Source organism: Oncorhynchus gorbuscha, linkage group LG15 (assembly GCF_021184085.1).
Source record: "Oncorhynchus gorbuscha isolate QuinsamMale2020 ecotype Even-year linkage group LG15, OgorEven_v1.0, whole genome shotgun sequence".
NCBI classification, from domain to species: domain Eukaryota; kingdom Metazoa; phylum Chordata; class Actinopteri; order Salmoniformes; family Salmonidae; genus Oncorhynchus; species Oncorhynchus gorbuscha.
The window spans coordinates 39,770,396-39,914,574 of NC_060187.1; the positions used below are offsets into that span (position 1 = coordinate 39,770,396).

At 42.7% G+C, this 144,179-nt stretch overlaps 4 protein-coding genes across 7 annotated transcripts; 2 read left to right on the forward strand and 2 right to left on the reverse strand.

Moving 5' to 3' along the window:
* Positions 1 to 17,817: 17,817 nt before the first annotated feature.
* Positions 17,818 to 39,936, forward strand: LOC123997112 (transmembrane protein 161A-like). Its single transcript, XM_046301170.1, has 12 exons — positions 17,818 to 18,152; positions 18,779 to 18,882; positions 19,129 to 19,215; positions 19,346 to 19,437; positions 35,728 to 35,884; positions 36,177 to 36,328; positions 36,443 to 36,506; positions 36,679 to 36,822; positions 36,932 to 37,045; positions 37,159 to 37,333; positions 37,450 to 37,546; positions 38,171 to 39,936. The coding sequence occupies exons 1-12, from the start codon at positions 18,150 to 18,152 to the stop codon at positions 38,467 to 38,469; spliced, it is 1,488 nt and encodes a 495-aa protein (XP_046157126.1). The 5' UTR covers positions 17,818 to 18,149; the 3' UTR covers positions 38,470 to 39,936.
* Positions 39,937 to 48,172: 8,236 nt separating this feature from the next.
* LOC123998217 (myocyte-specific enhancer factor 2B-like) lies at positions 48,173 to 67,451 on the reverse strand. Of its 3 annotated transcripts, XR_006832235.1 has the most exons (10): positions 67,201 to 67,451; positions 54,487 to 54,579; positions 54,172 to 54,375; positions 53,704 to 53,868; positions 53,302 to 53,491; positions 52,451 to 52,596; positions 51,061 to 51,175; positions 50,869 to 50,977; positions 48,726 to 50,373; positions 48,173 to 48,475 (listed from the first exon to the last, which is right to left on the reverse strand). XR_006832235.1 is itself a non-coding variant. In XM_046303249.1 (9 exons), the coding sequence occupies exons 2-9, from the start codon at positions 54,538 to 54,540 to the stop codon at positions 50,046 to 50,048; spliced, it is 1,281 nt and encodes a 426-aa protein (XP_046159205.1). In that variant the 5' UTR covers positions 54,541 to 54,579; positions 67,201 to 67,451; the 3' UTR covers positions 48,173 to 50,045. The 3 variants fall into 3 exon arrangements, 2 of the variants coding, with proteins under 2 accessions (XP_046159205.1, XP_046159204.1); XM_046303249.1 differs by having other exon boundaries at positions 48,173 to 50,373; positions 53,734 to 53,868; XM_046303248.1 differs by having other exon boundaries at positions 48,173 to 50,373.
* Positions 67,452 to 84,175: 16,724 nt separating this feature from the next.
* On the forward strand, positions 84,176 to 88,554 carry LOC123997993 (transmembrane protein 221-like). 2 transcript variants are annotated; one of them, XM_046302770.1, is made up of 4 exons: positions 84,176 to 84,421; positions 84,516 to 84,712; positions 85,304 to 85,389; positions 87,507 to 88,554. In XM_046302770.1, exons 2-4 carry the CDS (start codon positions 84,594 to 84,596, stop codon positions 88,037 to 88,039), a joined length of 738 nt encoding a protein of 245 aa, XP_046158726.1. In that variant the 5' UTR covers positions 84,176 to 84,421; positions 84,516 to 84,593; the 3' UTR covers positions 88,040 to 88,554. The 2 variants fall into 2 exon arrangements, with proteins under 2 accessions (XP_046158726.1, XP_046158725.1); XM_046302769.1 differs by having other exon boundaries at positions 84,176 to 84,712.
* A 15,491-nt stretch (positions 88,555 to 104,045) lies between these two features.
* On the reverse strand, positions 104,046 to 111,397 carry LOC123996787 (nuclear receptor 2C2-associated protein-like). Its single transcript, XM_046300485.1, has 5 exons — positions 111,177 to 111,397; positions 108,992 to 109,082; positions 107,683 to 107,788; positions 107,441 to 107,508; positions 104,046 to 104,714 (listed from the first exon to the last, which is right to left on the reverse strand). The coding sequence occupies exons 1-5, from the start codon at positions 111,212 to 111,214 to the stop codon at positions 104,592 to 104,594; spliced, it is 426 nt and encodes a 141-aa protein (XP_046156441.1). The 5' UTR covers positions 111,215 to 111,397; the 3' UTR covers positions 104,046 to 104,591.
* Positions 111,398 to 144,179: the final 32,782 nt, after the last annotated feature.

Sequence of the window (144,179 nt, forward strand, 5' to 3'; positions counted from 1 at the left end):
AGTCTTTTTCATCAGCTCATCTGACCAGATATAGTTTTGGTCGACGCAAAGAAAAGCAGTAAAAGTATAATAATAATGATGCCTACATCTTTCGATTAAATCTGAAGTAAAAACTTACATCTTTGCTGCAACTCAATGTCACTTTGAGAAACAATTTGATTTTGATAATAACCATAATCTTTAACGATCAATGTCAAGGGCAGCAGAACTCGTTTGAATGAGCTGGCCTCTAACTTGGGCCTCTTCATTTTGTAACGGTTCTCAGTGTATACAATGAACCAATTGGACAAAGTATATAGGATAATTTTATTAACAGACGTAAATCCACAGATTAATTTAGCTAATTATCAGCAAACTATAACTTGGAGGTAAATGGAACTCATTCATGTAATCTATAGTTTATCCATGAAAGATACTGAATAACTAGTTTTTTTTGTTGGTCAGGAATGCCAGACAGCCTACACTTCACACAACCGCAACGCTTGAAATAACCTAAATAGCCTGCATATCAAACATATTAGGATCTATTATTATTGGGGCGGCAGGGTAGCCTAGTGGTTAGAGCGTTGGATTAGTAGCCGGAAGGTTGCAAGTTCAAAACCCCGAGCTGACAACGTACAAATCCATCGTTCTGCCCCTGAACAGGCACTGTCCGTCATTGAAAATAAGAATCATGGCACTCATCATGGTCCGTCATTGAAAATAAGAATTTGTTCTTTACGTGACTTGCCTATTATAATTTTAACAACGTATTTTAATTGAATTGTGGGTGTAATATTTAGTATAAACCTGATTTGAACAGTAAATTTATACAAACTGAAAATGCAGCATTTCACCTAATTCATGGCATCGCGTGATAGCAGACTTAATTTATCACACTGTAAAAATCAGTTACAAGCCTATCTATGCCTTGCAAAGGCATATTTTTGGCGTTAATAGCTCCTATTGACTACTAGACATTGATATAAAGGAGTGTGAATACAAGCCTATGAAATAAGCCTACATGACCGTTTTTGAGACTCACGAATTTCAGCATGTATCTGAGTAGGCTATCTCTAAACTGGCAATTTTGTTTAAATCCTAAACCACCCCAAGATAAAGGATTCAAGCAAGGACTGTAGCAACTGTAGAAACAGCGACGCCCATCGGACGAAAGTACTAGTCCATGGAATGCACGAAATCTGATTAATATTTATGAATAACCTATTATACAAAATGAAATGGCTATTGGTCACACTTTCATTACATTGTAAGGTAAGTATCATTATTAGTCGTAGCAATTAGTAGTATATTTGTAGCCGTCTATAAACAGACGAGACACATCCTTTTGAATATTTTTACGAGATATAGACCTAATCACATTTGGTAATTTATGTAATTGCACTCAATTAAACGTTTTCTTAAATAATAATGTGGATGACATAAAATAGATACAAGAATAATCATAAATGCCATGTTTAAAAAGGTATGCTGGAAGAAAACTCCAGGTGACATGATGTTAATAACCCAAGAGAACAATTAAAACGTCATTTGATTATCCTCAGTATTTTAAATATAAAGAAAATAAAACTGGAGTCATGCTGTGTTATCGAAAAATCCCCATAAGAACATATACAGCTAGAAGATCACAACGCCTGAAAAACCTGTAGCCTACTGGACCCGACCACAATCAAATTCTATCAAGACAGTTGGTGACGAGATCTATGCATTTATCGAAAGTGAATCAAACAAAGCTAACAACCGATAATTGAATGTCAATCTTGGAAATTGGAAATTGTGGTTGCCTAACATTAACTATATGATTCTGCATTGACTTTTATTTAACATAGTGAATAATCATTTGAACTATTGTATCAATTTTATGCTAACATAGATTCAAAATCTGAGGGGTTTATTATTAATATGCTTATAAAGCGTTGTTGTTTTCATGTTTCAACTTGGGCATAAGAGCCGAGCAATATTACTTTTCACTGAAAAAGGGTGTGGTAAAACCTATGAGAGCCACATACATTAGACACGTGCTGCCCAACTACAGAAAAAAGAGGTTCACTATTACCTTTCAAATTAAAGGTGCATTTAGAGTGAGACTCCGTTTTAAATGTGATCTGTGTGGAACACTTTATCCAGTAATTGCATTTCTATTTATCAAAGAACACTCTCATGTTACCTATTTTCCAATTAAGTGAAACATACAGGAGTATATGATCAATCTAATATAATATATTTATAATTATCTGAACTATCAATAATCTATCAATAATCTATCAATGGGACATATAATCTCACAGCAAAAGTTCCTTCAGGGCTAGACTCAAAAGAGTCTTGATGGGACATATAATCTCACAGGAAAAGTTCCTTCAGGGCTAGACTCAAAAGAATCTTGATGGGACATATAATCTCACAGCAAAAGTTCCTTCAGGGCTAAACTCAAAAGAGTCTTGATGGGACATATAATCTCACAGGAAAAGTTCCTTCAGGGCTAAACTCAAAATAGTCTTGATGGGACATATAATCTCACAGGAAAAGTTCCTTCAGGGCTAGACTCAAAAGAATCTTGATGGGACATATAATCTCACAGGAAAAGTTCCTTCAGGGCTAGACTCAAAATAATCTTGATGGGACATATAATCTCACAGGAAAAGTTCCTTCAGGGCTAGACTCAAAAGAATCTTGATGGGACATATAATCTCACAGGAAAAGTTCCTTCAGGGCTAAACTCAAAAGAGTCTTGATGGGACATATAATCTCACAGGAAAAGTTTCCTTCAGGGCTAAACTCAAAATAATCTTGTTTATGAGCATACAATTCGTAGGATTGATTGGACAGAGGAGCAGGATTCACTAAGATCATTCAGAAAAATATAGTAACAAAAAGCCCTATTGCCTGATTGGACAATGTAACATATTGCAGTGTGTATATAATGTATGTGTGCCTCAGAGAGGATGTGATTGTGCTTGTGTCTTTATGCAGTATACATCTCTATGCTTTTGAAAGAGTCATATGTTATCTATGTAAACAAAGTCAAAACATTTTGGTAATCACGTGTTGAAAGGAAATTCAGTGGGCCACTCTAATAGCATCTTCTTACTGTATCGGGCTATTGCCACCCTATCCTACCACCACCATGATTAAATAACCATTTCATGACAGTTTGGAGTTTTGAAATATATGACGTATTGTAGAGTATTAAACTCATATATCTGTAATATATCTGTAACAGCAGCAATTCCTTTTGAGTAACTGGATTTCTGTTGGATGCTGCTATTGGTGGAATACCTCTGGTGTACCTTAACCGACTGCAGATGAATGGTCTGTATATGGTTTGCTATAAATATCCCAAATGTACACTATGTGTATTTCAGCATATTGTTATGACAGAGACTCCTTGAATTAATTTGCAGTGGCTTAATTCAGGGTCATACACAGTGTTTCTCGGTAGTCTTAAACAAATCTACTTTGAAACAAAAGTATACACCTCACACACATATCTATGGGCTTTAAAAAAAGGAAGACACCTGTACCATGTCAGATATATAGTTGAAATGTATTCAATTTTAAGTTTGCATCCCAATATTAGACTTTATATACATTACAGAAGACTGAAATATAACAAAACAGTTTGACATAGAAACAATGGATTTTCTGTTGTTTAAAAAAAGTTGATATTTATGAAATTATGAAAAATATGAATAACGTTCCACCCATTGGGCCACTAGGTAATTTGACTGCAGGAAATGGCTACTTGGAGTTGAATTGAATAAACAATGATTTTATCTTGTCTCCCTCTGATGAGGAGAAAGAGAACGACAAAAACATCATTTAACTGCCACACTGCAGTATTAGACTATAAATGACTATTATCATATAATTTCCTTCCATCATATATGCATGTTTTAATTATCTTATAATTTGAGCATATAAACTGCTATATGTAAATGTTATAATTGAATGCATAATAGTAGAATCGAAGGCAATATCGTCCAACCTGACACAGTGAGTTATACAAACACAAACATCCCATTTTAAATTATGCAAAAGCATGCACACGATTAGTCCCATACATTTGTGTCTATCAATCCCCTCTCAGCAGTGAGTTTATCAGTCATTGATAGACATAATTTCAAATCAACCCTCAAATCAATAGACACAGAATTACTTAATTATAGACACAGAATTACAAAATTGCCATAATATTCTGCATGTAACATAATCCATAAATCACATTTTTTCAATGTATTCTACCAGATATAACCGCATAACACCACTGAATCACTAGAGTCAGGTTCAATGGTTTACAAGTGACCAAATCAAGGGTCCCACTTTTGAGAATGACAAAAGCCATACTTCAAAGGGCTTGACCTCACATAAGGGCATTAAGGAGTCTCATGGGTCATGCATCAAGTCAAAGAGAGACCAAATATTTGAGGGCACCGTAGCCCACTAACCCTACACCAATTAGTACTAACTGCCTATAGCCTATAAAGAGCTATTTTGATGACAGGGCTCAGTTTAAAATCTAAATTAGCTTCAGAATATTATCAAAAGATTAACTGCTGGGTGAAATTAGTCTAGGAAACCGCCTCATAGCTATGCTCACAAATGCATGACCTATAGAACCAGCCATTATCAACTGAAAATATCCCTGCATGCTATTCAGGGAGAAGACATTTGGAAGGTATTCCCAGAGAAATGCCAGAGTTCAAGAGTGTAACATCAGTCAAACAATCTACAGAGCATGGCATGCAGAGGGAACAGCACGTGCCCCTTCAATCCACTTAAGATTCATACACATATGAGATGTAGCTAAGTTTGATTTACACCATATTCATTGTTATGCACCGTCCTATAAACCAGAAAACAAAACCTGCATAGATGGCACCCATGACTACTACTGCCAGGCTCTAGGTCTAGTAACCTTTACTATTCACCCTTTTCTACCCTGATGCAGCTACCGCCACCCTCCACCTAAACAGTTGGGTAAGGAGATCCTGAGCCAAATCTAACATCAACACTCATTATGCCAGCAACACAAGTGAGTCAGTGTAGCAGTTATTGCACCGACGCCATGCCCTGTGACCCGCAGTGTACAGTGTACTATCAGCAGACATTTCCAATTGACTTAACGCAGAGGCTCTCCGAGGGATAACGCCCACCTGTATCATCAATACATATATAATCGACATCATCAATGGAGGGAGGTCTAGAGGCAAGTTTGATACGGGAGCAAGCGCATTCACTTTGGCAAATGCTGGATTCTGTCTACACAATTCTGACATCAGAAACAATAAATCACGAGATGAAAATACATGGCATATGTCAACGTGAATATATCCACGACACATCAATAAATACGTGTAACGTAATAAACAGCCTCAACTTGCGCAGCTCTGAACTTGAGCTGGCCTACGATTTCACAAGAATTCCATGTGAATGATAACAAATGGAAATAGGCTAATAATCTTAACTTGATAGGTAAGGTATAAACCTCTACGTTTGTCTCCCCACAGCAATGATACATATGAAATATGGAATTCCTTTTATATGCATAACATAAAATGTGTGAAGGAAATGTACATTCAGAATAATTACATTATCTAGCTAGTAGCATTACGCACGGCTCAACATTATACCCATGGGATGTAGTTAATGTAGCGTACATTGTTAAATTGCAAAATGTTTACTCTGAAATGATAAGCAATAATCCACAGATGGTAGTCGATGCATAATGAATAATACGAAAAAATGTCTGTGAAATGAAGGTTGTAAAGTAGCCTGCGTTGAGGCCTATATCCGCAAGAAGAAGAATACAGTTGATAAACTTACAGTGTGTGTCCTGGAGAGTTCCTGCAGAGAGGGAGATGCTTATTCGTTCCCTGCCATGAGAAAAAAGACTGGGTTCTATCTGCCTCCCCTCTTTAATTACAAGCGGGATGAATTTTATGCTAATGAGGACAACTCGCGCAGCATAAAGGAAGGGAGCAAGGGCCAAATTCGCCTCTCCTTTCCCATGCAATTCCGACGGTCAAGTTCAAGCGCAGAGCCTTGCAGACAATTATCATTCAAAACACGTATGTGTATAGGAACATAGTCTATGTGCAAAATTCGTTGGGGGAGGTAGTCCTCAAAATGTTTTTTTTTACCATTTAGGCATTGTGGTAGAGCCAGCCATTTTGCTATAATTACCTACCCCCCTTGTGGAATATGAAGATGACATCAAGGTATCTCGAAAATAATCAATAGCCAGATTTAAAACCATAAAGACAATGAAATAGCTTAAACATGACATTGAACAGATTTGGCTCAATTTCTTTTTCTAATGATCAGTGAACATTTGAATTCAGAGGGAGGCCTACATTCCGATAACATGTCGCAAACATATAGAGTAGGTAAGTGTTAGGAAATACAATTCAATTGAACTGCTTCACTTTCTCAATGTATTATTTATTCTCATTACATTCCCTCTTGAAAGGAACAAGTGCACATCATTCAAAGTTCATACATCTGGCCAATCCAGCTCCATTTCATGTTTTGTCGAGATACACTACAACAAAAACAACCACCATATGGTACCTCTAAAATTCCCATTTAGTTTCCCTGTCTCAACATACAGTAGGCCTATAAAATGGTCCGTAAAGGGAACGGTAGGGTAACAGTAGAGAAGAGTATCAGAGATGTATGAAGCACAAAAAGATTTAGGATATATACCTGGACAGAAAATGGCTATGAAATAACATTTAAACATTTAAAAAACGAATAATGTCTAAATGTCATTTAGATGTAAAAAAAACTATGTACATAAATGTACCTCCTGATAAAATATCATAGTCCTATGTACAGTAGTTCCAATTACTCAGAACACAGCCGTTCATGTTGAGACACACACAAACACAAACACGCGTGCGCTACAAAAGATTACCTGCCAGATGCGATGAACACCGAGAAGCACTCAGCACGACATAATTACCGCTGTACATTTAAGTAATTATGCGTGTACATGTGCACTCATTCATGTAGTCAAAATCCTGAATCAGTATGAGGACAAGCTATAGCAAACGTGCCTCAGAGTCATGCCAATCCAATTTGGCTTGGCTCAGCCGAATTAGCTGCATTTATGTAGCCTAAATCCCTAATCAGGAACACTATGGGAAGATGTGAATGTGAATATACGTGGTCATTTGATGGTTTCATTTAATTTCTCACTGTTCAGGATGATGAAATACTTGCTTCCTATTGCAGGTGTGGCCCTTTGGACCTTGTGTAATAAAGAAGGGAGAAAGAGCATGATAACACTCACGTGTACACAACGCTGATGCTATTCCTTTCTTCCAAGCAGTCTGAATCAAATGAAGTGGATGGATGGCCATCCAGGATAACCAAAGCTATATACCTCCATTTGAATATGAATAATTGCCTGAACATGCAGAAATGTCAATACATTCCAATGTTATTAGGCCTAGTTAGACTGAGGGTGGCCCACATCAGTTAGACACAAAATGCTATCAGAACTGAGACTGTAGCTTGACTTCCTCTCTTCAATTGCACGTTTAAGCAGAATTATACATTTGTATTTTGCTATTGACTATATGACTGAAGACACCAGTCTGCCAATGAGTGAAGAAGGCACCAACAGGAAAGAGATAATCTATGATCTGTTAAAGTGTGATATGATAGGACATGCTTGATTTGGAGGCAAACACTTTCAAGTGCTGCTTGCCACATGTCACCCTCGCTGTGCTAGTCAGATGCCAACTGGTTAATCAATCCTCTTTGAAAAGCCATATATTGTGGCACCACCATATCTGGCACCTCAGAGCATTTTGATTCTGTTCAATTCAGTACAGTACAGACGATGAATGTTATAGGGATGGGCTGTGCACTGTGCGCAGTGTCTACTTTTTCTGCATTGTAGCCTACTCCCTGTCCCCCCCCCCCCTCCCTGCCCAAGACCCCCCCCCCCTGAGATATGGCAGTGTCTGAAATGTCATAGTCATGAATCTCACACCTCTTTTAAATCCCTCTGACAAATCAGTCCCAGTCTCCTCAGTTTCCATAGCTATCCCTGCGCCATGCACATGCAGAGTGGATGAGGCAGCCTGTGAGTGGAGAGAAAGGTGCAGGAGGTGGGAGGGTCCACTGACAGGGCCACCGCTACCACATTTGCATGTATTCAAATAAAGCATGAATAACATGCATGCAGCAAACAAAGACGGGCCAATGAGAAGGCCTCTTTCCCGCCAGCCCACAAGCCCACTGTATTCACAGCAGCACCCTGGGACGGCGACAGGGAAGTGGTGTGCGAGCAGAGCGGCCCCTGAGTGATGCAGGAGGGAGACACTTGTGGCCCCCAGAATATTAGCATTCAATTTGTGCCCATTTCCCAGTAATGTCTGGACAGAGATGGTTAATATGTCTGAGGAGTTAGAATTTGTATCAAAGATAATAGTGAAGGTGTTTTTCAAGGTGCCATTTTTCTTGCATACTGAAATGTGTCTATTAGAAAGATGTTCAACATCCAACCATGGAAGACATTGAGACACAATTCAAAGACACATCAACCTCCTGCTCAAATCTCTGAAACACATAGGCCTACATTGCAGATTAAGATTTTACTCACACAGTATGGACAATGCAGTTCTTTTTACAGCAGCACACATGTACAGGTCTGTAGACCAGATACCCGCTTTCTCCACTGATTGTACAACACTACAGTCAACTGTCACATGCAATTTTGCACCACATTTTCAAGAGGAAATTGTTTGCATTTTCACTGGGTAGCTCTTTCGTCTTGATTTACAGGCAAAGATCTAGGCCCGTTGGTGCACACTTGCTTAAGCGAGATGTTACCATCTTCCACAATGCTTCTTTTGTTGTCGTTCACCATTCTGATAGAAATCACATGCTCTTGTGCACAAGCTCTGTGGGCAAAACATCCAACACAAATTCAGCAAGACGGGTGCTGCCAATTAGCAAAAAGTGGAAATTGTATCAGCTTTTTAAAAGATCCTCACAAACAAGTGGACACACATGCTAAACTCAGATTTGAATGCAATGAATGGATTTTTAGCAAAAGATCTGAGAGGTTCTGCTCTGTATGCTCCAGTGGAGGAATACAGGAGACTGCTTTATAGAGGATGATCTGTCATTTCTATGCATGGCCTGGACCTGTGTGTGTGTGTGTGTGTGTGTGTGTGTGTGTGTGTGTGTGTGTGTGTGTGTGTGTGTGTGTGTGTGTGTGTGTGTGTGTGTGTGTGTGTGTGTGTGTGTGTGTGTGTGTGTGTGTGTGTGTGTGTGTGTGTGTGTGTGTGTGTGTGGTGGGCCATGCTTTATCAGCCGATCAAGCAAACACTGCGGAAGGTTAGAGGCACGTACAAACGTCCTTGTTGCCAAACTATTCCCCCAGCAGTGGCTTAGCAAGACAGCTCAGGCTCAGACATTATCTTTAAAATCTGTAACATCTGATCAAATCACGCATTCTATACCACTATATTTCTATATAAAATCAAATTAAAACATAAATGAAATTAATTAAGGTTTGCCTGAAATAGGCTGCAGTAAAACACATTCAGCCTTTTTACACTGCATTGTTCTTAGCTCCCAGGCTATCTTAGCTCCAGGCTAAGACTGGCCCTGGACTAGCTTAACTTGTGTTCACACAAGCATTTGTTAACCCAGGGCTAACGGACAAGCCCAACACGTGACCAACGTTACGTTCTACATAGAGTCCTGCATGGGCATTGGATTTAAGCCCTACCCATACAAATGACGTTCAGGCCCTGCTCGAACTGAAATCCGTTAGTTAGAAAATGGGTTTGTGCAATCCCCAGATACTTGGGATGTCCCTACCCTAAATCCTAACAGGTAACCTTACCCTAACCTGTTTAGAGTGTTGGGCTAGTAACCAAAAGTTTGCTGGTTCGAATAACCTAGCTGACAAGGTATAAAAACTGTTCACGTGCCGTTGAGCAAGTCACTTAACCCTAATTTGTGCAAGGGGCGTATGTGGTGTATGTGACAAATATAAATAAACATATTCTACCCTAACTGTAACCCTTACCTTAACCATTTTACGTTTCAACTTCAATATGGTGACGTCAAAGTTGGACATCCCAAGGATCCCGAATCTCTGTCTGCCCCCCACTCCGGAACAGGGCCAGCTAGCCCTGGACTAACATAGGTGTTAGCCCACTTTAGAATGTGCAAGTGTGAACACTTACTTTTCCCAGGGCTAAAATCTCCCTTAGCCCAGGGCTTAGAAGGCTCTTCGCCCTGGGATAAGGTGTGAAGGCAAATGCTGCGATGACACATTATTTGTCACAGGATGGCTCCAGGGCTACATTGCTTTCACAGAGACCTAACTTTATTGACTGAGTCCACAAGAACGACCAAAACCAGTGACAAACAAAACATTCTGATTGAAAGAAAGAACAGTTAGCAACTGCAATCAAACATGAATTGCAATACAAAAGACAGCTGCAAGACAATCGCCTTAAAGAGCGACTGCACGTGTTTTTCTGGGGGGGTGTGGTAGTTACTGATGTTTATCCCCCATGAGGCACCATTGGAACAAAGTTAGTATAACTTCCTCAAGATAGTCAGAATTAATCTAAGATAACTCAAGAAATCTGTAATTAATTATGACATTTTTGCAGAGGAGATTTTAGTCGCACAATTCTAGCCAAGGTGCATTATTTTGCATGTAAAATAATGTATGATGTGTTGTCGTATGTAAACAATCCCATGGTCAGATAACATGAAAATAGAGCTCTTTGGTCACATACCAGTGGTGAGTTTGGCATCAAAAAACAGAAGTATATGCAGAAAAGTATCTCATACCTACGGTAAAATATGGCGGTGCATCTTTGATGTTATGGGGCCAATTTGCTGGTACTGGTACTGTGACCCTTGTTAAGGTCAACGGCATCATGAACTTTACCAAGTACTATGACATTTTAGCCAAAAACCTGCTTGCCTCTGCCAGGAGGCTGACACTTGGCCACAAGTGGATCTTCCAGCAAGACAATAACCCAAGCACACATTAAAATCCACAAAGAAATGGTTAATTGACCACAAAAATCTATATTTTGCAACGGCCATCTCAGTCTCCAGACTTGAACCCAATTGAAAACCTTTGGTTTGAATCGAAGAGGCCCGTCCATAAGAGCAGACGAAGGATATCAAGGATCTGGACGGATTCTGTATGGAGGAATGATCTAAGATCTCTCCAATGTGTTCTCCAATCTCATGAAACCTTTTAGAAAAGGCTCAGTGTCGTTATGAAAGGTAGGGTGCTGTGGTACTGGAGTACTAAACATTTGCCTGACGACTCAAACTGAATTATTCCGCTGCTCTAATTCGCTACAAACTTCAGTCTAAGACTGCCATTGTTGAAGTTGTTTGTGGTGACTTCAAAATGAGGGGTGTTGTACAAAACAAAGTAATCAGTGATTGGCTCATCTCTAACCAATCAGAGTATCAAAGCCAATGCTCAAAACGCCACTTTACCCACGTGTGTTCTGGCTCTGGCCCAACCCATCGGTTTCTGGGACCAATCAGAACGGTTAGAATGTGTTTGCGTTTAAAAACTCTTTGGGTAGAGTACTCAGATCCAGACTCATTGTGCAGAAGAAACCAACGTCCGTTGGCATGGCGTAGCGTCTGGTCAGAGCAAAGAGTTCGGGTAGCCAGGCACACTGAAAACATGGGTGCTAATCATTTTAATTACTTGATGAACAAAATCTATTTTTCTGAGCAATTGTATTATTATAATTTCTTTTAGCATGGAATCCAGCTCAGTATTTGTATTATTTATTTTATAAAGTCTTTTTTGTTCGTCTTTATGAAGGGTTCCAATCATTGCGGACCTGACTGTATCATTTCTCTCCCTCATGAGGAGGGAGGATAATAAATGTTCACAGAAGTAACAAGTAACTGTAGACTAGCCAATTAGTGAGTGTGTTTTCAATGATAACAATTTGGTTTATGATTTATTAAGTGATTAAAACATGTCATTCTGTTACCAAATCTGTAACAGAACGAACCAAAAATCTAAAACCAAAGACAGAATGACTGCAACTGAACTGGCTACAATGGGAATTCATTCTAATCACAAACCAGAGTTGGGTCACCTGCTACTGTCATTCCTTCCACTGGCATATTGGTACTGTATGTTCAGCTCATAATTGTTTTCTTTCTCTTTCTGTAGTGTGGTGGTCAAAACAAAAGGTATGAAAACATTCTTTCTCTCTCCCCGTCTCTCTTCTCTCTCTCTCTCCTTATAATGTCACTGCTCCCGGCTCTTACTTACACCTACACATGAGCCCCCTCTCTTTCCATGTAAATCAGCCCTCTCACCCACTGAACACCGACCGACACCGGACGTCCATGGATATTGAAAGTAGTTTAAATTTGGTCAGTCCAAATCTGAACCAATCATAGATGTCTGTTTCAAAAGCTTGGACAGCGCAGTGCAGTATAGTATAGGAGTATAGGTCAATACAATACAGTACAGAACTGCACAGTAGAGTTGAAATAAAATCAAATAAATTCAAATTTGATTTGTCACATGCGCCGAATACAACAGTGAAATGCTTACTTACAAGCCCTTAACAATGCTTTAAGAAGTTGAGAAAAAAATCTAATTCAGTGTTAAGTAAAAAAATAGAAAAGTAAAAAATAGAAAATAACAAGCGAGGCTATATACAGGGGGTACCGGTACAGAGTCAATGTGCGGGGCCAGGTAATTGAGGTAATTGAGGTAATATGTACATGTAAGTAGAGTTAAGGTGAATATCCATAGATTATAAACAGAGAGCAGCAGCAGCGTAAAAGAGGGGTCTGGGTAATCCTTTGATTAGCTATTCAGGAGTCTTATGGCTTGGAGGTAGAAGCTGTTAAGAAGTCTTTTGGACCTCGACTTGGCGCTCCGGGTACCGCTTGCCGTGCGGTAGCAGAGAGAACAGTGTATGGTTCCTCTGAAACCGCCTGGTAAAGATGTCCTGGATGGCAGGAAGCTTGGCCCCAGTGATGGACTGGGCCGTACACACTACCCTCTGTAGTGCCTTGTGTTCGGAGCAGTTGCCATACAATGCAGTGATGCAACCAGTTAGGATGGCATTTAACATGCTGATGGAAATGAGGTAAAACTGATTTGAGTTTCCCTGCATTAAAGTCCCCAGCCACTAGGAGCGCCGCCTCTGGATGAGCGTTTTCCTGTTTGCTTATGGCTGTATACTGCTCATCGAGTGTGGTCTTAGTGCCAGCGTTGGTCTGCGGTGGTATATAGACAGCTACAAAAAATATAGATGTAAACTCTCTTGGTAAATAGTGTGGTCTACAGCTTATCATGAGATACTCTACCTCAGGCGAGCAAAACCTCCAGACTTCCTTAGATTTCATGCACCAGCTGTTGCATAGGCCACCGCTCCTTGTCTTACCAGAGGCCACTGTTCTATCCTGCCGTTAAAGCTTAATATCCACCAGCTGTATGTTAATCATGATGTCCAAACTGCGCAGTTCAACCACGACTCTGTGAAACATAAGATATTACAGTTTTTAATGTCCCGTTGGTAGGACAAACGTGCTTGTAGTTCGTCTATTTTTGTTATCGATTGATTGTATGTTTGCTAACAGGACCGATGGTAAAGGTAGATTACCCTCTCGGCGATGGATCCTTACAAGGCACCCGGACCGTCATCCACGATACCTCCGTCTTTTCCTCCTGCGAATGATGGGGATGAGGGCCTTGTGTCTGGAGTAAATCCTTCCCATCCAACTCGTTGAAGAAGAAGAATTCCTCCAGTATGGGGTGAGTAATCGCTGCTCTGATATCAAGAAGCTCTTTTTGGTAATAAGACATGGTGACAGAAACAATAAGTTACAAACAATGCAAAAACACATACACAATATGACAATTGGTCATCTCCTTCTGCGCCATTATCATCTGATTAGTTTAGTACAGTAAAGTACATTAGAGCACACTAGAGTATATTATAATTTACTGTACTCTACTGAACTATACTCTACTAAACTATACTCAACTGAACTATACTCTACTTTATTGAACTGGACTATACTCTACTCAAATGAACTGTTCTCTATTCGACTGAACTATACTGAATTGAACTATACTCTACTCTACTGAACTCTACTCTACTGAACTCTGCTCTACTTTACGGTGATGTACTGTGATGTCCAAACTTATGAAACATAGACATCTATGATTGGTACAGACATGATGCGGTCCGGACCAACCAAATGTGGTCTTGTTTGTACAGATCAGGGATCCATGATCATGTTACCATCATTTTGTTTCCGAGTGTTAATCCACTTTACTTACTTTAGTTCAATAACAGAAATAGAAGAAAAAAATCTAACTCAAGGTGACATATTGTATCATAGTTGACAGTCCATTCTTTCTGCAGACATCTTTGAATCTTAATTCGGAGTGTATATTTAAGAAATATTTAAGATATTGGAAAACGTGGTCACATAAAAGACTGGGCGATTTTTACCTCATTCTGTTATTAAATCTGCATTGTTCTTCAAGTAAATGTGTTTTTGTAAAATTTTCTGTGGAAATTGTTAATAGTTCATGTGCATAGAGGTTCATGGTTTGTTTAACTTTGCAATGAACAGTCTTTATTTGGCATACTTGTGAGAGAAAAAATCGTAGTCTCAGCATCTTCATGTTACCATGGAATTGCCCATAATATTTATCTCCAGACGTAGGACCCACCGTGTTCAAAGCATGCAACAGGGAGATTATCATTAGGGAGATCCTATAAGCGAGGCATTCAGGGTTTTAAGGAGACATGGGGTGGAACTAAGTCAGGGATAAAACTGCACAGACAAAGACTGTGATAATTAGCCATGAACAGAGAGATAGAAAGACACATAGGCAGAAAGACAGACCGACAGAACTTAAGAGTCAGACAGTTATTATTCAACATGATTTACCACCCATCATCAAATGTAACATCTAATAAAACTACAGGTTCTAGGCCCATTGATAGGCAAACAGTCAGGAGGCAGATATAAAAATAACTATTAAAATGTATTAAAATATATAATAGTTTTGGTTTCCTTGTAAATCTGTAAACTGTATAAAACATGGGCGAGCTGCAGTATACAGGGTGTTCTCTAGCTACACTTTGTAATGGTAATATGTGAATGCTTCCATACAGCCGTTACACCTTTCTATAAAGTGTAGCAAGGAAATAGTTGAAAATGTCCTTTAAACACTTTACAGTAGCTAAGGAACAGATGGAACAATGAGACAGATATTTCACCAGAAGTATAAATGTGAAGCATACGGTTGGCGTTTCCACTCACTACCAAATATGGTAATGAGAGAAAGCCCAGTGGCCGGCAGTGGGAGAAGATAGAAGGAGATGGATTTTGGCTGACATTCTGCACATTTACTCATCAATTAAACATTTGATCTCAATACAGTTTTCTGCTCCCAAAACTATAATCTGTCACAAACAGAGTGGACTAAGTTGTGTAGACTCTACCCCTTGCTAAAGTGTCTTAATATTGCCTTGTTTAGCAGGACTGAAAAGGCGAATTTAGTTATTGCATATGCGCACTTCACAGAGTAGGCGTTCCCCAATGGAAATATGCACTGTACATGATTCAGACAACATCTTGGTGTCATTATACTCCTTATACTGTGCTCTAACTTCTCTGACCAAGAAGGAGAGTGATGGAGTGCTGCATCAGATGACCTGGCCTCCACAATCCCCCAACCTCAACCAAATTGAGATGGTTTGGGATGAGTCGGACTGCAGAGTGAAGGAAAAGCAGCCAACAAGTGCTCAACATATGTGGGAACTCCTTCAAGATGATTGAAAAGCATTCCAGGTGAAGCTGGTTGAGAGAATGCCAAGAGTGTGCAAAGTTGTCATCAAGGCAAAGGTTGGCTACTTTGAAGAATCTCAAATATATTTAGATTTATTTTAACACTTTTTTGGTTACTACATGATTCCATATGTGTTATTTCATAGTTTTGACTTCTTCACTATTATTCTACAATGTAGAAAATAGTAAAAAAATAAAGAAACCCCTTGAATGAGTAGGTGTTCTAAAACCTTTGACCGGTAATGTATGGAGTATGTCTAGATTCTAAAATACAACATTTTCCATTATTTTATTCAACATTAAAACATGTGTATATGTATATATCAAAACTACCCTTTCTGATTTTGCTTATTTTTAGACAAATTGTTTGTAACAATATAGTTTTCAAACAAATCACATTTCCAGAGTGGGCTCTCTGGTACTTTTAATGATATGACACATTTTATACATAGAAATGGACATTATAGACAATGAATCACAGTCCTCCTTTAGGATTGCGCATCCAGCAAATCACGAGCAGAGGGAGTTCCCTTTGAATACATGTATCAGTCACTGATACACGGTGCTCTTAAAATGTATCATAACCTTAGAATTAGCATAAAGCCAACTCTGGAAATGTAATGTACTTGTAGAGTATATTGTTCCAAACAATATGTCTTAAAATAAACAAACTCAAAAAGGGTATTTCTGAGATATTAATATTAATATTTTTTGATACAGTATCTCTAAAAAAATATTTTTGTCAGTGGTGTAAAGTATTTAAGTAAAAATACTTTAAAGTACTACTTATGTAGTCTTTTAGGGTATCTGTACTTTACTATTTATATTTTTTTACAACTTTTAGTTTTAGTCCACGACATTCCTAAAGAAAAATATGTACTGTTTACTCAAAACATTTTCCCTGACATCCAAAAGTGCACATTACATTTTGACTGCTTAGCAGGACAGGAAAATGATCCAATTCAAGCACTTATCAAGAGAACATCCCTGGTCTCCCATACTGCCTCTGATCTGACGGACTCACTAAACAGAGAACATCCCTGGTCACCTGTACTGCCTCTGATCTGACGGACTCACTAAACAGAGAACATCCCTGGTCACCTGTACTGCCTCTGATCTGACGGACTCACTAAACAGAGAACATCCCTGGTCACCTGTACTGCCTCTGATCTGACGGACTCACTAAACAGAGAACATCCCTGGTCACCTGTACTGCCTCTGATCTGACGGACTCACTAAACAGAGAACATCCCTGGTCACCTGTACTGCCTCTGATCTGACGGACTCACTAAACAGAGAACATCCCTGGTCACCCGTACTGCCTCTGACCTGATGGAGTCACTAAACACACATGCTCCGTTTGTAAATGATGTCTGAGTGTTAGTGTCCCCCTGGCTATATGTAAATAAAAATAAGAAAAAGGTGCCGTCTGGTTTCCTTAGTATAACACATTTGAAATAATTTACACTTTGATACTTAAGTATATTTTAGCAACTTTTGATATTGAAGTATATCTGAAACCAAACACTTTGGACTTTTACTCAAGTAGTAATTTACTGGGTGACTTTCACTTTTACTTGAGTCATTTTCTATTAAGGTATCTTTACTTTTACTCAAGTATGACTATTGGGTACTTTTCCCACCACTGCTTTTTGTTGCTAAGCTGGTGAAACAATTGATTTTCTCCATGAGAAAATACATGATTATTGTTATTGGGTGCGTTCGACCTTGTAGCCGACTTGAAATGAGAGTCGAGGCTGACTGATCTACAAATCACCTTGCAGTCTAAATAACTACTCAATATTATTTGAAGATCAGTCAGTCACAATTTACCCAAGATACATCACGGTTTTGATGCTCTCGAACACAGCCATTGTGACCGAGGAATATTTTTTACTGGAAATCTTCCAATTTTTTTGAATATTTTATAAGGGTATCCAATTAAATCGTCAACATGCTTCTCGATCCAATGAAAACGCTTGTCTTTCTGAGGATCGTGGAACCCAAATCAGGGGGTGCGTTCAATTAGCATGGCCGCTTGCTACGTTGCGAAACAGTTTGTATTGAACACACGTTTTCCCAAAACGTTCTTTTACGTTCCTGAACAGACTTTGAGATACGTACGCGCTCCTGGTGTACAGCCCTGTTTTGGTTCAAATGAAACGTTCTATTACGTTTTTATGTACTGAATGCAGCCCGAGTTTCACATGTCATCAGCTGTCAAGACACTGAAAGCTACCTACACGCGTGTGTAGCTAACACTACGAAAAAAACTTCGGATAATTGAAGAGATGGTGAGTAGATAAATATTTTGCTGTAGCTACTTGCACCCTGCATGTAAAGCTTCGCTAGCTAATGCTTGTAGCTAGCTTTTAGCCACTGTTACACGTATTTGACTACAAAATAGTTAGCCTAGCTAGCTAGCTTAGCATGATCAACTACCTGTGAAGGAACGAAGTTAGCTAGCTATAGGTTCCCTGCAAGTTGATAGCTGGCTGGGTGTCAGTTTGAAGTTAGCTAGCAGCATAAATAGCTATTTCCAATTAATTTGACTAGTTATGTACACGTTGTACAATAAGTTAGCTAGCTTGCTTGGGCTGCTGTCATGGATGGTTAACTTAAACCTTCACAGCCACTATACCTCCTGTCGTGGCTATCTTGGGCAATTTATTTCATTGGCTGTAGAGGATTTGGTTTCTTCGTTGAAAAGTTGAATGACTGACACGGTAGGGAGTGCGCCCCCCACCCTTTGGCAGATGTAACGTTAGTAGCGACTCCTTTGAAATGCAGAGCAGCTGATGTGTCAGATGAAAAATGTATCTGGAAATTCCATGTTGGCTGTATATAAAAGTTGGGTTAACACATTTTTGTACTTTAGTTTGATTAACCAAGTGTGTGTGTGTTCTCTCTCACTGACCAGGCGCTGATTGGAGTGCAGCTGGTGGTCAGCTTGCTGGCTGCTAGCATCATGCAGAGAATGGCTCCACACTGTTCATTTGCCCGCTGGCTCCTGTGCAATGGCAGGTAAAGTCATGTACACAAATGTCATATACAGAAGTGGCTTTGGAGATGGGGTGTAGCTATGTCTTGGTAATGTTGACTTCATGGTAAGGGTCTTGACATTCCTGGTATGATCATAAGGCCATGATAAACTCTTAGACCTTATCAGGGGCTATTTATTTGAAAGAACAACTGTGACCCTACTACTAGCTAATAACTTACTTGGGGTGTGTATGTATTTTTTAAACAAATCTTACTTTATCCTTTCAGTCTTTTCCGGTTCAAACACCCCTCTGAGGGAGAGCTGTGTGCCCTAGCTGGAAAACAGATGCCCAGCAAGCCCAGCAAGAGAGACAGGTGTGAGCTGGGGACAGGTGGGAGGGGGCATGATGATACAGTACAACTGGTGTCTGCTGCCTTTGTATCACTCTTATGGTGGTTGACTGGCTGTTAAAGGAAATGTTTGCTGACTACTTCTGTTTTGTAGGAGACAGAACGGGGACAGCAAGCCTCTCACAGTTCCCAAGGACATTGACCTTCACTTAGAAAAAGCTCCAGTCGGCGTCCTTGATGCCCTTGGTAAATAAACAAAAGCACCACTTGTAAAAACAAAAAAGGCCATGCCTGTGCACGGGACTTTCCCAAAAATCCTTTTAGGGTGGCTATCTCTCAATCTTAGCTGTCAATCATAGCCCATCATTTTCGGACAATCAAAGATCAAATCAAATTGTATTTGTAACATGCGCCGAATATATCTTGTGTAGACCTTACTGTGAAATGCTTACTTACAAGCCCTTAACCAACAATTCAAGAAATAGAGTTAAGAAAATATTTACTAAATACACTTAAGTAATAAAATAAAAAGTAACACAATAAAATAACAATAAGGCTACATACAGAGGGTACCGGTACTGAGACAGTGTGTGGGGGTACAGGTTAGTCGAGGTAGTTTGCACATGTAGGTTGGGGTAAAGTGTCTATGCATAGATAATAAACAGTGAGTAGCAGCAGTGTAAAAAGAAAGAAAGGGGGTGGGGGTCAATATAAATTGTCTGGGTGGCCAATTGATTAATTGTTCAGCAGTCTTAGGGGGTAGAAGCTGTTAAGGAGTCTTTTGGACCTAGACTTGCCGCTTTGGTACCCCTTGCCGTGCCGAGAGAACAGTCTGACTTTGGTGACTGGAGTCTTTGACAATTTTTTGGGCCTTCCTCTGACACCGCCTAGTATATAGGTCCAGGATGACAGGAAGCCTGGCCCCAGTGATGTACTGGGCCTTACGCACTGGGCCTTACGCACTATAGTCTGTAGTGCCTTACGGTCGGATGCCAAGCAGTTGCCATACCAGGTGGTGATGCAACTGGTCTTCTTCACGACTGTCATGGTGTGTTTGGACCATTATAGTTTGTTGGTGATGTAGACACCGAGTTATCTGAAACTCTCCACTACAGCCCCGTCGATGTGAATGGGGGTGTGGTAGGCCCTCCTTTTCCTGTAGTCTACGATAAGCTCCTTTTGTCTTGGTCACGTTGAGGGAGAGGTTGTTGTCCTGGCACCACACTGCCAGGTCTCTGACCTCCTCCCGATAGGCTGTCTCAATGTTGTCTGTGATCAGACCTTCCAGTCGTGGGTGAACAGGGAGTACAGGAGGGGTCTAAGCACGCACCCCTGATGGGCCCCCATGTTGACGATCAGCGCTTCAGATGTGTTGTTGTCTACCCTTACCACCAGTGGAGGCCGTCAGAAAGTCCAGGATCCAGTTGTGACCAAGCTTTAACTTTCTGACTGATGTCTTGAGATGTTGCTTCAATATATCCACATAATTGTCTTGGAGCAGTGGCTTCTTCCTTGCTGAGCGGCCTTCAGGTTATGTCGATATTGGATTAGTTTTACTGTGGATATAGATACTTTTGTACCAGTTTCCTCCAGCATCTTCACAACGTCCTTTGCTGTTGTTCTGGGATTGATTTGCATTTTTCGCACTAAAGTACTTTCATCTCTAGGAGACAGAACGCTTGTCCTTCCTGAGCGGTATGATGGCTGCGTGGTTCCATGGTGTTTATACTTGCGTACTATTGTTTGTACAGATGGACGTGGTACCTTCAGGCGTTAGGAAATTGCTCCCAAGGATGTACCAGACTTGTGGAGGTCTACAATTTTTTTGTGAGTTCTTGGCTAATTTCTTTTGATTTTCCTCTGATGTCAAGGAAAGAGGCACTGAGTTTGAAGGTAGGCCTTGAAATACATCCACAGGTACACCTCCAATTGTCTTAAATGATGTCAGGCTAATTGACATCATTTATCAGAAGCTTCTAAAGCCATGACATTCTTTTCTGGAATTTTCCAAGCTGTTTAAAGGCACAATCAACTTAGTGTTGATTAACTTTTGACCCACTGTAATTGTGATACAGTGAAATAATCTGTCTGTCAACAATTTTTGGAACAATTACTTGTGTCATGCACAAAGTAGATGTCCAAACTGACTTGCCAAGACTATAGTTTGTTAATAAGACATTTGTGGAGTGGTTGAAAAACAAGTTTTAATGACTCGAACTTAAGTGTATGTAAACTTCCGACTTCAACTGTATATATTACATTTACATTTAAGTCATTTAGCAGACGCTCTTATCCAGAGCGACTTACCAAATTGGTGCATTCACCTTATGACATCCAGTGGAACAGCCACTTTACAATAGTGCATCTAAATCTTTAAAGGGGGGGGGGTTGAGAAGGATCACTTTATCCTGTCCTAGGTATTCCTTAAAGAGGTGGGGTTTCAGGTTTCTCCGGAAGGTGGTGATTGACTCCGCTGTCCTGGCGTCGTGAGGGAGTTTGTTCCACCATTGGGGGGCCAGAGCAGCGAACAGTTTTGACTGGGCTGAGCGGGAACTGTACTTCCTCAGTGGTAGGGAGGCGAGCAGGTCAGAGGTGGATGAACGCAGTGCCCTTGTTTGGGTGTAGGGCCTGATCAGAGCCTGGAGGTACTGAGGTGCCGTTCCCCTCACAGCTCCGTAGGCAAGCACCATGGTCTTGTAGCGGATGCGAGCTTCAACTGGAAGCCAGTGGAGAGAGCGGAGGAGCGGGGTGACGTGAGAGAACTTGGGAAGGTTGAACACCAGACGGGCTGCGGCGTTCTGGATGAGTTGTAGGGGATAAATGGCACAGGCAGGGAGCCCAGCCAACAGCGAGTTGCAGTAATCCAGACGGGAGATGACAAGTGCCTGGATTAGGACCTGCGCCGCTTCCTGTGTGAGGCAGGGTCGTACTCTGCGGATGTTGTAGAGCATGAACCTACAGGAACGGGCCACCGCCTTGATGTTAGTTGAGAACGACAGGGTGTTGTCCAGGATCACGCCAAGGTTCTTAGCGCTCTGGGAGGAGGACACAATGGAGTTGTCAACCGTGATGGCGAGATCATGGAACGGGCAGTCCTTCCCCGGGAGGAAGAGCAGCTCCGTCTTGCCGAGGTTCAGCTTGAGGTGGTGATCCGTCATCCACACTGATATGTCTGCCAGACATGCAGAGAGATGCGATTCGCCACCTGGTCATCAGAAGGGGGAAAGGAGAAGATTAATTGTGTGTCGTCTGCATAGCAATGATAGGAGAGACCATGTGAGGTTATGACAGAGCCAAGTGACTTGGTGTATAGCGAGAATAGGAGAGGGCCTAGAACAGAGCCCTGGGGACACCAGTGGTGAGAGCGCGTGGTGAGGAGACAGATTCTCGCCACGCCACCTGGTAGGAGCGACCTGTCAGGTAGGACGCAATCCAAGCGTGGGCCGCACCGGAGATGCCCAACTCGGAGAGGGTGGAGAGGAGGATCTGATGGTTCACATTATCGAAGGCAGCCGATAGGTCTAGAAGGATGAGAGCAGAGGAGAGAGAGTTAGCTTTAGCAGTGCGGAGCGCCTCCGTGATACAGAGAAGAGCAGTCTCAGTTGAATGACTAGTCTTGAAACCTGACTGATTTGGATCAAGAAGGTCATTCTGAGAGAGATAGCGGGAGAGCTGGCCAAGGACGGCACGTTCAAGAGTTTTGGAGAGAAAAGAAAGAAGGGATACTGGTCTGTAGTTGTTGACATCGGAGGGATCGAGTGTAGGTTTTTTCAGAAGGGGTGCAACTCTCGCTCTCTTGAAGACTGAAGGGACGTAGCCAGCGGTCAGGGATGAGTTGATGAGCGAGGTGAGGTAAGGGAGAAGGTCTCCGGAAATGGTCTGGAGAAGAGAGGAGGGGATAGGGTCAAGCGGGCAGGTTGTTGGGCGGCCGGCCGTCACAAGACGCGAGATTTCATCTGGAGAGAGAGGGGAGAAAGAGGTCAGAGCACAGGGTAGGGCAGTGAGCAGAACCAGCGGTGTCGTTTGACTTAGCAAACGAGGATCGGATGTCGTCGACCTTCTTTTCAAAATGGTTGACGAAGTCATCTGCAGAGAGGGAGGAGGGGGGAGGAGGAGGATTCAGGAGGGAGGGGAAGGTGGCAAAGAGCTTCCTAGGGTTAGAGGCAGAAGCTTGGAATTTAGAGTGGTAGAAAGTGGCTTTAGCAGCAGAGAAAGAAGAGGAAAATGTAGAGAGGAGGGAGCGAAAGGATGCCAGGTCCGCAGGGAGGCGAGTTTTCCTCCATTTCCGCTCGACTGCCCGGAGCCCTGTTCTGTGAGCTCGCAATGAGTCGTCGAGCCACGGAGTGGGAGGGGAGGACCGAGCCGGCCTGGAGGATAGGGGGCATAGAGAGTCAAAGGATGCAGAAAGGGAGGAGAGGAGGGTTGAGGAGGCAGAATCAGGAGATAGGTTGGAGAAGGTTTGAGCAGAGGGAAGAGATGATAGGATGGAAGAGGAGAGAGTAGCGGGGGAGAGAGAGCGAAGGTTGGGACGGCGCGATACCATCCGAGTAGGGGCAGTGTGGGAAGTGTTGGATGAGAGCGAGAGGGAAAAGGTTACAAGGTAGTGGTCGGAGACTTGGAGGGGAGTTGCAATGAGGTTAGTGGAAGAACAGCATCTAGTAAAGATGAGGTCGAGCGTATTGCCTGCCTTGTGAGTAGGGGGGGAAGGTGAGAGGGTGAGGTCAAAAGAGGAGAGGAGTGGAAAGAAGGAGGCAGAGAGGAATGAGTCAAAGGTAGACGTGGGGAGGTTAAAGTCACCCAGAACTGTGAGAGGTGAGCCGTCCTCAGGAAAGGAGCTTATCAAGGCATCAAGCTCATTGATGAACTCTCCGAGGGAACCTGGAGGGCGATAAATGATAAGGATGTTAAGCTTGGAAGGGCTGGTAACTGTGACAGCATGGAATTCAAAGGAGGCGATAGACAGATGGGTAAGGGGAGAAAGAGAGAATGACCACTTGGGAGAGATGAGGATCCCGGTGCCACCACCCCGCTGACCAGAAGCTCTCGGGTGTGCGAGAACACGTGGGCGGACGAAGAGAGAGCAGTAGGAGTAGCAGTGTTATCTGTGGTGATCCATGTTTCCGTCAGTGCCAAGAAGTCGAGGGACTGGAGGGAGGCATAGGCTGAGATGAACTCTGCCTTGTTGGCCGCAGATCGGCAGTTCCAGAGGCTACCGGAGACCTGGAACTCCACGTGGGTCGTGCACGCTGGGACCACCAGATTAGGGTGGCCGCGGCCACACGGTGTGGAGCGTTTGTATGGTCTGTGCAGAGAGGAGAGAACAGGGATAGACAGACACATAGTTGACAGGCTACAGAAGAGGCTACGCTAATGCAAAGGAGATTGGAATGACAAGTGGACTACACGTCTCGAATGTTCAGAAAGTTAAGCTTACGTAGCAAGAATCTTATTGACTAAAATGATTAAAATGATACAGTACTGCTAAAGTAGGCTAGCAGGCAGTGGCTGCGTTGTTGACTTTGTAGGCTAGCTGGCAGTGGCTGCGTTGTTGACACTGCACTAATCAAGTCGTTCCGTTGAGTGTAATAGTTATTCGGGGGCTAGCTGGCTAGCTAGCAGTGTTGATTACGTTACGTTGCGTTAAAAGAACGACAATAGCTGGCTAGCTAACCTAGAAAGTCGCTCTAGACTACACAATTATCTTTGATACAAAGACGGCTATGTAGTTAGCTATGTAGCTAGCTACCATCAAACAAATCAAACCGTTGTACTGTGATGAAATTAAATGAAAATGTGATACTACCTGTGGAGCGGAATGCGACCGGGTTGTTGAGTGCGGAAGTTTATATATGAGATGAGTAATGTAGGATATGTAAACATTATATAAAGTAGCATTGTTTAAAGTGACTAGTGATACATTTATTACATCCAATTTTTAATTATTAAAGTGGCTGGAGTTGAGTCAGTATGTTGGCAGCAGCCACTCAATTTTAGTGGTGGCTGATTAACAGTCTGATGGCCTTGAGATAGAAGCTGTTTTTCAGTCTCTCGGTCCCAGCTTTGATGCACCTGTACTGACCTCGCCTTCTGGATGATAGCGGGGTGAACAGGCAGTGGCTCGGGTGGTTGTTGTCCTTGATGATCTTTATGGCCTTCCTGTGACATCGGGTGGTGTAGGTGTCCTGGAGGGCAGGTAGTTTCCCCCCGGTGATGCGTTGTGCAGACCTCACTACCCTCTGGAGAGCCTTACGGTTGTGGGCGATGCAGTTGCCGTACCAGCCAGTGATATGCTCTCGATTGTGCATCTGTAAAAGTTTGTTTTTTGGTGACAAGCCACATTTCTTCAGCCTCCTGAGGTTGAAGAGGCGCTCTTGCGCCTTCTTCACCACGCTGTCTGTGTGGGTGGACCATTTCAGTTTGTCCATGATTTGTACGCTGAGGAACTTAACTTTCCACCTTCCCCACTACTGTCCCGTTGACGTGGATAGGAGGGTGCGCCCTCTGCTGTTTCCTGAAGTCCACGATCATCTCCTTTATTTTGTTGACATTGAGTGTGAGGTTATTTTCCTGACACCACACTCAGCGGGCCCTCACCTCCTCCCTGTGGGCCGTCTCATCGTTGTTGGTAATCAAGCCTACCACTAGTGTCGTCTGCAAACTTGATGATTGAGTTGGAGGCGTGCATGGCCACGCAGTCATGGGTGAACAGGGAGTACAGGAGAGTGTTGAGAACGCACCCTTGTGGTGCAACAGTGTTGAGGATCAGTGGGATGGAGATGTTGTTTCCTACCCTCACCACCTGGAGGCTGCCCGTCGACGCTCAGGACCCTGTTGCACAGGGCGGGGTTGAGACCCAGGGTCTCGAGCTTAATGACGATTTTGGAGGGTACTATGGTGTTAAATGCTGAGCTGTAATCGATGAACAGCATTCTTACATAGCTATTCCTCTTGTCCAGATGGGTTAGGGCAGTGTGATTGCGACTGTGTCGTCTGTGGACCTATTGGTGTGGTAAGCACATTGGCGTGGGTCTAGGGTGTCAGGTAGGGTGGAGTTGATATGATCCTTGACTGGTCTCTCAAAGCACTTCATGATGACGCAAGTGAGCGCTACGGGGTGGTAGTCGTTTAGCTCAGTTACCTTAGCTTTCTTGGGAACAGGAACAATGGTGGCCCTCTTGAAGCATGTGGGAACAGCAGACTGGGATATGGATTGATTGAATATGTCTGTAAACACACTAGCCAGCTGGTCTGCGCATGCTCCAAGGACGTGGCTAGGGAGGCCGTCTTGCTCGGCAGCCTTGCGAGGGTTAACACTTTTAAATGTTTTACTCACGTGGGCTGCGGTGAAGGAGGGCCCGCAGATTTTGGTAGCGGGCCGTGTCCGTGGTACTGTATTGTCCTCAAAGTGAGCAAAGAAGTTGTTTAGTTTGTCTGGGAGCAAGACATCAGTGTCTGCGACGGGGCTGGGTTTCTTTTTGTAATTCGTGATTGACTGTAGACCCTGCCACATACGTCTCATGTCTGAGCTGTTGAATTGCGACTCTACTTATGGACGCTTAGCTTGTTTGATTGCCTTGCGGATTGAATAGCTACACTGTTTGTCTTCGGTCATGTTTCTGGTCGCCTTGCCATGATTAAAAGCAGTGGTTCGCGCTTTCAGTTTTGCGCGAATGCTGCTATCAATCCACGGTTTCTGGTCGGGGAAGGTTTTAGTTGTCACCGTGGGTACAACATCACTGGTGCACTTGCTAATAAACTCGCTCACAGAATCAGCGTGTACTGTGCTAGCAAAACAGTCCTGTAGCCTAGCTTCCGCCTCATCTGACCGCCTCTGTATTGAGCAAGTTACTGGTACTTCTTGCTTTAGTTTTTGCTTGTGACCAGGAATCGGGATTGTTATGGTCCGATTTGCCAAATGGAGGGTGAGGGAGAGAGCTTTGTATGAACCTCTGTGTGGAGCAAAGGTGAACAATAGTTTTTTTCCCTCTCTGGTTGCCCATGTGACATGCAGGTAGAAATGAAGTAAAACGGACACAAGTTTGCCGGCATTAAAGTCCCCGGCCACTAGGTGCGTCGCTTCTGAATAGCATTTTCCTGTTTGCATATGGCCTTTGCACTCAACAAGCTGTACGTCTTTGTGCCAGCACCAGCATTGTGGTGGTAAATAGACAGCTACGAAATATATAGATGTAAACTCTTGGTAGATAGTGTGGTCTACAGCTTATCATGAGGTACACTACCTCAGGTGAGCAATACCTCGAGACTACCTTAATATTAGACATTGTGCACTAGCTGTTATTCACAAATGGACACTCCCCCACCGCTCATCTTATAAGAGAAGGTAGCAGCAACATTATGTACAAAATAAGTTACAAACAATGTGAAAAAAACACACAAAATAGCACAGTTGGTTAGGAGCCCATAAAACGGCAGCCATCCCCTACGGCGCCATTACATGATTATTTTAAATCAGTGGGCTTTGACACGCATGTGGACCCCGCACCTGCCCGTTGTAGCTCGGAGTTTTATCGATGTCACAAGAAGAGTACACAAGTTTTGGCTGGTGACCTAGTTTACTGTTTACTCAAGGAACATTGTATGTGCATCCAGGAAAGTAAGTTGTGGGGTCTACGACTGGGGATTTTATGCTGTTTAGTAATGCTTAGCTGTTTAGTCTATAGGTCTGTATTATAGCTCTACTGTTATCCTGCACCTAATTCCCTTGAATATTTCAGATGGCCTACTGCTGGTGTATATTGTGTACAGTGGCAAGAAAAAGTATGAACCCTTTGGAATTACCTGGAGATTTGCATAAATTAGTCATAAAATTTGATCTGATCTTCATCTTAGTCACAACAATAGACAAACACAGTGTGCATAAATTAATAACAAAGAAACTATTGTGTTTTTCTTGTCTATATTGAATACATCATTTAAATATTCACAGTGTAGGTTGGAAAATGTATGTGAACCCCTAGCCTAATGACTTATCCAAAAGATAATTGGAGTCAGGAGTCAGCTAACCTGGAGTCCAATCAATGAGACGAGATTGGAGATGTTGGTTAGATCTGCCCTATAAAAAACACACACAAAATTTGAGTTTGCTATTCACAAGACTCATTGCCTGATGTGAACCATGCCTCGAACAAAAGACATCTCAGAAGACCTAAGATTAAGAATTGTTGACTTGCATGAAGTTGGAAAGGGTTACAAAAGTATCTCTAAAAGCCTTGATTTTCATCAGTCCACGGTAAGACAAATTGTCTATAAATGGAGAAAGTTCAGCACTGTCGCTACTCTCCTGGCTGTTCTGCAAAGATGGCTGCAAGAGCACAGTGCAGAATGCTCAATGAGGTTAAGAATCCTAGAGTGTCAGCTAAAGACTTACAGAAATCTCTGGAACATGATAACATCTCAGTTGATGAGTCTACAATACGTGAAACACTAAACAAGAATGGTGTTCATTGGAGGACACCACGGATGAAGCCACTGCTGTCCAAAAGAAACATTGCTGCACGTCTGAAGTTCACAAAAGAGCATCTGGAAGTTCCACAGCCCTTCTGGAGAATATTCTGTGGACAGATTAAACTGAAGTTGAGTTTGGAAGGAACACACAACACTATGTGTGGAGAAAAACATCAAAACCTCATTCCAATTGTAAAGTATGGTGGAGGGAGCATCATGGTTTGGGGCTGCTTTGCTGCCTCAGGGCCCGGACAGTTTGCTATCATCGGCGGAAAAATGAATTCCCAAGTTTATTAAGTCGTTTTGCAGGAGAATGTAAGGCTATCTGTCCACCAATTGAAGCTCAACAGAAGTTGGGTGATGCAACAAGACAACGACCCCAAACACAGAAGTATATCAAACAACAGAATGGCTTCAACAGAAGAAAATACGCCTTCTGGAGTGGCCCAGTCAGATTCCTGACCTCAACCCGATTTTAAAATGCTGTGGCATGACCTCGAGTGGTTCATACCAGACATCCTAAGAATATTGCTGAACTGAAACAGTTTGGTAAAGATGACTGGTCCAAAATTCCTCCTGACTGTTGTGCAGGTCTGGTCCGCAACTACAGAAAATGTTTGGTTGAGTTTATTGCTGCCAATTGAGGGTCAACCAGTTATTAAATCCAAGGGTTCACATACTTTTCCCACCCTACACTGTGAATGTTTACACGGTGTGTTCAATCAAGACATGAAAACAAATCATTGTTTGTGTGATATTAGTATAAGCAGACTGTTTGTCTATTGTTGTGACTTAGATGAAGATCGGATCAAGTTTTATGACCAATTTATGCAGAAATTCCAAATGGTTCACATACTTTTTCTTGCCACTGTATATCATTATTACATCACTTGTATAAGTATTTACGCACAATATGTTTGTTTAGAAATTAGTATAGTATAGCTTGTAGTGTATGCACATTCTACCACTGCGCATTCATAGTTTGCGTTAGTCTTATGCCATGGCATGTTTCTAGAACCTGATAAAAGTTTCGGAGACGGTCCTCGAAGCTCGCACTTGCACAGTCTGATGTACGACTCTGTGGGACCAGAGACAGACCAGATAAGATCTACTATAATGTAGCAATACAACAGGATCTTTACATAATGGCATTACATACACACATAGCAGAGAGAGAGAACTAATAACTCGGACAGGCACGATTTATAGCCCTCTCTCTCTGGTCTGATGTAGATCTTATCTGGTCTGTCTCTGGTCCTACAGAGTCGTACATCAGACTGCACGCGCGAGCGAGCTTCGAGGACCGTCTGAAACTTCTAGAAACTCGCCATTGCATAGCACTAGTGAGAACCATGAATGCGCAGTGGTAGAATGTGCAAACATTACAAGCTATAAAATAACAATTTCTAAACTAACATATTGTGCATAAATACTCATGCAAGCAATGCAATAATGATGTACACAATTTCCACCAGCTGTAGGCCGTCCTAAATATACAAGGGAATTAGGTGCATAATTACAGCAGTACTACAAATACAAATGTAGTAAAGTAACTTGTTCACCAAAACCTGTGTTCTTGTGTCAGCTAGAATGGGCAGGTGCAGTGTCCACATGCGTGTCCAAGCCCACTGATTGGCTGAAAACGAGGGGCTGTGATGGACAGCTGTGATGGAGAGTGATCCACCCTTAAGGGACTGCGGGAAAGTCCCGTGCACAGGCATGGCCTTTTTTACAGCTGCCCTTGGATTTCTTATATAAATCCAAACAGCTTGAAAAAGGCTGTACTGGGGGACTTAGTCTCTAACTTAGTCTCTAATCCACTGGAGGGGGGGTTCTACTAAGCTATATGGAATTGTTTTAAGAAGGTCATATCAAGGATCATTTAGCTTTTTGATTTTGAGTTTAAAACCCCTTGAACTAAAAAAAAATGTTTTTAACAATTTGAAATGATTTAGGGTCTTACTGCTATTAGCACATAGAAGCACATTGAATAACAGTCCCCCAAATATATCAAAAAGAAGTTTGTTCTCCTATATCTGAGAGATAAGAAAGATCAGGAAACATGATTTTTTTACATGTATTTAACCCCATATTTTTGGCATTAAACAGTCTCCATATAGTACCAGTCAAAAGTTTGGACACACCTTCTCATTCAATGATTTTTCCTTTTACTATTTTCTACGTTGTATAATAATTGTGAAGACCTCAAACTATGAAATAACACATGGAATCATGTAGCAACCAAAAAAGTGTTAAAAACAAATCAAAATATGTTTTAGATTCTTCAAAGAACCCACCTTTTGCCTTGTTGACAGCTTTGCACACTCTTGGCATTCTCTCAATCAGCTTCATGAGGAATGATTTTCCAGTGGTCTTGGTGAGCACTTGTTGGCTGCTTTTCCTTCACTCTTTTGTCCAACTCATCCCAAACTATCTCAATTGGGTTGAGGTCAGGTGATTGTGTAGGCCAGGTCATCTGATGCAGCACTCCATCGCTCTCCTTGGTCAAATAGCCCTTACACAACCTGGAGGTGTGTTGGGTCATTTGTCCTGTTGAAAAACAAATTATAGTCCCACTAAGCGCAAACCAGATGGGATGGCATATCGCTGCAGAATGCTGTGGTAGCCATGCTGATTGTGTGCCTTGAATTCTAAATAAATCACAGACCGTGTCACCAGCAAAGCACACCACCTCCCCCATGCTTCACGGTGGGAACTGCACATGCGGAGATCATCTGTTTACCTACTCTGCGTCTCACAAAGACACGGCGGTTGGATCCAAAAATCACAATTTTGGACTCATCAAACCAAAGGACAGATTTCCACGGGTCTAATGTCCATTTCTCGTGCTTCTTGGCCCAAGCAAGTCTCTTTTTCTTATTGGTGTCCTTTAGTAGTGGTTTCTTTGCAGCAATTCGACCATGTAGGCCTGGTTCATGCAGTCTGCTTTGAACAGTTGATGTTGATGTGTCTGTTACTTGAACTCTAAAGCATTTATTTGGGCTGCAATTTCTGAGGCTGGTAACTCTAATGAACTTACCCTCTGCAGCAGAGGTAACTCTGGGTCTTCCTTTCCTGCGGCGGTCCTCATGAGAGCCAGTTTCATCATAGCGCTTGATGGTTTTTGCGACTGCACTTGAAGAAACGTTCAAAGTTCTTGAAATTTTACGGATTAACTAACCTTTATGTCCTAAAGTAATGATGGACTGTATATGACGTTTGTGTATGTTTCTCTTTGCTTGTTTGAGCTGATCTTGCCATAATATGGACTTAGCCCACTTTAGCCCCTTGTCACAAAACAACTGATTGGCTCAAACACATTAAGAAGGAAAGAGGTTCCACAAATTAACTTTTAACAAGGCACACCTGTTAATTGAAATGCATTCCAGGTGACTACCTCATGAAGCTGGTTGAGCGAATGCCAAGAGTGTGAAAAGCTGTCATCAAGGTAAAGGGTGGCAACTTGGAAGAATCTCACCTCAAATGTATTTAGATTTAACACTTTTTTGGTTACTACATGATTCCATATGTCTTCACTATTCTAAAATGTAGGAAATAGTAAAAAATTAAGAAAAACCCTTGAATGAGTGTGTCCAAACTTTTGACTAGTACTGTATATTAGTGTGTAGCTAACCCAAACGGTTCAGACGTTACAGACCGAAGTTAGACGATCCGGAGGCAGGTGCAGGCTCGGAGACTGTCAGGTGGTCTCCGAGTTGCGACTGAACGGAGGGTCAACCAGTGCAGGAGGCCGGCGGCCCTCCAGAACTGGAGACAGCAGCCACCCTGGGTCAGGGGGCTGAGGGCCTAGCAGTGCAAGCCAGGTATAGCGGGAGGCTACAAAACTAGCTGAGCAGGGAACTTGTAGCCTCGCGCTAGGACAGGCTGCGAACTGGCTAGAGGCAGGGACTACACACCTAGAGGAGCAGATAACCCGGATCCTAAGGGGACAGGAGACCAAGGGCCTAGAACTAGGACAAGTGGTTTGGCATGTAGCACTGAGCTGTCTCCTTGCTGACTAAGGCTGGGGGTTGTGGACCAACTGAGGGCAGAGGCTGCAGACCTAGTGGGGCAGAGAACTTATAGCTTGGCAGAGCAGTGGACTGAGGTCTAACTAAAGCTGGAGACAGCGAAACTAGAACGGCAGATGGCTGGGAGCCTAGTACTGATAACGTTGGGCCTGCCGGGGAGAACTGACCCTGGACCTGCCAGGGTGAACTGACCCTGGACCTGCCAGGGTGAACTGACCCTGGACCTGCCAGGGTGAACTGACCCTGGACCTACCAGGGAGAACGACTAAGGGCTGGGAGAGTGGTAGATCTTTGGGCCTACTGGTAGATTAGGTAACTGAGCCTAGCGGTGTAGGAACCTGATTACTCACATGGGCTAGGGACTGGGGGCTGACTAGGGCAGGAGAAAGCGGACTTAGTACAACTGAGGACCTGGTGGTAAAGACTGAGGGCCTAGCACAGGAAACTTGTGTCCTAGCAGGTCAGGAAGCTGAAAGCCTGGCCAGCTAGGGATCTGCCGTCCAACTAAGGCAGGAGACTGCAAACGGGGCAGCTAACTGAGGACTTAGCTCTTACGCGTCTCTAAACCTGGTGGGCTAGGGAGCTGCAGGGGCCCCCGGCCTGACGGTGGAGCAAACATGGGACATATCTGGGTAAGTTGCTTAGGACTTGGCAGAGCAGCAAACTTAGGGGCTGTTAGTGCAGGGATCATAGTGCTAGGCCCCCAGTCATATTCCATTCTAAGGCAGAAGTCCCGGAACCTAAGTCAGAACAGTGTGAACCTGCAACTAAGTTCAGAGACTGAAGGCCGGGTAGGACTGATCCCACCCGACCATGGTGGGGGAGGCCCCAACATCTGAACTGCAGGCTGTTCCTCCATCCTAGGCATGGGTGAATAATCCACTGCTAGTTTGGGCTCCGGAGCAGGAGGGGGTTGGAGACTTTATGGCTGAAGGTTTCAGGGCAGCAGACAGTCGAACCTTGGACACCTGAGCATCTGCCTCGACCACCAGGGAGTCCCCACTGCGAGTAGAGGACTAGCCTCCTTGCTCGCACACGCTTTTTCAGTTCTGCCCACAAATTTTCTGTAGAATTGAGGTCAGGGCTTTGTGATGGCCACTCCAATACCTTCACTTTCTTGTCCTTAAGCCATTTTGAAACAACTTTGTAAGTATGCTTGTGGTCATTGTCCATTTGGAAGACCCATTTGCGAGCAAGCTTTAACTTCCTGACTGATGTCTTGAGATGTTGCTTCAATATATCCACATAATTTTCCATCTTCATGATGCCATCTATTTTGTGAAGTGCACCAGTCCCTCCTGCAGCAATGTACCCCCACAACATGATGCTGCCACCCCTGTGCTTCGCGGTTGGGATGGTGTTCTTTGGCTTGCCAGCCTCCCCCTTCTTCCTCCTAGCATAACCATGGTCATTATGGCCAAACAGTTCAATTTTTGTTTCATCAGACCAAAGGACATTTCTCTGGGATTGATTGCACTTTTCGCACCAAAGTACGTTCATCTCTAGGAGACAGAACGCTTCTCCTTCCTGCATTGTATGACTGCTGCGTGGTCCCATGGTTTTTATACTTGCTTACTATTGTTTGTACAGATGAACGTGGTACCTTCAGGCGTTTTGGAAATTGCTCCCAAGGATGAACCAGACTTGTGGAGGTCTACATTTTTTTTCCTGAGGTCTTTGCTGATTCCTTTAGATTTTCCCATTATGTGAAGTGAAGAGGCACTGAGTTTGAAGGTAGGCCTTGAAATACATCCACAGGTACACCTCCAATTGACTCAAATTATGTGAATTCGCCTAATCACGAGCCATGGAATGGAATTTTCCAAGCTGTTTAAAGGCACAGTCTACTTAGTGCATGTAAACTTTTGACCCACTGGAATTGTGATACAGTAAATTATATGTGAAATAATCTGTCTGTAAACAATTGTTGCAAAAATGACTTGTGTGATGCACAAAGAAACCGACTTGCCAAAATTATAGTTTGTTAACAAGAAAATTGAGGAGTGGTTGAAAAATGAGTTTTAATGACTCCAACCTAAGTCTATGTAAACTTCCGACTTCAACTGTATATATGCCTCCAGCCAGGGGGGCCTGAGTGACGACGATGTGGTAAATAACTGGGTCACCTCTGGACATAGTGGAAGTCCCAACGGTCCCATGGAGGTGGCAAGTGCTCTGGCTGGAGAGGCCTGGAGTAGTGTCTCTCGTGGAGTAGTGTCTCTCGTGGAGTAGTGTCTCTCGTGGAGTAGTGTCTCTCGTGGAGTAGTGTCTCTCGTGGAGTAGTGTCTCTCGTGGAGTAGGGAGCCTGGCTGACTTGGGGAGTATAGGCTGTGTTGGCACTCCCAAGGTGGGGATGATGGCTCTAACCGGGGAGGCCTAGAGTGGTGACGGTCAGGAGAGTAGCGGCAGAAATGGTGCTCCAGCGGTGGTGAGTACGCCCTCCTGATCTCTTCCTGCACATGACGCAGGTCCTCGTAAAAATCTGGTTATCACCCAACCCTAGTGTGGTCACTCCCTGACCGCTGAGAAGGCCTGGAGCTGGGTTGGACGACTGTAGGATGTGAGAGGTGCGTAAGGCCTCGCAGCTCACTGGTACGCACGCCATCACTGTAGCCAGGTCAGAATCCCAACGATTCGAAGAACCTTGAAAAAACAGCTAGCTGGAGCTCGTCTGAGCGGTCGGCTGGGAATTCCCTCACAGCTAGTACGTAATGCTGATTGTTAAGGCTCTGACTTGCTACAGGCTGTCAGGCTAGAGCAAGGCAGATGTGTCTATATCCAGAGTTGTTGTCTCTTGATCACCACCACACAGTTGTGAGCGCACACACACACACTTCATAGGGGTAATCTTTGTGTTACAATTAGGAATGGACTTGTATAGGGGAAAGGATGTGGCCGACCGCTCAGACAAGCTCCAGCTAGCTGTTTTTTCACCACTACTGCAAACTGAAATGCCCTCCAAGCCTTAGCTGGCTTTGTATTTTAGGCCTTATCTTTTCCTTACAATGTTTCTGCTTTGACTCTCCTTTCCCCTTCTCAGTACTGCGATTCTTCCTGGAGTACCAGTGGTTGATTGACTTTGCAGTGTATGCCATGGGCATCTACCTTTTCACTGAGGGCTACTTTTGTGTAGTGGACCCTGCCAAGGAGGTCCACATTGGGGCCATCTGGTGTGTGCTGACCGTTCTCTGCTGCCTGTATCCTTCAGTTCACCCTCGCTCTGGAAAACCACAATTGTATTACAATTTTGAAAAAGTATTATGAACTATGTTACAATGTCAAGTTGTACTCACTGTACTTGCCAATGTTATTATGTAAGAACTGTGTTCGTCACTTTCTACAAAGTGGGACCCTGGTAAATGAATAACCCAAACATGTACTGTGCCAAAAAATACTTGAATGCATCAATATTGTGCTGCTCCTTGATTGGAGCTGTTTTGTTTCCAAAGGACTGTCTGGTTGTCCCTGTGTTTCCCTTAACTCTCACAGGAAAACCCTCCACTCCCTGATGGGCCACTACTTCAGGTCTGACGAGGGAGGCGAGCGCTCGGTGTGCCTGGCCTTTGGCTTCCTGTCTCTGCTGGTGGCCATGCTGGTGCTGGTGGTCAGAGAGGACTACCTGGAGTTTGGCCTGGAGCCTGGTATGTGCACTACATTAACACCTACTATGGCACGCCCCATTAGGCTATGTATAACACATTTATTTAGTTAATTTTATCATTTCAGTTTGGGCTTTTTCATCATTTGTATTGCAGGTTTTAACAGTCTTTTTGACAACCTTGAGGTTTTCGCAAAACATCAAGGCTTTGCTGAGTGGTCGTAAGTATCTTTTAGTTGGACAGTTGAATTTGTTTCTTTTCAAAAATTAAAATCACAACCTGGGTCCATAGAATACTTGCCATTCATTCATTGACCGACAATATGCTTTTAGTGATCTGTGTTGGCAAATGTGCCCCTTTAATGTTTGCTATTATATTTGGACTCCCATCAGAGTCCCTGTGACCAAGCTGACTGTGAAGTTGGGTCTGGCTGCCATCTGTGCTTTTATTGGTGCTTTGCTGGCCTTCCCTGGCCTCCGCCTAGCCCAGACCCACCTGGACGCAGTTCAGATGAACTCAGACCGCCCATTCATCCAGTAAGAACACACAAACACTTATTTAACTGTGAAACCAAATAACCAACTGGTTCCACTGACTAGTACTGTCTTACTGTTTGGGTGTTGTGCTGTTTTCTGCTTCCCATAGAATGTTGTTGCACATGAGCTTCCTGGCCCCAGTTGTGGTGATCGTGTTGTGGATCAAACCCATTGCTAGGGATTTCCTGGGGAACGCTCCAATGGGGAAGACCTCAGTCACCCTGTAAGTGTGTGTTTGTTTCCTGGACTCCAATATTACAAATGTGACCATTTGGCACTCTCTTGTGCTGATTCCTTCTCAAGGTGTTAACAGATCTTGTGTGTGTATATTCCCAGTATTTCAAGTGCGGTGTTTGACAGTGTTCGTCTGTGGACAGTGGTGGTTCTGTGCTGCCTGAGGCTGGCCCTCACCCGCTACCACATGCAAGCCTACCTCAACCTTTCCCAGAAGTGGGTGGACCAGATGAAGAAGGAGGCGGGGCGCATTGCCGCCATCGACATCCAGAGGAAGGTCCGACAACACATCTAAATGGCAACGCTTTCATGTGAAAGCAATTCTTTTGAGTTGCTTGGAGAACCAGATGAGACCTTAAACCCATGAGTCTTTTGACGTTGTTGTCCTTCCAGGTGACCCGTGTGTTCTGCTACCTGACCATAGTCACCCTGCAGTACATGGTCCCTGTTCTACTCATCCTCTTCTCTACTCTGGCTCTGAAGGCCCTTGGTAAGACATGTACAGTACCTAACATGGCAACAACTAGCTTTGAGGGGGGAAAAAATGATTCCTCACTTTTTCTTATATTCTAATAATAGTTTCATTATTTATACACACTGCATATTTATTTATATACTGGATTCTTCACATATCTCACTATAATATATCTACTGCTGTGCATGGCATTCTTAGCTGTTGTGTAAATTCCGCTGATGTACATTTGCATAGATTGCATTTTGATACTGCTTCAGTGCTATTTGGTTTGTTAATTGGATTCGTCCTGCCGTTCTTGATTTCTTGCCTTTTTTGTTGTTGTATTTTACTTTACATGTTAGCTGTTTGACATTTGACTGCGTTGCTAGGAGCTAGTAGCATAATAATTTTGGTACACTGCTGTAACAGCTGCTAAACTGTACGCAAACCACAAATTCTCATCCGATTTTTAGTGAGGCCTTAGGTGGCCCTACGTAAATGCTGAGAATCTGCATTCTATAATTTAACAATATGAATATACCAACAGTTCTTACAATCATCACAATGCTTGATCCATGGAAATGTAATGTATTTCAGTTGTGCCTTTCAAATGTCTCGTTGTAACACCCATTTGTTCCTATTGACCTTTTTGTATCTCAGGTGACTTCTCATGGAGTGGTGCAGAGCAGGCTCCGGGGGTGACCCCTGCCCTGGTAATGCCCACGGTCTCTCCCGTCCTGCCAGGGCTGGAGGAGGACGAAGAGGGGGTGGAGGACATGGAGGAGGACATCCAGGCCACGGTGGCCCGTCTAACCGAGGGCTTCTCGGCCCTGCGCTCCGTCCTCACCCCCCTCTTCTTCAGAGGCCTCTTTGCCTTCCTCACCTGGTGGGTGGCCGCCTGCCAAGTCATCAGCAGCCTGTTTGGCATTTACTTCCACCAGTACCTCATGCAGAACTGAAGAGGACTACACTACCCTTAATCTCTAGCTAACACTGTGCCAGTGTTCCAGGCAGGTCAAACTCAATACAACAAATGGACAGGATGTGTGTGCTCCTGTCTGTTACTGTAACAAAGGTGTCACCGATATCAGAAGGGATGTGATGGTTTCTGACATGCTGACACCTTACTACTACTACCTTGTTGTCCTGTGGGCCCAGTCAGACCCTTAGACCTTGACCAGGACTATGATGAAATGCTGTATAATGTGGACTGGATTCTGTCCAACTGCTATGTATCACATTTCTCTGTTTTAACAAATGCATTTGAAGCCAGTGTTACTTTTTTATTTGTTATTTTATCATATAGTATTAGGAAATGTTGCAAAAGAGCTGTTTCTAGTAGGAAAAGCTACCACTACTTCCAGCCTAGTTTGCTAGTAGAGGTTGATTTCAGAAGTGCTTGATGCTTTATTTATTTTCGTCCTTTAGTTCTGCTGTACCGTACTGATTGTAATGAACCCGTGGAGTTCAGTCTATTCAGCAGTCATCACCACTCGACCGTCCATTCTCCTTAATCATTAGTTACCCACCTTTTAAAACAAAGCACTGAGGATATTTTACTGTGTTTTAATGGAGGTATTCAGTGAATAATTCTAAGTGCCTGGAAACTCAGGGATTTTGAGTCAATGATAAGATATCTCTTTTTTTCTGCAAAATAGTAGACGGGTGATAACAGCTATCTATCTGTATCATTCAATAACACTCCAGCCCAGCCTGGATTTGGCAAATCTTACCTGTATTAGCAACCATCTTTCAGTCTCAACAAAGTTTGTCAGTTGAATTTGTTTGAACAAAGTATTTCCTGCGTTTTGTTTTGCTGCCAAACAATCATTTACACTTAAAGCGTCAATCAGCAGTTGAAACAATAACGAAGCGCCTTCCCCGCCCCTATTTTGGTAAAAGTTGAGGGATGGGGAGGGAAAATGTATCCACTCTTGAATGTATAGACAGAGCTATGGATGCATGGACTGACCATCTATGATATCAAAATGATAGTTTTAACCGTGTTTTGAGGCTATATAGCTTTCTATATACTTTGTTTACAAACATTGGAGTAAAACAAGCTTATTTTGGTTCTGATGGGGTAGAACAGTTGAACTGAGCTCATGAGGCATTAAGTTATATTCTTCAAGAATCAATGGGTAACAATTTATAAGTGAAACATTTTATGTAGCAACTGCAGATTGCCCCTTTTTAGGATGATGTAGGCTTAGAACAAATCTTGCCTAAAACTTAAACCTAGGTCTGAAATGTGTTGCAGATTTTGTCGTGTCAACGGTTTAAAAAACAATGAATTTACTTATTTATACTCTATTGCCACTGGTCATGTTGGAAAGGTACAGGTGTCATGCTGTTGGACTTTTGGGTCGTTTTGTTTTTGGAAAGTGTGATTTCTGTGTTTAAAAAAAATAAAAATAAAAATCAGATTGATTGAATGTTTGGTATTCATTTTACGTTGTGTGGTTTGTATGAAAATGTTTTTTTCAACAAAAGACTTATGAATGCACGGTTTGAACTTTTAGTTGTATACCAAATGTTTTATTCTGTTGTCTGTGTGGCAAATGTTACTGGCTTATGAAATTATTAAACTCTTGTTTTAAATCTTGTCTTTTTATTATCGGTGATTAATCACACCTTAGCCAATACCACATGTTTTAATTATCCCAGCAAAATGTTTTAATAAAAATTTTAGTTTTCATTTCTCCCACTGACTTGACTTGTCTTGTATATCATATAATGTGGGAGAAAAGAAAGGGCTTTTTCAAAGTTAATTCACCATTTGACAAAATACATCATCCATGACAATGGTGTCTAGCTGCTGAATTGACCCTCACCTCTGACCTTAACCTCCAGAGTGGATAATATTTTAATCGTTGATCATTTTCCCTGCACTTATTCCTCCAATCTAATATATTTGTGTTAAATGTATTTAGATTTTTGTGTGATCAATTTCATTTAGCTTTTTAGCAATATGATGCAGTATCACAATTTAACATTGTTCTGCCTCAAATTGTATCTTTTTTTCTGGATATCACTCCTACTGTGGAATGATATGGTTAAAAATCAGATCCTCCTCTCCACCCTCTCCGAGTTGGGCATCTCCGGCGCGGCCCACGCTTGGATTGCGTCCTACCTGACAGGTCGCTCCTACCAGGTGGCGTGGCGAGAATCTGTCTCCTCACCACGCGCTCTCACCACTGGTGTCCCCCAGGGCTCTGTTCTAGGCCCTCTCCTATTCTTGCTATACACCAAGTCACTTGGCTCTGTCATAACCTCACATGGTCTCTCCTATCATTGCTATGCAGACGACACACAATTAATCTTCTCCTTTCCCCCTTCTGATGACCAGGTGGCGAATCGCATCTCTGCATGTCTGGCAGACATATCAGTGTGGATGACGGATCACCACCTCAAGCTGAACTTCGGCAAGACGGAGCTGCTCTTCCTCCCGGGGAAGGACTGCCCGTTCCATGATCTCGCCATCACGGTTGACAACTCCATTGTGTCCTCCTCCCAGAGCGCTAAGAACCTTGGCGTGATCCTGGACAACAAACTGTCGTTCTCAACTAACATCAAGGCGGTGGCCCGTTCCTGTAGGTTCATGCTCTACAACATCCGCAGAGTACGACCCTGCCTCACACAGGAAGCGGCGCAGGTCCTAATCCAGGCACTTGTCATCTCCCGTCTGGATTACTGCAACTCGCTGTTGGCTGGGCTCCCTGCCTGTGCCATTAAACCCCTACAACTCATCCAGAACGCCGCAGCCCGTCTAGTGTTCAACCTTCCCAAGTTCTCTCACGTCACCCCGCTCCTCCGCTCTCTCCACTGGCTTCCAGTTGAAGCTCGCATCCGCTACAAGACCATGGTGCTTGCCTACGGAGCTGTGAGGGGAACGGCACCTCAGTACCTCCAGGCTCTGATCAGGCCCTACACCCAAATAAGGGCACTGCGTTCATCCACCTCTGGCCTGCTCGCCTCCCTACCACTGAGGAAGTACAGTTCCCGCTCAGCTCAGTCAAAACTGTTCGCTGCTCTGGCTCCCCAATGGTGGAACAAACTCCCTCACGACGCCAGGACAGCGGAGTCAATCACCACCTTCCGGAGACACCTGAAACCCCACCTCTTTAAGGAATACCTAGGATAGGATAAAGTAATCCTTCTCACCCCGCCCCCCCTTAAAATATTTAGATGCACTATTGTAAAGTGGTTGTTCCACTGGATGTCATAAGGTGAATGCACCAATTTGTAAGTCGCTCTGGATAAGAGCGTCTGCTAAATGACTTAAATGTAATGTAAATGTAAAAACAGCTGGATATCACTCCTACTGTGGAATGATATGGTTAAAAACAGCTGGATATCACTCCTACTGTGGAATGATAAGGTTAAAAACAGCTGGATATCACTCCTACTGTGGAATGATATGGTTAAAAACAGCTGGATATCACTCCTACTGTGGAATAAGGTTAAAAACAGCTGGATATCACTCCTACTGTGGAATGATATGGTTAAAAACAGCTGGATATTGTACAGCAAACTTCTGTCAGATATCCCTGGTAATAAGTAACAAAACCTTCCCTCAGATGTGTCACATCCAGACTGCGGCCAGCAGGGTGTTATTCAGAGCTGACATGATTTATTGGAGATATTATTTGACTTCCACATCCAGTCAAAACCCACAAAGATGCCCAATTTAGAGAGGGATGGCCCCTTGTCTGAGCCTTTATGTGCCGGTGAGTTGGGATATGCTTCAATGGAGGAAATCGTGCTCAAACACTGAGAACTTACCAGAGAGGGGAGCAGTTAACACCTTGGAACCCTGTGTATTATGGATGGCTGAGATTCTGATCCTAAATATCTCTTGCAATAACAAAATACTTTGACAGTTTAACAATAGATTTTTATATGATGTGCTGGAAAACTTTGAGTGAAATGTTCAAGAAATATTCCCCCCTTTTTAAATCTTATCATTCATTTGCCTTTGTGATGCTTTTGAAATCATGGAGCCTTTTACAATGATGGCAACACAGCTAATCTGAGTACTTTGACTTCATTGGGAGAATTTTCTCCCTAACATTCACACCAAACCCTCCATTGCCGGATTAAGAAATCATAGGCCCTGGCGCTTTGTTGTTATAGCCCCCCATTCCGAGTACACCATCATGATCTGTAAACAAATCTGTGCACCAAGATTTGATGCTGGGGTAAATTTACTGATGAAGAAAAAGTCCCTTTATAATAAAGCCGTAATAATGCTTGCGGCATAGGCTACAGTTAAGCCAATGGCTTCATCTTCATCATTAGGTAAGTCAGTGTGCTTTAGTAGCCTACTGTAGCCATTGTTATATATATATACTGTATACTGTATATATTTCCTCCTAATATTGTACAATCTGTGTGTTGCTTCATTGACCTGGCTATTGTTTGTTTGAATTCAAGACCAGATTGAGCTCAGCTTGTCAGTGTCAGAGTTGCCACTCATTTTGGTAATTTGTGTGAAATTAAAAAGACTCAATGTCTTCTGTCATGTAAATGACGTAGAATTGCATGAAATGCATTTTTAAAAAGCTGCTAAAAATGTTCTCCATGTGTGGAAATACTAAAAACGCATGTACTCAACTGTAGCCTATGCCACATGGCAAATGTTTTTATGGCTTTATTATAAAGGGGCTTTTTGTTAAACAGTAATTTGACCACAAATCGAAAAGAACCCAAAGCCTTGGGGCCTATGATTTCTTAATCTGGCCCGATAGGCTACTCACGGTGATGGCCGATGCGCTCGTCTGGCAATAGCCTTTGTCAAGATGTGCTACTTTGAAAAACAATGCTTCTGTTAGCTACAAATTGGAAGTTGTTGAGAAAACATTGTTTCTGTTGGTTCTACAGACTTCTCTTTTCAGTGGTAGGCATTTGCTTCCAAACTGTGTGCTTTTCCTGGGATTGTATTTTTAAATCTGCAAAAGGCAACCAACCATAGAAATATAATACATTCAGTGCTGTGAAAAAGTATTTGCCTCTTTCAAAGTTTCTCTATTTTTGCATATTTTTTACACAAAATGTTATCAGATCTTCAACCAAAACCTAATATTAGATAAAGGGAAGCTGAGTGAACAAATAACACAACAATTACATACTTTTTTCCATTAATATTATAAACAAAGTTATGCAACACCCAATGCCCCTGTGTGAAAGAGTAATTGCCCCTGTGTGAAAGAGTAATTGCCCCTGTGTGAAAGAGTAATTGCCCCTGTGTGAAAGAGTAATTGCCCCCTTACACTCAATAACTGGTTGTGCCACATTTAACAGCAATGATTCCTACCAAACACTTTCTGCATTCGTTGATCAGCCTCTCACATCACTGTGGAGGATTTCTGTCCCACTCTTCCATGCAGAACTGCTTTAACTCAGCGATATTTGTGGGTTTTCAAGCATGAACTGCTAATTTCAATCCTGCCACAACAATTGGGATTGGCCTTTCAAAAACTTCAAATTTGTTGCTTTTTAGCCATTTTCACGTAGACTTGATTGTGTGTTTGATATCATTGTCTTGCTGCATGACCCAACTGTGCAAGAGTGGGACAAAATTCATCCACAGCAATGTGAGACTGAACAAAAACTACATGAAGTGTTTGGTTGCAGGAATTGCAGCTAAAGGTGGCACAACCAGTTATTGAGTGTAAGAGGGCAATTACTTTTTCACACAGGAATATTGGATGTTGAATAACTTTGTTAATTAAATAAATAAATAAAGTATCCATTTTTTTGTTATTTGTAAACTCAGGTTCCCTTGATCTAATATTAGGTTTCCGTTGAAGCTCTGATAACATTCAGTATCAAAAATATGAAAATGGGGCAAATACTTTTCCTTCATTTATGTATGTGCTTGTGATAAAACTTATTCCACAGTTATTTTTTATGAACTATTGATACTCTGTGGATAAATTATGCTCTCTGGTTTATTTTGAACATTGAGAGATTGTGTGGCAGGGGCTAGGCTCAAATTTTTTAATCCAACCACAGTCCTGTGGTTGGATTAAAAAATGGAACCTAGCCCCCCTGACTCACACAATTGACCAGTCACATTTATTTATTATGCAGTTTATTATAAATATATATATATATTAAAAAATCAGTTACCCAATCAAGGTAGGGCCCCCCAGTTACCCACATGGGCCCCCTACCTTCTCTCCTCCCATCTGATGACTAGCAGTGCAGCAGCAGGCTATTTATTTTGTACTATTTGCTGCCTCTTGGGCCCCCCACGGGCAGGGGCCCAGGGGCTTCAGCCCCAGTAAGCCCCTGCATTAAGCTGGCTCTGATTGTCCCTCCAGGTAAAAGGCAAATGCAAAGCGCTGTATATGGCCAGGCAGGCCCAGGCCTCTACTAGCCTCTGACAGGTCTGGGAGAGTGTCCAGCTTAATGAACTGGAAGGTGACAGGGTTGACATATCTATATAATCACATTAATTATGTGCATGTGTTTGGAGGCCCCATGTCTGCCGTCTGCAGCCGCCAGGGCTGTTGCTATAGGGACCAGGCAGCAACCAGGCAGAGGAGACTTCAGACATGGCCTGCAGACTGGCCCTATCCTCAAGGGAGCTGCCCAGACACGACCCCTGTGACACTCTTTTCTTTTGGGGAGCAGAGAGGGTGTGCTGACACAGTGTGGGAACGGGATCATTCTAGCCAATTTCCTCCCAGTCAGTCTAAATTGCAGGGAAATGCTCTATAGGGAGGCATAGAGAAGTGTATTCACTGTATGTGATGTCCAGCTGTGACTGTAAGGCATCGTGTACTGTATGTGATGTCCAGCTGTGACTGTAAGGCATCGTGTACTGTATGTGATGTCCAGCTGTGACTGTAAGGCATCGTGTACTGTATGTGATGTCCAGCTGTGACTGTAAGGCATCGTGTACTGTATGTGATGTCCAGCTGTGACTGTAAGGCATCGTGTACTGTATGTGATGTCCAGCTGTGACTGTAAGGCATCGTGTACTGTATGTGATGTCCAGCTGTGACTGTAAGGCATCGTGTACTGTATGTGATGTCCAGCTGTGACTGTAAGGCATCGTGTACTGTATGTACACTGTCTTTTAATGTTGAAAGCTTTTAGGCTTTTTTAAGTGTTCCTCCATTCTTGTTCTCCCCTCAGTTGGAACCTGGTGGCTTGACAGAGTGGTCTGACATTATAATGAGTGACCAGATGTTTTCAATGGACACATGAAAGATAGATACACGTGGCAAATATCATTGTATCCGTCTTCAGATTAATTTACACCGAAAGGAAATGCTGTGACTTCTAAATCACGTTTAAAAATATTTAAAAAATCAGTCAATTAGATTTACAGCCCTAAGGTGGTCTAAATAAGATACAAGTCAAATCATGTTTATTAAAAGACAGCCACATCATTAAAATAAGTATGAAGCCATGGGCTGTTTTGATAAATACAGTGTTTAGAAAATATGTCAAATAAATGTATGCAAAAAAATGATGTTTTTCACATTCTACATTTATCCACAAGGGAAATATACTGAACAAAAATATAAACGGAACATGCAGCAATTTCAAAGATTTTGCTGAGTTACAGTTCATAGAAGCAAATCAGTCAATTCAGTCAAATTCATTAGGTCCTATTCTATGGCTTTTATATGACTAGGAATACAGCTATGCATCTGTCGGTTACAGAGATGAATTAGAAAAGGTAGGGGCATGGATCAGAAAGACAGTCAGTGTCTGGTGGGACCACTATTTCCCCCATGCATCTCCTTCGCATATAGTTGATCAGGTTGTTGATTGTGGAATGTTGTCCCACTCCTCTTCAATGGCGGTGCGAAGTTGCTGGATATTGCCGGGAACTGGAACACGTGGTGGTACGCGTTGATCCAGAGGATCCCAAACATCCTCAACATGTCTGGTGAAAATGCACACATGGAAGAACTGGGACATTTTCAGCTTCCAGTAATTGTGTACAGATCTTTGCGACATGGGGTCGTGTATTATCATGCTGAAACAAGGGGTGATGGCGGCGGATGAATGGCACGACAACGGGCCTCAGGATCTCGTCACATTATCTTTGTGCATTCAAATTGCCATAGATAAAATGCAATTGTGTTCGTTGTCCATAGCTTATGCCTGCCCATACCATAACCCCACTGCCACCATGGGGCACTCTATTCCCAACGTTGACATCAGCAAACCGCTTGCCCACACGACGTCATACACGCTGCCTGCCATCTGCCTGGTACAGTTGAAACCGTGAAGAGCACACTTCTCCAGCATGCCAATGGCATTCTAAGGTGAGCATTTGCCCTTTGAAGTCAGTTCAAGACCCTAGTGAGGACGACGAGTATAATCTAAAATGACGTTGGATGCGGCAGAGAAATTAACATAAAATTCTCTGCCAACAGCCCTGCTGGACGCTCCTGCAGTCAGCATGCCAATTGCACACTCCCTCAAAACTTGATACATCTGTGGCATTGCGTTCCTATAATGGTCTTTTATTGTCCCCCAGCACAAGGTGCACCTGTGTAATGGTCAGCTTCGTGATATGCCACACCTGTCATATGGATGGTTTACCTTGGCAAAGGAGAAATGCTCACGAACAGGGATGTAAACAAATTTGTGCACAACATGTCAGAGAAATAAGCTTTTTGTGTGTATGAGACATTTCTGGGATCTTTTATTTTAGTTCACGAAACATGGGACCAACACATTACATGTTGTGTTTATATTTTTGTTCAGTGTAATTTGTGTCAATATGGACACATATATACAAATTAATTTCATGTGGTCAACCATAACTTGAAGTGCTCTATGTGTATGTCTTCAATACACTAATGATGCAGTTTTATCTTAATACCATCACAGTCCACTGCTTGAACCTGTCATTTTTGTCAGATGAATTAACAACCACTAGTAATGGCTGATTCTGTCCTGCATTCTGTCTTGCCTCCAGAGTGATAGTGTGAAATATGTTGCCCTCTTGTGGACAAAATAGTTAACTTCAATGTACACACAAACCCACAATGAGAAACAAAATGGATACAAGGTCATTTTACATTATACATTTTTTCAGACTTTTTAAACACAAAATGGATAAATGAAACAATAACACACCAAAAATCCAGTGCATACTACACAAACATCATTAAAAAAAGAATAATCAAAAACACAAACTCACACAAGCAATAAAAAGTGTTTTTTCATAGACAAAAGTTAACTTACGCAGCTTCTTTGATAGGTGTCTGATTCTCAACATACCTTATTCCCATTGCCCCACTGACAATTGCTTCCCTTTCCACACATGAATAAATAGCTTTTGCAGGGCTGGATTACCAAATGGGCACACAGGGTTTGGGGGCCACCTGGAGGTCGGGTTCCCCCCCAGATATCATATGATACCAAAATGTGTCGAATTGCAGGAAATTTGCTTTACAACTGCAAAAATTTCTCTCAACCTCTTGGCAAAATGTGAACAATAGCATGAGATGAGCTACAAAACGGTAAATTGTTCTCTATGACCCATACCAAAAAGTGTAGAATTGCAGAAAATGTGCTTTAAAAATGTAACATTTTCTCTTAGCCTCATGACAAAATGTAGAATTGTAATATAAGATTTGGTATGGGTCCTCATATCCTCAAAAGGACCCCCCCCCCCGCCCCAGAACGCTGCTATTACTCTCTGTTATTATCTATGCATGGTCACTTTAATAACTCTACCTACATGTACATATTACCTCTTACCTCGACACCGGGGTAACTATATTACCTCGACACCGGGGTAACTATATTACCTCGACACCGGGGTAACTATATTACCTCGACACCGGGGTAACTATATCACCTCGACACCGGGGTAACTATATCACCTCGACACCGGGGTAACTATATCACCTCGACACCGGGGTAACTATATCACCTCGACACCGGGGTAACTATATCACCTCGACACCGGGGTAACTATATTACCTCGACACCGGGGTAACTATATTACCTCGACACTGGGGTAACTATATTACCTCGACACCGGGGTAACTATATTACCTCGACACCGGGGTAACTATATTACCTCGACACCGGGGTAACTATATTACCTCGACACCGGGGTAACTATATCACCTCGACACCGGGGTAACTATATCACTTCGACACCAGGGTAACTATATCACCTCGACACCGGGGTAACTATATCACCTCGACACCGGGGTAACTATATTACCTCGACACCGGGGTAACCGGTACCCCCTGTATGTAGCTCCACTATTGTTATTTACTGCTGGTCTTTAATCATTTGTTATTCTTGTCTCTTACTTAAAAAAATAAATCTCTTACTTAAAACTGCATTGTTGGTTAAGGGCTTGTAAAGTAAGCATTTCACTGTAAGGTCTACTACACCATTTGATTTGATTTGATATAAAACTGCACATTTTCCCAATACAAAATTTGTTGAAAAGCAGGGGACCTGGAGGTCGGTTCCCCAGTGACCCCAAATGCGGTAGTCCAGCCCTGAGCTTTTTAATTTATTTAAACAAAAAAAAGCTAAACTTTATAAAATGGTTATACTGAATATGGACCTTAATTGTTCACAAGGGGGAATAGATTGAAGATGCATAATGATTACTACTGATGGATAATTCTTACATGCCTTTAGATATTTTTAGAAATACATTAGATGCTAAACTTTGGTTTATATTGAATATTCATATTTAAGAAAATAAACACATTACATATCCTTTGGTCTTAAATTGATGTCATCATTTTTCATGATTAAGGCCAGTGTCCAAAAAGAAATAATTAAACTATGCAGGATATAGTGTAAAAACAAACAGCTTTGCTCAGTATTATTAAAAGCAACACTAAACCTTTGTAATGGAACCAATGATCTAAATCCCTGAGAGACTTAAAAATGCACAGATTTTCAACACAAAAATCCATAAGTGCAGATTACATTTTTGTTTTTCTGTGATCAATTCCTATCCAGACCAACTTCCCACTCACTATCACGAGGCCATGCCCATTGAGACCACGACAGATGAATGGAACCTTGCTGCTCCCTAATTGGTCTCCCGTGAGCTGACCACTTCATTGATTTTGGGCTGAAGGATAAACTAAGCATTAAAGTTACATATATATGTACATTAAATGGGGACCTGAATGTGAAGCATTAATCTGAAACACTGTGCTCTAAGCTACGTGGCTAAATGACTGATGCTCTCACCCCTGCCCTGCTCTGTGCTGTAGCCCAAGCAGGAGGAGAGAACCACATAGATGTGTGGTTTGACACCCCTTTGAACCAACACGCAGACAAACCAACCAAACCCAACAACAACACACCCACGGTATCTCCTCACTGTATCAAAATCAGAGAGGCAGTGCCACATGTTCATTGCCTACAATGGAGAGTCCAGCTCAGCTCTAAGGGGGGTCTTTCTTTCCTCTGGGATGATGTGAACGAGTGAACCCCATCTCCCCATTCACCTCTCTCTGTGTGTTGGAAACCATGTGGCAGGATTTTTGTGTGTGTGGTAGTCGCTGCCAGCTATCTTTGCCACCCGTCGCTGATTTCTAATTGCCTCAGGGGCAGCCCTCCTTTCTCCTCTGCCCCGTGCTGAGACGGGTAGGGAACACCTCCTTTGGGGAAATCCTCTCTCTCATTGGCTGGGTAGGGCTCCTGGGGGGTGTGGTGAGCGGAATTGGAGGTGCTCATTGGAGAGTGCTGCCTCAAGTGGCGCACGGGCGGAGAGGTCGGGGAGCAGATGTGCTCCGGGGAGCAGCGCTCCGATTTGATGCTGAGGTTGAGGGAGGGGTGAGGAGGAGGGGTGGGGGTTGAGGACTGAGAAGGAAAAGAGCACCCTCCACTGGACATCCTGGTACACAGCAAGCGGACAGAGAAAAGAGAATAGTATATGCATGCATGATATAGTATGAAATGAATCCTCACTTGCTATTTTTCCTATAGAGGCCACTAGAGGACACACAACACTATCAGGTCCATCACTGTGCGAACACTGAGTAATTGAGTAAGGTGTATATAGGGCGGCAGGTAGCCTAGTGGTTAGAGTGTAGAGGTGGCAGGTAGCCTAGTGGTTAGATTGTAGAGGTGGCAGGTAGCCTAGTGGTTAGAGTGTAGAGGTGGCAGGTAGCCTAGTGGTTAGAGTGTAGAGGCGGCAGGTAGCCTAGTGGTTAGAGCTTTGGGCCAGTAACTGAAAGGTTGCTAGATTGAACCCCCGAGCTGACAAGGTAAAAATCTGTCGTTCTGCCCCTGAACAAGGCAGTTAACCCACTGTTCCTAGGCCATCATTGAAAATAAGAATTTGTTCTTAACTGACTTGCCTCGTTAAATAAAATATCAGTGGTCTTACGCTGGGCTGAGGTGAGGTACATGCTGCTCCTGTGGTTGTTCTGTCTGCCATGGGTTCACAGTCCCACGATGTAGACTCACAGCATGGGAGAAACCTGGGTGACTGTAGTCTGGGAGGGAAGAGGAGAATTATTGTAAATCACTAACTAAGAAGCAGGTGAAGATTGAAGAGGAGCAGAGCTGCAGCCTTTACCAGATGGTCCAGCAGAGGAGAGGCTGTAGCCCCCCAGACCATGAGTCAGCAGACCTGTCTTCCCCATTGCCAGCATGTGGTTCCCTGGGTGCATGCCCGGGTACAGTAGGCCTCTCTGAACATCACATGGAGAGAGAGATTTTTACTTTGTCTTAGCAGGGAGTCCCATTGAGACTAAGGTCTCTTTTACAAGGGAGCCCTGCAAATACACACTTTACAAATACCACATGATACAAATATACAAGATTACCACAAAAAAAAACACACTCAAGAAAAAACAATCACATTCCTCAGCAAAGAGGTCCCCAATTAACAATTTGAACTGCCAAAGAGACTGAAGGGATCTTCAGAGTTAGCCCTCCCTGAGACCGGGTCTGGTAACTCATACGTCTTAAAGTTAGTAATGATGTTAGGTACGGGGGATGTTTTTGCAAGAGAGCTTTATAAATAAAAAGAGAGCAATAAATCGACCTCCACAACTTCAAAGACGGCCGGCCTACTTTTTGTTAAAGAACGCGTTGATGTGTACTGAACCTGTCGCCCATAATAAAGCACAATGTGCAATGAAAAACTGCATCTAATGGCTTTAATGTAGTGGCAGCTGCATTCATATAGATGATGTCGCCATAGTCTAAAACCGGTGGGAATGTTGACTGAATAATCTGCTTTCTGCTATTTAACGAGATGCATGACCTATATCTATAGAAGAAGCCCATTTTCATTCTCAACTTCTTAACTAACTCCTCAATATGCTTTTTAAAAGATAGCCTTTCATCAATCCAATTTCCCAGAAATTTATAAGCGTGGACATGGTCAATGTGGGCACCATCCAAAGTAAATATGCCTAATATATTCATTAATTAGTTTTAAAAAGCTATCTACAAAACAATACAGGCCTTTCGTAATGGCATCGTCATAACCCTGCTCTCCGATTAGTCCTTCATAAGGATATCGTCATAACTCTGCTCTCTGATTGATCCCTTCATAATGAGATCATCATAACCCTGTCCTCTGATTGGTCCTTCATAATTACATCATCATAATGCCATTGTTATGACCCTGCTCTCTGATTGACACATCATAATGACATTGTCCTAACCCTAATCTCTGATTGGTTCCTTTGTAATATCATCGTCATAACCATGCTCTCTGATCGGTCGATTCCTAATTACATAATCTTAAACCTGCTCTCTGATTGGTCTCATTGTAATAACATCCTCATAACTGCTCTCTGATTGGTCCCTTCATAATGATATTGTCATAACCCTGCTCTCTGATTGCTCCTTCATAATCACCATGAGTGGTAGTGGAACTATGTAGCCTGCATTACTGCAGTACCTCATGCTAACCTCGCGTTATGACTGACAAGTAGGATTTAAGAGATCCTTACAGAACTGCTAAAATTGGCGCGTGTGCCACCCATGCCTGGGTGGCTCTCTGTCCGCCGGTTCTCACTGCCCAGATTCAAAGGGGGAGGAGTCTTCATCTCCAAGGCCCGGCTCAGGTTGCCATGGGAGAACATAGAGTTGCCAATACCTGAACAGAGAGAACACAAATAGGAAGTGAGAACAAGATGTTTCACTCACCGACAGAACACTCAATCACTCTCTCTCTCAATCTCTCTCACTCGCTCTGCCTGTAAAAGTTCATTTAGGATCTCTAATAGACGTCTGCCACTTCAGATTACTTCAGATTACCAAAGCGTACATTATTAATGTCAACCTGATAACAAAAAAATGTATTCACACATGAACTTACCGGTAGTAAGCATAATACGTATTTTTACCATACATTTAGCTCTGATCTGTATTGATAAAAAGGGCATATTACAAGCATCGTACAGTAGTGTATAGTCTTTCAAAATGCTGATTTAATTGACTACAAAGCTTGGTTGCGATCACACACAACTGAGTGGCATCTCTACACATGTCTACTAATAACTATATGGTGTGAAGAGTGAGGGGTTGAGCTGATCTGAGATGACCAGCAGGTGCAACACACTCACTGCTCAGAAACCACAGATCAGCCTCCAGACGCTGTTTCACTTGTGGGGACTGTTTCAAACAGCACACACACACACACACTCACTTCCTGTGTGCACAGCTGGCTGCACAGAACTGAGATGGACTTACACTCATGGACACTCATTCACGCCAGCCATTCTGTAGACAAACCACGTCAAGAATGGAACCTCTAACACTCTAGGAATGTTTGCAAAGAGGAACTAGGGGGCCAGGTCACCTGAGTGTGGGGACATGAAGGCAGCATGGCAGTGGGGCCCTGCAGGGGTGGCTGAGCCTGGTCTGGGGCCCAGGGGCTTGAAGGCCGGGGGTCTGTGCGAGCTCGGGCTGGGGTTGGAGGAGTTGGTGTATCCATTCTCACAGCCAGTAGACACCAGGAACTGGGCCTCTGGTGAGTGCAAGGAGGGGGCCTGAGGAGAAATATGAGAGAGTGTCGGTTTGAGTTAAGATTTGAAAGTTAGGTTTATTGTAGCTGCATTGCAGAGCTAAAGTCCTCACTGAGTCACATGAATGGTTTGACAGTTCAATGGAATAATTTTCTCAAATGTAGCCATTATTCACAGAATAAAAGATAGCAATGAAACAACTTTAGTTAATGTACAGCCTTTGGCTCAGACAGCACCTGTCTAATAAGACCCGTGTGAGTACTAACGTAGTAGCGCTGGCGGGCCAGGGAGAGGTCCATGCCCTCGCTGTGTGGGCCATACTTCTCTGCTGCCACCTGCATGGGTTCCTCCGTGTCCAGCAGCTCTGTCCCGTCCAGGCCCAGGCCCTTCCTCCGCAGAGTCTACAGTAGCAGGACAGAGGAAAGAGCAGCACACAGACATTACCTCAAGGATACGACAGCACTATTTATACTATTGATTCTTGGGGATGTCCTAACAATACCGAAGTGGACTGTACCAACATTGTTATTTCAATGCTTTGTGGGGGAGCCCAAGTAAGCATTTCATAAACGTATGCATTCCAACGTCAATGGCACTCTCAACAGTGTGCCTTTTTTGGGAATGAATGTAATTGTAACCTTGCATATAGTTATGCAACAGATTACTACACGTACGGGAGAACATGTTGAGTAATGTATTTATACCTCCAGTATGTCTGTGTTGGTCCTGCTCTCGTGAGGCTCGCTGTACTCTGTGTACTTGAGCAGGACCTTGTCCATGTCAGTGCTGGCGTACTGGAACAGACGGTTGGTGCTGTTGAAGATGATGAGGGCGATCTCACAGTCACACAGTACACTCAGCTCATACGCTTTCTTCATCAGGCCAAACTTACGCTTGGTGAATGTCACCTGGGAACAGAAATATATTGGTACGTGTATTATTTGGTCTGTGACTGTTTAACTATACCATGTCAAATGTAGTAATCAATCAAAAGTGATAGAATAATTAAGGAGTTGTACCTGTCGATTCCGCTGGTCTAGGATACGAGAGATTTGTATTTTTTTCCTTCCCATTGTGTTTACGGTCTGCGTGTCTGACAGATGGCTTTAACACTGTGGAAATAGATATAAATATATATAAAAAAATCTAAACTCAGTCATTTGAACTCATCCCCTTTTCAGCACAGCATGTAAATGTCATCCTAGTAATGAAAATGTTTAATTACGTTAACTTTATTTAATCAGGATAGCCCATTGAGATATATAGTCTTTTGTAGATCTCAAGGCAACATCAACAGCCCATTACACAATCAAACCTAGCTAACGTTCAAAAACTAAACCATATGGTTGAGACCTCTGGCCACTTCATAAAGGGTTACGGGTAGGCCCATACACAGTGGTGCCACTCAACCTTATCAAAATAAGAGCACCAACCACCGTACAGTATGGGTCTTAACCTTCAGACAATTCTGATGGGAAAATGTCATGTGTTTTGTTTAAGCGACCTAAGTCCCACCCTTCCCCCTTGTCATGGCAGCCTGTTTATTTATACTCTGATGAGGCGATGGGGGATGAAGTTAGAGCAGTCTGACACCCCTCAGTCTGGGTTAACCTGGGACCAGAGCTAGCAGGGTTACAAATATAAACCAGTCAGCCTGTAAGGTACAACAGGCCCTGGTGAAACCAGCGGAAGTTAAACAGTGTGTTTTCCAGAAGGGAAAGTTCTACACCACCCCCTCTTCTCCCATGTTCAGGTTCAGAAAAAAAGATGGTACCGACATACGGGCCTGGTCATGTGGATGTAATAACTAAGAGCAGCCCACTGAGTGGTAGGGCTGAAAATGACAGTTGGGATTGAGAAGATTATAGTGAAAATAAGTGAATGTTTGTACATGTCACGATCGTCGTAAGAAGCGGACCAAAATGCAGCGTGGTGTGTGTTCATGACGATGTTTTAATTAAAGAAAGCACTGAACACTGAATGCAAAACAATAAACGAATGTGAAGCTATAATAAGAACTGTGCTGACACAAGCAACTGACATAGACATAGACAATCACCCACAGAATATGGCTGCCTAAATATGGTTCCCAATCAGAGACAACGATAGACAGCTGCCTCTAATTGAGAACCAATCTAGGCAACCATAGACATACAATTTACCTAGAAAGTGTACAGCCCCATAAATATACAAAACTCCTAGACAAGACCAAAACACATACATCACCCATGTCACACCCTGACCTAACCAAAATAACAAGGAAAACAAAGAATAATAAGGTCAGGGTGTGACAGTACAGGGCATTCAGAAAGTATTCACACCCCTTGACTTTTTCCACATTTTGTTGTGTTACAAATGTATTTAATTGTAATTTTTGTCAACGATCTACACAAAATACATTACAAAACGTAATGTCGAACTGTAAGATAAATTCTAGCATTTGTAAAAAAATATATATATACATACAGTTGAAGTCGGAAGTTTACATACACTCAATTTGCATTTGGTAGCATTGCCTTTAAATTGTTTAACTTGGGTCAAACGTTTTGGGTAGCCTTCCACAAGCTTCCCACAATAAGTTGGGTGAATTATGGTCCATTCCTCCTGACTGAGCTGGTGTAACTGAGTCAGGTTTGTAGGCCTCCTTGCTCGCACACGTTTCTTCAGTTCTGCTCACAAATTTTCTATGGGGTTGAGGTCAGAGCTTTGTGATGGCCACTCCAATACCTTGACTTCGTTGTTCTTAAGCCCCTTTACCACAACTTTGGAAGTATGCTTGGGGTCATTGTCCATTTGGAAGACCCATTTGCAACCAAGCTTTAACTTCCTGACTGATGTCTTGAGATGTTGCTTCAATATATCCACATCATTTTCCGTCCTCATGATGCCACCTATTTTGTGAAGTGCACCAGTCCCTACTGCAGCAAAGCACCCCCGTGCTTCACGGTTGGGATGGTGTTCTTTGGCTTTCAAGCATCCCCCTTTTTCCTCCAAACATAACGATGGTCATTATGGCCAAACAGTTCTATTTTTGTTTCATCAGACCAGAGGACATTTCTCCAAAATGTACAATCTTTGTCCTCATGTGCAGTTGCAAACCATAGTCTGACTTTTTTATACGGTTTTGGAGCAGTGACTTCTTCCTTGCTTAGCGGCCTTTCAGGTTATGTCGATATAGGACTCGTTTTATTGTGGATATAAATACTTTTGTACCTGTTTCCTCCAGCATCTTCACAAGGTCCTTTGCTATTGTTCTGGGATTGATTTGCACTTTTTGCACCAAAGTACATTCATCTCTAGGAGACAGAACACTTCTCCTTCCTGAGTGGTATGATGGCTGCATGGTCCCATGGTGTTTATACTTGCGTACTATTGTTTGTACAGATGATTGTGGTACCTTCAGGCATTTGGAAATTGCTCCCAAGGATGAACCAGACTTGTGTGGAAGTCTACAATTTTTTTTCTGAGGTCTTGGCTGATTTCTTTTGATTTTCCCATGATGTTAAGCAAAGAGGCACTGAGTTTGAAGGTAGGTCTTGAAATACATGCACAGGTACACCTCCAATTGACTCAAAGTATGTCAATTAGCCTAATCAGAAGCTTCTAAAGCCATGATGTCCTTTTCTGGAATATTACAAGCTGTTTAAAGGCACAATCAACTTAGTGTATGTAAACTTCTGATCCACTGGAATTGTGATACAGTGAATTATAAGTGAAATAATCTGTCTGTAAACAATTGTTGGAAAAATGACTTAGTAGATGTCCTAACCAAAACTATAGTTTGTTGACAAGAAATTTGTGGAGTGGTTGAAAAACAAATTTGAATGACTCCAACCTAAGTGTATGTAAACCTCCGACTTCAACTGTATATATATATATCTTATAATCACATTTGGCAACGATTACAGCTGTGAATATTTCTGGGTAAGTCTCTAAGACCATTACACACCTGGATTGCACAATATCTGCTATTATTTTTGTAATTCTTCAAGCTATGTCAAGTTGGTTGTTGATCATTGCTAGACAGACATTTTCAAGTCTTGCCATAGATTTTTAAAACAGATTTAAGTCAAAACTCTAACTAGGCCACTCAGGAACATTCAGTGTTGTCTTGGTGAGCAACTCCAGTGTTAATTTGACATTTTGTTTTCGATTATTGTTCTGCTGAAAGGGGAATTTGTCTCCCAGTGTCTGTTTGAAAGCAGACTGAATCAGGTTTTCCTATTGGATTTAGCCTGTGCTGAGCTCTATTCTGTTTCTATTTATCCTGAAAAACTCCCTAGTCCTTGCCCGATAACAAGCACCCATAGCATGATGCAGCCGCCACCATGCTTGAAAATATGAAGAGTGGTACTCAAAGATGTGTTTTGTTGGATGTGCCCCAAGCATAACACTTTGTATTCAGGACATAAAGATATTTTCTTTGCCACATGTTTTGTAGTTTTACTTTCGTGCCTTATTGCAAACAGGATGCATGCTTTGGAATATTTTGTATTCTGTACAAGCTTCCTTCTTTTCATTTAGGTTAAATCAAATCAAATTGTATTAGTCACATGCGCAGAATACAACAGGTGTAGACCTTACAGTGAAATAGTAACTTACGAACCCCTAACCGACAGTGCAGTTCCAAAACATATGGATAAGAAAAAGAGATAAAAGTAACAAGAAATTAAAGAGGAGCAGTAAAAAATAACAATATATACATGGGGGTGCCGGTACAGAGTCAATGTGTGGGGCCACCGGTTAGTTGAGGTAATATGTGCATGTAGGTAGAGTTAATTAAAGTGACAATGCATAGATGACAAGAGGTGTGGTGTGGAGAGGGGAGGTCGGGAGCAATGTGAATAGTCTGGGTAGCCATTTGACTAGATATTCAGGAGACTTATGGCTTGGGGGTAGAAGCTGTTTAGAAGCATCTTGGACCTAGACTTGGCACTCCGGTACAGCTTGCCGTGTGGTAGTAGAGAGAACAGCCTATGACTAGGTGGCTGGAGTCCTTGAAAATTTTCAGGGCCTTCCTCTGACACCGCCTGGTATAGAGGTCCTGGATGGCAGGAAGCTTGGCCCCCAGTGATGTACTAGGCCATACGCACTACCCTCTGTAGTGCCTTGCTGTCGGAGGCCGAGCAGTTGCCATATCAGGCAGTGATGCAACCAGTCAGGATGCTCTTGATAGTGCAGCTGTAGAACCTTTTGAGGATCTGTCTCCTGAGGGGTAAAAGGTTTGTTGTGCCTGCTTCACGACTGTCATGGTGTGCTTGGACCATGTTAGTTTGTTGGTGATGTGAACACCAAGGAACTTGAAGCTCTCAACCTGCTCCACTGCAGCCCCGTCGATTAGAATGGGGGCGTGCTTGGTCCTCTATTTCCTGTAGTCCACAATCATCTCCTTTGTCTTGATCACGTTGAGGGAGAGGTTGTTGTCCTGGCACCACACGGCCAGGTCTCTGACCTCCTCCCTATAGGCTGCCCCGTTGTTGTCGGTGATCAGGCCTACCTACCACTGTTGTATCATTGGCAAATTTAATGATGGCGTTGGAGTCGTGCCTGGCCATGCAGTCATGAGTGAACAGGGAGAACAGGAGGGGGCTGAGCACATACCCTAGAGGTGCCCCTGTGTTGAGGATCAGCGTGGCGGATGTGTTGTTACCTACCCTGACCAACTGGGGGCGGCCCGCCAGGAAGTCCAGGATCCAGTTGCAGAGGGAGGTGTTTAGTCCCAGGGTCCTTAGCTTTATGATGGGCACTATGGTGTTGTAACTACAATTGTGAAGTAACTACAATGTTATTGATCCATCCTCAGTTCTCCTATCACAGCCATTAAACTCTAACTATTTCAAAATCACCATTGGCCTGTACATAATTGCGTTGTAAACACAGCAATATACAAGATCAGGAACGTCACATTTATAAATGACATTGAGCATAACAATGGTATCCACAATATATCATTTAAAAAACTTTGAACATCAGATAAGTACACTGTTGAGATTAGAAAGTTAGGTCTAGTACAACTCTCTGCGTCCCTGTCCTCAGCTGGCAGTAACTGACTGTACTGTACTGTCTCTACGGATGCAAAGCCCAGAGGAGTTTCCCTTCTCATGTTGGACACGTATGGCATCTATATTTAGAAGCCACATCCACATGGTGAGTGAGCGGATATGGTGCCGGTGTTCCCACGACCCCCAGAGTGCCCGCTGCCCCCTTGCCCACGCTTGGCACACAGGCATTCAGGGCATTTCTGAGGAATCCACCTCTGTGCCCCCCGTCATTACCTTATAAAGTATCCACCGGAGTCAGCCTCTAAGACAAGACACTTACACCTCAAACTGTAAAATAGAACAGAATCAATCAACGTGTGGAAAAATATCCATCGTTGGTACTCCATTTTCGATTACTGAAACTTCTCTGAATAATACCACTTTATTATGACTGACAGAATTAGAAAGTAGACAAGTCTCCTAAATCTTTAGTACAGCAAACTAGTAACAGATACTGGGGCAAAATAGTTGTAACTGCTCAGCTATTGGATTGCACATACAAGAGGTCCACCAAGAACACACCAAATGACTGCACCAATTAGGATTGCACCATCTTGCATTGTACTGAATAAAAAAAGACAATCGTTTTCTGCAACTGAGAGGAGAACTCTACATGACTAGCATGTACAGTTCTGCAGAAGAGAGCATTTCGCCTCTGATGTAAATGAAGACAGTAGAGGGAAGTGGAAGATCTGAGCTACAGAGAGGCCAGAGAGATCTTTATCACATTGGGGTTTACAGAAAGTTCCTTTCTGTCAGAATTACACACCACACATCCGGGCAAATATAGCATTTACCTCCCCTCTAAACAGTGAGGACTTGGCCCTCACCGTTGGTTTGAGGGTTTCTCAAACCCCCAGCGACGAAGCCAGTAAACCCGTACACGCATCATGTCAGCTAATTCTGGATAACGTAGTCCGCATGACAACCGCCACTTGAGGTCTCAAATAGGCTCATAAAAGTCAAGTTAGAGAGAAATGTACCTGAGTTTCACTCTCTTTAAAAACCATTGGAGTGTTGTTGAGAATGTACATTTGGCTGCCTTGGGGGGGGGGGGGTATAGCAAATGTTACGGTTTTAATTTCCAATGATCTTGTTCACACACTATAGGATGGAATCCAATTACTTTTTGCCACTCAAGAGACCATGGTATTCAAGACCAGGAAAATGCCTGTGGTAATCTATAGATGATATACTGTATACAGTAAGTGGAGTAGAAAATAACATTTTGTGTCCTGTAATACTGCAATAATTGCACTCACACACAGTTGCCCCAGGGTCTCGAGCTCCTAGGGACAGAGTGCAGCTTCCTCTGACACCTTCCCAGAGGCCAGACAGTGGAAACGAGACCATACACACTAACAGAGTAGGCCTCTAGCACAGTCAGGCCCTCTCTCCCAGAGACACCCTGGCTGTCCCCAGAGAAATTGCTGAGTGTCTCACTGGGACACCACAGGGTGAAGAACACCGACAACAAACAGTTTTGTCATTACCAGTCAACACTGTAGCACTACTTCAATATGAGTGAGTGGAGGACTTGATACAGGGGTGTGGTACTTCTCACTAACACACTGGCTTTAATTATAGCAATACCGGTGAACGTTAAATGGGAACTTACTCATGAACACGGATCATTGCTGTATATGTACATGACTGTGTCATTCCACATTCCATTAAATACATGAAATGGAAACTTGCTAATGTTCACCCCTTGCAGAAGGAGAAAGCATACATTTCCCCATTAAGGTCAATAACAGTGAACAGAGAACCATACTCTTAGATGAACGCTACCATACAATATTAGCTGGGAAAATGCATAAAAGCAGAGTGTTTTCAGTATTAGTTGCTGATGCTCCAGTCATTTCAGTTCAATGGCAAGATGAGAAACCAGGCCCAAAATAGAAAGCAGGAATCATATTTGCATAACCCAATACATAAAGCCCCCGCAAACCTTGACATAAAATGCAAATGATTATAAAAAAGTTAACACTTCATTCCTCGCTGAATTTATCACAGATTAAGGTTTGTGTGAAATCTTCTAAAAGCAATGCAGTGGGCCAATGCAGTATCAATTTGCAAGACTAATTTATGGTTAAGAAATCTATATTTCACCCCATGTTTATTTAAAACTCGAATGTGACACAGCATGGTCAGACAGTTTATGCGCTTTGTTATTTGCAATGACTCCCTGGCTGGACATTTGCAAAGCAGAGGTGAGGAAATATCTGGCTAATTTTAACAGGAGATAATTAAATTGCCTGTATATTTTGGATTGAGTCAGAATAGACACACACTATGGACAGGACACCTGATCTTTCTGGAAGAGCTTTGGGATTTTTGTGAACCACAGAGACATGTCAAGACCATAGTGTCGTGTCTCAGCTTAGAGACAGAGACAGAGAGAGACAGAGACAGACAGAGAAAGAGAGACAGAGACAGAGACAGAGAGAGACAGAGAGAGACAGAGAGAGAGAGAGAGAGAGAGAGAGAGAGAGAGAGAGAGAGAGAGAGAGAGAGAGAGAGAGAGAGAGAGAGAGAGAGAGAGAGACACAGAGAGACACAGAGAGACACAGAGAGACACAGAGAGAGAGACACAGAGAGAGAGACACAGAGAGAGAGAGACACAGAGAGAGAGAGACACAGAGAGAGAGAGACAGAGATGTAGTCATGAATGCACCAGGGGCAACAGGTTCAATACTGAGTGCCCAAGTTTAGTGGTTTTATTAAAAAAACAAAAGGTCAAAGATGCTCTCTTTCAGAAACAAACATATTGCTGTCCATGGAAAAGCAACTAGAGAACAAGAATAACAAACACAGATGTTGTCAAGTCATGCAAAGAATTCAACCTTTCAGTTCACGATTAACAAATATTTGTTGTAAGCATTGGAAATACTGTATTTCAGTGTTTTACTGGAAACTGTGGTAAATATACTACTTTGAAAATATATTTTTTAATGTATCCTAACCATATAATTTGTGCCTTTCTGTTGATGCTTGCACATTTTCTGGTGGCTATGCTTTGCTCCAAGTTAAGATTTTTGCAGAGCTGAATGAAAGGATAATAATGTAAGCAAGAAATAAAATGCATTTAAAACAGCCGCTAGACCAGATTCCACTTTACATATTTGCTCCACGGCAAATCTTTCCTTCATGATAGAAAATCCTGCGTCTCTATTGTGACAGTATAATGTACACCCTCTAAGCCACTGGCGTCATCTAAAATGAATTTAGTCCATACAAATAGTGTTTCAATGTTCTCTAGCGTTTACAAAATTCTCCATAAAAATATGCATCATTTAAAAGGGAATTGTACATGCAATGGGAATGAACTACTGTACCTGTATATAGGCCTGAAGGACACACACAATACAACCCCCAAATGTACATTATTTATGCACCGTATAAAGGCTATACAGTGCCTATCATAAGTATTCACCCCCTTGGATTTCTTCAAATGTTGGTGCGTGAGAAATTGGGTTTTAAATTAATTTCATTGTGATTTTTACTTGTCATTTATCTACACAAAATATTCCATAATGTCAAAGAGAAGATATATATATATATTTAAAAATAATACATTTAATAAAAAACTAGAATCTCTTGGTTATATAACTATTCACCCTCTTTGTTATGGCAAGCCTAAATAAGTTCCTGAGTAAAGATTTGCTAAACAAATCACATAATAAGTTGCATGGACTCAATAACAGAGGTTAACAAGATTGTTTTATGACTACCCTATCTCTGAACCCCACACACACAATTATATGTAAGGTCCCTCAGTCCAGTAGTACATTTCTAGCACTATTCGATCACAAAACCAGGGAGCTTTTCAATGTCTTGAAAAGAAGGGCACCAATTGGTAGACACAACACATTTGGAAAGTATTCAGACCCCTTCCTTTTTTCCACATTTTGTTACGTTACAGCCTTATTCTAAAAATTATTAATTTAATATTTTTCCTCATCAATCTACACAATACCCCATAATGACAAATCAAATTCTGTTTAAAAAAATCTGTTAATTTTTAATTGCTAATATTTTATTTTTATTTTTACGATTTACATAAGTATTCAGAGTCTTTGAGTCTATGAGACTCAAAGGCTCAGGTGCATCCTGTTTCCATTGATCATCCTTGGGATGTTTCGATAACTTGATTGAAGTCCACTGTGGTAAATCAAATGATTGGACATGATTTGGAAAGGCACACACTTGTCTATATAAGGTCCCACAGTTGACAGTGCATGTCAGAGCAAAAACCAAGCCAGGAGGTTGAAGGAATTGTCAGTGGTGCTCTGAAACAGAATTGTGTCGATGCACAGATCTGGGGAAGGGTACCAAAAAATGTCTGCAGCATTGAAGGTCCCAAGTTGAGAAATTGAGGGAGAAGGGCCTTGGTCAGGGAGGTGACCAAGAACCTGATTGTCATTCTGAGAGAGCTCCAGAGATCCTCTGTGGAGATGGGAGAACCTTCCAGAAGGACATCCATTTCTGCAGCACTCCACCAATCAGGTCTTTATGATAGAGTGGCCAGACAGAAGCAACTCCTCAGTAAAAGGCACATGACAGCCTGCTTGGAGTTTGCCCAAAGCACCTAGAGAACTCTCAGACCATGAGAAACAAGATTCTCTGGTCTGACGAAACCAAGATTGAACTATTTGGCCTGAATGCCAAGCATCACATCTGGATGAAACCTGGCACCATCCTTAAGGTGAAGCACGGTGGTGGCAGAATCATGCTGTGGGGATGTTTTTCAGCGGCAAGGACTGGAGGACTAGTCAGGCTTGAGGGAAAGATGAACTGAGCAAAGTACAGAGAGATCCTTGATGAAAACCTGCTCCAGAGTACTCAGGACCTCAGATTGGGGCGAAGGTTCACCTTCCAACAGGACAACGACCCTAAGCACACAGCCAAGATGTCACGACTTCCGCCGAGGTTGGCTTCCCTGCCTGTTCGGGCGGTGCTCGGCGGTCGTCGTCGTCACCGGCCTACTAGCTGCCACCGATCCCTTTTCCGTTTTCTGTTTGTTTTGCCTTATTAGTTGCATCTGTGTCTAATTGTGTTTGCCTGATGGGCTTCCTTATTTAAGGCTAGTAAACCCGCCCTGGTTTTGTGCGGGATTGTTCTTGTGTTACGTGTTGTGTTCTTGGGTGTGTTCGTGCTCCGGACCTGGTACCCTGTGTTTTGGGTTGGTCCATATTTTTCACGCCCTGTGTTTTGGGCATTGCTTTTGGTGCCATATTAAAGTGCACTTCTCCCTTTGGAATTCTCCGCGCCTGATTCTTACCTCACACACCTAGTCCCGTGTGACACAAGACAATGCAGGAGTGGCTTCGGGACAAGTCTCTGAATGTCCTTGAGTGGCCCAGCCAGAATCTGGACTTGAACCCGATCGAACATCTCTGGAGAGACCTGAAAATAGCTGTGCAGCAATGCTTCTTATCCAACCTGACAAAGTTTGAGAGGATCTGCAGAGTAGAATGGGAGAAACTCCCCAAATACAGGTGTCCCAAACTTGTAGCGTCATACACAAGAAGACTCAAGGCTATAATCGCTGCCAAAGGTGCTTCAACAAAGTACTGAGTAAAAGGTCTGAATACTTATGTAAATATTATATTTCAGTTTTTAATTTGTAATATATTTGCAAAAATGTCAAAACCTGCTTTTGCTTTGTCATTATGGAGTATTGTGTGTAGATTGACCAAGATGTTTTAATTTTAAATTTTAGAACAAGGCTGTAACGTAATAAAATGTGGAAAAAGTCAAGAGGTCTGAATACTATCAGAATGCACTGTAGGTCTTTAAAACATTTTTTTTAAAGGAGACACTGAATATCCCTTTGAGCATGGTGATGTAATTAACTAGGCTTTGGATGGTGAATCAATAGACCCAGTCACCACAAATATATAAATGTCCTTCCTAACTGAGTTGCCAGAGAAGAAGGAAACCACTCAGGGATTTCAGCATAAGGCCAATGGTGATTTTAAAACAGTTATGAGGTTATATTGCTGTGATAGGAGAGAACTGAGGATGCTTCTACAATACTAATATAAATGACCGAGTGAAAAGAAGGGAGCCTGTACAGAATAAAAAATATTCTATAACATGCATCCTGTTTGCAACAAGGCAGTAAAGTAATACTCCAAAAAGGTGGCAAATAAATCTACCTTTTGTCCTGAATAAAAATTGTTATGTTTGGGGCAAATGCAACACAACACAACACTGAGTACCACTCTTCATATTTTTTCAGCATGGTGGTGGCTGCATCAATATGGGTATGCTTGTCATCGGCAAGGAATGGTGAGCTTTTCAGGATAAAAACAAACGTAATGGAGCTAAGCACAGGCAAAATCCTAGAGGAAAACCTGATTCAGTCTGTTTTCCACCAGACTCCGGGAGGGAGACCAATCTTTCAACAAGACAATAACCTAAAACACAAGGCCAAAGGTACACTGGAGTTGCTTACCAAGAAGACAGTGAATGTTCCTGAGTGGCCTACGTACAGTCTGCTTGAAAATATATGGCAAGACTTGAAAATGTCTGTCTAGCAATGATCAACAACCAATTTGACAGAGCTTGAAGAATTTTGAAAATAATAATGGGAAAATATTGCACAGTCTAGATGTGCAAACTATTAGAGACTTGCTCAAAAAGACTCACAGCTGTAATCACTGCCAAATGGTGATTCTAACATGACTCTGGGGGGTGAATATTTGTCTAATCAAGATATATTAGTGTTTTCATTTTTCTAACATTTACATGTTTTATTTTATTTCATTAATTCCACGTTGGCATTACAGAACAGTATGTGTACACTGTTGACAGAAATGACAATGAAACACATTTTAATCCCACATTGTAACACAATGAACTGTGAAGAACTCCAAGGGGGGTGAATACTTATGATAGGCACAGTATTTGTCAGTCATTACTATGATGTGTAGATGCAAAAATGACTTGAAAGTGTTGTGTCTTGATAGGTACACTTGTGGCATTATTGTTCCACTACTGTAAATGTGTAAGAATCTCACCATCCATTTCCTTTCATCTTCAATTGTGACACAAATATGATCTGACTTAGGGATGACTCATAGTGGGATAGAGCCAAAGAATGCAAATGTATTATTTGTCATGCAAGGGTTAGGCTTACTTTCCCCACTACTTTCTCTATTGGATGAAATCTCACGTTTCATCTGCCTGAAAATACAACTAACTTCTTGCTCACATTAGAAACATCTTTGATTGATCCTATCTCTTTTGACCAAGAGGAACCCATCAATAAAAACAGGCCTCCCGATGATTGGCCCTTTGAATGTAGCCTATCAAGTGGAATACTGTGTCAAATATAGCATAACCAGGCACATGGCAGTCTTTAGTCAATTATACAACTGGGCAACAGCACTATAAATACAGCTGTGAGGCCTGCATGTGTCGTTGTTAATAATACACAAGACTCCCAAATAATTACTGCATTTCTGATGCACAAATACTCGGTTAATAATCGTATTTATGTCCCAGAGTTACGCATTCCTAAGTATCTACTATAAATGAGTTAAACAGTAATAGCATGTTACTAGCCTATGCCATCATTTACAGTTTTCTCAGAATAGCACAGATCATTTTAAGGAAACTCTGAGTGGAGGCTAAATGTATATTGTTTTGATAAGAAGAAAACAATGACCGCTCCCAGCTCACCTGTTCTTTGATATCTCTCCGGTGTCACGTTCTGCCCTGTTCTTAACTGTAGGTTACTCTGTGTTTGAGCCGGTATTGACGGATAAATATGACAGCAGTGTCTATTTTATAATTTTTTGGAATCTCTTAAAAAATTCAAGAAGTATTCGTTGTCGTTGAAGTGAATATGCGGTGCCGTGGCTAGAAATGTCCACCTGATTCTAGATGATAATGATTCAGGAGCGCTCCTTCCAACCGCGCGTACATTTCCAGCAGCAACAGCTGGCTGCAGCCCATTTGTAAATGACCATATACCGCCCTTTCGGCTGTGCCGGTTGGCTCCGCCTCCCTGATGGCAATCATTTCAGTTGACGAGAGACTAGAAGGGCCGTTCAATGAAGGCTGTCACAATTGACTACCCAAATACCAGTGGTGGGAAAAGTACCCAAATGTCATACTTGAGTAAAAGATACCTTCGTAGAAAATGACTCAAGTCAGTTACCCAGTAAAATACTACTTGAGTATAAGTCTAAAAGTGTTTTGGTTTTAAATATATTTGAATATCAAAAGTAAATCTAATTGCTAAAATATACTTAAGTATCAAAGTAAAACTAAAAGTATAAGTAATTTCAAATTCCTTATATTAAGCAAACCAGATGGCACAATGTTCTTGTTTTTTTAATTTGCGGATAGCTAGGGGCAAAACTCCGACATAATTTACAAATTTAGCGAGTCCGCCAGATGAGAGGCAGTAGGGATGACCTGGGATGTTCTCTTGATAAATTGCGAGAAATTTGGACAATTTTCCTGTCCTGCGAAGCATTCAAAATGTAACGAGTATTTTTGGATGTCAGGGAAAATGTATGGAGGAAAAAGTACATTATTTTCTTTAGGAATGTAAGTGAAGTAAAAGTAAACGTAGTAGTAGTACAAGATACCCACAAAAACTACTTAAGTAATCCTTTAAAGTATTTTTTACTTTAGTACTTTACACCACTGCCATTGCATTTCAATGTGCTTCTTAGTTTTTATGTTTTGTTAAATGTGATAGTTTCATTATACACATTACTGTACATGACATGACAATACATTGATATTATGACATTATTAATACATTATTATTATTATTAATAATACATTATGACAAAGTATTAGCAGATTAAAATAGTCAATTATGAAATAATATTTCTAGAACCTTATTTTAGGATTTCACTCACGTGTAAAAAGGCTTTATTCCGTTTTTCACTGGCTATTGAAGGACATACCAAATGATGCCATGACCTGAAGCCATATCTCTGCCAAAAGTTTGGTGATGGAAGGGTGAGCTGCAGTTAGTTTCAGAGTGGGTGGCAAGGAATAAGTTAAACCTAAATATTTCTGAAACTTAAAGCATTGTATTTGGGACAAATCATTCACTAAACCCTAAACCTCAACTAAATATTGTAATAAATAATGTGGAAATTAAGCAAGTGGAGGTGACTAAACTGCTTGGAGTAACCCTGGATTGTAAACTGCCATGGTCAAAACATATTGATACAACAGTAGCTAAAATAAGGAGAAGTCTGTCCATAATAAAGCACTGCTCTACCTTCTTCACAGCACTATCAACAAGGCAGGTCCTACAGGCCCTAGTTTTGTCACACCTGGACTACTGTTCAGTCATGTGGTCAGGTGCCACAAAAAGGGGCTTACTAAAATTGCAATTGGTTCAGAACAGGGCAGCACGGCTGCCCCTTGGACGTACACAGAGCTAATAATAATAATATGCATGTCAATCTCTTCTGGCTCAAGGTGGAGAAGAGATTGACTTCCTCACTACTTGTTGAATGCACAGAGCTGTGCGTTTTAATTACTGGCGCACAGCTCGGACCCCCATGCATACCCCACAAGACATGCCAAAACAGACTATGGGAGGCACACAGTACTACATAGAGCCATGACAACATGGAACTCTATTCCACATTAAGTGACGAATGCAAGCAGTAGAATTTGATTAAAAGAAACAGATAAAAATACACCTTACGGAACAGCGGGGTCTGTGAAGCAACACAAGCATATACACAGATACATGCACACACACACATGATAACGTACGCACTATATACACAAGTACACATGGATTTTGTACTGTAGATATGTGGTAGTGGTTCACCTTCCAACAGGACAACGACCCTAAGCACACAGCCAAGACAACACAGGTGTGGCTTCGCGACAAGTCTCTGAAAGTCCTTGAGTGGCCCAGCCAGAGCCCGGACTTGAACCTGATCGAACATCTCCGGAGAGACCTGAAAATAGCTGTGCAGCAATGCTCCCCATCCAACCTGATATAGCTTGAGAGGATCTGCAGAGAAGAATGGGAGAAAGTCAGGTGTGCCAAGCTTGTAGTGTCATACCCAAGAAGACTCAAGACTGTAAAGGGTCTGAATACTTATGTAAATATGATATGTCAGTTAAAAAATATATATAATAATAATTATGGGTTATTGTGTGTAGATTGATTAGGATTCAAAAAATAATTACACTACCGTTCAAAAGCTTGGGGTCACTTGGAAATGTCATAATTGGTTTTTTTAAAAGCACATTTTTTGTCCATTAAAATAACATCAAATTTATAAAAAATACAGTGTAGACATTGTTAATGTTGTAAATAACTATTGTAGCTGGAAACAGCAGAATCTTTATGGAATATCTACGTAGGCGTACAGAGTCCCATTATCAGCAACCATCACTACTGTGTTCAAATGGCACGTTATGTTATTAGCTAATCCAAGTTTATAATTTTAAAAGGCTAATTGATCATTAGAAAACCCTTTTGAACTGATGTTATCACAGCTGAAAACAGTTGTCCTGCTTAAAGAAGCAATAACACTTTAGACTAGTCAAGTATCTGGGGCATCAGCATTTGTGGGTTCGATTACAGGCTCAAAATGGCCAGAAACAAAGACCTTTCTTCTGAAACTCGTCAGTCTATTCTTGTTCTGAGAAATGAAGGCTTTTCCATGCGAGAAATTGCCAAGAAACTGAAGGCCAGCATCCCGGAGTCGCCTCTTTACTGTTGATGTTGAGGCTGGTGTTTTGTCGGTACTGTTTAATGAAGCTGCCAGTTAAGGACTTGTGAGGCATCTGTTTCCAAACTAGACACACTAATGTACTTGTCCTCTTGCTCAGTTTTGTACCGGAGCCTCCCACTCCTCTTTCTATTCTGGTTAGAGCCAGTTTGCGCTGTTCTGTGGGAGTAGTACAGCCGTAGTACATAGCGTTGTATGAGATCTTCAGTTATTTTTCCATTTTTTTCCATTTACAACATTAACAATGTCTACACTGTATTTCTGATCAATTTACGTGATCAATACGTGTTTCCAGTTTCAGAGATTTTTGTAGTTCGTTCCAGTCATTGGCAGCAGAGAAATGGAAGGAGAGGCGGCCAAAGAAATACGTTTTGGGGGTGACCAGAGAGATAATTCCTGTTGGAGCGCGTGCTACAGGTGGGTGATGCTATGGTGACAAGCGAGCTGAGATAAGGGGGGACTTTACCTAGCAGGGTCTTGTAGATGACATGGAGCCAGTGGGTTTGGTGACGAGTATGAAGCGAGTGCTAGCCAACGAGAGCGTGCGGGTCGCAATGGTGGGTAGTATATGGGGCTTTGGTGACAAAACGGATGGCACTGTGATAGACTGCATCCAATTAGTTGAGTAGGGTATTGGAGGCTATTTTGTAATAGCCAAGGATTGGTAGGATGGTCAGTTTTACAAGGGTATGTTTGGCAGCATGAGTGAAGGCTGCTTTGTTGCAAAATAGGAAGCCAATTCTAGATTTAACTTTGGATTGGAGATGTTTGATGTAGGTCTGGAAGGAGAGTTTACAGTCTAACCAGACACCTAGGTATTTGTAGTTGTCCATGTATTCTAAGTCAGAGTTGTCCAGAGTAGTGATGTTGGACAGGCGGGCAGGTGCAGGCAGCGATCGGTTGAAGAGCATGCATTTAGTTTTACTTGTATTTAAGAGCAATTGGAGGCCACGGAAGGAGAGTTGTGTGGCATTGTATGGCATTGAAGCTTGCCTGGAGGGTTGTTAACACAGTGTCCAAAGAAGGGATAGAAGTACACAGAATGGTGTCGTCTGCGTAGAGGTGGATCAGAGACTCACTCCAGCAGCAAGAGCGACATCATTGATGTATACAGAGAGGAGAGTCGGTCCAATAATTGAACCCTGTGGCACCCCCATAGAGACTGCCAAAGGTCCGGACAACAGACCCTCCGATTTGACACACTATCAGAGAAGTAGTTGGTGAACCAGGCGAGGCAATCATTTGAGAAACCAAGGCTGTCGAGTCTGCCGATGAGGATGTGGTGATTGACAGAGTCGAAAGCCTTGGCCAGATCAATGAATACGGCTGCACAGTAATGTTTCTTATTGATGGCGGTTAAGATATCATTTAGGACCTTGACCGTGGCTGAGGTGCACCCATGACCAGCTCTGAAACCAGATTGCATAGCAGAGAGGGTATGGTGAGATTCGAAATGGTTGGTAATCTGTTTGTTGACTTGGCTTTCGAAGACATTAGAAAGGCAGGGTAGGATAGATATAGGTCTGTAGCAGTTTGGTTCAAGAGTGTCCCCCCCTTTGAAGAGGGGGATGACCGCGGCAGCTTTCCAATCTTTAGGGATCTTGGACAATATGAAAGAGAGGTTGAACAGACTGGTAATAGGGGTTGCAAAAATGGCGGCAGATCATTTTAGAAAGAGAGCTGATTTGTAGGTGTCCAGGTTTTGCAGCTCTTTCAGAACATCTGCTATCTGGATTTGGGTGAAGGAGAAGCTGGGGAGGCTTGGGCAAGTAGCTGCGGGGGGGCGGACCTGTTGGCCGAGGTTGGGGTAGCCAGGAGGAAAGCATAACCAGCCATAGAGAAATGCTTATTGAAATTCTCGATTATCGTAGATTTATCGGTGGTGACAGTGTTACCTAGCCTCAGTGCAGTGGGCAGCTGGGAGGAGGTGCTCTTATTCTCCATGGACTTCACAGTGTCCCAAAACCGACTGACTGCGTGTATTGGTTCCTGACTTCCGTGAAGAGTTGCATAATTTCAGGGACTATTCGATGCTAGTGCAGTCCGCCACAGGATGTTTTTGTGCTGGTTGAGGGCAGTCAGGTCTGGAGTGAACCAAGGACTATATCTGTTCTTAGTTCTACATTTTTTGAAAGGGGCATGCTTATTTAAAATGGTGATGAAATTACTTTTAAAGAACGACCAGGCATCCTCTACTGACGGGATGAGGTCAATATCCTTCCAGGACACCCGGGCCAGGTCAATTAGAAAGTCCTGTTCGCAGAAGTGTTTTAGGGAGCGTTTGACAATGATGAGGGGTGGTCGTTTGACCGCGGGCCCATAGCGGATGCAGGCAATGAGGCAGTGATCGCTGAGATCCTGATTGAAAACAGCAGAGTTGTATTTGGAGGGCAAGTTGGTCAAGATAATATCTATGAGGGTGCCCATGTTTACGGATTTAGAGTTGTACCTGGTGGGTTCCTTCATAATTTGTGTGAGATTGAGGGCATCTAGCTTAGATTGTTGGACTGCCGTTGGTGTTAAGCATATCCCAGTTTCGGTCACCTAACAGAACGAACTCTGAAGATAGATGGGGGACAATCGATTCACATACGGTGTCCAGGGTACAGCTGGGAGCTGAGGGAGGTCTGTAACAGGCGGCAACAGTGAGAGACTTATTTCTGGAGAGATTCATTTTTAAAATTAGAAGCTTGAACTGTTTGGGCATAGACCTGGAAAGTATGACAGAACTTTGCAGGCTATCTCTGGAGTAGATTGCAACTCCTCCCCCTTTAGCAGGTCTATCTTGATGGAAAATGTTGTAGTTGGGTATGGAAATCTCAGAATTTTTGGTGGCCTTCATAAGCCAGGATTCAGACACGGCAAGGACATATCAGGGTTGGCGGAGTGTGCTTATGCAGTGAGTAAAACACATTTAGGGAGGAGGATGCTAATGTTAATGCATGAAACCAAGGCTTTGTTGGTTACAGAAGTCAACAAATGAGAGTGCCTGGGGACACACAGGGCCTGGGTTAACCTCCACATCACCCGAGGAACAGAGGAGGAGTATGATGAGGATACGGCTAAAGGCTATCAAAACTGGTTGTCTAGTGCGTTGGGGACAGAGAATAAAAGGAGCAGTAATGTGCAGACAAGGGGTATGGTGGGGTGCGGGTACAGTGGAGGTAAGCCCAGGCACCGAGTGATGAGAAGAGAGGTTGCATCTCTGGACGGGCTAGTTATGCTGGGTGAGGTCACCGCATGTGTGGGAGGTGGGACAAAGGAGGTATCTGAGGCATGTTGCGTGGGACTAGGGGCTCCACAGTAAACTAAAACAATGATAACTATCGTAAACAACAGTGTACAAGGCATATTGACATTTGAGAGAGATGTAAAGCGAGGCATAAAGCAATCACAGGTGTTGATTGGGAGAGCTAGCTAAGACAACAACGGGTAAGACAACAACAGCTAAGACAACAGCAACAGGTAAAATGGCGATGAATGGGCAGAGAGGGTCGGTTAACTACACACAGGGCCTGCGTTCGAGGCTGGGGCCGACAGATAAACAATAAATAAACAAAATGGAGTACCGTGATTAATGAACAGTCCAGCAGGCATCAGCTATGTAGCCAAGTGATCACAGGGTCCAGTGAACATCAATAGATGGAACAGGGAAGCCGCGGGGTAGTCGTTTATATGCTAGCACACGGGAGACACGGCGTTTAACGTTAGCAGGCCGGGGTAAGCAGAATCGTCTGCTTCGACGTCCGGCAAAGGCCGGTTGAGGGCACAGCGGATGGAGTTACGTCTGCGGACGAGTCGTGGTGGTATGGCATGGTGCTGTGTCGACAAAGGGTCCGGGCCAGATGGTGAAAGAGGTTATTGTAGTTGTAGTAATTTTGTTTGCTACCCGGGAGATGCGCCTGGCTCGCGGCTAACTGGTGCTAGCTTCGGGGTAGGGGCGTTAGCCACTATAGCCATTCGGTAGCAGCTAGCTAGCGGCGATGATCCGATGCAAAGGTTCAGAGCTTACAGCAAGTATCCTGTGGAGTAGTGGATTGTAGCCGTGTTGGGGGTAAAGTCCGGGAGGCATCGGCTGAGTAGCCGAGTGATCACAAAGAAGGCCGGGAGGTGGGCTTGCCTCAGGGCTAGCTTTCGGGGCTGGGTCACTCGGTGGCAGCTCGCTAGCTGTGATGATCAGGAGTAATGGTCCAGGGTTTACGGCAGGAATCCGGCATTGTGGTGGAGAAAAACATTCCGATACTGGCAGACTGGCAGGTATTATCCAGGCTAAAAAAACGGCTGGTGCCTGTGCAGAAGGTAAAGGCCGCTAGCAGTGGCTAACAATGACTAAATAGTAACTAATTAGCTGGTTAGCTTCGGATGGCTAACTTCTGATGAAGGTTCTGGCTATACGATCTAAAAAATAGCAGATCCGTGTCACATTTAATTTAAAAATGGAAAAGAGATTGAAAATAAATTGAAATATATACAAAAAAGACGAAAAATACAAAAAGTAAACGAGAGGACGATAAACCAAGTCTGCTACTTTCTAGGGAGTTTTTCCTAGCCACTGTGCTCCTACACCTGCATTGCTTGCTGTTTGGGGTTTTAGGCTGGGTTTCTGTACAGCACTTTGATTTGATTTTGATTTGATTTGCTACGCCATCTTGGAAACATCTTGTCCTGTAGGCCATTAATACTCTCATATACAGTTACTCTTCACTCTTCAACTTCATTCCACTTGAAGATGTTCTATTGCAACTTGCCCATCTTTGTGTTAGGTGTGTGAGGTGAACACACACACACACACACACACACACACACACACACACACACACACACACACACACACACACACACACACACACACACACACACACACACACACACACACACACACACACACACACACACACACACACACACACACACACACACACACAGTAGTTTAATCTACTGTAAAGTGGGCAGCTATTACTGCAAGAGAGGTAGCAGGCCAGATGAGTGGAATGAAGGGATGAGGGAGTGAAGCGGAGTGGGTAGACACACACACACCCACACACAAGCACACACACATATAAACACACAAACAGAGATCAGACACAAGATAAGCTACATAGTAAGCCTGATCTTGGTCTGTGTTGTTCATAGATATGCTATTTTTGACTATTGCGCTTTCTGTGCCTTTTTCTGAAGAAAACATATGTAAACCACAGAGAATATGTCTATTGATGGTCACTGTCTTGGGTCTTCTAAACAAAATGTTCTTGGTCAGCGATGTTCTAATGAAGGCCTATCATTGGCATGAGTTGGATTGTGCATTAAAATAGCCTATTTTCTTTACATGAAAAATAAGCTACTGTAGTAACCCTTTCATTTAGTCTCATAGCACATCCTAGGAGCTCCCTATTTGCTCACTTGCTTGTTGACTCACTTACATTGGCTGTGTGTGCGGCCTAAGAATAGAAGGGAATAGTGGTGGATAAAAAGACAAACATAGAAATGAAATGATCAAAAGAAAGGAAGGCTACTGAACTTTAAACGATGTGATGATGCATGGGATTTTCTAAAAGTTTTCTATTGATAGGTAACTTTGATTCCTCCTTCGCTTTGTCCAATTCCTATTTTGGGCCATTTCAATAGGTGAGTGAATATACTGGCAATAAGAGGATCCCATATCCAATAGCTCTGTACTTATTCTGCTGTGTTACAATCTCTAACATTGAACGCATTGAATCTCACTGCCTACAGGTCCTACTAGTCTTACTTCCATTGGTTCTGCCTGATTTTGTTAGATCTACAATAGTCGTCTTACCATTTGACTGATCTCACGCAGCTAATCAAGGCTTTGGCTCTTCAATAATACAGCCACATCCCTTAGGCCAAACATAGTACTGTCATAGTTTATTATATACAGTATCCATTTGTCACTTCAAAGATGCCAAAAGATAGTCCACATACTATCTTAATGGATATATTTAGAGGTTATAACTCAATCATTTATATGAGCTACACAATTCTTGACTATTTTTGGGAGGTGGCACATTGCTTTCATTACTCCTAAAAATAATTTAAGGACAAGTGTTATTAACATCGAGCAATCACACAGAGACACTCCTAACACAGGCAGGCACTATGCACACACACGCCACTCAAAAACACACACAAACACATCAATGTGTGCTCACGCATACACACACACTCGATGATCTTAAAGAAGGCCCTTTATGATGCAAGAGTTAGCAACATCTCAGAGGGCCGCTTCCAACCCTGCTATAGGCTACATCCCTGTGTGCAGCTAGATTCACCCAATTCAGTGGAGAATAAACACAGCCATCACCTGTAAATAAAAGTAAAACCACCTGCTAAGAATCATAGGAGCAGTGTTGACACTCTGTCTAAAGGTTATTCATTGTGTAGGATATACTGTATGTTAGTCATTTTGATGCCGTAACAAAGTTTACATATCAGTGTTGTGACCATAGCATGTATGCCCACAAGCATTATGAACCACATTAAAAAGAGAGTACATTCTATGTCAGATGAAGGAGCCCTTTGGAAAGTGTTCACATTTAGACTTCTTTTTTGTTTTCCTGAAACTGCTCACTTCTGCTTTCGACAACATCAGCGGCTGCCATTTTAGTGTGTGTGGTGGGGCTGTTGAATTCAGAAATAGACTCCATGGTCAGTGTGCATGTATGAGAGCAATTCTATGTTGTGTGCACTTTCATAGCCGCGAGCTTATCTCCATCAGAACAGCATTAAGCTAGACCTTTACCCCAAACCCCCAACCTTTAGCTGCTCTACAGTTGTCCTACTGTCTTCAAGATAGAGTCAGACAATCACACGCAGAGAACCTTTCTCTTACCCCTCATTGCTAGTGAGACCTGCATCGGTACATTTAAAAAAAGTATACCTGAAATAAGCTTTGGTGTGTAGAGCTTTTTGGGTGTTGTGTGATTTTACATGTGCTTATAGCCTATGAACAAATACAACAACAAAGTTTTGTTGCATAAAATCAAAAAGGTATTCTATTTGTTCACTATATCAAAAAGACCATCCATGTACTTACATTTACATTTACATTTAAGTCATTTAGCAGACGCTCTTATCCAGAGCGACTTACAAATTGGTGCATTCACCTTATGACATCCAGTGGAACAGTCACTTTACAATAGTGCATCTAAATCTTAAAGGGGGTGGGGTGAGAGGGATTACTTATCCTATCCTAGGTATTCCTTAAAGAGGTGGGGTTTCAGGTGTCTCCGGAAGGTGGTGATTGACTCCGCTGTCCTGGCGTCGTGAGGGAGTTTGTTCCACCATTGGGGGGGCCAGAGCAGCGAACAGTTTTGACTGGGCTGAGCGGGAGCTGTACTTCCTCAGTGGTAGGGAGGCGAGCAGGCCAGAGGTGGATGAACGCAGTGCCCTTGTTTGGGTGTAGGGCCTGATCAGAGCCTGGAGGTACTGAGGTGCCGTTCCCCTCACAGCTCCGTAGGCAAGCACCATGGTCTTGTAGCGGATGCGAGCTTCAACTGGAAGCCAGTGGAGAGAACGGAGGAGCGGGGTGACGTGAGAGAACTTGGGAAGGTTGAACACCAGACGGGCTGCGGCGTTCTGGATGAGTTGAAGGGGTTTAATGGCACAGGCAGGGAGCCCAGCCAACAGCGAGTTGCAGTAATCCAGACGGGAGATGACAAGTGCCTGGATTAGGACCTGCGTCGCTTCCTGTGTGAGGCAGGGTCGTACTCTGCGGATGTTGTAGAGCATGAACCTACAGGAACGGGCCACCGCCTTGATGTTGGTTGAGAACGACAGGGTGTTGTCCAGGATCACGCCAAGGTTCTTAGCGCTCTGGGAGGAGGACACAATGGAGTTGTCAACCGTGATGGCGAGATCATGGAACAGGCAGTCCTTCCCCGGGAGGAAGAGCAGCTCCGTCTTGCCGAGGTTCAGCTTGAGGTGGTGATCCGTCATCCACACTGATATGTCTGCCAGACATGCAGAGATGCGATTCGCCACCTGGTCATCAGAAGGGGGAAAGGAGAAGATTAGTTGTGTGTCGTCTGCATAGCAATGATAGGAGAGACCATGTGAGGTTATGACAGAGCCAAGTGACTTGGTGTATAGCGAGAATAGGAGAGGGCCTAGAACAGAGCCCTGGGGGACACCAGTGGTGAGAGCGCGTGGTGAGGAGACAGATTCTCGCCACGCCACCTGGTAGGAGCGACCTGTCAGGTAGGACGCAATCCAAGCGTGGGCCGCGCCGGAGATGCCCAACTCGGAGAGGGTGGAGAGGAGGATCTGATGGTTCACAGTATCGAAGGCAGACGATAGGTCTAGAAGGATGAGAGCAGAGGAGAGAGAGTTAGCTTTAGCAGTGCGGAGCGCCTCCGTGATACAGAGGAGAGCAGTCTCAGTTGAATGACTAGTCTTGAAACCTGACTGATTTGGATCAAGAAGGTCATTCAGAGAGAGATAGCGGGAGAGCTGGCCAAGGACGGCACGTTCAAGAGTTTTGGAGAGAAAAGAAAGAAGGGTTACTGGTCTGTAATTGTTGACATCGGAGGGATCGAGTGTAGGTTTTTTCAGAAGGGGTGCAACTCTCGCTCTCTTGAAGACGGAAGGGACGTAGCCAGCGGTCAGGGATGAGTTGATGAGCGAGGTGAGGTAAGGGAGAAGGTCTCCGGAAATGGTCTGGAGAAGAGAGGAAGGGATAGGGTCAAGCGGGCAGGTTGTTGGGCGGCCGGCCGTCACAAGACGCGAGATTTCATCTGGAGAGAGAGGGAGAAAGAGGTCAGAGCACAGGGTAGGGCAGTGTGAGCAGAACCAGCGGTGTCGTTTGACTTAGCAAACGAGGATCGGATGTCGTCAACCTTCTTTTCAAAATGGTTGACGAAGTCATCTGCAGAGAGGGAGGAGGGGGGGGAGGGGGAGGAGGATTCAGGAGGGAGGAGAAGGTGGCAAAGAGCTTCCTAGGGTTAGAGGCAGATGCTTGGAATTTAGCGTGGTAGAAAGTGGCTTTAGCAGCAGAGACAGAGGAGGAAAATGTAGAGAGGAGGGAGTGAAAGGATGCCAGGTCCGCAGGGAGGCGAGTTTTCCTCCATTTCCGCTCGGCTGCCCGGAGCCCTGTTCTGTGAGCTCGCAATGAGTCATCGAGCCACGGAGCGGGAGGGGAGGACCGAGCCGGCCTGGAGGATAGGGGACATAGAGAGTCAAAGGATGCAGAGAGGGAGGAGAGGAGGGTTGAGGAGGCAGAATCAGGAGATAGGTTGGAGAAGGTTTGAGCGGAGGGAAGAGATGATAGGATGGAAGAGGAGAGAGTAGCGGGGGAGAGAGAGCGAAGGTTGGGACGGCGCGATACCATCCGAGTAGGGGCAGTGTGGGAGGTGTTGGATGAGAGCAAGAGGGAAAAGGATACAAGGTAGTGGTCGGAGACTTGGAGGGGAGTTGCAATGAGGTTAGTGAAAGAACAGCATCTAGTAAAGATGAGGTCGAGCGTATTGCCTGCCTTGTGAGTAGGGGGGAAGGTGAGAGGGTGAGGTCAAAAGAGGAGAGGAGTGGAAAGAAGGAGGCAGAGAGGAATGAGTCAAAGGTAGACGTGGGGAGGTTAAAGTCGCCCAGAACTGTGAGAGGTGAGCCGTCCTCAGGAAAGGAGCTTATCAAGGCATCAAGCTCATTGATGAACTCTCCGAGGGAACCTGGAGGGCGATACATGATAAGGATGTTAAGCTTGAAAGGGCTGGTAACTGTGACAGCATGGAATTCAAAGGAGGCGATAGACAGATGGGTAAGGGGAGAAAGAGAGAATGACCACTTGGGAGAGATGAGGATCCCGGTGCCACCACCCCGCTGACCAGAAGCTCTCGGGGTGTGCGAGAACACGTGGGCGGACGAAGAGAGAGCAGTAGGAGTAGCAGTGTTGTCTGTGGTGATCCATGTTTCCGTCAGTGCCAAGAAGTCGAGGGACTGGAGGGAGGCATAGGCTGAGATGAACTCTGCCTTGTTGACCGCAGATTGGCAGTTCCAGAGGCTACCGGAGACCTGGAACTCCACGTGGGTCGTGCGTGCTGGGACCACCAGATTAGGGTGGCCGCGGCCACGCAGTGTGGAGCGTTTGTATGGTCTGTGCAGAGAGGAGAGAAATAGGGATAGACAGACACATAGTTGACAGGCTACAGAAGAGGCTACGCTAATGCAAAGGAGATTGGAATGACAAGTGGACTACACGTCTCGAATGTTCAGAAAGTTAAGCTTACGTAGCAAGAATCTTATTGACTAAAATGATTAAAATGATACAGTACTGCTGAAGTAGGCTAGCTGGCAGTGGGTGTGTTGTTGACACTACACTAATCAAGTCGTTCCGTTGAGTGTAATAGTTTCTGCAGTGCTGCTATTCGGGGGCTAGCTGGCTAGCTAGTAGTGTTGTTTACGTTACGTTGGGTTAGAAGAACGACAATAGCTGGCTAGCTAACCTAGAAAATCGCTCTAGACTACACAGTTATCTTTCATACAAAGACGGCTATGTAGCTAGCTATGTAGCTAGCTACGATCAAACAAATCAAACCGTTGTACTGTAATGAAATGAAAATGAAAATGTGATACTACCTGTGAATGCGACCGGGTTGTTGAGTTCTATTCAGAAGACGTTGGCTAGCTGTTGGCTAGCTAGCAGAGTCTCCTACGTTAAGGACGACAAATAGCTGGCTAGCTAACCTCGGTAAATTAAGATAATCACTCTAAGACTACACACTCTAAACCTAAACAACACAATTATCTTGGATACGAAGATACGAAGACAGCAAAGACAGCTATGTAGCTAGCTAACACTACACTAATCAAGTCGTTCAGTTGAGTGTAATAGTTTCTCCAGTGCAGCTAATCAGTGGACGTTAGCTAGCTGGCTAGTGAAGACTACGTTAGGACGGCGAAATACGATAATTACGCAATTATCTTTGATACAAAGACGGCTATGTAGCTAGCTGAGAAGAAATTGCTAAGATTAGACAAATCAAACCGTTGTGCTATAATGAAATATAATGAAATGTAATGAAATGTAATGAAAAACTTATACTACCTGCGGGAGCGAAGTGCCGATGCGACCACTCGCTCCAACCCATTCACCTCGACGCTTCAGAAAATGGAGGTGAATTTAATGACCCAAGTGGCATAACCATAGTCTATATGATTGATGGACCTAAATAGTAGGCCTCTTTAATGTACACTAACGTTTTCAAAGGTGAAATGGATTAAGGTTCCTATAGGGGCCTAAAAGGAAAGGTGGGCGAGTGCACAGCGCAGTAGCCTCAAACCAACAGAGCAACAGCAGTGCGCTGTCTCTGGGTATTTCAGTGTTTTTTTCCAAGGCAACCATTGAAAAGTTAATTGGGGGAGAGTTCAAGGATGAGAGAGAGGCCACTTCATTTCAAATTCTCAGGAACTCTTTGGCTTTTGCCAGAGAGGAAGAGGCGATGCAAGAGGGTTCACTCCTGTAAAAATCCTTCGATGATACAACAACTCCCATCGTTAGGGCGGAGACAAGACCATATTGTCATTATAACTGTGCATACATAGCTAAGTGGTCTCAGAGCCACTCGGCTATGTCCCAATGGTGCACCAGACTATCGCTTCTCATCATCTAGGACGCAGTGGTGTAAAGTACTTAAGTTAAAATACTTTACTATTTATATTTTTGACCATTTTTACTTCACTACATTCCTAAAGAAAAGAATGTACTTTTTACTCCATACATTTTCCCTGACACCCAAAAGTATTCTTTACATTTGATTTGCTTAGCAGCACAGGACAATGGTCCAATTGACGCACCTATCAAGAGAACATCCCGTGTCATTCCCGGCCTCTGATCTGGCGAACTCGCTAAACACACATGATTTGTTTGTAAAGTGTTAGCTATCCAAAAATGTAAACAACAAGAACATGGTGCCGTCTGGTTTGCTTAATATAAGGAATTTGAAATTATTTATACTTTTACTTTTGATACTTAAGTATATTTTAGCAATTAGATGTACTTTTGATACTTAAGTATATTTAAAACCAAATACTTTTCGACTTTTACTCATGTGGTATTTTACTGGGTGACTTTCATTTTTACTTGAGTCCTTTTCTATTAAGGTTTATTTAGTTTTAGTCAAGTATGTCAATTGTTTACTTTTTCCACCACTGTTAGAACACGATAGTTCAGCGTCCCATTTCGAAATACAATAGCTACAAGGCTCTGAGACCACCATCTGTGGGGACGCACAGATGGAATACGCACCTCACTACAATTCCCAACCAATGCGTCTCTGGTACACATTCTCTATTCATTTGAATGTATGGACAGATGGAGAAATTGCGTGAGCTGTGCTGAGAGTTAGAAAAGTAGGCTACGAAAGTCAACCGTCCAATATTCTAGAACACTGCCGTGCATACATGTACATGTTTTGGACTATGATAAACCTTTATGAAGCTCTTGCATGAAACACAAAACAATAACCAATGTAGACACTATTTAGTTCAGCCTGGTCTCAGAGAAAGCATATTATATGTTACTAAAATCTGTGAAACTCTGTTTAGTATGATATGCTACATTAGGCTACGTTATTTGAGACATTTAGTATGAGAAGGGAAAGGTTGCATGTTAAAATCTCATCACGGATAACTTTAGCATTTGACCTAATTAGCATCTTTGCAACGACTTACTACTTTTTAGCTACTCCTTAGCATGTTATCTTAGCATGCAACGACTTAGCATGTTAGCTAACCCTTCCCTGAAAAATAAACGTAACCCTTTAATCTAACTCCTAACCTTAACCCCTAGCCTAGCTAACGTTAGCAACAGCAAATTGGAATTCATAACATTTGATATATATTGCAAATTTGTAACATATTGTATGAATTGCAATTCATAAAATATCATATGAATTGTAATTTGTAACATACTGTAACGACCCTGGCTTTTATAAGCGCGGAAATCGACTATGCCGCACGAGCATGCTTTTGCGGCACAGTGGATAGCGCGCTGGACCTCAGGCTAGAAGGTCACGGGTTTGAGGCCTGCTCCCTGCCTGTTTCATTACATTGGTGTCAGAAGTGGGATCGGACCTTGCATCCACGACAGTGCGTGTGCTTGGCCGGTGAGCGCTTTCTTGTAAGACGTAGAGTCGCAAGCTAGCGCGAGGACGCGCTCTTTGAAAGGAGGGAGTAGTGTAAGGTAAGCGTTGAAATCGACCCTGCCACACCGGCACAGTCGATAGCGCCGGACCTCGGGCGAGAAGGTCGAGGGTTCGAGGCCTGCTCCCTGCCTGTTTCATTACAATACTATGCGTCCTACAATTCATATGACCACTATTACATTGGTAGGCCAATGTAATGTAACCTAATGTAACATATACTAAATGGAGTGGCACAGGTTTTAGTAACATATAATAAGTTTTGCTCTGTGACCAGTTTGCAGCCAGCTGTTAATTGGGATTCATTTCCAGGAGGCTTCTATTGCATGATTTACAGGTAATGCCTAATTATAGAGGTTAAAGGTATCGCGAACTGATTAATGTCTTTTGGTGGATCCTTATTCATTTTCAATAGCATTAAACTGCATCAAATATATAACTGTAGCCTAGACTAACAAATATAAATAAAAATCATAGACCTGGTCACAATCAAATACATATTTTGGACCAATGTTTTCTTCACATTTCAAATGTATCTGAAGTTTAAGTTCAAAGCGTACTACTGCAGTTGTTTTAACATGTTTAACAACTGCATTCAATGCGGGAGTAATTCATGTTTTGGAAAGGAAAGTGAACAGTTTTCTAAAGTTTGCAAACAGTTTTTCCTCCGGCAGTGGACTGTTTCGGACGAGCATTTAAACGCATTGTTTTGGAGAATCCAATTGAAAAATCCAATGTTGTTTCGAAGTTTTTAATCTGGGGATTTTAAAAACATCACATGCTCGGTCGGGGGATCGGGTGCTTGTGCACAACACGCAAATAACACGCACATTCTTGCAATCCCAGGTTTCTTACTTTTCCTATTCACAATTGTTTCAACTCTTTACAGATACAGTATATGGCAGATTGAAGAGGTTGCGAAAGATAACGCGTGTACGAGGATAAAGGAGATTCCGACCGGGAAACATTTCTCCAAAGATAGGGGCGCCCATGTCAGTCTGTGATTTATAGCCCAAATATGAGGTACGTTTATAGCCAGCGGTCTTTGATGGTCCTGTCTTCATTAGGGATCCTATCTGGGATTATGTCTCTGCTATCGGTCATTTTGATTTTCCAGATACAGTCACAACAGATTGCTGTGAAGGAATCACCCCCCAACATCTCCATCGTGCCAACTAATGTTTGGGCAGCGCTTATGCCTGTGTCTATAGTGCTCTCTGCTCTCTCCCTCACGCTCAATTTGAGCTCTGTCATGGTCTGCCTTCTGCACAGCTACTTTACAACCGAGATACGCAGAGGAGAAGATACAGAAAGGTACACATTCATCAACATACTTTAAGGATAATGTATTTGTTGTCGGCAAGAATTGTATCACTGATGCACCTGCAGTTTGTTTTGTTGAATAACATGCTTCAATTATATTAAAGTTGGACATTGACATAAATTAAATTAAGAATATTACATTCTTATAAATTCACCACTTTCCGTGTGTACCACAGAGGCTGCTTGACCGACCACTCCTATCTCTGAACTCAGTACAAGTTCGACAAAAAATAGCGTTCCCTCGTTGTACACCCAGTGCACAGCCTATGGTCTCGGTGGCCTAGATCTTTCCCGCGATGGGTTAGAATTGTGTCTGTGCTTTTTATGACTTTCATATAGATCTAGCTTCTGTGCACTCCAGTGCAAGTAATGACAAAGCATTCTATAAACCAACTCATTTTGAGAAGAAAAGTATCTCATGATAGAAAAATAATAGACAGAAGAGAAGGCCTAATTTGAACCTTGAAATCAGTTATTTATTTTGGTGCAAATAAATAATTGTGAACTAATTGAACAATACCCGTCAACATACGATCATGTCATCATTGTCACTGATTGCATTTTCTTCATTTCCTCCCATAGAGCAGACTGGTTCCTATTCCATAGCCAAACTGTCCGACATGTGGCCATTGGATTATTTTGCCTTGGGGTTTCAGTATACTTAGCAGGTAAGACAGACAACAAATGTAAACAGTAAGGGCCATAATGAACTGTTTGAATAAAATGAGAAGATCCTTACAAATATTTTTTACAAGTGGCACCACAAACTCATTGGCTATATCATGAGTATCAAACTGCAACATATTTGGTAGTATTTTTTGTTGTTGCCGTTGTAAGATTTTATTTGATATTTTATAAACAATACATACACATACAAACAACATCATACAAACATCCCACCTTCCCAGACCCACTAGCACAAACCCCCATCTCCAGCGCCACTTTCACTTGCATCACTTTCCGCAACACGGCCTGAAACTGCACCATTTTGTTTCTTGCCCGCACACTTTTGATTATTTAAATAATAAATCATTATATTTTTCTGTTGTGCTAATGATGGTGGATTGATTTCTATGTTTTTAGTACACATTCTTTTCAAAATGAGAAGAGAATCGTGCAACAAATCGGGTATCTCACTACACCCCCACATGATATGTCTTGAAATATGCAAACAGATGGATTAAAAGTACATTTACATTGTAATACTTCCGACAGCCGCATTTCTAGCCCCGCCCACAACTTCCGGACTTCATAGCGTTCCCAGAAAGCATGAATTATTGATTCATTATTTGTTTTAGACTTAAGACATGACCTTACCTTGTGCTTTAGAATTTGTGAACTTTGTCTCTTGTATAATAAATGCCATACATTAGCTTCCATTTTCGTTCATTGTCATTTCTTTAGTTATGCTCCAACTTTCCCTCCATCTTGTGCCAACATCAGTTCTTAAATCTTGGTTCCAACAGTTTTTTTTAAGAGCTTGTCAGTGGGATATGATCTCTGCAAGATTTATATATCTTCCCTATCATATGAACATCCTTTTCTGACTCAAATAAGATTCCCTCAAGGTTGCTCTGATGTGTAAATTATTTAAAATCAACATATTGTGATATGTAACTTTTAAGTTGCATGTAGTTGAAACTATCTACATTGGTCAGTCCAAAATTACTTTTTAATTCTATCATGGAAATAAATGTATTTTCTGTTGCCAAGTAATTTACGGTTTCTATGCATTTAGTGTTCCACGTGGGCCAATTTAATCGGTTAATTCTGAAATGCTATCCAAGGATTGCTCCATTGTTTTTAGGGAGTGATATTGGTTCTTGTAGAATCCGTTTCATGTTCTTCAATGTTGTTATAGTGTTCTTAACTATGAAGTTGTTAATGTTCTTTGCTTTATCCTTTGAAAATAGACATGTGAAAACATTCTGGGGATGAGCATGCACATCTTCAATATGTACCCAGTGTTACTCTTTAGTGCATGTAATTATATCGCAAGTAAAAGCCTTGGGTAGAGAGTTGAAACAATTCCAAGTCTGGAATATATATTCGGTAGTATTATGAACACTGTAGTCACCCCACATAACATCATGTGAAAGCACTTTTCATTTAGCTAAAGCAGATTAATTTATCAGACATTACATCCGTTCAGACCAACTGCTAAACAATAACAGATTGTACCAAATAGAGCTTTGCGTGACCTTAGAAAGGACAAATTCATTCAGATTTCTACAAATATACTCCAGTTAATTTGCAGCAGAGGCAAAGGTCACTGCTTTCAGAGTCCCTTCAACTGATTAATACACAAGGCCCAAAACAATGGCGTGTTTGACAGACGTGCATTACTGGCATGTCTTAAGGCAGGTCCTGGCAAGGCAAAGCTGTTGGCTGTCCAGGTGGGAGGCAGTGCACCATTGTGATGGAGGGTGGATGACCCCCTTATCCCACAGCTCCCTTTCAGTGGGAGCTGTGCAATTCCATAACGTCATCATCATATCCCAAAGTTATTCTTCTCTCCTCCCTCCTTTATCACTCCTGGGTCTGTTGTTCTTCAACTGCTGAAAGATGACCAAACATTAGTCAAATAGAGGAAAATACACACAAAAAAAACAATGCCAATAAACTACAATATTTAGAGTTATTCATCCCTGGGAGAAAAAGGGACCTGAAAAGTGATCTTTCTCACAGTGTAATAAACTAGTCTTTCTGTACCTGTCACTCTGCGGCGCTCTCTCTTTATGTCAGTCTCACTCTCTCTCTCTCTCTGTCCCTTTTTCTACTGCAGCTATGTCCATCTACATGCTGCTGGTGTTTGAGGTAGAGACCGGCATCGCCAGCGCATGCGTACTGGCTTCAGGAATCCTGATTCTGCTGGTGATCGTGATTCACTCACTGGTCAAAGCCGCCCGCACCGCCCAACACTACCATGGTGGGGAGCACACTGACACCGTGTACCAGAACCAGCATGGAGAGTGCACCCCTGCCGTCCGCCACGGCGAGCTCCAAGAAGAGGACAAACCCAGGAGGCATCGCAACAACTCCCATCTCCACCGACAGTTGTCCTACCCATCCTGTACTGACCCAAAGCAGCATCACCAGCATCACTCCCCATCCCACGGCCCACAGAGTCACGGCAGTGACAAGGAGGGCTACAGTAGTGGTGGCAGTGGGGGTGGCTCGAGAATGCACAGGACCCTGTCGACAGAGTCGGGGCCCCTGCAGTCTCCGTCTAAGCCATGGAATGGCATTAACAATGAGATGAGAAGCGTGCTGGCCCGCAAGTCAGGGGCCTCCAGTAAAGACTCTACTCTAGTGTGAGACGCACTGCACAAGTCATCGCAGTTAGCACAAGACTAGTTCATTCCGCCCATACGATCTACCGTTCTGAAGAATACGGATAGAATATGGATAGAAAATAGCTGAAGCTATATAAAAGCTCTGAGCTATCCAACATTTCAATACAGTGGAATTGTCATTTTAATACACCTTTCTTAACATCCCTATTGACTTTTTACACACTAACCATGCTTGATTCCATCACTATTAAGCCCTCTGTAGAATGTTTACTTACTGGTATTCCACTGGAAAATGTTAGTGACTAACTAGGTACAGCTAATGCTTTTGCGATGTGATTATACGATTTAAAGATTTGCTAATAAATGCTTTCATTTTCAAGTGTTTGGTAAAGACCAAGAATGATCCATGAAATATATCGCCAAAACTGTGTATTACACAATGTATAGAGAAATTCTGTAGTGTCTAGTCTGCATACTGTAAACAAAACATTTTTAATAACTGTGAATAAACTCATTTTGTAAAATAATTTCAAACCATGAGTATGTTGTTACAAAACACCCTGTCCTAAAAGATAAAGTGGAACAGTTGATGTAAACCAGTAGTCTAATAGCACATTCAGGTTCATTCCTTGTGCACTTTTCCAGATTTTCAAGTGAGTGCCTAGAAGTCCTTGTGGCCGAGTTAAAGCTAAGTATAGCTTTGAGTGTGATGCCTGAGGAACTATTAACCTTGGACTGTCTTTCAGAAGTCAGGAGGAAGTGGATGGGGGATGTGGTGGAGTGTCAGGAGGAATGGGAGAGAGGGGGGGGGGTCACTTCATGTGAGCCGTGTGCATGTGACAATGTGGGGGAATAAGGAAGAAAACGTCAAACTTCGAGAAACAAGAAAATTATGGCAAATAATAATGCAAAGAACATGTGATGAAAGAATGAAAGAAAGGATGATGATTGCAAAGAAAAATAACAAAGACAAGAAATGGTGGCCCATGTCTATGAACAGGTTTTCTTGGCTTTCACTCAAAATAAGTTTATCAGCCTCATCAACTCCACCCTTTAGCTTGAACAGGGAAATGTAAAAATAAATAAATATCCTCAGCTGTGGTGAATGGAGGTTTGTGGGCAATCAGACAAATGGAAGATACAAAGCATTGTTACTGTGTCCCAGAGTCAAAGTGAGTGGAATTGGTTGTTTACTGCCTCCTACCTGCACCCCTGGGAGATGCTGATTTGTACGTTCATACTGATGGCTGAGCCCATCTCTGCTTTTGAAGTGCAGGCTGCTGTTTGTCATGCTTTTCACTGCACTGGAAATGAAAAGATGAATATGTGTTAAATAAATACAAGGGCGATTCCATGCCAGCAAAAAATATTTTGGCCAATTCTTACATAGAAGCTTAATTGGAAGGAACAATGTTTGATGTGCTTTTTACATTTTTATCACTAACAAATTGAGAAAATCATGATAAAGTGGCCATTTTAGGTCCTTTTTAGTCTTTCATATGTCACATTAATTTATTCAAGATTATTTATTTACACACTATGAGGTTGGAATAATGCTATGACATTTAGAAAATTATTACAATGCCCTTTCAGTGTAAAAGCTCTTTGAAAAGACCGCCTGAAATTTCAGCCTGTTTTGGTCCATAAGTATTTAACCGGTTGGTTATGGTAATCCTAAATAAGTTCAGGAGTAAACATTTACTGAAATCACATAAGTTGCATGGACTCACTCTATGTGCAATAACAGTGTTTAATATGATTTTTTAATTACTACCTCATCCCTGTACCTCTCAGTCGAGCAGTGAATTTAAAACACTGATTCAACCAGGGACCAGGGAGGACCAGGGAGGTTTTTCCTATGCCTTGCAAAGATGGGCATCTATTTGTTGATGGGTAAAAATAAAAAAGCAGACATTGAATATCCCTTTGGGCATGGTGAAGTTATTAATTAGACTTTGGATGGTGTATCAATACACCCAGTCACTACAAATATACAGGCATCCTTCCTAACTCTTTTGCCGGAGAGGAAGGAAACCACTGAGGGATTTCAGCATAAGGCCAATGGCCAACACTAACCTAATTTACAAATCAAATCAAATTGCCACATGCGCCGAATACAACAGACCTTACAGTGAAATGCTTACTTACCCTTGACCAACAATGCAGTTTAGAAAAATAAGTGTTAAGTAGAAATTAAAAAATAACAGATAATTAAAGAGCAGCAGTAAAATAGCAATGCTTTTCACTGCACCTATCTAGTACTTGACAATGCGTCATTTTTCTTTTTACTGGTGTTAGCTAGCTACTGTTGCTGTGCAACAGCAATTTGTAAGTCGCTCTGGATAAGAGCGTCTGCTAAATGACTTAAATGTAAATGTAAATGTAAATGCTATATACAGGGGGTACCGGTGTAGCGTTAATGTGCGGGGACACAGTGTCTTATGGCATCGGGGTAGAAGCTGTTAAGAAGCCTCTTGGACCTAGACTTGGCACTCCTGTACCGCTTCACATGCGGTAGCAGAGAGAACAGTCTATGACTAGGGTGGCTGGAGTCTTTGACAACTTATAGGGCCTTCCTCTGCACCACCTGGTATAGACGTCCTGGATGGCAGGAAGCTTGGTCCTAGTGATGTACTGGGCCGTACACACTACCCTCTGTAGTGCCTTGTGGTCGGAGGTCGAGCAGTTGCCATACCAGGCAGTGATGCAACCAGTGCTCTCGATGGTACAGCTGTAGAACCTTTTGAGGATCTGAGGACCCATGCCAAATCTTTTCAGTCTCCTGAGGGGGAATAGGCTTTGTCGTGACCTCTTCACAACTGTCTTGGTGTGTTTATACCATGATAGTTTATTGGTGATGTGAACATCAAGGAACTTGAAGCTCTCTACCTGCTCCACTACATCCCTGTCGTTGAGAATGGGGGCGTGCTCGGTCCTCCTTTCCTGCAGTCCACAATCATCTCCTTTGCCTTGATCATGTTGAGGGAGAGGTTTTTATCCTGGAACCACACAGCCAGGTCTCTGACCTCCTCCCTATAGGCTGTCTCATCGTTGTCGGTGGTCAGGCCTACCACTTTTCTGTCATCGGCAAACTTAATGATGGTGTTGGAGTCGTGCCTGGCCATACAGTCACGAGTGAACAGGGAGTACAGGAGGGGACTGAGCACGCACCCCTGAGGAGCCCCCGTGTTGAGGATCAACAAGGCAGATGTGTGGTTACCTACCCTTACCACCTGGGGGCAGCCCGTCAAGAAGTCCAGGATCCAGTTGCAGAGGGAGATGTTTAGTCCCAGGGTCCTTAGCTTAGTGATGAGCTATGAGGCACTATGGTGTTGAACGCTGAGCTCTAGTCAATGAATAGCATTCTCAAATAGGTGTTCCTTTTGTTCAGGTGGGAAAGGGCAGTGTGGAGTGCAATAGAGATTGCATTATCTGTGGATCTGTTGGGTGGTATGCAAATTGAAGTGTGTCTGGAGTTTTTGGGATAATGGTGTTGATGTGAGCCATGACCAGCTTTTCAAAGCACGTCATGTCTACAGACGTGAGTGCTACAGGTTGGTAGTCTTTTAGGCAGGTTACCTGCTTGAAACATGTTGGTATTACAGACTCAGTCAGGGACAGTTTGGAAATGTCAGTGAAGACACTTGCCAGTTCATCAGCACATGCTCGGAGTATATGTCCTGGCATATTTTTTGCAATATTACAGTGAAAAGAAGGAAGCCTGTACAGAATACAAATATTCCAAAACATGCATCTGGTCTGGAACACAGCGGGCCGAGTGTCTGCGAGTTTTTGCTCCATCCTTGTACTCCCCTCACCTAGTTGTCTAGGTCTTCATTGAAAGCAAAAAAACATAAACCAGCCCTCCATGGAATGAGTTTGACACCCCTGCACTAAACTAATTTAGAAAAACGTGGCAAAGCAATTACCTTTTTGTTCTGAATACAAAGTGTTATGTATGCAGCAAATCCAATACAACACATTACGGTGTACCACTCTCCATATTGTCAAGCATAATGGTGGCTGCATCATGTTATGGGTATGCTTGCAGTCATTAGGGACTGCGGAGTTTTTCAGGATAAAATAGAACGTACTGGAGCAAAGCACAGGAAACATTTGAGGAAAACCTCATTCAGAGTCTGCTTTCCTCCAGACACGGAAATTAATTAATCTTTCAGCAGGATAATAACCTAAAACACAAGGCCAAATCTGTGACATGGTGAGGTTGGACCCAGGTGCAGAGAAGAGACCAGATGAGGAATCAATGGTTAAGGATAAACATAATAGTTTACTAACATTGCTCATCCATATATTTCTATTCCTTTACTAGATTTACACTACCATTCAAAAGTTTGAGAGAAAATCACATTTTTGGTCCATTAAATGACAACAAATTGATCAGAAATACAGTGTAGACATTGTTAATGTTGTAAATGACTGTTGTAGCTGGAATCAGCTGATTTTTAATGGATTATCTACATAGGCGTACAGAGGCCCAATATCAGCAACCACCACTACTACTGTGTTACAATGGCACGTTGTGTTCGCTAATCCAAGTTTATCATTTTAAATAGCTAATTGATCATCAGAAAACCCTTTTGCAATTATCTTGACATATACAGTGGTTCCTCCTTTAAAAGTTGTGGGTTTTACACCGCAGGACTTAGGGGAACCAGCATCACGGCTTCATTGCTCCAGACCACTGCAAGAGCACTCATTATGCATTTGGGTCCCAATGTTTTTATTTGACCAGTCATACAAAGTGGTTCCAATGATGAATTTGACACGAGCCATCCGTCGCTGGTAACATTCTTCAGCAAAAATGGCTGACAAAAACATTACAGTGGAAGCAAATATAAGTAATTAGAAAGGTCATAACGGGTCAAGCAAAAAATGTATAATTGAGAGGAATATGTTAGTTAATGTAGAGACAAATGATTGTGCATATTTTTTGGCCATAAAGTTAATTTACAGAAATCGCTATTTAGCAATTTAGCTGACTAGCTAACATTAGCCAGCTAGCTAGCTAGTGTTATGACATGAGTATGAAATTGTAATTTGTGTTGTTTTATGTTTTAGGGACTCCTGAGAAAACCAGCAAACCAGGCTGTCGTCTTGTAAAACAGTGGATGTAAAGAATCTAGCTAGCTAAATTATTTACTGCAAATTGAATGTACAATAGTGTAAGTTTGCCTTGCTTATATTTTCCATGCAGCTGAAGTAACATAGCTAACTATTTGCTTATTGTATAGTGGAGGATAAAAACAACTATGCCTATGGATGTGTAGCTAGCTACAGTATGTAGCCGATCTGTGTATGGACCTAAAACATTTGGTATGAATATTAGTTCAGAGCCTATAAACCTCAGCTATCATAGTTGTATCAACTTCAGTCTGAATGGCATTAATAAAGCCTATGGAATGAGTAGAATATAACTTTATTGTGCCAAGGATATAAGTCCAATATACACACGTACTGTAGTTATTACCACGCATGAGATCCACACATTGTACAATGTACATTGAATATATTCACTGATCATGTACTCTTCCTGGGAAAATAAAGGTGCGGTTCAGGGATGAATCTCTGAGACATTCTTTTTCAGTCATATCCAATACCAGGTGAATAAAACACCATTATTTGAATGATGCTGTGTCTGCATGTACTGTATGGATTACCAAATCAAATCAAATCAATTTTTATTTGTCACATACACATGGTTAGCAGATGTTAATGCGAGTGTAGCGAAATGCTTGTGCTTCTAGTTCCGACAATGCAGTAATAACCAACAAGTAATCTAACTAACAATTCCAAAACTACTGTCTTATACACAGTGTAAGGGATGGTACAGAGCAGCATAGGCAAGATACAGTAGATGTTATCGAGTACAGTATATACATATGAGATGACTATGTAAACAAAGTGGCATAGTTAAAGTGGCTAGTGATACATGTATTACATAAGGATGCAGTAGATGATATAGAGTACAGTATATACGTATACATATGAGATGAATAATGTAGGGTATGTAACATTATATTAGGTAGCATTGTTTAAAGTGGCTAGTGATATATTTGACATCATTTCCCATCAATTCCCATTATTAAAGTGGCTGGAGTTGAGTCAGTGTCAGTGTGTTGGCAGCAGCCACTCGATGTTAGTGGTGGCTGTTTAACAGTCTGATGGCCTTGAGATAGAAGCTGTTTTTCAGTCTCTCGGTCCCAGCTTTGATGCACCTGTACTGACCTCGCCTTCTGGATGATAGCGGGGTGAACAGGCAGTGGCTCGGGTGGTTGTTGTCCTTGATGATCTTTATGGCCTTCCTGTAACATCGGGTGGTGTAGGTGTCCTGGAGGGCAGGTAGTTTGCCCCCGGTGATGCCTTGTGCAGACCTCACTACCCTCTGGAGAGCCTTACGGTTGTGGGCGGAGCAGTTGCCGTACCAGGCGGTGATACAGCCCGCCAGGATGCTCTCGATTGTGCATCTGTAGAAGTTTGTGAGTGCTTTTGGTGACAAGCCAAATTTCTTCAGCCTCCTGAGGTTGAAGAGGCGCTGCTGCGCCTTCTTCACGATGCTGTCTGTGTGAGTGGACCAATTCAGTTTGTCTGTGATGTGTATGCCGAGGAAATTAAAACTTACTACCCTCTCCACTACTGTTCCATCGATGTGGATAGGGGGGTGTTCCCTCTGCTGTTTCCTGAAGTCCACAATCATCTCCATAGTTTTGTTGACGTTGAGAGTGAGGTTATTTTCCTGACACCACACTCCGAGGGCCCTCACCTCCTCCCTGTAGGCCGTCTCGTCGTTGTTGGTAATCAAGCCTACCACTGTTGTGTCGTCCGCAAACTTGATGATTGAGTTGGAGGCGTGCGTGGCCACACAGTCGTGGGTGAACAGGGAGTACAGGAGAGTGTTGAGAACGCACCCTTGTGGGGCCCCAGTGTTGAGGATCAGCGGGGTGGAGATGTTGTTGCCTACCCTCACCACCTGTGGGCGGCCCGTCAGGAAGTCCAGTACCCAGTTGCACAGGGTGGGGTCGAGACCCAGGGTCTTGAGATTGATGACGAGCTTGGAGGGTACTATGGTGTTGAATGTCGAGCTGTAGTCGATGAACAGCATTCTCACATAGGTATTCCTCTTGTCCAGATGGGTTAGGGCAGTGTGCAGTGTGGTTGAGATGGCATCGTCTGTGGACCTATTTGGGAGGTAAGCAAATTGGAGTGGGTCTAGGTTGTCAGGTAGGGTGGAGGTGATATGGTCCTTGACTAGTCTCTCAAAGCACTTCATGATGACGAAAGTGAGTGCTACGGGGCGGTAGTTGTTTAGCTCAGTTACCTTAGCTTTCTTGGGAACAGGAACAATGGTGGCCCTCTTGAAGCATGTGGGAACAGCAGACTGGTATAGGGATTGATTGAATATGTCCGTAAACACACCAGCCAGCTGGTCTGCGCATGCTCTGAGGGCGCGGCTGGAGATGCCGTCTGGGCCTGCAGCCTTGCGAGGGTTAACACGTTTAAATGTTTTACTCACCTCGGCTGCAGTGAAGGAGAGTCCGCATGTTTTCGTTGCAGGCCGTGTCAGTGGCACTGTATTGTCCTCAAAGCGGGCAAAAAAGTTATTTAGTCAGCCTGGGAGCATTACAATCATAGACTTCAGTGTTTACCACTCCTGCTCCTGGGACATCAATGATTACATGTTGTAACTATGCAATAGACTAGAAACATGATTTAAGTAAAGGATGATTTGTAATTCATATATACAGAAGAAAAAAACAGTACACTACACTTCCTATGCATATCTAACTCCCTTCATCTGCATTAATCTGAGGGCACAGGATAGGTGTACTACATTTACATTTAAGTCATTTAGCAGACGCTCTTATCCAGAGCGACTTACCAATTGGTGCATTCACCTTATGACATCCAGTGGAACAGCCACTTTACAATAGTGCATCTAAATATTTTAAGGGGGGTGAGAAGGATTACTTTATCCTATCCTAGGTATTCCTTAAAGAGGTGGGGTTTCAGGTGTCTCCGGAAGGTGGTGATTGACTCCGCTGTCCTGGCGTCGTGAGGGAGTTTGTTCCATTATTATTATATTACCATTGGGGAGCCAGAGCAGCGAACAGTTTTGACTGGGCTGAGCGGGAACTGTACTTCCTCAGTGGTAGGGAGGCGAGCAGGCCAGAGGTGGATGAACGCAGTGCCCTTATTTGGGTGTAGGGCCTGATCAGAGCCTGGAGGTACTGAGGTGCCGTTCCCCTCACAGCTCCGTAGGCAAGCACCATGGTCTTGTAGCGGATGCGAGCTTCAACTGGAAGCCAGTGGAGAGAGCGGAGGAGCGGGGTGACGTGAGAGAACTTGGGAAGGTTGAACACTAGACGGGCTGCGGCGTTCTGGATGAGTTGTAGGGGTTTAATGGCACAGGCAGGGAGCCCAGCCAACAGCGAGTTGCAGTAATCCAGACGGGAGATGACAAGTGCCTGGATTAGGACCTGCGCCGCTTCCTGTGTGAGGCAGGGTCGTACTCTGCGGATGTTGTAGAGCATGAACCTACAGGAACAGGCCACCGCCTTGATGTTAGTTGAGAACGACAGGGTGTTGTCCAGGATCACGCCAAGGTTCTTAGCGCTCTGGGAGGACACAATGGAGTTGTCAACCGTGATGGCGAGATCATGGAACGGGCAGTCCTTCCCCGGGAGGAAGAGCAGCTCCGTCTTGCCGAAGTTCAGCTTGAGGTGGTGATCCGTCATCCACACTGATATGTCTGCCAGACATGCAGAGATGCGATTCGCCACCTGGTCATCAGAAGGGGGAAACTACTACTATTTCAATTAGATATTTTCAACCAGTGGAGAATGTGAAACGCTTTATTGAAAGTTCATTATCCAGGTGTTATAAATACATACATTATAAATAAAAGTTCAATCTGTACTTCAATGCACATATGGTGTACATTATAAAAAGAGAGGTGGGAAGATGTATAGAAGACAGAAAAGGAAAGTGGTAAAACAGGAGCAGGGAAGACAGCATATGATTAATGACTTACAGTGCTACCCTAATATTCTCTCAGTTCATCACAATTACATCGTGTCTCTAGCAGTGTCTCCTAACCAGCCTTGGGCTCCCAGTCGACTGGAAGGTTATCTTAAGAGCAGGTGAGGTGGCGATGACGGGACTGGCTTCCTCTCTCACATCAAAACATACATGCAGACGATAGACAGAAGGATAGAGAGCATGATTAAGCTTTGTTTAAAAAAAATTCTAATACAGTCAGTCATCATAATCAACAGGAGGTGAAATGCAAAATTGACCTTGGATCATTAACCCTGGTATTACTACATCTAACTGTATGTCAATGTAAAGCATCTTTAATAAAAAAAAATATTTTTATTTTTTATTTCACCTTTATTTAACCAGGTAGGCTAGTTAAGAACAAGTTCTCATTTGCAACTGCGACCTGGCCAAGATAAAGCATAGCAGTGTGGACAGACAACACAGAGTTACACATGGAGCAAACAATTAACAAGTCAATAACACAGTAGAAAAAAAGGGAGTCTATATACAATGTGTGCAAAAGGCATGAGGAGGTAGGCGAATAATTACAATTTTGCAGATTAACACTGGAGTGATAAATGATCAGATGGTCATGTACAGGTAGAGATATTGGTGTGCAAAAGAGCAGAAAAGTAAATAAATAAAAACAGTGTGGGGATGAGGTAGGTGAAAATGGGTGGTGTCACGCCTTAGTCTTAGTATTTTGTGTTTTCTTTAATTATTTGTTCAGGCCAGGGTGTGACATGGGGTTATTGTATTGTCGTATTGGGTTTTTTGTAGGCATTGGGATTGTGGTTGATTAGGGGTGTGTCTAGTATAGGCTTGGCTGCCTGAGGCGGTTCTCAATCAGAGTCAGGTGATTCTTGTTGTCTCTGATGGGGAACCGTATTTAGGTAGCCTGGGTTTCACTTTGTATTTCGTGGGTGATTGTTCCTGTCTCTGTGTAGTGTTCACCAGATAGGCTGTAATAGGTTTCACGTTCCGTTTGTTGTTTTTGTATTTATTAGTTATTTCATGTATCGTTCCATTTTTCTTCATTAAAGACATGAGTAACCACCACGCTGCATTTCGTCCGACTCTCTTTCTACAAACGAAGAACGCCGTTACAAATCAAATCAAATCAAATTTTATTTGTCACATACACATGGTTAGCAGATGTTAATGCGAGTGTAGCGAAATGCTTGTGCTTCTAGTTCCGACAATGCAGTGATAACCAACAAGTAATCTAACTAACAATTCCAAAACTACTGTCTTATACACAGTGTAAGGGGATAAGGAACATGTACATAAGGATATATGAATGAGTGATGGTACAGAGCAGCATACAGTAGATGGTATCGAGTACAGTATATACATATGAGATGAGTGTGTAGACAAAGTAAACAAAGTGGCATAGTTAAAGTGGCTAGTGATACATGTGTTACATAAGGATGCAGTCGATGATGTAGAGTACAGTATATACATATGCATATGAGATGAATAATGTAGGGTAAGTAACATTATATAAGGTGGCATTGTTTAAAGTGGCTAGTGATATATTTACATCATTTCCCATCAATTCCCATTATTAAAATGGCTGGAGTTGGGTCAGTGTCAATGACAGTGTGTTGGCAGCAGCCACTCAGTGTTAGTGGTGGCTGTTTAACAGGTGGGCTATTTACCAATAGACTATGTACAGCTGCAGCAATCGGTTAGCTGCTCAGATTGCTGATGTTTGAAGTTGGTGAGGGAGATAAAAGTCTCCAACTTCAGCGATTTTTGCAATTCGTTCCAGTCACAGGCAGCAGAGTACTGGAACGAAAGGCGGCCAAATGAGGTGTTGGCTTTAGGGATGATCAGTGAGATACACCTGCTGGAGCGCATGCTACGGATGGCTGTTGCCATCGTGACCAGTGAACTGAGATAAGGCGGAGCTTTACCTAGCATGTACTTGTAGATGACCTGGAGCCAGTGGGTCTGGCGACGAATATGTAGCGAGGGCCAGCCGACTAGAGCATACAAGTCGCAGCGGTGGGTGGTATAAGGTGCTTTAGTGACAAAACGGATGGCACTGTGATAAACTACATCCAGTTTGCTGAGTAGAGTGTTGGAAGCAATTTTGTAGATGACATCGCCGAAGTCGAGGATCGGTAGGATAGTCAGTTTTACTAGGGTAAGCTTGGCGGGCGTGAGTGAAGGAGGATTTGTTGCGGAATAGAAAGCCGACTCTTGATTTGATTTTCGATTGGAGATGTTTGATATGAGTCTGGAATACTTCCTGTTGACCCGACCAAGTGACCTCTTAACTATCATGCTGTGCCCTCTGTGTCAGCCAGTTCAGATGCGAGAGGGGTTGACCGACACAGCTGATATAGGATTTTGGGAGAAGGGGGATGAAGTGAAGGAGACCAACTGTTATTGCGAAAATAAGGTAGTTGAAGAGACTATTCAACAGGAATCTGTGTGTAGTCTCACCTGGTGTCTACACTAAGTGGCTACTGAGTACTCATGCTGAAAACAGACACATGAGGACAAACAATACAAGATAATGTCATTAGACTTTTACATTACCAGATCACAAATGAATACATAAATACCACTTGAAGCTTGATGATGAACCTGATCATTGGTCCTGATCATCATCATCAGTTGTGTAGTGCTAAGGCAACAACTGGTGAGGTGTCAGGTTCGCCTCTGTACTTAAAAGGGTGATAATTCCAACTCTGAAATGCTGCAGAGCTGCTCGCAGACGAGGTAGGAACACATATCCCACACAGAAGAGGTGGAAAGAATTTGACAGGTCAAGGTAGCCTTCTTCCTCCAAACTGTGCAGCAATTTGTAGTACTGACATGTCACAGCACTCCAAACATCTCTCCATAAGCGTTCCACTCTAACAGAGAGAAAGAAAAGGCTTTTGTGGGGTGGGGGGGGACCTAATCCATGTGGTCCTGTGGTCTTCCGCCATCAATTAACCTGTTTCATTATTTACGCATTACCAGTTGATGAAAAACAATTCCAATTTCATACATCATGTACGAATAGAAAAGTTCAAATAAACTTATATTTGATGGAGACATACATCTTAGTACCTTATCAATTTATGATTTGTATCAATGTGAACAAGAAAAGCCCACATGGGTCATCCATGCCTTAATGGCCCTGACTTTCTTGTCTACGGTAACTCTTCATATGACATATCAGAATAGCATTCCCTGAGACATATTCTGTTCTTTCATCCTTCTGAAAAAAAAAGCTAACCGTTACACGTGAAATATGATTATATATCGACTATGAAACAAAATAGGACATGGCCTGCATATGAGTTGCCATGAAAGAAAGTTCAATGAATTAAACTGAAAATGTTAGAGAACAGGCATTTGTAGATAATTGTTTTTGGTTAGCTTAAGAATAATAATTGCATGATTTATCATTCTACGGTGTGTATGTACACTTGAAGTCGGAAGTTTACATACACCTTAGCGAAATACATTTAAACTCAGTTTTTCACAATTCCTCACATTTAATCATAGTAAAAATGTCCTGTTTTAGGTCAGTTAGGATCACCACTTTATTTTAAGAATGTGAAATGTCAGAATAATATTAGAGAGAATGATTTATTTCAGCTTTTATTTCCTTCATCACATTTCCAGTGGGTTAGAAGTTTACATACACCTAATTAGTATTTGATAGCATTGCCTTTAAATTGTTTAACTTGGGTCAAACGTTTCAGGTAGCCTTCCACAAGCTTCCCACAATAAGTTGGGTGAATTTTGGCCCATTCCTCCTGACAGCGCTGGTGTAACTGAGTCAGGTTTGTAAGGCCTCTTTGCTCGCACACGGCTTTTAAGTTCTGTCCACAAATGTTCTATAGGATTGAGGTCAGGGCTTTGTGATGGCCACTCCAATACCTTGACTTTGTTGTCCTTAAGCCATTTTGCCACAACTTTGGAAATATGCTTGGGGTCATTGTTCATTTGGAAGAGCCATTTGAGGCCAAGCTAAAACGGATGTTTTGAGATGTTGCTTCAATATATCTACATAACTTTCCGTCCTCCTAATGCCATCTATTTTGTGAAGTGCACCAGTCCCTCCTGCGGCAAAGCACCCCCACAACAATATGCTGCCACCCCCGTGCTTCATGGTTGGGATAGTGTTCTTCGGCTTGCAAACTTCCCCCTTTTTCCTCCAAACATAACCATGGTCATTATGGCCAAACAGTTCTATTTTTGTTTAATCAGACCAGAGGACATTTCTCCAAAAAGTACCATCTTTGTTCACATGTGCAGTTGCAAACCGTAGTCTGGCATTTTGATGGCGGTTTTGGAGAAGTGGCTTCTTCCATGTTGAGCGGCCTTTCATGTTATGTCAATAAAGGACTCGTTTTAGTGTGGATATAGATACTTTTGTACCTGTTTCCTCCAGCATCTTCACAAGGGCCTTTGCTGTTGTTCTGGGATTGATTTGCACTTTTCTCACCAAAGTACATTCATCTCTAGGAGACAGAATGTGTCTCCTTCCTGAGCGGTATGACAGCTGCGTGGTTCCATGGTGTTTATACTTGCATACTATTGTTTGTACATATGAACATGGTACCTTCAGGCATTTGGAAATTGTTCCCAAGGATGAACCAGACTTGTGGAGGTCTACAATTTGTGGAGGTGTGGAAGTCTAGGCTGATTTCCTTTTATTTTCCCATGATGTCAAGCAAAGAGGCACTGAGTTTGAAGGTAGGCCTTGAAATACATCCACAGGTACACCTCAAATTGACTCAAATGATGTCAATTAGCCAATCAGAAGCTCCTAAAGCCATTAAGTAATTTTCTGTAAATGTCCAAGCTGTTTAAAGACACTGTCAACTTAGTGTATGTCAACTTCTGACCCACTGGAATTGTGATACAGTGAATTATAAGTGAAATAATCTGTCTGAAAACAATTGTTGGAAAAATGACGTGTCATGCAGAAAGTAGATGTCCTAACCGACTTGCCAAAACTATAGTTTGTCAACAAGAAATTTGTGGAGTGGTTGAAAAATTACTTTTTTAATGACTCCAACCTAAGTGTATGTAAATTTCCGACTTCAACTGTATGTAATGAACCAACACTGAATAAGTAGGAGCTAACCTTCGTAGGTGTCCGCTATGGCTTCCTTTGTGTCAGAAATAAAGTATTGGTTGTACCCAAATTGACAATTCCAAAAATTGCCAAAATGGAGCGTGGTTGATAGCGAAATTAAATTGTTTTAAATTAAGTTTTGTTTTCAAATACATTTTTTTGTGAATAAAACATTTTGTGCTCTTTTACAAAATATTTGATAGCAAAACATTTGATTTTATTTTGAAGCATCGTTTTTGCTTTCAGATCAAATTTTTTTGATTGAAAAGAAAAAAGTTTTGCTCGCTAAAAATACACAAATGTACCTCCATATCATATAACAATTTGCCTGTGAATAACCAGACCTTCATATAAATTTGCTATGCAGAATTCTTTCCGCACAACCAAAGTTGCTGCCATATCCCGCCAGCACGCCCACAAGTGAGCCACTCAGGAGAATGACGCATGGAAGTGGGTGAGGAATGAGATGGGAGTAACAATTTGTTGCAAGTTGAGGAGGGGGCTAATAGCTGAATAGACTATTCAACCTTTACTAAGGAATAGTCTAATAGCCAAGCTAGGTGTGGAAAAAAACCTCCTATACAGACCAAATTTGCCCTAACGACCAAGGGGGAGTTAGAGCACTGATTATGCTTTTGGGTCCCAATGTACTACTGTGTCTCGGACAATGAATGGGCAATATAAACCAAATATATTGGTCATACTTAGTACTATATGGTCATACTTATAATTGTACACGACTTCAAATGAAACAAGCAGGTAGCAGGTTTCGAACCCTCAGCCTCCTTGCCTGAAGTCCAGCTCGCTATCGACTTTGCACCAAAAGCATGCTTAATCCACAGAGTCGATGGAGCACGTCCTCACGGTAGCTTTCTACTCAATGTAATAAAGTAATGACTTTTCAAATAATATAGCTAGGTTTACCAAAGCTATGTATGGTTAAGACAGGTATCATTAGCTAACTAGCTACTTAACGATAGCTGTTTAGCTACCGTAGCTAGCTAATGTGCAGCCAGCTAAAGTTACTAGCGAGCTGGCTTGCTAACGTTAGTTAAAGTATTCGCTAATGACCTCTTTTAACATGAAGTTGAATCTCCTGGTCCCTCCATCTGCGAAGTTGCTGGATATTGGCAGGAACTGGAACATGCTGTCGTACACGTTCATCCAGAGCATCCCAAACATGCTCAATGGGTGACATGTCTAGTTAGTATGCAGGCCATGGAAGAACTGGGACATCTTCAGCTTCCAGGAATTGTATACAGATCCTTGTGACATGGGGCTGTGCATTATCATGCTGAAACATGAGGTGACGACATTGGACCTCAGGATCTCGTCAGCAGCATTTGGAGAGAAAGCCATGGTGGATTGCCTCCTGGAAAACATCAGGGACATTTCTAGACACGTTCATTGAATTCAATGGTTAGTCATATACTGGGTGGTGATTGACTGTAACCTGTCTGTTATGTCCTTGTGTAGTGTGTCTTAGGAGGCAGATCCTAGTGCTATAGCATGGGAGCGGGAGAGTGCCTTGAACCTGGCCAGCTCTGGAGGCTATGCAGTCATAGTGAAATATCTTCTCCAACATGCAATAGATATTAATGCTTATGACTGTGTGGGTTGTAAATTATATAATTAAATGGTGTAAATAACTGCCCCAGGACTCTTGATTCCTTCAGAAATAACACACATTCTATTAATGGATGTCTGTCATGTTTAATAAGAATGGTGGTACTCCTCTACGCTGTTTGCGGGAACCACATAAGCTATGCCAAGGCCCTCTTAGGTATGATGCTTCATACCCCTGCACACGATAAATTAATTAAAATGAAGGTCATTTCCAAAACCAAAGTACATTAGTCATCTCAGTGGCACAAATAAACATGGTAATGTGATTTTAATTAAGATAGAAGGGGCAGACATGAACATTGAGGCAGATTCTGGGTATAGTCCAATTGCCCTAGCTGTCACCATCAGACACAAAAAGGTAAGCACCCTCTCAAATGTTTTGTATATGAAGGAAATTTGTGTATTTTTTTTAACGACAATCATACTAAGTTTAAATAACTATTTCAAAAAATGAAGTGATTGTAAACAAATAAAAACAAATGGCTTAAGAATTTTACAATGTTCATTTGGAATGGCAAATCAAACAAGGCACAAGAACATGTCAATAGGCATGTGGTTACGTGACCTTAAAGCCTGTAAAGCTGCAATGACAAATCCAGATTCAGAGTCTTCCTTTATCCCCTTGTTGTTTCTGTGATGTAAGCAGGTGACCAACTAAAAATGTCCTCACCAAAAATAGTCATATGGTTCCCATTCCAAAGTTCATGTGGGTGGTAGTCTTCCAGCAGTCATGTTATTCAATGTTACTACACCCTCTTTCCCTATAGGTCTCGCTCTCTCTCATGCAGAAACAAAAACGTCACAAAGATCTTTCCCCCAGGACATCCAAGGAGTAAACAATTATTCGCCCAAAAAAGTCAGCACTGTTCTCAAACACTATTTTTAGCCTGTGCACCATGTGGGCCTCCTGAATGGGAAAGCTGTGGGTGTGGAGTTAAGAACCAGATAAGTAGAACTGCAGTGGACAATATTGTTTGAAAGCTGTTTTGTGTACTCTATGTAACATTAAAATCAACATTTCTGTATTACAGTATCCAGTGCCAGGCATAACTTTTCTGTACTATTACAACTTGCATTTCTGCAACTATTACAGAAGACTAGCTTGTAATAGCTTGTACATCAGGCTACCTCACGCTTAGTATGGCCACATTTTAAAATACCAAATGCGGGACAAAGGGATCATTTTGCAGGACATTCGCGGCTGTGTAGCCTAAATGAATAGATTGAGTGGGTGTGTCAAAAGGAGTGGGTGTATGGAAAGTGAATCAACTAATTGGGCAGATTTGTTGCCACTCAAGACCGTTTTGCGTGGCTGATTGGGCTGCACGACGAGTCGATAAGCCAGCGACCGGTGCACTGGTGTTGTATCGACGTGCCTGCCAACTTGAATGGCTTCCTACTGGATATCACGGTCACGTCGCGGCGGTAGCTAACGTAGCCATTTTTTTCTCCCACATGATTTAATTTCAAGTAGGATAGCAGCCTACACAAGAAATAACTAATATTGATAACCATCTAGATGTCATCTTGATACATACAGTCTACTACTCAATGAAGAGGGCATGGATGGCAACAACACCGAGAAACAGTGCCCTTCGCGCCCGCTTGACATGCGCTGCTGTGCGGCAATGGCGTGGGAACTACCTACCTTGTAGCCAAATATGAGGGGGACAGTTACAGTAAGCACACACATACAACACATGAAGCAACAGTACACCCATAATCAATACTTTTAATAAAGAAATAAACAATTGTCAGTTTTATAACTGAAAATGTTTGTGCAAAACTAACAGTGAAATACAACTCATCCTCTGGCTTAAAAACAGAAGTCCAAACTCTCGCGTTATGGTAGCTCAATGTACGGAAAGTTGCGTGGTAAGAGAGAGAGAGAGAAAAAAAGCTAAATCATAACTGTCTAACCTATAGCAGCCTGCTTGACACGCCCACTACTTTCCTTTTGACACACCCACAAGCCCATTCTCCAGTCATATTGGGATGCAGCTACCCCCTTCTCAGTTTAGCTAGAGTTTAGACTGAAAAGATATGACACTGGCATACGTCTCACGGTGCGCTTAATATCAGAACTCAACAACGATTGGAGAAGTGTTTAACATCGCCAGTAGCGTTGCAACAGTGTTGCAGTTCTTGATACAAACAGGTGTGCGTGGCACCTACCTCCATACCCCGTTGAAAGGCACTTAAATATTGTCTTGCAAAAGTATTCAGACCCCTTGGATTGTTTAACATTTTGTGTTACAGAGTGGGATTAAAATGAATTGTCATTTTTTTGTCACCAATCTACACAAAATACTGTCAAAGTGGAAGATTTATTTTAATTCATCGTAAAAAATGAACTAAAATACAGTCGTAGTATAAGTATTCTGCTCCCTTAGTCAATACATGTTAGAAACACATTTGGCAGTGATTAAAGTTGTGAGTCTTCTTGAGTAAGTCTCTAAAAGCTGGTTGTACACCTGGATTGTGCAATATATTTATTTATTTTATTTTATTTGTTATTTCAAGCTCTGTCAAGATGTTGGGGATCATGGCTAGACAGCTATTTTCAAGTTTTGCCTTGTCATGCAGATTTAAGTCAAAATTGTAACTTGGCCACTCAGGAACATTCACTGTCTTGTTGGTAAGCAACACCACTGTAGATTTGGCCTTGTGTTGTAGGTTATTCTCCTACTGAAAGGTGAATTCCTCTCCTAGTGTCTGTTGTAAAGCAGACTGAAGCAGGTTCTCTAGGATTTTTCCTGTGCCTAGCTCCATTTGATTTCTTTTTACCTGGAAAAACACCCCAGTATTTGCCGATGTCAAGCATACCCACACCACCATGCTTGAAACTAGGAAGCTGACCTGTTGTGTTGAATTAGTTCCAAACATAAGGCTTAGCGTTTAGGCAAAAATATTTATTCCTTTGCCATATTTTGTTGTAGTATTACTTTAGTGCATAGTTGCATACAAGATTCATGTTTTGTCATATTTAGTCACTACAATGTTGTTGATCCATCCTCAGTTCTCCCATCACACCCATTGAACTCTGTAGTGGTTTAAAATCACCAATGGCCTCAGTAACATCCCTGAGCAGTTTCATTCCTGTCCTGCAGTTCAGAAGAATGACTATCTGTAATTAATAATCCACATTATAATTATTAACTTGATCATGCTTAAAGAGATATTCAATCTCTGATTTGTTATCGTTACCCATTTACCAATCACTGCCCTTCTTTATGAGGCTTTCAAAAAGCTCCCGGGTCTTTATAGTTGAATCTTTGCTTGAAATGTAATACTTGACTGAGGGACTTTACAGATTTATATGTATGGGTGACAGAGGAAGGGCTAGTCATTCAAAAATCATGTCAACCACTATTATTTCACAGATTACATGTCATGTCTTATGTGATTTGTTAAGACAAATTTGACTCCTGAACTAATTTAGGCTTGAATAAACAAAGGGGCTGAATACTGATGCAACTGCTATATTGGAGTTATCGACATGTGTATTATAATTTTTTTTCACTGACAGTATTTTGTGTAGATTGTTGCTAAACAAATGAAAACTAAATCAATTTTAATTCCACTTTGTACCAATAAAATGGGAACAAATAAACGGGGTCTGACATTTAATAATACATTGAAGGATATTTGTAGTGAGCTGTTGTCTTCAGGATAAAAATGTGTGATTTTTGCCAATTCTCCAGCTTTTGGGCTTCCTGAGGGGAAAACAAGTAGAGACATTTTCAGGAGTGTTGACATGGACAGTCTGTCTCTTTTTAAAAACATATATGTTATTAAAGCATAGTATGACAATGTTATAATATAAATCATTTCAAATCACAACTTCATTGTGATACACTGACTAAAAGAGTGTGTGTGTTTGTATTTACCTTCCAATCTGCATGTTTTTCCTGAAAAGCCTCCTTGGAACTGCACCTTTAATTCAGACACTCTGACGGGCTGTGGGAATTCAAGAGTAACCCACTGAAAATCACCCTGTAAAAAGGGAAAGTAGTGACAGTGTTATAGGGTAGCCAGAATATGGTCCTTTGTAGCTCAAATGGTTGAGCATGACTGTATGTCACATATTATTATTATGATGATATTAATTGTTTCAACCAGAGCTTAGCAATAAGTACATCTTTCCCTAAAACTCAAAAGGCTCGGCTGCCATAATGTGGGCACCGCAGAGCCGGCACCGCAGAGCCGGCACGGCATATGGCAACAGAAAAAAATACACCTCAATACAGGGATTAAAAATGTATCTAGGCTAGTCAGTTAAGAACTAATTCTTATTTACAATCACGACCTACCCCGTCCAAACTTTAACACGGGGCCAATTGTGTGCCGCCCTATGGGACTCCCAATCACAGCCTCAACCATTGAGAAGCAGTGCCTTAGACCGGTGAAGATGTTTCTGTACTCCTAATTATTCCATTATCCCAACTGACAAATCGAGAATAATGAAATACTGCTGGTTTTGAATTAAACTGCCTTTTTCGTCCTCATGCTAGGCGAGCTAGGCTAAAGCAACCCATTGGATTCCATAGCAACTCAACCCAACACTACACATCGCATTTTCATGGAATCCAATGGGCTGCTTTAGGCTAGCATGAGGATGAAAATGGCAGTTTAATTAAAAACTAGCAGTAGTTACATTTTCTCAAATTGTCAGTGGGGATAATTAGGGCTACTGCAATATCTTCCATCTCTGGATTGAGGTTATGTTTTTTAACCTTATCCCACACTGGCTCAACTGTGGCTATATTATGGCAGCAGAGCGTTTTGACCTGTAGGGAAAGATGTACATTGTTGAGCTTAGGTCAAAACAATTCTGGCTATCCTATGTCATAGGGTAGCTATTAGCTAGCCTCTGGCAACAGTCTTTCACCTCACTTTTGTGAGCAGAGGCTAAGGGTAGCCTAATAATAATACTAGTATTAATATCATAACCACATAGTGCATCCTAATGATCTCTCCTCCAGGTCCAGGAGTCACTACTCCCCATCAATTGAATTAGATCAATCTTGGCCTGGGATAGATCCATATACCAGTCATATACCAATCATTTACTTTCAAATTCATGAAGGGAAGTGAACAAGTGCACACTTCGTGGGGAAGGAGGCAATAGAGGCGCATGAGAATGTGCCGATGCTGGCCCCTTTGAGGTATGCGCGGCTATATTGTGATTGTAGTTACCTGGTCAGAGTTCCAGCAAGTTTCTTCATTTGAGTCAAACATGTACTTCTTCCCAAATTGCTTGACATCTCTGTTTAAAACCGAGCTTACTCTGTAAAAAACAAAAAGACACACAGCAATTTTACAGTCATGACATCATCATGCTGCAGCTGGACTGCTACATGTTCCTTCTAGGATGTTAAAGAGAGATTTCAGCATTGAGCTTAGCTGAGGAAGCCTCGATTCCATTCTCTTCTATCGAGGCATAGTTGGTCCGAGGACCTTACATGTTCTGTTTAAAGGAAATTTGTTTCTGGATGTCAAAATAGCCACATACTCAATCATAAACTTGAATCAATTCTCAATTGCGGTATGGTTCTAGAAACATAAATCCCTCTACTTTCAAATCACATCAAAATAATGGATTATTTAACAGAGTTGCAGCTGACAGTATTTCCAAAGATTTATATAACTAAACCAAGATAACGACAGGCTGTGGTCTTCCAGTGGGCAAAACAAGCAAGGAGGGGGCAGTGGTAAGCAAGAGCTAGCGAGATCCTATTGGCGCGTTATAGCGTCATCTGCATATATCCGTTAGGGAACGCCCACTTTGAAGTGAGCGTGTGCAATAACTCAGTTTGCCTTTGCACTCTTTCTAAACAACGCGATTTAAAAAAACACTTTTGCAAAGGGTAAAGTCTACGAACCTTAGTCCACTCTGTTCATAATAGATTCCAGTTTGTGAACATCAAACTCTATTGACATCAAATGTTTCAATGAAAATATTTGCAGATACCATCTTCTTCAACTGCCCGCCAGTGGGCTTTCTCTCACTATCATATTTGGTAATTACTTGACACATTGGAAAGAATTAACAAAAAAAACAGAGCAAACTAGAATGCTATTTGGCCCTACACAGAGAGTACACAGCGGCAGAATACCTGACCATTGTGACTGACCCAAAATTAAGGAAAGCTTTGACTATGTACAGACTCAGTGAGCATAGCCTTGCTATTGAGAAAGGCCACCATAGGCAGACATGGCTCTCAAGAGAAGACAGGCTATGTGCTCACTGCCCACAATATGAGGTGGAAACTGAGCTGCACTTCCTAACCCCCTGCCCAATGTATGACCATATTAGAGAGACATATTTCCCCTCAGATTACACAGATCCACAAAGAATTCGAAAACAAATCCAATTTTGAAAAACTCCCATATCTACTGGGTGAAATTCCACAGCAAGATTTGTGACCTGTTGCCATGACAAAAGGGCAACCAGTGAAGAACACACACCATTGAAAATACAACCCATATCTATGCTTATTTATTTTATCTTGTGTCCTTTACCATTTGTACATTGTTAAAACACTGTATATATATATATAATATGACATTTGTAATGTCTTTATTGTTTTGAAACTTCTGTATGTGTGATGTTTACTGTTAATTGTTATTGTTTATTTCACTTTATATATTATCTACCTCACTTGCTTTGGCAATGTTAACACATGTTTCCCATGCCAATAAAGCCCTTGAATTGAAATTGAAAACGCCAAGCGGATGCTTCACACTATTTCTCAGTTACAACGACTTTGTGGCGTCTGTCTTCCGACACCGGTGTTAGGAGACGCAGTTGGCAAAACTCCCCCATACAGAAGAAGCCTTCATCGAATGATGACTATGTGATATGATGGGACTGAGAAGCTGGCAACAACTTTGGATCAGTCGATTCTGAGAACACTTACATGTACAACTGCGGTCCTTCCGCGGGCTTAATTTGGACGTTTTTATTAAAGGTATGACTTTTTCCTCTTGTTGTTCATACTATATAAAAATATTCAATTGGCCCATGCACATTCGCACCGAGTTGAGCGCCACAAATGAGGAAAAAGTCGGGAGGTTCGATTCGATAAAAGTAACCTATTAAGTATGATTTTGAGCACTCAGCGGAAGGACCCCAGTTGTACAGGACCTTTTTACAAGAATAGTCTGATGGGGACATTGTAGCTAATCCTGTTATCAAAGCTCAATTCGCCTCGATATACGAGAACCGAGTTCAGCAAAATGTCAGACGCTTATTTGGGGGGCTAACACAAACGTTTATTTTTCACTGTTAATCGAATGTGGCAACAAATATAAAGGTATAACATTAGATATCTTGCCCGCACACAGTGTGTTAAAATGCCAAACTAACACGTTTTCTTACCTGCTCTGTGTTTCACTGCAAATCAATGAAGACGCCATGTCTGATCTCACAACTGAGGGCAAATTGCCGTATTGTAATAGAGATTAAGCTCTTCTATGTACGACGGTACTGGCAAATGACTTCAACACGATTAACCCGTTCTCCACTAGATGGCAATCGTGTTCCTTTCTTTTTTTTTCATATCTCATCCATGGCGCTTATATCAAAGACAGTACAGTATGATCGGCTAAAACTGATTCTCCAATAGAAATCCCTGATCGCAGTTGTAGTCGACGTTGGCGAGCAAAGCTCATGCGTAGAAACGGTCGTCTCGCGCAGAACTGCGCATGTGCACGCCGTCAAATCAAAGGCTCACCTTTCACATAATGTTGTTTTTGACAAATGAAAACGTGTCAGTTTGTCACTTTCACGAGGTTGGAGTAATAACATGTTCAACTACCTAAGACATTGGCTCGAATATACGCTGTCCCTTTATATTTTGGGGAATATTAACAATTTAGCAAGAATTGTTCACTACTCTCAATGATTTCTCAAACCATGACCTGGTCTGTTATACAAGCGGTCCAGGAAGTCTTGTGATGTTGCAACTTCTGGGTTTATAAACTCTGTGGAAAAGATGTTACAAGGTCAGCGCTAAAGGACATCCTCCTTTAAAAAAAAAACTGCAAGCCCATCAAGTAATCTAAAGTTTCAAAACAAGCATTTCAGTTTGCCACTATCTATTGCTAACTTGCAGGCCCAGGTCTAAATCTTAAAGGCTGTGACAGTTAAACACAGGCAGTTAAAATCAAATGTATTTATAAAGCCCTTATTACATCTGTAGAAGTCACGAAGGGTTTATACAGAAACCCAGCCTAAAACCTCAAACAGCAAGCAATGCAGATGTAGAAGCACGGTGGCTAGGAAAAACTCCCTAGAAAGGCAGGAACCTAGGATGAAAGGAACCAGAGTGGAACCAGGCTCTGAAGGGTGGTCAGTCCTCTTCTGGCAGTGCCGGGTGGAGATTATAAGAGTACATGGCCATTAAGGCCAGATTGTTCGTCAAGATGTTCAAACATTTGCAGATGACCAGCAGGGTCAAATAATAATCACAGTGGTTGTAGAGAGTGCAACAGGTCAGTAAATGTCAGTTCGCTTTTCATAGCCGAGTATTTAGAGATCGAGACAGCAGGTGCGGTCTTGCTTTGGCAATGTTAACATATGTTTCCCATGCCAATAAAGCTCTTGAATTTAATTGAATTGGAGTTGAAAACAGCAGGTCTGGGACAATGTAGCACATTTAACAGGTTAGGGTTCCATAGCCGCAGGCAGAAGAGTTGAAACTGGATCAGCAGCACGACCAGGCTGACTGGGGACAGGCAGGAGTCATCATACCAGGTAGTCCTGAGGCATGGTCCTAGGGCTCAGGTCCTCCGGGAGGGAAGGGAGAGAGAGAATTAGAGGCAGCATACTTAAATTCACTCAGGACACCAAATAAGACAGGAGAATTACACCAGATATAACAGACAGACCCCAGCCCTCCGGCACATAGACTATTGCAGCATAGATACTGGAGGCTGAGACAGGGGGTGGTTGGAGGACACTGTGGCCCCGTCCGACGTTAACCCCGGACAGGGCCAACCAGGCATGATATAACCCCACCCACTTTGCCAATGCACAGCCGCCACACCACTAGAGGGATATTAACAGACCACCAACTTACTACCCTAAGACAAGCCTGAGTATAGCCCACAAAGATCTCCTCCACCGCCCGAGCCCAAAGGGGGAGCAAGACCTGACAGGAAGATCACGTCAGTGACTCAACACACTCAAGTTGAGTATAGCGCACCACGTGACGCAACCCTCCTAGAAATGGCACTAGTAAGCCAGTGATGGGGCCCCGTAATATGGTCAGAGGCAGAGAATCCCACTGGAGAGAGGGGAGCTGGCCAGGCAGAGACAGCGAGGGCGGTTCGTCATTCCAGTGCCTTGCCATTCACCTTTTCACCCCTGGGCCAGACCACACTAAATCATAGCACCTACTGCAGAGATGAGTCTTCAATAAAGACTTAAAGATCGAGACCAAGTCTGCGTATCTCACATGGATAGGCAGACCATTCCAAAATGGAGCTCTATAAGAGAAAGCTCTGCCTCCAGCTGTTTGCATAGAAATTTGAGGGACAATAAGGAGGCCTGCAACTTGTGACCGTAGCGTACGTGTAGGTATGTATGGCACGGCAAAATTGGAGAGATAGGTAGGAGCAAGTCCATGTAATGCTTTGTAGGTTAGCAGTAAAACCTTGAAATCAGGCCTAGCCTTAACAGGAACCACATGTAGAAAGGCTATCACCGGAGTAATATTATCACATTTTGGGGTTCTAATCAAGAGTTTAGCAGCCGTATTTAACAATAACTGAAGTATAATTAGTGCTTTATTTGGGTAGCTGGAGAGTAGTGCATAGCAGTATTCTAATTTAGAAGTGACAAAAGCATGGACTAGCTTTTTGAAATTTTTGCAACTTTACGAAGATGGAGAAAGCTGTGCTTGAATTATTCTTGATATGTTCGTCAAAAGAAAGATCGGGGTCCAGAGTAACACTGAGATCCTTCAGTTTCCAGAGGAGGCAATTTTGCGTCTTCACCATGACTAATCAAAATATAAAGCTGTGTGTCGTCTGCGTAGCAGTGAAAGTTGACGTTGTGCTTCCGAATGAAATCATCAGGAGGTAGAATATATAGTGAAAACAATAGTGGTCCTAAAATGGAACCTTGAGGAACACCGAAATGTACAATTGATTTGTCAGAGGACAAACCATCCACAGAGACAAACTGATATATTTCTGACAGATAAATTATAAACCAGGCAAGAACTTGTCCATGTAGACCAATTAGGGTTTCCAATCTCTCCAAAATAATTTGCTGATCGATGGTGTCAAAAGTGGCACCAAAGTCTAGGAGCATGAGGACAGGTGAAGAGCCTTGGTCTGACGCCATTAAAAGGTAATTTACCACCTTCAAGAGTGCAGTCTCGGTACTATGATCAGGTCTAAAACCAGATTGAAGTGTTTTGTATACTTTATTTGTCATCAGGAAGGCAGTGAGTTGCTGCGCAACAGCTTTAAAAAAAGATTCAGTATAGGCCAATAGTTTTTATTACATTTTCCAGGTCAAGGTCTGGCTTTTTCAAGAGAGGCTTTATATCTGCCACTTTTAGTGAGTTTGGTACACATCCGGAAGATGGAGAACCGTTTAATATGCTCAACATTGGAGGGCCAATCACAGGAAGTAGCTCCTTCAGTAGTTTAGTTTGAATAGACTCCAGTATGCAGCTGGAAGGTTTAGAGGCCATGACTAGTTTTGTGAATGTGTCAAAAAGACACAGGACTAACAAAACTTGAGTGTCTCCATTGATCCTGGGTCTTGACAGTTCTGTGCAGACTCAGGACAATTGAGCTTTGGAGAAATACTCAGATTCATAGAAGAGTCTGTAATTTGCGTTCTAACGATCATGATCTTTTCATCAAAGAAGTTCAGGAATTCATCACTGTTGAAGTCAAAGCCATCCTCTCTTGGGGAATGGTGCTTTTTAGTTAGCTTTACAGCAGAACCAAAACTTTTTGGGGGATTGTTCTTCTTCTCCTCAATTAGGTTGGAAAAGTAGGCTGATCAAGCAGTAGTGAGGGCTCTTTGATATTGTACTGTACTGTCTTTCCAAGCTAGTCGGAAAACGTACAGTTTGGTGGAGTGACATTTCCATTCTAATATTCTGGAAGCTTGCTTCAGGGCTTGGGTATTTTCTGTATACCAGGGAGAGAAGATCTTGTGACAAATGTTTTTAGGGGTACTACTGCATCTCGGGTTTAACGCAACGTTAAATTTAAATCAAATTCTCACATTTTTTCCACTAATTGGTCTTTTGACCAATCACATATCTTTTCACATCATAGCTTTTTCAAAGCTGATCTGATTGGTCAAAAGTTTTTAACAATATCAGAATTTGGCTGCCCATTTGAAAGCAGCCTGTGTGTAGGGATCCATGTAGGGAGGCATACTATTGTATAATTCAAATAAATTATGGTATAAAAGGTGGCAAACGAGTCAGGCTGATTGGTGACATACTGTCAATTGAGAAATGTTGTGACTAAACTTAAAATAATAAATTATATTACCAAAACGAGATAAATTACATAGAAACAAGGGGAAATACTTTAGAGCACCTTAAATGATATTATGGACAGAAAACCCAAATCATCTCCATCGTTCATTGAAGTTGATGGGTCATTTATAACAAAACCTTTTGATATAGCCAATCATTTCAATGACTATTTCACCAGTAAAGTGGACAAACTGAGAATTGAAATGACAACATTGAACAGTAAACCATCATATGTCTATTGAAGCTCTAATAATGAAAGACAAAGATTATTATTGTGTGGAAGAGGTGGAAAAACGGTTGTTATCCATCAATAATGAAAAGCCACCAGGTATAGACAACCCAGATGGGAGACTAGTGAGAATGCTAGCAGACTGTATTGCCACCTCTTTGCCATGTCTTTAACCAAGGCCTAAAGGAGTGTGTGTGTCAACAGGTGTGGAAGGAAGCTAAAGTAATTCCACTGCCTAAATATATTAAAGCATCCTTTGTTGGCCCAATAAGTTCTGCCTGTTCTTAGTAAACTTATGGAGAGAATTGTGTTTGAACAAATACAATACTATTTTTTAAAGAACAAGTTAACTACTGACTTTCAGCAAGCATATAGGGAAGGGCACTCAACTTGTACTGCACAGTTCAGATGATCAGATTATGATTATTAGAAAGCAAATTACGGACTCCTCTTTAAATATGCGTATTCCTTTAAAGCTCAGTTGTTCTGAGTCTGGACAACTCTGCCAGGACCTAGGATCAAGAGAGACGCTCAAGTGTTTTAGTACTATATCTCTTGACACAATGATGAAAATAATCATGGCCTCTAAACCTTCAAGCTGCATACTGGACCCTATTCCAACTAAACTACTGAAAGAGCTGCTTCCTGTGCTTGGCCCTCCTATGTTGAACATAATAAACGGCTCTCTATCCACCGGATGTGTACCAAACTCACTAAAAGTGGCAGTAATAAAGCCTCTCTTGAAAAAGCCAAACCTTGACCCAGAAAATATAAAAAACTATCGGCCTATATCGAATCTTCCATTCCTCTCAAAAATTTTAGAAAAGGCTGTTGCGCAGCAACTCACTGCCTTCCTGAAAACAAACAATGTATACGAAATGCTTCAGTCTGGTTTTAGACCCAATCATAGCACTGAGACGGCACTTGTGAAGGTGGTAAATTACATTTTAATGGCATCGGACTGAGGCTCTGCATCTGTCCTCGTGCTCCTAGACCTTAGTGCTGCTTTTGATACCATCGATCACCACATTCTTTTGGAGAGATTGGAAACCCAAATTGGTCGACACGGACAAGTTCTGGCCTGGTTTAGATCTTATCTGTCGGAAATATATCAGTTTGTCTCTGTGAATGGTTTGTCCTCTGACAAATCAACTGTAAATTTCGGTGTTCCTCAAGGTTCCGTTTTAGGACCACTATTGTTTTCACTAAATATTTGACCTCTTGGGGATGTTATTCGAAAACATAATGTTAACTTTCACTGCTATGCAGATGACGCACAGCTGTACATTTCAATGAAACATGGTGAAGCCCCAAAATTGCCCTTGCTAGAAGCATGTGTTTCAGACATAAGGAAGTGGATGGCTGCAAACTTTCTACTTTTAAACTCGGACAAAACAGAGATGCTTGTTCTAGGTCCCAAGAAACAAAGAAATCTTCTGTTGAATCTGACAATTAATCTTAATGATTGTACAGTCGTCTCAAATAAAACTGTGAAGGACCTCGGCGTTACTCTGGATCTCTCTTTTGAAGAACATATCAAGACCATTTCAAGGACAGCTTTTTTCCATCTACGTAACATTGCAAAAATCAGAAACTTTCTGTCCAGAAATGATGCAGAATAATTCATCCATGCTTTTGTCACTTCTAGGTTAGACTACTGCAATGCTCTACTTTCCGGCTACCCGGATAAAGCACTAAATAAACTTCAGTTAGTGCTAAATACGGCTGCTAGAATCCTGACTAGAACCAAACAATTTGATCATATTACTCCAGTGCTAGCCTCTCTACACTGGCTTCCTGTCAAAGCAAGGGCTGATTTCAAGGTTTTACTGCTAACCTACAAAGCATTACATGGGCTTGCTCCTACCAATCTCTCTGATTTGGTCCTGCCGTACATACCTACACGTACGCTACGGTCACAAGACGCAGGCCTCCTAATTGTCCCTAGAATTTCTAAGCACACAGCTGGAGGCAGGGCTTTCTCCTATAGAGCTCCATTTTTATGGAACGGTCTGCCTACCCATGTCAGAGACACAAACTCGGTCTCAACCTTTAAGTCTTTACTGAAGACTCATCTCTACAGTGGGTCATATGATTGAGTGTAGTCTGGCCCAGGAGTGGGAAGGTGAACGGAAAGGCTCTGGAGCAACGAACCGCTCTTGCTGTCTCTGCCTGGCCAGTTCCCCTCTTTCCACTGGGATTCTCTGCCTCTAACCCTATTACAGGGGCTTAGTCACTGGCTTACTGGGCTCTCTCATGCCGTCCCTGGAAGGGGTGCGTCACCTGAGTGGGTTGATTCACTGATGTGGTCATCCGTTCTGGGTTGGCACCCCCCCCCCCCTTGGGTTGTGCCGTGGTGGAGATCTTTGTGGGCTATACTCAGCCTTGTCTCAGGATGGTAAGTTGGTGGTTGAAGATATCCCTCTAGTGGTGTGGGGGCTGTGCATTGGCAAAGTGGGTGGGGTTATATCCTTCCTGTTTGGCCCTGTCCGGGGGTGTCCTCGGGTGGACCATGCCCCAGGACTACCTGACATGATGAGTCCTTGCTGTCCCCAGTCCACCTGGCCGTGCTGCTGTTCTATTTTCAACTGTTCTGCCTTATTATTATTCGACCATGCTGGTCATTTATGAACATTTGAACATCTAGGCCATGTTCTGTTATAATCTCCACCCGGCACAGCCAGAAGAGGACTGGCCACGCCACATATGCTCTCTCTAATTCTCTCTTTCTTTCTCTCTCTCAGAAGACCTGAGCCCTAGGACCATGCCCCAGGACTACCTGACATGATGACTCCTTGCTGTCCCCAGTCCACCTGACCGTGCTGCTGCTCCAGTTTCAACTGTTCTGCCTTATTATTATTCGACCATGCTGGTAATTTATGAACATTTGAACATCTTGGCCATGTTCTGTTATAATCTCCACCCGGCACAGCCAGAAGAGGACTGGCCACCCCACATAGCCTGGTTCCTCTCTAGGTTTCTTCCTAGGTTTTGGCCTTTCTAGGGAGTTTTTCCTAGCCACTGTGCTTCTACACCTGCATTGCTTGCTGTTTGGGGTTTTAGGCTGGGTTTCTATACAGCACTTTGAGATATCAGCTGATGTACGAAGGGCGATATAAATCAATTTGATTTGATTTGATCACGACTCAGGATATGACTCAGATGCAGACACAGGAGGCGGATAGTACAGTTTTTAATAATTTATTATAGCACGGGGCAAAGGGCAGGTCGAGGACCGGCAGAGGTTCGTAACCAGGTCAGAGTCAGGCAGGTACAGGATGGTGGCAGGCAGGCTCGGGGTCAGGGTAGGCAAAAATGGTCAGAACCGGGAAAACAAACACCTGGAAATGGGAAAGCAAGCTGGTAAGACCTGACAAGACAAACTGGCAACAGACAAACAGAGAACACAGATATAAATGCTCAGAGGATAGTGGGGAAGATGGGTGACATCTGGAGCGGGTGGAGACAAGCACAAAGACAGGCTAAACCGATCAGGGTGTGACACAGACGACTGATGATTGGCTAAAATTAACGGATAATAAGATGATAGTTGGAACTCTATTGTTAGATTTCAGAGCAGCCATTGATGTTATTGATCATAATTTATTGAAAAAAACTCTACATCCCCTGCCATCACATGGGTGGAGAGTTATTTATCCAATACAACTCAAAGAGTATCCGTCAATGGAAGCTTCTCCAACATCAGATATGTACAGTGTGGTATCCCTTAGGGCAGTTGCCTTGGGCCGTTATTGTTCTATATTTTTACAAATGATTTGCCACATGTCTTACAAGACTCTACACATCAGCACATTCAGCCAGTGAGCTCACTGAGAAGCTTATCATGGAGTTAGTCAGTGTCAGAATGCGTAATTAACAACAAACGGGTCTTAAATACATCTGAAACCAAAATCATTGTAATTGGTTCAAAGCATTCCCTTAGACCTAAACCTCAACTGGTGTTGTGCATAAAAGGTTTGGCCATAGAACAAGTTGAAGAAGCTGAACTCCTAGAAGTAACATTTGATGGTCAAGCCATATCGACAAAGTTGTTGTGAAGATGGGGAGAGGTATGTCTGTTATAAAAAGATCTTTGCGTTTTTGACACAAAGATCAACTGTAGTTGTTCAGGCTTTGGTCTTGTCCCATATTGATTATTGGCTGGTAATGTGGTCAGGTGCAGCAAAGAAAGACCTATGGAGAAAAGAGAGATCATTTTTATTTGTCTAACGACAGCCAAGCATCGATCATCATGTCACCAGAATAAGACCCTCTCTGTTTATTGGAAAGGAGCATCACGCTCATCACCGTGAACTTTCACCACCCTGTGATGTTCATCATAACTTATTTCAGCTGTAGCCTAATAAACTGCATGCATTCTCAACGAGTCTTAGTGGGATCACCACACCTCATCATGTGACACCCAGTTTACTTTGATATGATGGTTAATAAATCAACATTTCTCACATAATTTACTTTACCGACACAAAAAGATCACATATTGTCTAGCATATTTAGTTTAGTCAACATTTGGAAATGTTCTGTTTCCATCAGGCCTGTCAATTAAATGTTTTACCCGACATGTACTTTACTTGCATAAAAAGGTTGGATGGACACCTGGTTACACTTTTCTTTGATTCATAAAAGTGCATTGAACTTGCTTAGGAACTGTGCACACCTTCGAGAGGTGTGTGGCCACTTGGAGACACCAGTTAGTCCTCTCACTCAAACCCTTGTCATTCTTTGGTCTTATGTACCAAACATTTTCCAGGAATGTTATGTTATGTTACTGAATGTATCCAGAGTATTTTCAGATTCTGTTATCAACAAATGAGGCAAAAAGTACAGTAAATGTTTGGATTCAGTGAACTCACCTTTTGTTCTAATACTTTTCCCATAATCTCCAAACTGTTCCCTTTCAATTGCTTCCATGGTTATGCATATGCTTTTCATATTTCTTCTGTTAGAATCATTTGAATTTATCCCTATCCATAAACGCCAATTCTCACGAGTGTAAAGGGTTAGCATAACGGCACCTGGAGGGGAAGGGGTGATAGAGGGGGCCCTGTTTTCGAAGGAGCTAATTATCACCCCAGATGGACTTCCTGCTGAGATTTGGTCATGGTGCTCCCCGCTTTTCAGATAATCAATAAGTCTGAATTACAAAACCTAATGGAGTCAAGTCTGTGTGACCATTGCCATCGGTGAGGGATGGCGGTTATAGGGGTTGGACCAGCAAAACTGCAGGAGCTTTCCCCTTCACACCTACACCTTCACTTGCACTGCACCACAATGATTCAACAATCAAAATCAGGAATGATTTTGATAATATGCCAATGGTCTGGCTCGAGCCAAGAACTGGGTCTGTGTGAGGGAGGGAGAAAGAGACAGAGATAGATCATTAGTGATCTAGGATGTTAATAGATAGGTGAGGTAGGTGAGGAGTGTGGCTCTGTTTACCCGTCACTGGGGAGGTAAATAAGCCTGGCCTTACGGGCCGGTTTGAAGTTTGATCTATCCCAGCTAGGGTTTACGAGCTATGGGCACTTGTGCAGATTGTCCTGATGAGGAGGGTCATTAATCCTAGCTGCTTGCTGAGGGACAGAGTACTCTGCCTGGCAGGAGGAAACAGATTTAGGTCTGAAGCACCTGGCTAAATGACAAACTATCTGACAGGTTGAATGAACTAACCTTGTTTGCAGTTCTGCTTGATAGAAATCATCCAGAAGGGCTAACCTGGATGCTTTTGAGGGAATGGGGGTATTCATTGAGGCTGGTCTAAGTGTGGATTGGAAACACTCTAAGACTAAACAAATAGGTTTTACGTACCTTCTCCCATTTATATGGGAGAATGTTACCTACTCATTTTAAGTAAAGCAGTTGTGATAGCTTTTAGTTAATGATATGAAGTGAAACACAGTTGCTCAGAGGCCCAGACGCAGGTCTTTATTGAATTTGGGAAGGAAATGAGAGTGACACAATGTTTTTATGCAGTCGTAAATCATTCGGTTTAGACAACATTTGGTGTGCTCTGAGGCTCCCCTTTTTAATAGAGCAGAAAATGGGGAGAAATGTAAGACACATCTGCTTGTGCCAGAGCAATTAGCCATGTGTCTGAGTCTGTGCCGCTGTTCCTGGCAGAGCTGCTCGCTCATCTCAACTCCGAAATGTTCTGCTCCAATTTGAGTGAGGTTCTTGATTAAACCATTAAGAAGCAAAGTATTTGCACAATATACTCTGCTGCCTTCATTACAAAGCACAATCACTTGTAATTTATTCGCTTACAACTGCAATTAATGGATTTTAGGCATTCTCTGTCTTATTGTGTATATGTGCGCTTCCCTCATTTCAGAGGAGTTAGCAGGCTTACATTATTGGCCAAGGGACATTATTGGCCTAGGTGGACATGCATGCCTACAGTGCCTTTCCAAAAGTATTCAGACCTCTTGACTTTTTCTACTTTTTATTACGTTACAGCCTTATTCTAAAATTGATTCAATTGTTTTTTTCACTCATCAATCTACACACAATACCCCATAATGACAAAGCAAAAACAGGTTTAGACATTTTGGCAAATGTATTACAAATACAAAACAGAAATATCAAATGTACCTAAGTATTCAGACCCTTAACTCAGTTCTTTGTTGAAGCACCTTTGGCAGCGATTACAGCATCAAAACTTCTTGGGTATGACACTACAAGCTTGGCACACCTGTATTTGGGGAGTTTCTCCCATTCTTCTCTATAGATCCTCTCAATCTCTGGCAGGTTGGATGGGGAGTGCTGCTGCACAGCTATTTTCAGGTTTCTCCAGAGATGTTCGATCGGGTTCAAGTCCAGGCTCTGGCTGGGCCACTCAAGGACATTCAGAGACTTGTCGCGAAGCCACTCCTGTGTTGTCTTGGCTGTGTGCTTAGGGTCGTTGTCCTGATGGATGGTGAACCTTTGCCCCCAGTCTGAGGTCCTGAGCGCTCTGGAGCAGGTTTTCATCAAGGATCTCTCTGTACTTTGCTCCATTAATCTCTGCCTCGATCCTGACTCCCAGTCCCTGCCGCTGAAAAACATCCCCACAGCATAATTCTGCCACCAACATGCTTCACCATAGGGATGGTGGCAGGTTTCCTACAGATGTGACACTTGGCATTCAGGCCAAAGAGTTCAGTCATGGTTTCATCAGACCAGAGAATCTTGTTTATCATGAACTGAGAGTCTTTAGGTGCCTTTTGGCAAACTCAGAGTGGACTGTCATGTGCCTTTACTGAGGAGTGGCTTCTGTCTGGCCACACTACCATAAAGGCCTGATTGGTGGAGGGCTGCAGAGATGGTTGTCCTTCTGGACTGTTATCCCATCTCCACAGAGGTACTCTAGAGCTCTGTCAGAGTGACCATCAGGTTCTTGGTCACCTCCCTGACCATGGCCCTTCTCCCCAATTGCTCACTTTGGCCAGGCGGCCAGCTCTAGGAATAGTCTTGGTGGTTCAATTTTAGAAGAAGGCTGTGACGTAACTGTGGCAAACCTCTTCACGTTTATGAGCGTTTGTCACAAATTAAGTGGGAAACTGTCACCAAATCAAATCAAATCAAATTTATTTATATAGCCCTTCGTACATCAGCTGATATCTCAAAGTGCTGTACAGAAACTCAGCCTAAAACCCCAAACAGCAAGCAATGCAGGTGTAGAAGCACGGTGGCTAGAAAAAACTCCCTAGAAAGGCCAAAACCTAGGAAGAAACCTAGAGAGGAACCAGGCTATGTGGGGTGGCCAGTCCTCTTCTGGCTGTGCCGGGTGGAGATAACAGAACATGGCCAAGATGTTCAAATGTTCATAAATGACTAGCATGGTCGAATAATAACAAGGCAGAACAGTTGAAACTGGAGCAGCACCACAGTCAGGTGGACTGGGGACAGCAAGGAGTCATCATGTCAGGTCGTCCTGGAATGAGAGTTCTTTCGAACAGGACAGTACCTGTGTGTTTGTTTCTCCGTCCTGGTCCACCCAGGCCGTAGACAAGGTCAAGAATAGCAGGGTTCGGTACACAAATCGGGTTCTCGGTAGGTCCAGGTCCAAACGCCAACAGGTAAGTCCAAAACAGTCCAGCTCATACACGGTAAATCCAGCCAATATCTATTGTTTCTTTCTCTACGGTTCATAGATCCTTCCAGCCCTCTCTCTCTCTTCCTGGTTTTTCTTGACCCTTTATCTGTGGGTCGGCTCCACCTTCTGAGGGTTCCCCTTGCTTCTGGGACTTGTCGTTTTGGCAGTCGGCCATTTTGTGATCTGTAGTTCTGATCGGGGTGGCCATTTTAGTGATCGGGCAGTGCCCGTTTATTAGTTCTGCTCTCACATATCTGCCATTTATCACTCAACCCCCTTCTTTGCCACATAACAAAATGTGGAAAAAGTCAATGCGTCTAAATACTTTCCGAAGACACTGTGTACCGCTCTAAATTACAAAGACTGTTTCGTAATTGCATTCTTTCTTCTTTTTTTTCTTTCTTTTTTTTACAAAGAGGGGGTACAATAAAAGAAAGTACAACTCCAAATGGAGCCAAAAAGTTGGCTAAATCAAGACTGATACATGAAACTGGAAGTATATTCAGGGATATGTTTGAAGGACTTTGAACAACTGAATACTATGGTTCTGCACACACTAGTATTCATCCAAATCTCATTATTCTACCAAAAAGTGTATGATAATGAGTCAGACAAAATATAATTTTGAAATTGACAGTGGAGCGTGTGCCTCAGTTCCCCAATGATGAAAAGTAAAATGCTAATTTTAGACCATTATGGTTACCGAAGAGCTAGTGGAGTGCAATTTTGAGTTCCTGCCTTCTATGCAAAACCTCATTTTCTCTCTGAACCATGCAATACGATTACAGGAGTAGAGACTGATTAGAGATTATTAGTGTTTTTTATTTACATATCTATGAACCAGTGACGGTAGGTGCCACAATTTTTTAATGAGCATGTTTGTATTTATATTAAAGCATATTGGATGACTCTCATTCATATTCAAATCACCCAGTTCGATGTAACAGCAATAGGTTTTTTGAGACAACATTTTTCCCTATACCCATCATGAGGTTACTACAACCTAGCCTATGAATTGAAGTTTACAATGTAGATGCACACAGGTCGAGAAAAACATTTGAGGTGACTGACAGTGACATTCAATACCGCCTTGCACACTCTTGCCTGCATCGAGCTAATATAGGGTGTAATCATTAGTCCAACAATTGCAAACGAGAGTTTCTATTGGACAAATTCAGGTATGTTTATCCCCGTTTTGATCCATTTCCTTCCTTTTAAGAACCATTTTCAACAGAATTGGTGGAATGAATACACCCCTGATCACCAGTAAACAGAGTTCACTGTCATAACAGCCACGTAGAATCCTTTCTCTTCCCTTCGCTTGTCACACCTGCATGTGACCAGTCGAAAACAACGCTCCAAGCCAAACCGCTACGCACAACCTTAGCTAAAGTAACGTCATAGTCAGCTTAGCTAATAGAACTAACGCATTAGTAAACCCGGTACACGTTAGTGTACAGTCAAGTAAGCAGTTGCACAGGCGGGCCCCGGTGACAATAAATTAGTAATACCAAAAGTTTACCTTAACTTGGAAGAGGTCCAGTGTATTGTTGGAAAGTCATAGCCAGCTAGCTAACATAGCATCCCTCTGTTTGAGCAGGGTGTTTCAGTAGGCTAAACTAGATAGCTGGGTGATTCTGCAACTTTGGGCACTTTGGCCCAGCAATCTTTAAGAAATTAAAATTAAATGTATTGAAACACCATTTTACCAGTATTATAATTGTCTTTCATTTGTCTAGAAATAATATCTGATCATGGCTGCGATCGTAATATTCAGGAATTTATATATTTTTGTCATTTTTCTCAGACAGCCATAGACCAATGCCATTTCCATCACATCATTAATATTTTAAAAAATGAAATATGAAATATCATAAAAAATGAAATATCATAAAATTATGTTATAACACATTATACATTTGTACATGAACTTGCATTGAATATTATTTGAAGTGCTTTTTAAGGTTTTTCTAAAATTAATAATTCAACACAACGCCTGAATGTATAAAGTTGCCTTTGTGGTAGCTGAAAATATTTATTTAACATAAAGAAATAAGATATTTCCACCCAACCTTTTTGTGAGATTATGATAACAACCATATGATTTCACTGTCTAAATCAAATCAATCAATGTAAATTATACATAATATATCCTAATTTACCCAAGAATATGGGTGTGGTGGAAATGACGAGGTCAAATCAAAGTTCATTTGTCACCGAATAGAACAGGTGTAAACCTTACAGTGAAATGCTTACTTACAGGCTCTAACCAATGGTGCGGGAAAATAGGTATGTGTGTGTAAGTAAAGAAATAAAACAACAGTAAAATGACATTTGAAAAAAGAGTAGCAAGGCTATATACAGACACCTGTTAGTCAGGCTTATTGAGGTAGTATGTACATGTAGGTATGGTTAAAGTGACTATGCATATATGATGAACAGAGAGTAGCAGAAACATAAAAAGAGGGGTTGGCGGGTGGTGGGACATAGTCCGGGTAACCATTTGGTTACCTGTTCAGGAGTCTTATAGCTTGGGGGTAAAAACAGTTGAGAAGCCTTTTTGTCCTAGACTTGGCACTCTGCTTGCCATGCGATAGTTGAGAGAACAGTCTATGACTGGGGTGGCTGGGGTCTTTGACAATTTTTGGGGCCTTCCTCTGACACCGCCTGGTGTAGAGGTCCTGGATGGCAGGCAACTTTGCCCCAGTGATGTACTGGGCCGTACGCACTACCCCTTGAAGTGCCTTGCGGTCGGAGGCCGAGCAATTGCCGTACCAGGCAGTGATGCAACCGGTCAGGATGCTCTCGATGTTGCAGCTGTAGAACCTTTTGAGGATCTCAGGACCCATGCCAAATCTTTTTAGTTTCCTGAAGGGGAATAGGCTTTGTCTTGCCCTCTTCACGACTGTCTTGGTGTGTTTGGACCAATCTAGTTTGTTGTTGATGTGGACACCAAGGAATTTGAAGCTCTCAACCTACTCCACTACAGCCCCATCGATGAGAATGGGGACGTGGTATGTGCACCTTTTCCTGTAGTCCACAATCATCTCCTTAGTCTTGGTTACGTTGAGGGATAGGTTGTTCTGGCACCACCCGGCCAGGTCTCTGACCTCCTTCCTATAGGCTGTCTCGTTGTTGTCGGTGATCAGGCCTACCACTGTTTTGTCGTTAGCAAACTTAATGATGGTTTTGGAGTTGTGCCTGGCCATGCAGTCGTGGGTGAACAGGGAGCACAGGAGGGGACTGAGCACACACCCCTGGGGAGCTCCAGTGTTGAGGATCAGCATGGCAGATGTGTTGCTACCTACCCTCACCACCTGGGGGCGGACTGTCAGGAATTCCAGGATCCAGTTGCAGAGGGAAGTGTTTTGTCCCAGGATCTTTAGCTTGGTGATGAACTTTGAGGGTACTATGGTGGTGAACGCTGAGCTGTAGTCAATGAACTGCATTCTCACATAGGTGTTCCTTTTGTCCAGGTGGGAAAAGGCAGTGTGGAGTGCAATAGAGATTGCATCATCTGTGGATTTGTTTGGGCGGTATGCAAATTGGGGTGGGTCTAGGGTTTCTGGGATAATGGTGTTGATGTGAGCCATTACCAGCCTTTCAAAGCACTTCATGGCTATGGACGTGAGTGCTTACGGATCTGTAGTCATTTAGGCAGGTTGCCTTTGTGTTCTTGGGCACAGGGATTATGATGGTCTGCTTGAAGCATGTTGGTATTACAGACCCAATCAGGGACATGTTGAAAGTGTTAGTGAAGACACCTGCCAGTTGGTCAGCACATGCCCGGAGCACACGTCCTGGTAGTCCGTCTGGCCCCGCAGCCTTGTGTATGTTGACCAGTTTAAAGGTCATACTCACGTCGGCTATGGAGAGCGTGATCACACAGTCGTCCGGAACAGCTGATGCTCTCATGCATACCTCAGTGTTGCTTGCCTCGAAGCGAGCATAGAAGTGATTTAGCTCGTCTGGTAGGCTCGTGTCACTGGGCAGCTCGCGGCTGTTCTTCCCTTTGTAGTCTGTAATAGTTTGCAAGCCCTGCCACATACGACGAGCGTCGGAGCCAGTGTAGCTTTGCCTGTTTGATGGTTCGTTGCAGGGCATAGCAGGATTTCTTGTAGGATTTCTTGTAAGCTTCCAGGTTAGAGTCCCACACCTTGAAAGCGGCACCTCTACCCTTTAGCTCAGTGCGAATGTTGCCTGTAATCCATGGCTTCTGGTTGGGGTATGTACGTACAGTCACTGTGGGGACGACATCCTCAATGCACTTATTGATAAAGCCAGTGACTGATGTGGTTTATTCCTCAATGTCATCGGAAGAATCCCGGAACATGTTCCAGTCTGTGACAGCAAAGCAGTCCTGTAGTTTAGCATCTGCTTCATCTGACCATTTTTTATAGACCGAGTCACTGGTGCTTCCTACTTTAATTTTTGCTTGTAAGCAGGAATTAGGAGGATAGAGTTGTGGTCAGATTTACCAAATGGAGGGCGAGGGACACAGAGACACACAGGGCTTCTGTGTGTGGAGTACAGGTGATCTAGAATTTTTTTCCCTCTGGTTGCACTTTTAACATGTTGATAGAGGTAGAACTGATTTAAGTTTCCCTGCATTAAAGTCTCCGGCCACTAGGAGCGCCACCTCTGGGTGAGTGGTTTCCTGTTTGCTTATTTCCTTATACAGCTGACTGAGTGCGGTCTTAGTGCCAGCATCTGTCTGTGTTGGTAAATAAACAGCCACGAAAAGTATAGCTGAGTACTCTCTAGGCAAGTAGTGTGGCCTGCAGTTTATCACAATATACTCTACTTCAGGTGAGCAAGATGCTAAAATCTTCCTTAGATTTCGTGCACCAACTGTTGTTTACAAATCGTCATTCAGCCACGATTCCGTGAAGCATAGGATATTACAGTTTTTGATGTCCCGTTGATAGGATATTAGTGATCTTACCTCGTCTAGTTTATTGTCCATTGATTGCACGTTGGCGAGTAATATTGACGGTAACGGCAACTTTCCTAGTTGTCTTCTGCGGGTCCGGGCGAGGCATCTTCGTCCTCTGCATCGCTTCCTTTGGCGAATAATTGGGATGTCTGCCCTGTGGGGTGTTTGGAGAATATCGTGTGAGTCCTGCTTGCTGCTGTTGTTGTTGTTTAAGAAATCTTCGTCTAATCCGAGGTGAGTGATTGCTGTCCTGATATCCAGAAGCTCTTTTCTTCCGTAAGATACGGTTGCGGAAACATTATGTACAAAATCATTTACAAATATCGCGAAAACCCCCCACATAATAGCACAATTGGTTACGAGATCTTAAAACGGCGGCTATCTCCTCCGGTGCCATTTTGATGGTGTGGTGGAAATGACATCTATGACATCTATGTAAAAAAAACATTATGAAAACAATATTTTATTGCAAACATTTTGAACAACAACCATTGTACAACATGTAATTCATTTAAGAAAAAGTAAGATTCCAAAAGTGGCCAGAGCTCAATGAAGTAGGCCAGTATTTTTGAGAGATAAACCCAGATCGCAGAGGGGTCATCTGCATAGAAGAGCTCAGTGAGCAAAGTGAAACGGTTTCATTTGTGATATGTACAACACAGGTGTGGAGGGTCACCTGCATGTGAGAATCACCAAAGTGAACTGCCTGGATTACACTGGTGTATTTACACAGGTAGTTCTCTCAGTGGCACAACTTTGGTTTTATAAGTGGGGGTGGGATAATTATTATAATTCGTTTCATCCAGTCGTATAAACACTACAAACAGCCAAATCCGACCGCTCAGAAGTGTCTGCATGGTCACAAAGCACAACGTTGCCTCATTTTGTATCACATTCAAATGATAAAACTGGAGGGGACAAAAATGCAATTTCAGAATGTGAGGGGGACATGCCCCCCGTCCCCCATCATCTCCGCCCCCAGTGAAAGTTGCGCCCCTGAGTTCTCTGCAAAGTCAATATGCACGATGATCTCCTCTTTCCGCAGATTCTCTTTTAATTCTCTCAGTTTGGAGTATTGATGTCAAAAGTTGTACATGTGTTTCCCCAACTTCTCTTTCAACTTCTCTTTCTCTTTCAACTTCTCTTTCAATCTTTCAAGTCCTCCAGTAAAATATGCAGTGTTCCACACACCTTTTCTTATACTGTCAAATGTACAGTAAACTTCTCCATGTTGCCTCTTTGTTTTTCCTTCTCTCTCTTCAGCTTTGTTTTTCCACTCAAACCACCATGTCTGCTCACCAGCATCAAAGTCAGATGTTTAAGCTATTTGGCTTGGCAAAGGGAGATCTCTGTCTACATGCACTCTTTCTTCAGGTTCTCACAGCACAAAGACTCAAGAAGGTTCTCATTGTTGCTGCAGCTGATCACTTTGTGGTGCTGTAGTTTGTCCGCCATGAACTGGAGGTTGCCATGGGTTTCGCAGAGGCATGGGTCTCTATCCTGGACTGTTGGCTTAACAACCCAAAAATACATATTTTAAATCTCATTTTAATCTCTGAAAATTCCCTCTTAAAATCCTGATAAAGGTTCTGAATTGTGCCATTCAATAAGTGCTTCTGCTTTTTTTCTTGTTCCTTATTAGTGTGTCCTTTTCCCCTGTTGTTGCTCTTCTGTTGACATCACATTCATAGAATCGAGTGATTTTCTCTGCCGTGGCTGCGCTAATGATGTTATACTGGTTTTACCTGGAGTATTGAAGACTTGTTGGCCTGTTTTCATTATCCCTCAATGCTTTTGCTGAAAATCCAAATTCTCTGTTATTTGACCAGGCCATACTTTCTCAGGATGTTGCCTCTGAACATTTTTGAAGCCACTTGTTTGTCCTTGGCACTGCGCATTTCTTGATACTTTTGCTTTAACTCTGCAATGATGGCATTTTGAAACAATAAAATCCTTCTCAAGTTCTTCGGAGTTGTCTTTGGGGAATCTTGTCTATCCATTTTCTTCATCAGTTGATCATATCTTTTTTGTATTTCTCAGTTTTCCGTTAAGATTTATCAGGTTTGACATTTGTCATGCAAAGATCTCTATGTTTTTGAGCGACCTCTTCCAACTGTTTTCCTTCCAGAAAGTACTAGACTTCTCATTCCTGTTGCAGACGATGAGGAAGGGGTATCAGGACGTACATCGGGGCAGGTAAGTTAGGCGCAGGTATGTTGGCCTCATGGTCTGGCTGTAGGTCATCTGGTGACTGAGGTGGTGTGTTGCCTGATAGGTAGGTCTCATGTTCTGGCTGTAGGTCATCTGGTGACTGAGGTGATGTGTTACCTGATAGGTAGGTCTCATGTTCTGGCTGTAGGTCATCTGGTGACTGAGGTGATGTGTTACCTGATAGGTAGGTCTCATGTTCTGGCTGTAGGTCATCTGGTGACTGAGGTGATGTGTTACCTGATAGGTAGGTCTCCATTGCAACTGTTCTCTTTAAAGTCTTTCTTCTATTCCGTGGGTGGCATTTCCATTTCCATCTCTTGCTTCTTTGTTCTCGCTTTGTAAGCTCAGAAATAGATTTAACTTCTCCCTTCTCTTTTTTCTTCCAGTATCTCTCCCTGTCTTTTTGCAGATGTTCCTGGTATCGTATAGGATCATTTTAAAAATGTTGTTTGTATGTCTGTGACCTCTGTGCTGTTTTATGTGGCATCTTCCAAAAAAAAAAAGAAATACCAAAGTTTTCCAAATGTGCACAGCTTGGAGCATTTTCTAGATGAAAGGAATTTAAAACATGATTAAATAAGCCTAAATTTTAAAAAGTAAATAGTAATAACATGGATTTTTGTCATCTCCACCACTTTCTGTCATTTCCATCACAGTTGGGTTTGTAATGGAAATGACTGTGATGGAAATGCTGCTGTTTTTGGAGAAAAATGACAGAGTGCTTAGCATGCTTTGGCCAGTATTACAACTAGCAAATGGTTTACACTAAATACATTAAATACAGTTGAAGTCGGAAGTTTACATATACCTTAGCCGAACACATTTAAACTCATTTTTTCACAATTCCTGACATTTAATCATAGTAAAATGTCCCTGTTTTAGGTTAGTTAGGATCACCACTTTATTTTAAGAATGTGAAATGTCAGAATAATAGAGAATGATTTATTTCAGCTTTTATTTCATCACATTCCCAGTGGGTCAGAAGAATACATACACTCAATTCATATTTGGTAGCATTGCCTTTAAATTGTTTAACTTGGGTCAAACGTTTCAGATAGCTTCCCACAATAAGTTGGGTGAATTTTGGCCCATTCCTCCTGACAGAGCTGGTAAAATGGAGTCAGGTTTGTCAGCCTCCTTGCTCATACATACTTGTTCAGTTCTGCCCACAGATTTCCTATAGGATTGAGGTCAGGGCTTTGTGATGGTCACTCCAATACCTTGACTTTGTTGTCCTTAAGCCATTTTGCCACAACTTTGGAAGTATGCTTGGGGTCATTGTCCATTTGGAAGACCCATTTGCGACCAAGCTTGAACTTTCTGACCGATGTCTTGAGATGTTGCTTCAATATATCCACATAATTTTCCATCCTCATGATGCCATCTATTTATTGATTTGCACTTTTCGCAACAAAGTACATTCATCTCTAGGAGACAGAACGTGTCTCCTTCCTGAGTGGTATGACGGCTGTGTGGTCCCATGGTGTTTATACTTGCGTGCTATTGTTTGTACATATGAACGTGGTACCTTCAGGCATTTGGAAATTGCTGCCAAGGATGAACCAGACTTGTGGAGGTCTACAATTTTTTTCTGAGGTCTTTGCTGATTTCTTTTGATTTCCCCATTATGTGAAGTGAAGAGGCACTGAGTTTGAAGGTAGGCCTTGAAATACATCCACAGGTACACCTCCAATTGACTCAAATGATGTCAATTAGCCTATCACAAGCTTCTAGAGCCATGACATAATTTTCTGGAATTTTCCAAGCTGTTTGAAGGCACAGTCAACTTAGTGTATGTAAACTTCTGACCCACTGGAATTGTGATACAGTGAATTATAAGTGAAATAATCTGTCTGTAAACAATTGTTGGAAAAATGACTTGTGTCATGCACAAAGTAGATGTCCTAACCGACTTGCCAAAACTCTAGTTTGTTAACAAGAAATTTGTGGAGTGTACCAAACTGTGCTTACTGTGAAGATCGCAGCAAGGGGCTTCACAGTTTAGCTTTATAATGAAATGTTTTGACTCTGTGTTGTGAAAAAGATTAGTCTTGTGTGGATAATTGTGCCTTTATTCCTCTAGGCTATTAGCATACAAATATTACAAAGCCTAAATTGACTAAGATTGCTTGGCTAATAAGACTCATGTACAGTAAGTAGGTAGCTAAGTAACATATATGAAAGGGGGCATAAGTAACTTACGATGAAAATGTACACATCTAGTGCAAGGGAGTGAGCTTATACATCTATGTACTAGGTTGCTATCTAAGGTTACTGGCATACTGGTTTTAGTCTAACGTTACCACAGGCTAGCATCTAGATGTGTGCATTTCTAACTTGACTGGATAAGCAAGTTAGTTGCCAACATACTTTTCTGTGGTGATATTCAATAGTTAGCTAGCTAATTTGGATACAGTAAAATTGTGTAACTGTATAACCTTTTCAATTGAATGTGTAACTGTATAACTTTTGCAAGGCAAGTAACGTAAACTCGTACATCGCCTTGGTCCGTACAATTGCCCTTATTTTAGTGCCCCAAAAACGTAATACTTCCAGATCAACTGTAATGTCAATACCATTGTAAAGCACAATTTCTCCCCTTTCCAACAGCATTAATTACATGACCTAAATGCTGCCCGTTTCTGCATAATTCAAGCAGGCAATGAGCCCCGTCGGGGCTTTTTAAAAATGGTGGGTGGGGAAGCGAAACTAATGCGTGATAGTGAGAAGGAGAAAATTGCTTTTTTTCACTCGATCTGTCCAACTTATCACCTTATCGCCTCTAAAATGTAAATAAAACACTATAAAGAGTTTATATAATGTGTCATTACATACCTATTTGAAGGTTTGTGTCAAATTTGAATCTGGTTTTTAGGGCGGTGCTAAAGTGATCTTAGAAGGAAACAGCGGCTTTGAGAATAATGATCGCATGCAATGATGATGAAAAAAATGATAAGGTATCCCCCCTTAACCCGTCACTGTCCATTTCTTGTTTTTAAAGGATGATAGAAGTGCTACACCTGGTGGAGAGAGATTGTAAGACAGAAATAGTTGCTTTATGCGTGCTGTACTTTACGTCATGACACATCAAGATGTAACGGATGGTCAGTTTTTTCAACTTTTCTCCAATACTATAGAGCCGTTACCATGTTGATCAATGCTTGAATAGAAACCTAGTTCACACCCCTGATTTTGACGTCCACACAGTCGCTACAGTCCCATTAGTTTTCTTTGTAGCCTTGTTTGAATGTTGCGGTTGCGCACATTTGTACGGAATGGGGTGAGTTTACATTAACAGTCATCTATCAAATGATGGTTCCATAATTTAGCTGTACCATATCCTGTTTATACCACACTGGTTCACTTCTTATTTCTTCACAGATTTGCTGTAACCTACACTGAACAAAAGCCTCAGAGTTAAGGTCAGTCATCCTCTGAATTTAGTCAGTTTATGTCACGTTCTGACCTTTATTTCCTTTGTTTTGTCATTATTTAGTATGGTCAGGGCATGAGTTGGGGTGGGCAGTCTATGTTTGTTTTTCTATGATTTTGGGATTTCTATGTTTCGGCCTAGTATGGTTCTCAATCAGAGGCAGGTGTCATTAGTTGTCTCTGATTGAGAATCATACTTAGGTAGCCTGGGTTTCACTGTTTGTTTGTGGGTGATTGTCTATGTTAGTTGCTTGTGTCAGCACAGTTCTTATGATAGCTTCACGGTCGTTATTTGTTTATTGTTTTTGTACAGTTTACTTCGTGTTTTTTGTCATCTATTAAATTATGCATTCCCACCACGCTGTGCTTTGGTCCGCTTCTTACGACGATCGTGACAGTTTATCTGAAGCATAATTGACTTGCAGTAATAGTGGCTGTCCAAAGGCATTTATGTCTGGCAGAAGTTATTGGACGAAACGAATGCGCACTTCTTCAGGATCAGCGTCCCTTCCATGGGACAGTTGAGCTAACATAGGCTAATGCGATTAGCATGAGCTTGTAAGTAACAAGAAAATTTCCCAGGACATAGACATATCTGATATTGGCAGAAAGGTTAGATTCTTGTTAATCTAACTGCACTGTCCAATTTACAGTAGGTATTACAGTGAAAGAATACCATGGTGTTTGAGGAGAATGCATTTTGAACATGAAAAGTTATTAATAAACAAATTAGGGACATTTAGGCAGTCTTGATACAAATTTTTTAACAGAAATGCAATGGTTCAGTGGATCAGTCTAAAACTTCTGCTGCCATCTAGTGGCCAAAATATGTATTGCAACTGGGCTGAAATAATACATTATGGCCTTTCTCTAGCATTTCAAAGTTGATGGTACAAAAAAATACAAAAGAACGTTTTCTTTCTTTGTATTATCTTTTACCAGATCTATTGTGTTACATTCTCCTACATTCCTTTCACATTTCCTTTCACATTTCCACAATCTTCCAAGTGTTTCCTTTCAAATGGTACCAATAATAGGCATATCCTTGCTTCAGTGCCTGAGCTACAGGCAGTTAGATTCGGGTATATAATTTTAAGCGAAAATTTAAAAAAAGGGGCGGATCCTTAAGATTAAGAATACTCCAATCGTTTGCCAATTCACCATCTTCACTAGAGGATATTAATGATTCTCAAGTGTTAGAAGATGTTCATCCGGAATTGAATCTCCACGAGGAGCCTAATAATGAAGATGATGTGTATCTGGACTGCTTAAGTTCTTTTGATGGAAATCTTGTTGCCGAACATAGTGATGAGACAAGTGACAGCTTTGATGTGGAAGAAGAGGAAGATAATAATTCTGCAAAGTTATGCAAAGTGCTATGTGAGTGGGCATTGAGAAATGATATACCACAGAACACCCACTCAGATTTTTTTGGTGTGCTGAAGGAATTCCATCCAAATCTACCAAAGCAAGCTCATACTGTCCTACAAACGGCAAAAATAGAATCCAAGTTTCAAACCATTAAGGGTGGCGAGTATTTACATTTTGCCATTGTGTTTCATCTCAAGACATTATCCAGCCGCCTCGTCAACATTGCCCAAAACACCATTGGCCTCCAAGTGAATGTTGATTGTTTTCCGTTATACACATGCTGCTTATATGTGGGGTTTATTTATTTTTTCAGATGCAGTCAGGAAAAGCCCTGTCCAACCCAGGCCTTAAGATGCAACAGTTGAAGAGGAGATCAAGATCTGGTTGAGGAACTCACGTGACCGTGCAGGTGGACGCAAGGAGCAGTTTGAAAGACATCTGAGGGAAAAGACACAAGACTTTGGGGAAGAGTGAGCTCAAACAATTTGCTATGCGAGAGCGGACTGGTGTAGATGAGTTGACATTAAACTTGGGTCTGGCAACCAAACGTTTAGACTTGAACCTCATGGACTAGGCTGATACTGTGCTGTTACGTATCTGTACACAGACAGCCTCTGAGATAAAGTAGTTCCAGTGATCGCTCTCCACCTTTCCGCTCCTACTCTTTCTCCTGTGTGAACTCAACTTTGTATCAACATCTCAGATTTGCTTGTGCTCCCCTTGCTCTCTTTCACCTGACTTGTCTGAGTGTGTAGCTCCTCCCATTAGTCTCTCTCAGTATGTTAGATTGCAGATGAGTTGGAGTGAGTGAAGGGCCATGTCATGTGTGCTCCCTCTCCGGCCTCTATGTCACCAAGCTGCTCGTTATGTCGGGCACCTGTCACCATCGTTACGCGCACCTGTGCATCATCAGACTCACCTGGACTCCATCACTTCCTTGCTTACCTGCCATATATATATCACTCCCTTTGGTTCCTTCCCCAGGTGTCATTGTTTCTGTTTCATGTCTGTGTGTTGTTCGAGGTTCTCGTTTTGTATTATGTTCCACGTATTTTATTAAAACACTCACTCCCTGAACTTGCTTCCCGATTCTTAGCGCACATTGTTACAGGCCGCCTCACTGACAACTCTGCAGTGAGCACCACACAGTCACCTGCTTGAACTATACCCTCTGTTAGTGTGAGACTTGTCTATTTTAGGGTATAGCTTAGTGACTGAATGTGGGTTTGGTAGATTTAGAATTGGTATTAAAAAAAGTATTTAAAAAATTGTTGTATATAGAGGGGTAGTTTTGTTATTGACGAGTTACGTAATGAGTGGGTTTGTAAATTTAGGGCAGTTAGTATATTTGGAGAGTGAGGTCAGGCAGTTACTAGTTAGTGTGTGAAAACGTAAGTGGTACTTCCTAATGAGTGTGGTGCTGTTGTTGGGTGTGTAGTATGAGAAGTAGTGGTCTGTGTTAGTGCTGTTGTTGGGTATGTAATATGAGAAGCAGTTAGCTAGCTATTCTAACTTTGTGACTGTATGGCAGTTATTGTGACGTAGCTACTGTGGTGGAAAAGTGTTTTTCCAACAATCATTATTTACCTTTCTACTACAGTACCAATTCTAAATCAACTACAAACCCCACACTCACTGACAATCAAGACTGACCTCACAATCGGGTTCGTAACGTGTTAATCAATGCCCCTCAATTTCGTATCATATTTTGCATGGGCAACAGCTGGAGGTAAACCTGCACAATCCGTGTAATATTTTATGCCACATGGTCTGTACATGGCAAATAACTTGGTTTTGAAAAAAACTATCTGTGCATATATTTACAATAGTATATTCATGTTTTATTTTCATATAGGATTAGTGTATATGTGTATAATATTGTAAATATCATATGCACGTTCATATTTAAGTGCAGGAATGTTTTTCAAGTTTAGCAGCATCTGTGGACCATGTGTCGTAAAATGTTACACAAATATGATTCAGAATTGAGGGGCATAGATTAACGTACACTGTTACGAACCTGATTATGAGGTCAGGTTGGGCTATGCCATACCCTAAAAGAGACTCGTCTCACTCTAACAGAGGGTATAGTTCAAGTGGGTGACTGTGTGGTTCTCACTGCAGAGTTGTCAGTGCGGTGGCTCTTCATCACTCCAACTCACCCCGCAGTCTAACGTACTGAGAAAGACTCCAATGGGAGAGCTAACTGCACACTCAGGTGAAAGAGAGCAAGGGGAGCACAAGCAAAGATGAGATTTTGCTACACAGTAGAGGTCAAAGGAGAAACAGTAGAGGTCAAAGGAGAAACAGTAGGGTCAAAGGAGGAACATGGAGAGAGAGAACACTGGGACAACTTTGTCTCGGAGGCTGTCTGTGTACAGATACGTAACAGCCCAGTATCAGCCTAGTCCATGAGGTTCACGTCTAAACGTTTGGTTGCCAGACCTAAGCTCAAGGTCAAAATGGGGTTTGTGTTTACATTTTAGCCCCAAAGTGAACCTCAGCCTTTTCTGACGTGAACAAAGCCTGAGAAACTGTCTGTCAGCTCTCCCAGCTGCTGGACAGAGTATACATGAGAATCATACATCCTGTATACTCTGTCCAGCAGGTGATGTGTTTGTAATTGTCTGTGGTGTGTCTCTGTATATTTAAACCATGGAATGTTCATGTTATGTTCATGAAATGTGTCATGTTTTGTCATTTATTATCATGTCTTGTCCCTGTGCTTCCCATTATATTAGTTTCCCTCTGCTGGTCTTATTAGGTTCGTTCCCTCTTTCTATCCCTCTCTCTCCCCCTCCCTCTCTCACTCTCTCGCTCTCTCTTCTCTCTATCGTTCCGTTCCTGCCCCCAGCTGTTCCTATTCCCCTAATCATCATTTAGTCTTCCCACACCTGTTCCCGATCCTTTTCCCTGATTAGAGTCCCTATTTCTCTCCTTGTTTCCCGTACCTGCCCTGTCGGATCCTCATTTATAATTCACCGTGCTGTGTCTATGTTTTGCCCTGTCGTATCGTGTTTCCCTCAGATGCTGCGTGGTGAGCAGGTGTCTGAGTCTGCTAGGTTCAAGTGCCTTCCCGAGGCAACCTGCAGTTCTCGATCAAGTCTCCAGTCTGTTCTCGTCTTTACGTGTAGTATTATGCTTTTTGTTTTGTAAAGTTTATTCTGGATTAAATACTCTGTTTTCGCCAAGTCGCTTTTGGGTCCTCATTCACCTGCATGACAGAAGGATCCGACCAAGGAATGGACCCAGCGACTACAGACGCTCGTAACACTGCCGTCGAGATCCAAGGAGCCATGCTCGGCAGACACGAGCAGGAATTGTATGCTGCTCGCCATGCCGTGGAGAGCCTGGCCGCTCAGGTTTCCGACCTCTCTGGACAGTTCCAGAGTCTTCGTCTCGTGCCACCTGTTACTTCCTGGCCTGCCGAGCCTCCAGAACCTAGGGTTAATAACCCACCTTGCTACTCCGGGCAGCCCACTGAGTGCCGCTCCTTTCTCACCCAGTGTGAGATTGTGTTCTCTCTCCAACCCAACACATACTCTAGAGAGAGAGCTCGGGTTGCTTACGTCATTTCACTCCTTACTGGCCGGGCCCGAGAGTGGGGCACAGCTATCTGGGAGGCAAGGGCTGATTGTTCTAACAATTACCAGAACTTTAAAGAGGAGATGATTCGGGTTTTTGACCGTTCAGTTTTTGGTGGGGAGGCTTCTAGGGTCCTGGCTTCCCTATGCCAAGGTGATCGATCCATAACGGATTACTCTATAGAGTTTCGTACTCTTGCTGCCTCTAGTGACTGGAACGAGCCGGCGCTGCTCGCTCGTTTTCTGGAGGGACTCCACACAGTGGTCAAAGATGAGATTCTCTCTCGGGAGGTTCCTTCCAGTGTGGACTCTTTGATTGCTCTCGCCATCCGCATAGAACGACGGGTAGATCTTCGTCACCAGGCTCGTGGAAGAGAGCTCGCATCAACGGTGTTTCCCTGCTCCGCATCGCAACCATCTCCCTCCTCTGGCTCTGAGACTGAGCCCATGCAGCTGGGAGGGATTCGCATCTCGACTAAGGAGAGGGAACGGAGGATCACCAACCGCCTGTGCCTCTATTGCGGATTTGATGGACATTTTGTTAATTCATGTCCAGTAAGAGGCCAGAGCCCATCAGTAAGCGGAGGGCTACTGGTGAGCGCTACTACTCAGGTCTCTTCATCTAGATCTTGTACTACTATGTCGGTCCATCTACGCTGGACCGGTTCGGGTGCTACATGCAGTGCCTTGATTGACTCTGGGGCTGAGGGTTGTTTCATGGACGAAGCATGGGTTCGGAAACATAACATTCCTTTCAGACAGTTAGACAAGCCTACGCCCATGTTTGCCTTAGATGGTAGTCATCTTCCCAGTATCAGATTTGAGACACTACCTTTAACTCTCACAGTATCTGGTAACCACAGTGAGACTATTTCTTTTTTGATTTTTCGTTCACCTTTCACACCTGTTGTTTTGGGTCATCCCTGGCTAGTATGTCATAATCCTTCTATTAATTGGTCTTGTAATCCTATCCTGGAACGTATCTTGTCATGTGAAGTGTTTAATGTCTGCCATCCCTCCCATTTCTTCTGTCCCCACTTCTCAGGAGGAACCTGGCGATTTGACAGGAGTGCCGGAGGAATATCATGATCTGCGCACGGTCTTCAGTCGGTCCCGAGCCAACTCCCTTCCTCCTCACCGGTCGTATGATTGTAGTATTGATCTCCTTCCGGGGACCACTCCTCCTCGGGGTAGACTATACTCTCTGTCGGCTCCCGAACGTAAGGCTCTCGAGGATTATTTATCTGTGTCTCTTGACGCCGGTACCATAGTGCCTTCTTCCTCTCCGGCCGGGGCGGGGTTCTTTTTGTTAAGAAGAAGGACGGTACTCTGCGCCCCTGCGTGGATTATCGAGGGCTGAATGACATAACGGTTAAGAATCGTTATCCGCTTCCCCTTATGTCATCAGCCTTCGAGATTCTGCAGGGAGCCAGGTGCTTTACTAAGTTGGACCTTCGTAACGCTTACCATCTCGTGCGCATCAGAGAGGGGGGACGAGTGGAAAACGGCGTTTAACACTCCGTTAGGGCATTTTGAGTACCGGGTTCTGCCGTTTGGTCTCGCCAATGCGCCAGCTGTTTTTCAGGCATTAGTTAATGATGTTCTGAGAGACATGCTGAACATCTTTGTTTTTGTCTATCTTGACGATATCCTGATTTTTTCACCGTCACTCGAGATTCATGTTCAGCACGTTCGACGTGTTCTACAGCGCCTTTTAGAGAATTGTCTCTACGTAAAGGCTGAGAAGTGCTCTTTTCATGTCTCCTCCGTTACTTTTCTCGGTTCCGTTATTTCCGCTGAAGGCATTCAGATGGATTCCGCTAAGGTCCAAGCTGTCAGTGATTGGCCCGTTCCAAGGTCACGTGTCGAGTTGCAGCGCTTTTTAGGTTTCGCTAATTTCTATCGGCGTTTCATTCGTAATTTCGGTCAAGTTGCTGCCCCTCTCACAGCTCTTACTTCTGTCAAGACGTGTTTTAAGTGGTCCGGTTCCGCCCAGGGAGCTTTTGATCTTCTAAAAGAACGTTTTACGTCCGCTCCTATCCTCGTTACTCCTGACGTCACTAGACAATTCATTGTCGAGGTTGACGCTTCAGAGGTAGGCGTGGGAGCCATTCTATCCCAGCGCTTCCAGTCTGACGATAAGGTTCATCCTTGCGCTTATTTTTCTCATCGCCTGTTGCCATCTGAGCGCAACTATGATGTGGGTAACCGTGAACTGCTCGCCATCCGCTTAGCCCTAGGCGAATGGCGACAGTGGTTGGAGGGGCGACCGTTCCTTTTGTCGTTTGGACAGACCATAAGAACCTTGAGTACATCCGTTCTGCCAAACGACTTAATGCCCGTCAAGCTCGTTGGGCGTTGTTTTTCGCTCGTTTCGAGTTTGTGATTTCTTACCGTCCGGGTAGCAAGAACACCAAGCCTGATGCCTTATCCCGTCTGTTTAGTTCTTCTGTGGCTTCTACTGATCCCGAGGGGATTCTTCCTTATGGGCGTGTTGTCGGGTTGACAGTCTGGGGAATTGAAAGACAGGTTAAGCAAGCACTCACGCACACTGCGTCGCCGCGCGCTTGTCCTAGTAACCTCCTTTTCGTTCCTGTTTCCACTCGTCTGGCTGTTCTTCAGTGGGCTCACTCTGCCAAGTTAGCTGGTCATCCCGGTGTTCGAGGCACTCTTGCGTCTATTCGCCAGCGATTTTGGTGGCCGACTCAGGAGCGTGACACGCGCCGTTTCGTGGCTGCTTGTTCGGACTGCGCGCAGACTAAGTCGGGTAACTCTCCTCCTGCCGGTCGTCTCAGACCGCTCCCCATTCCTTCTCGACCATGGTCTCACATCGCCCTAGACTTCATTACCGGTCTGCCTTTGTCTGCGGGGAAGACTGTGATTCTTACGGTTGTCGATAGGTTCTCTAAGGCGGCACATTTCATTCCCCTCGCTAAACTTCCTTCCGCTAAGGAGACGGCACAAATCATTATCGAGAATGTGTTCAGAATTCATGGCCTCCCGTTAGACGCCGTTTCAGACAGAGGTCCGCAATTCACGTCACAGTTTTGGAGGGAGTTCTGTCGTTTGATTGGTGCGTCCGTCAGTCTCTCTTCCGGGTTTCATCCCCAGTCTAACGGTCAAGCAGAGGGGCCAATCAGACGATTGGTCGCATACTACGCAGCCTTTCTTTCAGAAACCCTGCGTCTTGGGCAGAACAGCTCCCCTGGGCAGAATACGCTCACAACTCGCTTCCTTCGTCTGCTACCGGGTTATCTCCGTTTCAGAGTAGTCTGGGTTACCAGCCTCCTCTATTCTCTTCCCAGCTTGCCGAGTCCAGCGTTCCCTCCGCTCAAGCGTTTGTCCAACATTGTGAGCGCACCTGGAGGAGGGTGAGGTCTGCACTTTGCCGCTACAGGGCACAGACTGTGAGAGCCGCCAATAAACGCAGGATTAAGAGTCCTAGGTATTGTTGCGGCCAGAGAGTGTGGCTTTCCACTCGCAACCTTCCTCTTACGACAGCTTCTCGTAAGTTGACTCCGCGGTTCATTGGTCCGTTCCGTGTCTCCCAGGTCGTCAATCCTGTCGCTGTGCGACTGCTTCTTCCGCGACATCTTCGTCGCGTCCATCCTGTCTTCCATGTCTCCTGTGTTAAGCCTTTTCTTCGCACCCCCGTTCGTCTTCCCTCCCCAACTCCCGTCCTTGTCGAGAGCGCACCTATTTACAAGGTACATAAGATCATGGACATGCGTTCTCGGGGACGGGGTCACCAATACTTAGTGGATTGGGAGGGTTACGGTCCTGAGGAGAGGAGTTGGGTTCCGTCTCGGGACGTGCTGGACCGTTCACTCATTGATGATTTCCTCCGTTGCCGCCAGGATTCCTCCTCGAGTGCGCCAGGAGGCGCTCGGTGAGTGGGGGGGTACTGTCATGTTTTGTCATTTATTATCATGTCTTGTCCCTGTGCTTCCCATTCTATTAGTTTCCCTCTGCTGGTCTTATTAGGTTCGTTCCCTCTTTCTATCCCTCTCTCTCCCCCTCCCTCTCTCACTCTCTCGCTCTCTCTTCTCTCTATCGTTCCGTTCCTGCCCCCAGCTGTTCCTATTCCCCTAATCATCATTTAGTCTTCCCACACCTGTTCCCGATCCTTTTCCCTGATTAGAGTCCCTATTTCTCTCCTTGTTTCCCGTACCTGCCCTGTCGGATCCTCATTTATAATTCACCGTGCTGTGTCTATGTTTTGCCCTGTCGTGTCGTGTTTCCCTCAGATGCTGCGTGGTGAGCAGGTGTCTGAGTCTGCTAGGTTCAAGTGCCTTCCCGAGGCAACCTGCAGTTCTCGATCAAGTCTCCAGTCTGTTCTCGTCTTTACGTGTAGTATTATGCTTTTTGTTTTGTAAAGTTTATTCTGGATTAAATACTCTGTTTTCGCCAAGTCGCTTTTGGGTCCTCATTCACCTGCATGACAGAAATGTCAATGTTGTGCATGTTGAAGTTGTAAACACACTTTCTTCATGAATATTTGAAGACTCCATTCAAATCTTATATACTACTCAGAATGTTATGCTTGTTATTTCTCTGGAAAACTATTGTATATTTATATTCATTTTATTATATTAGCTAATTGTTAGAAAATCTTGCCCTTTTAATTGTATTGTATTTACTGGATATTAGTACTGGATATAAGTGCCCTGAGGTACTTAACTGCTATTTAATATTGATAATAAAATCTATTGAATTTGAACATGTGATATTTAATTTATATTGAGACAATTTTTGGGACTTAAAAATGTATATTTTATACCTGCAAAATTAACAGGTTTACTGCAGCTGTTTGGGTAGAATGCGGGTAATATTTGGGAATTTATCACTCGGCCATCAAACTTTCATTTGGACCATAATGGGCCCAATGAGGGCAGGCCAAATAACATAAGGGCTTCTTGTGGGCTGGTACTGGGCTGCCCACGCTTACTTGGGGATAAATCAGGGCCAGCAATTAGGGGCCAACTATTTGCCATGAGCAAAAACCCACAG

What these genes read in the sequence shown, in the direction of transcription:
- LOC123997112 (XM_046301170.1), top strand. An exon ending in TGGCTCCTGTGCAATGGCAG is followed by an intron (nt 18,883 to 19,128) that starts GTAAAGTCATGT and finishes TTATCCTTTCAG; the next exon opens with TCTTTTCCGGTTCAAACACC. An exon ending in TCTGGCTCTGAAGGCCCTTG is followed by an intron (nt 37,547 to 38,170) that starts GTAAGACATGTA and finishes TTTGTATCTCAG; the next exon opens with GTGACTTCTCATGGAGTGGT.
- LOC123998217 (XM_046303248.1), bottom strand. Translation starts at nt 54,540, where the DNA reads ATGGGAAGGAAAAAAATACAAATCTCTCGTATCCTAGACCAGCGGAAT. An exon ending in ACACGGGTCTTATTAGACAG is followed by an intron (nt 53,492 to 53,703) that starts GTGCTGTCTGAG and finishes ATTTCTCCTCAG; the next exon opens with GCCCCCTCCTTGCACTCACC. An exon ending in GCGCCAATTTTAGCAGTTCT is followed by an intron (nt 51,176 to 52,450) that starts GTAAGGATCTCT and finishes TGTGATGTTCAG; the next exon opens with AGAGGCCTACTGTACCCGGG.
- LOC123997993 (XM_046302769.1), top strand. Translation starts at nt 84,417, where the DNA reads ATGAGGTACGTTTATAGCCAGCGGTCTTTGATGGTCCTGTCTTCATTA. An exon ending in AGAGGAGAAGATACAGAAAG is followed by an intron (nt 84,713 to 85,303) that starts GTACACATTCAT and finishes TTCCTCCCATAG; the next exon opens with AGCAGACTGGTTCCTATTCC. An exon ending in GGTTTCAGTATACTTAGCAG is followed by an intron (nt 85,390 to 87,506) that starts GTAAGACAGACA and finishes TTTCTACTGCAG; the next exon opens with CTATGTCCATCTACATGCTG.
- LOC123996787 (XM_046300485.1), bottom strand. Translation starts at nt 111,214, where the DNA reads ATGGCGTCTTCATTGATTTGCAGTGAAACACAGAGCAG. An exon ending in TGCAGTGAAACACAGAGCAG is followed by an intron (nt 109,083 to 111,176) that starts GTAAGAAAACGT and finishes TGTTTTTTACAG; the next exon opens with AGTAAGCTCGGTTTTAAACA. An exon ending in AAGACAACAGCTCACTACAA is followed by an intron (nt 104,715 to 107,440) that starts ATATCCTTCAAT and finishes CTCCACACCCAC; the next exon opens with AGCTTTCCCATTCAGGAGGC.